This window comes from Coffea eugenioides, chromosome 9 (assembly GCF_003713205.1).
Source record: "Coffea eugenioides isolate CCC68of chromosome 9, Ceug_1.0, whole genome shotgun sequence".
NCBI lineage: Eukaryota > Viridiplantae > Streptophyta > Magnoliopsida > Gentianales > Rubiaceae > Coffea > Coffea eugenioides.
In genome coordinates this window covers 30,518,463-30,647,752 of record NC_040043.1, presented here as the reverse complement: position 1 = coordinate 30,647,752, position 129,290 = coordinate 30,518,463, and the positions used below count along the sequence as shown (strand labels likewise).

At 38.3% G+C, this 129,290-nt stretch overlaps 4 protein-coding genes and 2 long non-coding RNA genes across 6 annotated transcripts; 4 read left to right on the top strand and 2 right to left on the bottom strand.

Annotated features, from left to right (window-relative positions):
- Positions 1-13,293: 13,293 nt before the first annotated feature.
- On the top strand, positions 13,294-15,362 carry LOC113782416 (putative disease resistance protein RGA3). Its single transcript, XM_027328308.1, has 2 exons — positions 13,294-13,585; positions 13,693-15,362. Exons 1-2 carry the CDS (start codon positions 13,294-13,296, stop codon positions 15,360-15,362), a joined length of 1,962 nt encoding a protein of 653 aa, XP_027184109.1.
- An 806-nt stretch (positions 15,363-16,168) lies between these two features.
- LOC113782415 lies at positions 16,169-16,666 on the top strand. Its single transcript, XM_027328307.1, has one exon. It carries the CDS (start codon positions 16,169-16,171, stop codon positions 16,664-16,666), a length of 498 nt encoding a protein of 165 aa, XP_027184108.1.
- A 9,627-nt stretch (positions 16,667-26,293) lies between these two features.
- LOC113783771 lies at positions 26,294-27,581 on the top strand. Its single transcript, XR_003469974.1, has 3 exons — positions 26,294-26,487; positions 26,958-27,113; positions 27,209-27,581. It is a non-coding gene; the product is annotated as an uncharacterized LOC113783771 (long non-coding RNA).
- A 6,015-nt stretch (positions 27,582-33,596) lies between these two features.
- LOC113783825 lies at positions 33,597-34,594 on the top strand. Its single transcript, XR_003469991.1, has 3 exons — positions 33,597-33,864; positions 34,050-34,113; positions 34,223-34,594. It is a non-coding gene; the product is annotated as an uncharacterized LOC113783825 (long non-coding RNA).
- A 6,159-nt stretch (positions 34,595-40,753) lies between these two features.
- LOC113782412 (something about silencing protein 10-like) lies at positions 40,754-68,293 on the bottom strand. The gene is given in 19 exon segments (XM_027328306.1): positions 40,754-41,084; positions 41,173-41,241; positions 41,322-41,385; positions 42,568-42,815; positions 42,817-42,831; positions 43,101-43,113; positions 43,253-43,320; positions 44,087-44,228; positions 44,336-44,475; positions 44,624-44,701; positions 44,816-44,989; positions 46,568-46,747; positions 47,393-47,480; positions 66,405-66,544; positions 66,644-66,790; positions 66,929-67,077; positions 67,749-67,836; positions 67,930-68,021; positions 68,182-68,293. Coding segments are annotated over 19 exon segments (2,139 nt in total). The 3' UTR covers positions 40,754-40,952.
- A 37,640-nt stretch (positions 68,294-105,933) lies between these two features.
- Positions 105,934-106,431, bottom strand: LOC113781959 (mediator of RNA polymerase II transcription subunit 21-like). The gene has a single exon (XM_027327847.1). It carries the CDS (start codon positions 106,429-106,431, stop codon positions 106,009-106,011), a length of 423 nt encoding a protein of 140 aa, XP_027183648.1. The 3' UTR covers positions 105,934-106,008.
- Positions 106,432-129,290: the final 22,859 nt, after the last annotated feature.

Below are 129,290 nucleotides of genomic sequence, written 5' to 3'. Positions count from 1 at the left end.
GAAATTTTTAATAACTAGCTAAGTGTTTACATGCTGGATTTGAGTACCTAACACCCTGTTTAAACCAAAAGAAAATTTGATCTAAAGTATCTTAGTTGCTGGAAAATTCTGGAAGCCGCAAGGTTGAGCTAGATATTTCAGGTTGTCTTTTGAAAATTTTATCGGTTTCTGGAAATTTATTTTATTTTTTTTCCGTGGAATATAATGGGTTAAAGATACATAAGAGTTGTAAGTTTTAAGTTGTGTAAGTTGTTAAACAATGAAACAATTGATTAGTTGGAAGATGGAACTAGAAAAGTTGGTACATACATCCTGGAATTCCTTTTGTGGTAGCCAAAGGGTGAGTTGGATTCTTAGCATGGTTTTTAAATTTTTCCCTGAATATTGATGGATGGAAATGTCTGGAAATTGTTGTCTTGGAGTTCTATAAGAAATGTATGGATGGTTTGAATAAAAACATTTTGGTGTTAAAAGAGAAAAAGGAGTTTTCACAAGTGAAAAATGACATTTCAGATTTTCGGATGTCCCTGACCAGTTTCAGTAAAATGCTTATATCTTGGTGTAGAAAAATCCGTTTAAGGTGCCGTCAGTGGCATTTGAAACTAGAAACATAGGCCTTGGTTCTGTAGAAATTTCGTATTTTTCCTCCATGGGTACTGCTGTCTGTGAATCCTCAAAGTAGACTGTTTGGTATAAATGTCCTGTTTTCTTCGTGAAACTAAATTTTGATTTGGATTGAACTTGTAACCTACTTGTGGTTTAAATTCTTGATTAAATTGTGGTTGGTAGTGATTGATGTTGGGTGCTAAGGGCTAATGATTGACGAAGCCCTTAGCCATTGAAATAATTTTATAAAGTATTATTGGATGATGGAAGTTAATTGCTGGAATGTCTTGGGACTCCACTTTTATTTTATTTGCTTATGTTGGGTTTGCTGAAACCAAGTGCTAATGATTGATGAAGCCTTGGTTGATCATTTTATTTTATTCAGAATTTCAATTGTCTAAAGCTAGGGCTAATGATTGACGAAGCCTTAGTAATTTGCTATGTGATTTTTGCCATATTTTGATCCATATTATGATTTCGAAATGGAATCGGAGCGGGGGGAAATTGTATAGACCTTGCGAACTCGAGTAGCTGCGTTCAAAATTAACCAAAAATATTTTCCAGCTAGTATGATATTATAAAACTCTATATCTAGCGTTTTGCCTAAGACTTTCCAATTCAATAATTTCCTTCAGCTCAAACCAGCCCCGATAGCTTCAGTAAATAAGTTCTATAACTTTTGGAAACTCCAAGTCTTATTTCAATTCTTTTCCTTCCTATAAGCCTTGCACTTGTATAGTTAACTATAGGAAAAGTTTTAAAATACTAGTTTTACTAATCCCAGTGAAAAGCTTGGGAGACTTGCTCGGCAAGAAACCCTATTCTAGGAAAAATAGTTTTTAAGGATAATTTTTGCAAAAGCCGTAACTTTAGGGAAATGTTCAAAGTAACTTTCTAACTATGATTTTGAGAAGTTTGTCGACTTGTTTCTAGTAAGTAATACTAGTTACCCCCTTCTAAGGAAAAATAAGGAACATTTCTACTACTTTTGTCAAGCTTCAATCTAAATAGATTTTTGAAATCTCTTGAGAAAGTAAACTAGTATTATATTAAATAAATTCTTATACGAATAAGTTTAAAAACTGAATAGAAACTTATGGTTTCAAAATTTGGTTTTTAGGATATCGCGAGGACGCGGAATTTGATTCCCAACCTGATATCTGAACTCCACTCTTGGTGAGTGTCCCTGCCTGTTCTTTTTCTACTTGGATTAAGTGCTTTCTTGACTCGATATGTGATAAATTGCAAAATGAGTTTTTGATCCATCGAAGTGAGCAGTGTGTACTTTATCGCACTAGCCGTTCGAGTGGTGACTTGCGTGAATCATTTTTCTCGTGAATCCTTGAATCTAAAAGTAGTTACGTCGTTGGGTGAATCCCTCGGCACTTGAATCGAACTACAAAAACGTCGTTGGGTGAATCCCTCGACAAATTATCTACGAGTATATCTCGAGTATACTGCGTCCTTAGTCGACGTTCGGGCCCGGGACCGGGGTATGAATGGTGACGGGTTAGGATTAAAATGAGTGGATCTACATGGACTATAAGTAGTGAGAGTTGACGGAGGGTCAACTACGATGAATGGCGATCAAGCGAGGAAAATGGCTCCTGAGAGCCCCTGTATCCTACCTTGTGCTGTTACACGCTTTCTTAATTGTTTAACTTGTTTAAGTTATTATTCGCTGTTTGAATTATGTGACTGCATGTTTTGGGGCACCACTGAGCTTTAGCTCACCCCACGTTTATTTGTTTTCCTTACAGGTCTGGAAGTTGAAAGAATTTAAGCTACTTTTATTTCCTATGGTTGTACTTGAATAATTTGAATGTAATTCCCGGTTTGTAATGAATTCTACGTTAAGTACTGTATCTTTTCATTTTGGATTGCCACTTGAAGCTGGAAAAGTGTAATCTCTAATTCTATTACTCAATTTGTATGTTTGTATTAGTATAGTATATCCTTATCTATTGCGAGCGTCGCTGGAAGTATTTAAGAACCGTCGATTGGCTAAGTTATATACTGTTATCTCTGAAGTTAATGTGGTAGTAGAAATCGTTTTGGTTTCGGAAGAATCCCTTTTGTAATAGCTTAGGTTAATCGTCGGAAGGTTTTGGGTTTGAATGCTTGCGTGAGTCCTGGCGAGAGCTGGGCAGACGGCCCGCCAACCCTTTGGTTCGCCTTAGGGGGAAGTGGGGTCGCCACAGGTGGTATCAGAGCACTAGGTTAGAAAAGTTATTTGAGAGATATACTATACGAGTTAGAAACCCCGATCTTTTTAGAAGTAAGAATTGAGACCATTAGATACATCTTAAGTAATACCAATTCGATTAGTTATTTGAGCTCTAACCTCTAAGTTTTAATTCTTTTACAGGTATGGAGAATGGTAATGGACACGCTTATGGTAATGGGGCGTCTAATGGTTATATAGAGCCTCTTAGGTCCATCTCTTATAGGCCACGAGGTGGAGGAGCCCATATACGTTACACCCCAGCTGATAGGCATCCTCGGTGTCAGTGTAGGGCCACTTATGCCTATCCCAATGAGCTAGTACTATCTCTAGATGATGAGCGTCGCCAGCTGAAGGACGCTAACTTCACCATGACCCAGGATGTAGAGGAGCTGAGTATCATGGTGGATACCCAGTTCGACCGCATAGCCGATTTGGAGATTAGGCTAACTGCTGAGCATCATTTGCTGGAGGCTGCTCGTTTGGAGATAGAGCGACAGAAGTCTAGGGCGACTCGACTAGCCGAGAGGATGCGTGATAGGAGTGCAGGCATCAGGGCTGATGCCGCAATGATGATAGATGAGGCCACGAGTATCCTTCAGAGTGTAGAGGAGGAGGATCCAGAGGAGGACCCGGAGGAGGATCCGGAGGAGGACATAGCTCCTGATAGCCCTACTGAGGGTTAGGCTTGGATCGATCCGACCATATTAGATATGTAGGGTTAGAATAGGGGGACATTAGCTAGGTCATCAAGTTTTGTCTAGGTAGATGACTTATTTCTGAGGCACCATATCCCTAATTTTTGTTTAAGGGATTATCTGTATGTATTTTTGCTAGTTATGTGCCTTACTTTTGGGAATGTCCCAACCTATTATTTGTATGACTTTCACTTGGAAATATATGTTAAGTGTTTTACTTACTTTCCTTCATTCCATATCGATTTTACTTACTAAGGAAACATTAATAAGCCTAAATAAATAACACTTCGCCTAAACGTTTGATCCTCCCATAATAGGCATAACTTAGACTATGGATCGCCAAGTGATAGGAAGGGGCCGCGGGAGACCCACTAGACAACACCCGGAAGCGGGTAGAGATAGAGAGCCCGAGGTCAACCCAGACCAAGGGCAAGAGGGAGGGGCCGGAGACGGAATAGCCACCGCTATTAACCGTATCACTGACGTCCTAGAGCGCTTGAATGAACACCAAGCTGCTGGACCAGGGCGCCATCAGGGAGGCCCAGTCGATTCCGATGATCGGGCATTGGAAAGGTTCTTGAAGTTTGGACCCCCCAAATTCTATGGAGGACCCGAGCCGGAAGTGGCCGAAGGCTGGTGGGAGAGGATCACTGAGATCTTCGCCGCCTTAAACTATACGGAGGAGCGAAAGGTGACTTTTGCCACCTTCCAGTTTGAGGGAGCTGCTCGCTCCTGGTGGAACCTAATGAGGGTTCATTGGGAGACTAATCATACACCACGAACTTGGGTGAACTTCACTAGGGAGTTCAATGCCAAATTCCTTCCACCTCTCATTCAAGAGAAGAGAGAGGATGATTTCATTAGATGCAAGCAAGGGGCGATGAGTGTCGCCGAATATGAAATCCAATTCACAAAGCTATCCCGCTTTGCACCTGAGTTGGTAGCCACCGAGCAGAGGCGTGTTCGGAGGTTTGTGCAGGGTTTGAACGTGGAACTACAGGAAAGTTTAGCCGCCGTGAGAATAGATACTTTCACAGATGCTGTCGAAAGAGCTTAGAGAGTTGAAGTAGCTAGAGCTCAAGTGAAATCTTTTCAGGCTAAGAAAAGATTTAACCCCAGCAGTAGTAGAGAGCCGACGTATGGAAATACTCCACCGGCTAAAGTGGGCCGAGGAACAGGCGGAGTGACTAGTCCCGGAGCACCGCGAGGTGCACTAGCAAGGGGAACCGGGGCCAGGAATGCAGGGGGAAGAAACAATGGAAATAGAGGGGGACCGGTTAGAAGAGGACAACCTAGGAATACCTCGCAAGGAGGCCGAGCCATAATTCCCCAAATGACTTGTGTATACTGTAAGAAACCTGGTCATACTATGGATAACTGCTGGAAGAGGCAAGGAAAGTGCTTGAAATGCGGAAGTAGCGAGCACCAGATTTCCGGATGTCCATCAATGCCAGGTGGGACTACCCCAAATGCTAGACCAAACACCTCTGGAGGGAGCCGGCCGACAGTTCCTGCCAGAGTGTATGCTATAGGTGACCAACCTGTACCTAATGCCTCGGAAGTGGTGGAAGGTACACTCCCGATTTTCCACCGACTAGCTAAAGTGTTAATTGACCCTGGTGCAACCCATTCATTCGTTAATCCATCCTTTATGTCTGGAATAGATGTGCAACCTGTTAGATTACCCTTTGATCTTGAAGTTAGAACACCCATGGGTAATAAGAATGTAATCACTAGACTGGCTTATAAGAATTGTGAATTCTGGATTGGAGAGCGTAAAATGCTAGTGGATTTGATCAGTCTGGATATAAAAGGTTATGATGTTATAATAGGAATGGATTTTCTAGGCTATCACCATGCTAAACTTGACTGCCGAGCGAAAGTGGTGGAATTTTGTATACCTGGTGAAGCAACCCTGAAGTTAGATGTCAAAGGTAGGTTAGCATCATCTGCTATGATCTCAGGAATTCGAGCTAGGAAAATGTTGTCAAAAGGAGCGCAAGGTTTCTTAGCTTTCTTGATAAACGCTCCCAGTGACCAAGTGAAACTGGAAGATGTACCAGTGGTACGGGAATTTCCAGATGTTTTTCCCGAAGAGCTAAGGACTCTACCACCGGAAAGAGAAGTGGAATTTAAGATTGACTTGATGCCTGGAACGGCTCCAATTTCTAAGACCCCGTATCGAATGGCTCCTGCCGAGCTAAAAGAATTGAAAATTCAATTACAGGATCTGTTGGAGAAAGGTTTTGTGAAGGAGAGTGACTCACCTTGGGGAGCACCCGTCCTATTCGTGAAGAAAAAAGATGGAAGCTTGAGGTTGTGTATCGATTACCGAGGGTTAAATGAGGCTACAATTAAGAATAAATACCCTCTACCGTTGATTGATAGTTTGTTCGACCAACTGCAAGGGTCAGTGGTCTTCTCTAAGCTGGATTTAAGGCAAGGGTACTATCAGTTGAAGATCAAGAAGGAAGATATACCTAAGACTGCTTTTAGTACAAGATATGGACATTTTGAGTTCGCAGTCATGCCTTTTGGATTAACCAATGCACCAGCTGCTTTCATGAACCTAATGCAGAGAATTTTTAAGAAATATCTGGACCAGTTTGTAGTGGTTTTCATAGATGATATCTTAATTTACTCTAAGACTCGTGAGGAGCATGCTAAGCACCTAGGGGTGGTTTTGCAGATACTAAGAGAACATAAGCTATACGCCAAATTCAGCAAGTGTGAGTTTTGGTTGACTGAGATATCTTTTCTAGGGCACAGAGTTTCTGAAGATGGAATTGCCGTGGATCCGGCAAAAGTTGAGGCCGTTATGAATTGGAAACAACCAGAAACTCCAACTGAAGTTAGAAGTTTCTTGGGCTTAGCAGGTTATTATAGGCGATTTATTCAAGATTTCTCGAAAATTGCAGGACCTATGACTGAGTTAACCAAGAAAGGGGCTAAGTTTGTCTGGACTCCGAAGTGCGAGTCAAGTTTTCAGGAACTAAAGAAGCGGTTAACATCCGCTCCCGTTTTAGTTTTACCTGATGGAGGTGAAGGTTATACTGTATATTCTGATGCTTCCAGAGAAGGTCTGGGATGTGTTTTAATGCAAATGGGTAAGGTAGTTGCTTATGCTTCTAGGAGATTGAAACCCCACGAACAGAACTACCCAACTCATGACCTAGAACTAGCCGCAGTAATTTTCACCTTGAAGAAATGGAGACACTACTTGTACGGCGTGACTTTTGAGGTTTTTACGGATCATAAGAGTCTCAAGTACTTGTTCTCCCAAAAGGAGCTGAATTTGAGACAAAGGCGATGGGTAGAATTTCTGGAAGATTACGACTGCTCGATTAATTACCATCCAGGAAAAGCCAATGTGGTGGCTGACGCTCTAAGTAGGAAGGCCCAAGTAGCAGGGTTAATGGTAAAAGAGTGGGATATGTTAGAAGAAATAAGTGGCTGGAACCCTCGCTTGGAGAAATTGAAGGTTTTATTTGGGAACTTATCATTGAAGTCACCTTTACTAGAGCGTATTAAGGAAGCCCAAAAAACGGACCCTATGATTCGGAAGAATTTGGAGAAAGTGCAAAAAGGGGAAACCCTAGACTTCAAATTAGGGCCTGAGGGGGTATTGAGGTTTCGAGATCGAATTGTGATTCCGGCAAATGAGGAGTTAAGGAAAGAAATTTTAGAAGAATCACATCGATCGAAGTATACTATACACCCAGGGGTGACTAAGATGTATCACGATGTAAAGGGATTATACTGGTGGGAAGGTTTGAAAAAGGACGTGGCAGCATTTGTACAAAGATGCTTGATCTGCCAACAAGTGAAAGCTGAACATCAGAAGCCCTCTGGTTTACTGCAACCGTTAGAAATCCCTGAATGGAAATGGGAACACATAACAATGGATTTTGTAACGGGCTTACCTAAAAGTCAAAAAGGTTTTGATGCAATTTGGGTAATAGTCGATCGACTTACTAAGTCTGCACACTTTTTACCTGTAAGCATGAGTTTTACATTGGAAAAATTGGTCAAGTTGTACACAGAAGAGATCCTAAGGTTATATGGTATTCCAGTGAGTATCGTGTCTGATCGAGACCCAAGATTTGTCTCGCGTTTTTGGCAGAAATTTTAGGATTCCTTGAGGACCAAGTTGAAGTTTAGTACTGCGTATCATCCCCAAACCGACGGGCAATCGGAAAGGACAATTCAAACTTTGGAGGATTTACTGAGGTCATGTATACTGGATTTTGGAGGTAAGTGGAGCCAATATATGACCTTGGTGGAATTCGCATATAATAACAGCTATCAGGCTTCGATTCAGATGGCACCATATGAGGCTTTATATGGAAGAAGGTGCCGATCTCCGATTCACTGGGATGAAGTTGGAGAAAAGAAAGTCGTAGACCCTACAGCTATACCTTGGATCGAGGAAGCACAGGAAAAAGTAAAACTTATTAGAGAAAGGCTTCAAGTTGCCCAGAGTAGATAAAAGAGCTACGCCGACACAAGGAGGAAAGATTTGGAATTCGAAGTAGGAGACAAGGTTTTTCTCAGAATTAAACCCTTGAAGGGCGGAGTAGTGTCCAAGAAAGGTAAGAAGCTGAAGCCAAGATATATCGGACCTTTCGAAATTTTGAAGAGAGTTGGGTTGGTAGCATATCAATTGAAGCTAGCTGCAAGCATGGCTAAGATTCACGATGTATTTCACGTCTCCATGCTTAGGAAATATTACTCCGATCCAAGTCACGTGCTGCCACTGGAAGGAATTGAAATGGATGAGACGTTAACATATGAAGAAGGACCGGTCAGGATTTTGGAAAGAGAAATGAAGGAGTTGAGAAATAAGAAAATTCCGTTGGTGAAGATTTTGTGAAAAAATCATGGACTCGAGGAAGCAACTTGGGAGTTAGAAGAAGAAATGCAGAAAAAGTATCCCGATTTATTTATCCAGAATGTGTGAATTTTGAGGACAAAATTCATTGTAAGGAGGGGAGGATGTGAGAACCTTGAATTTTGCAAGAAATACCAATGCATACTTCAATTTCACTTGTATTTAACATTCGTATTCTTTAAAATCTTTTCTAGTATTACTTTCACTCACTTTTATATACTGGTGCAAATTTCATTCGTAGTTCTTATTCTAATCTACCACATTATTTCATTTGTTTTAAACAAGTAAATAAAAAATAATAATAATAATAATTTTCATGTGCAAAATAATACAACGGTGCTAACTATTAAAGCACTTAGCTTTGCTACACTAAGTTAATAATTCCTGAGTTATATTAAGTTTACTCCTTGAAAATAATTCCTTAAATTTTGTTATATAGCTAACTCTAAATTTCGAATAAGGTTAAGTGTAGCTAGTTATCTCAATATTTTTTTTTATGCAACCGATAAATTCTAGATAAAAACATTACAAGTACTCTAACCATATTTAAGACATAAAATTTCGTTAACCAAAGCCTTGCAAGATTAGTGAATCATTAGGCGTTCAAATCACACTCGGGGACAATTTTTGGAGCTAAGTTAGAACCAAGGACTTAAGTGGATAATAGGAGGAGAAGTGAAAAGACTAAACTACCCTCACAATATCACACAATTACCCCACGGCCACAACCATTCCAGGCAGCCAAACAACTCCTCGGACATCATGATCAGCCACCACCCCATTCGGCCAACCGCAGCTTCACCACCCCTACACTCAATCACTTCCGACACTCAACCATCCTCAAACCGCAGCACCACTTCACAATCCCAGTCCATAACCTCTGCACACTCCCTACCTCAGATAACACTCCACCCTCACATTGTTATCATCGACCGAGAGTGAGGAAGGAAGCTGAGAGTGCGGTTCCATTTCTGGTTCTGTCCGCAAGCATCGAGGAGAGAGGAGAGGCGGAGAAACCGTGAGCAGACTATCCACTGCATTCTCCAAGCTCAGCCAATTGTTTTCCAGCTTCCACCATTACTAGCTGCACCCACTGCAACCCAACCAGAACCAGCTTGCCGTGCGTGAGGAGAAGAGCCGAGAGGGAGGGATAGACCTCAGCATTCAGTCGAGTGAGTGAGCTTCTGTGAGGTAAAATTCTGGATCATTTTAGGACTAATCAGAGGTAGTTTGAGCTATCTTGAAGCATGCATGTACTGTGGAACCATCGGATGATGAATTTAAGATATTAGAAAAATTCCTGTTTCGGTTATATGCCCTGCCGAGTAGCTGAGTTAGGAATGTAGCTCTAATGTGTTTTCTGGAATTGATTTGAGCATGCATTGGTGATTAACTAACTGATCTTGGATGATTATTATGATTAAGACCATGCATGTCAACCTATGTATCCGGAAGATGAAGTTGAAGAATGAATGAGAAATCTGTTTTGATGTAAATGTTTCTGCCGAGGAAATGATTTGGAAAGGTAGCTGTAATTCTGTTTTCATGTGATAACCTGAGCACTCAAGTGTAATTAGCCGAGTGAAACTTAATGATTAAGATGCTTAGGACTCTGCATGTTAATTCTATGAAGTTGATTGATGAATTAAGGAACTTAGGAAATTCTGGTTCGATGGAAACTTTCTGCCGAGACTAATTTGGAAATGATTTGCTTAATTTGCTTAATTTTGACAAGCTGTGATTTTAATCCTAACTATCCCCATTGATAACCTGAGCTTTCGGCTGTGTTACCTAACTCAAGACGAGAGGATTATGGCCTTGCACATAGAGTGATTCGATCAGATGTTGAAATCAGAGGTGTGAGAAAATCTGTTTGAGGAATTGGATTACCGTGAGCTGGAAATTTTGAAGTGCAGCCTAATGTAACTAAATGTGATAATTTGAGTGGATATCTATGTTTATATAGCAAGCAACATGATGTTTGAGACTGGCATAAGGATGATTAACTCGGCTAACCAAGAAAAACAAAACGAAAACAGAAATCTGTCCCATGCATGTATTTCGAAGCTAGCTGGAATCTTTCTTGAAGAATTGGATGACTCTTGTTGTTGTTCGAATTTAATTCTTGAACCAAAAATGTTAGCCAGTTAACAACATGTTAATTAAAGCTTGCATGAGGTCAAGTAGCTCGGCTAACCAAGAAAATAAAATGAAAGCAGAAAAATTGGTTCATGGATGATCATTCGAGACTAGCTGATATAATTTCTGGATTTGTGTTAGATGAGTATAATTGTAGCTTGAACCTGGATTTGATTTGGAAACCTTTACTAGCTAGCTACGTGTTTACATGTCCTAATAGAGTACCAAAATTCTGTTTTAACCAAAGAAAATCCTGTTTTAGAACCATTGTTATTGCTGGAATTTCTTTCTGAATTGCCGTTAACTTGAACCTGGAAATTTTGAAGACTATAACAGTGGTTTAACTTCAACCCCTGAACGGGAATTGTGCATTGTTTAGCTAAGTAATGGCATGAGGAAGTGAGAGTTTAATAGCCTGCTTCACCTGAATAAATAAAGTGAAAACAGAAAATTCCTTCATGCATGATTCACCCGTGGCTTGCTAGACAGATTCTTGAATTTTTTTGGGATGTCTAATCCTGTTGCTCGAATTTGATTATGAACCAGAATCTTCAGCTTGACTTTAGAATTCTTCCTTGGGGTGTTAGAAACCCGAAATGCATGACAAAATGCACACGTAGTCTGTGAAAACTGTTTGGCAATGAGTCATTTGATATCTTGGGTGCTAAGGGCTAATGATTGACGAAGCCCTTAGCCATTGAAATGATTTTTTATAAAGTAGTATTGGATGATGGAAGTTAATTGCTGGAATGTCTTGGGACTCCACTCGTATTTTATTTGCTTATGTTGGGTTAGCTGAAACCAAGTGCTAATGATTGATGAAGCCTTGGTTGACCATTTTATTTTATTCAGAAATGCAATTGTTGAAAGCTAGGGCTAATGATTGACGAAGCCTTAGTAATTTGCTATGTGATTTTTGCCATATTTTGATCCATTTTATGATCTCGAAATGGAATCGGAGCGGGGGGAAATTGTATAGACCTTGCGAACTCGAGTAGCTGCGTTCAAAATTAACCAAAAATATTTTCCAGCTAGTATGATATTATAAAACTCTATATCTAGCGTTTTGCCTAAAACTTTCCAATTCAATAATTTCCTTCGGCTCAAACCAGCCCGATAGCTTCAGTAAATAAGTTCTATAACTTTTGGAAACTCCAAGTCTTATTTCAATTCTTTTCCTTCCTATAAGCCTTGCACTTGTATAGTTAACTATAGGAAAAGTTTTAAAATACTAGTTTTACTAATCCCAGTGAAAAGCTTGGGAGACTTGCTCGGCAAGAAACCCTATTCTAGGAAAAATAGTTTTTAAGGATAATTTCTGCAAAAGCCGTAACTTTAGGGAAATGTTCAAAGTAACTTTCTAACTATGATTTTGAGAAGTTTGTCGACTTGTTTCTAGTAAGTAATACTAGTTACCCTTCTAAGGAAAAATAAGGAACATTTCTACTACTTTTGTCAAGCTTCAATCTAAATAGATTTTTGAAATCTCTTGAGAAAGTAAACTAGTATTATATTAAATAAATTCTTATACGAATAAGTTTAAAAACTGAATAGAAACTTATGGTTTCAAAAATTTGGTTTTTAGGATATCGCGAGGACGCGGAATTTGACTCCCAACCTGATATCTGAACTCCACTCTTGGTGAGTGTTCCTGCCTGTTCTTTTCCTACTTGAATTAAGTGCTTTCTTGACTCGATATGTGATATATTGCAAAATGAGTTTTGATCCATCGAAGTGAGCAGTGTGTACTTTATCGCACTAGCCGTTCGAGTGGTGACTTGCGTGAATCATTTTTCTCGTAAATCCTTGAATCTAAAAGTAGTTACGTCGTTGGGTGAATCCCTCGGCACTTGAATCTAACTACAATAATCCTTGAATCTAAAAGTAGTTACGTCGTTGGGTGAATCCCTCGGCACTTGAATCTAACTACAAAAACGTCGTCGGGTGAATCCCTCGACCAATTATCTACGAGTATACCTCGAGTATACTGCGTCCTTAGTCGACGTTCGGGCCCGGGACAGGGGTATGAATGGTGACGGGTTAGGATTAAAATGAGTGGATCTACATGGATTATAGGTAGTGAAAGTTGACGGAGGGTCAACTACGATAAACGGTGCTCAAGCGAGGAAAATGGCTCCTGAGAGCCCCTGTATCCTACCTTGTGCTGTTACACGCTTTCCTAATTGTTTAACTTGTTTAAGTTATTACTCGCTGTTTGAATTACGTGACTGCATGTTTTGGGGCACCACTGAGCTTTAGCTCACCCCATGTTTATTTGTTTTCCTTACAGGATGTGAAGTTTGAAAGTATTTGAGCAGCTTATATTTCTTATGGTTGTACTTGAACAATTTGATTGTAATTTTCGGTTTGTAACGGATTCTAAGCTAAGCATCGTACTTTTCATTTTGGATTGCCACTTGAAGCTGGAAAAGTGTAATCTCTAATTCTAATACTCAATTTGTATGTTTGTATTGGTATAGTATGTCCCTATCTATTGCAAGCGTCGCTGGAAGTATTTAAGAACCGTCGATTGGCTAAGTTATATGTTGTTATCTCTGAAGTTAATGTGGAGATAGAAATTGATTTGTTTCGGAAGAATCATTATTGTAATAGCTTAGGTTAACCGTCGGAAGGTTTTGGGTTAGAATGCTTGCGTGAGTCCTGGCGAGAGCTGGGCAGACGGCCCGCCAACCCTTTGGTTCGCCTTAGGGGGAAGTGGGGTCGCCACAGTAGGGATGGGCGGGATCAGGAAAACCACCTTGGCTCGAAAAGTTTTTAATAATCCAAAGATCCAAGAACATTTTGAGAAGAGAATGTGGGTATGCGTGTCAGATGATTTCAATGCCAATAGACTTTTTAGGTTGATGCTAGAATCATTGAAGGAACCAATGCCCGACGTTGAGACTAGGGAAGCCAGAGTCAATCGGCTTAAGGAATTATTGGATTGTAAAAAGTATCTTTTGGTTTTGGATGATGTTTGGAATAAGGAGTCCACACTATGGAATGGGTTTCTTGGGTCTTTGAGGGGTACTAGCCAAGCCATGGGAAGCTGGATTCTTGTGACCACTCGTGAGCAACAAGTGGCAACCATCATGAGAATTTCTTTGCCTTCTTGTACCTGGAACAATTATCAGATGATCAATGTTGGCTCATTCTCAAAGAAAATGCATTTGGCACTGGGGAAGTGCCAAATAGGTTACAACATTTAGGAGTCAAGATTGCACAAAGATGCCGCGGCTTACCATTGGCTGCAAGTGTTCTCAGTGGCATGTTGCGCAACAAGGGAACAGCTGAATGGGAAACTTTAGAGAGTAGACTTCAAAGTTTAGGTTGTGGTGAAAATAGTGGCATTGCTGAAATTTTGAAGTTGAGCTTTGATCATCTTCCATATCCATCTCTTAAAAAGTGTTTTGCATATTGTTCAATTTTTCCCAAAGATTTTCAAATGGAAAGGAATCAATTGATCCAACTTTGGGTGGCAGAAGGATTTCTTCATTCGAATCAACGAAACAATATGTGTATGGAGGAAGTTGGTAACATGTATTTTACCATTTTGTTGGATAGTAACTTGTTTCAAGATGCAATGAAGGATGAGTATGGGAATGTTTTGAATTGCAAAATGCATGATCTTGTGCATGATATGGTGCAATCCATTTCCAATTCTAAAACTTTAAGGTTGACAGAGTCCGGAAGTGACGATAAGGAGAAGTTTCCCATTCAATATCTTGCACTAGAGAGAAGTGAAAAAGAAATGCCATTTCCTTCCTCTGAAAGGTTCAAGTGTATTACAACATTATTTTTGTTAGAAGACAAATCACTTAATGATAGAGAGATATCATTTTTTATGTTGCGAGTTTTGAGTTTAAGGTCATCAAGTGTCAAGAAGCTTCCCAAAACACTTGCCAAGTTAACTCATTTGAGATACCTAGATTTGTCAAGAATTTCAATCAAAACAATGCCAGATTCTCTTTGTCAACTTTATAATTTGCAGACATTAAGAGTTGAAGATTGCGAATCATTGATAAAGTTTCCAAACAATTTCAAGAATTTGGTGAATTTGAGACACTTTGAACTGCAAAATTGTACAAACTACAAAGAGTTACCAACTCTTGGACACATGCCCTCTCTTAGATCTCTTCACTTGGTAAGACTTAATGGCATAACAAGCATAGGGCCTTCTTTTTACGGAGAATCAGCCCTGCATAGTGGCACTAGCAATCAAAGTCCCCCAAAATTGTTTCCAGCACTTAAGCATTTCATTCTAAGGGACATGGAAAATTTGATTGAATGGATAGAAGCAATAGTTGATGATAGAACAGTGGTGGTATTTCCTATTCTTGAGATGATAGAGATTGAAGATTGTGAATCATTGACAATGTTTCCAAACAATTTCACGAATTTGGTGAAGTTGAAGCACTTTGAAGTGCAAAATTACGGAAATTGCAAAGAGCTACCAACTCTTGGACACATGCCCTTCCTCTGTTCTCTTCACTTGGAAGGACTTGATGGCATAACAAACATATGGCCTTCTTTTTATGGAGGATCAACCATGCATGGTGGAAGTAGCAGTCAAAGTTCCTTAGAATTGTTTCCAGCACTTAAACATTTCATTCTAAGAAGAATGAAAAATTTGACCAAATGGATGGAAGCAAAAGTTCATGATAGAGAAATGATGGTATTTCCGAGCCTGGAGACGATAGAGATTGAAGACTGCCCCGAACTAGCAACTTTTCCAAGTCTCCAGAAATTGCACATCAGTGAGACTAAGAATGGATCAGCCGTAATGGAATATATTTGCAATTGAGTTAGCACTCTCACCGGTCTTTACATTTCGCATGTGAATGGGCTCACAAAACTACCAAATACTTTATTCCAAAACAATTCAAATCTTACAGATCTCGAGTTAAAACATTATGATGATTTGACTAAATTATTGGATTTTTCGTTTGATGTTTGTCAAATCTTAGAAGGTCCAAATTCCCAAACAATAGTTGAGTTGAGCCAACCACACGCTTGTATTGGCAATAATGCTACTCAACAGTTGGTCAGCCTCGAATCCTTAGAGAAATTAGTCGTTTGGCGTTGCAATTCACTCAAGTCGATTTCAATCCCCAAGGGATACAAATACCTCACTGCCTTACGAGTATTAGACATTTGCATGTGTGATGGGTTGACCCACTTGTCCATCCCCCAGATATCTGAGTCAGAGTGGAATTCCACTTCTTCGCCCACCCTTTCCACTACTTGTCCTCCTCCTCTACCTCTTGAGAGATTTTTTTTTGTCAGCAACGATACATTTATATAACCTACTCTATCCTAATCTAGGGGAAGGGGGAGCCTAAGGACTAGTGGGTATACAGACCCAACTAGACCAAGGGAGTGTTATGGCACAACTCTTAGATTTTTTTCGCTGCTGGTGAGGTTTGAATCCTCACCAACAGCCCAAGAAGGGACTTAAGTCCCTCCCTGATGGCCACTGGGCCAATGCCCAGTGGTTTACCTCTTGAGAGATTGCAAGTATACAGATGTGACAATCTTATCTCCTTTCCGATCAATTTAAACCGAACACCTTCTCTCTCTTTCCTACGTATATCATTTTGTCCTAAATTAATGGACTTGCCCAAGGGGAAGCTTTGTTCTCTTACAAACTTGAGAAGCTTCGGGATTGGACCATTCTCAGAAACCACAGAGTTGCATTCCTTCCTAGACCTCTTTTTTTATGCTCTCCAACCACCCCACTATTACTTCCCCTCCCTTTCAGAATTAAGTTTGTTTGGATGGCCTCATTGGGAATCTCTGCCCGAGCAAATTCAGTATCTCTCTGTCCTAACAGGTCTTGAACTAGTTGGTTTTGGAGTAAAATCATTGCCTGATTGGTTTGGGAAGCTTTCGACACTTGAACAACTTGGGCTCTGGGATTGTAAAAAGTTAGAGAATTTACCCTCTCACCAATCTATGAGAAGCCTCACCAAACTAAGTGAGCTACAGATTGACAACTATCCCCTTCTAAAGGAGAGATGTAAACCAGAGAGCACCAGTAGCAGCACCACCGACCCTAATTCTGAGTGGTCAAAGATTTGCCACATTCCTGAAATTGTAATTGATTAGCAGCAAATCAGAGGCTAATCCCCATTTGAACTTCACAACAATGTCAGTTTCCTCAATTAATGCTGCTAGATAATCCTCTGTGCTACTACATAGTTTTGTCAATTAGTTTTTGCTTCTTCAGTCCATTTATATTTATTTCCCCTTAAAATTTGTTCCAAGTATTGGCAGCAGTAATGTATTGATTATGTTTGACAATCGAATCTTTAATTATGCAACCTAACTTCTGCTAAATAACTATTGCAAATCTATCTTTCCTTGGTCCTCTGAATTTTTATTTTCAGATAACCTCTCTGTTTATGTATTTGTGTGTTTTTTTCACTTTCACGGTACTCATTTGTGATCCACTATCCTTTTTACTTCCTCTAGCATTTGTTTGAACTTCTTTTTTTTTTTTTTTCCGGAAACGATAGAAGATATTTTATAAATCAACAAACTGTACAATATTTGAGCAACGGCTCAAGCAACTTTACAAAGTGTACCGTGACACTTAAGGAGAGCCAAAAATTCTCTCCTCATCCATAAGTATGCTTAGAGCATAATGGCTAATTTAATTACATAAAGACATATTACTAATATTCCTAACTTCAAAAGAGCACATTTGAAACAGATTAGCTAACACATGTATGTCTTCGACCAGTGTAGCAGTATTCGGGTTATCACCTTTCCCAGCTTTTAGCAAGGCAATGAGTTGCTTGTTAGCACTAATGACTTTGATTCTTTGCCAGCTTTGTTGTCTTACTTTCATTAGTGCCAACCTTACTGCTACAGCTTCATCTTGAGTATCCATGTGCGCGCTCCTATCCACTAAAGTCCACTCAGCTCTGATCCTCGCTCCAAACTGCTTAGCAACGATGCCAATTCCCAATTTATGTTCCACTGCTGCTTTCTTGGTAGCAATCTGAAGTTCCATTAGCTCTCCCTCCTCCCTTGCTCTTCCATTTGCTTCATCTGTTTCTGATGTACTTTTCTCATCCTTGCCTTTCCAAGCTTTCTCATATTCCATCCATTATGTACTGGCTTTTTGTACAATTTTCAGACCATCTCTTTCTTTCCCTTCAAATTTCATCTCATTTCTGTCTTTCCATAGCTGCCAAAGTATGTTAGCAGTCAAGGCAATATGCTGTCTTCCTTCAGTCCTACTTGTGGCTTGAACTAATGCTGCCCACCACTTCTTAAAGCATCCTGTTTGGTTCTGGATGCCATCCCACTGGACTGGTGCTAGCTTCCATACCCTCTGAGCCTGCTGGCAATGGAATAGAATGTGTTCCACCGTTTCCATACTATCTCCACACCTTGAACAAATAGGCGATCCTTGTTTTGTCCTCCTGAAAATTGTTTCCTTGGCTGTTAAGGTGTTAGTAATGCACCTCCATATGAATAGCTTGATCTTATGCTTGATGTTCAGTCTCCAGAGAGTTTTCCAGATGTGTGTGTTAGAGTCATCATAACTCGATCTAGCTTCTCCTTTTGCTTCACTGCCCTTACTTCTCTCTTCCTTAAGCAGAACCTGATAACATGATTTAACTGAGTACTCCCCACTCTTGCTATGTATTCAGAAGTGCATGTCCCCTGATCTTGACAGACTGATAGGTATCTTCAAAATGTTCTCAGCATCCTTCCTATTGAACCTCCTGTATATCTCATTCCTATTCCATCTGAAGTTTGAGATCAGTTCTTCCACCTTTTGCCCCTCCCCACTTTCTGGCATCCTTGTAGTAGGCCTTCCATTTAGATTGTTTGGAATCCATTGGTCTTTCCAGATTCTTATACTCTTCCCCGATCCCACTCTTTTCAGAATGCCCCCTTTGACTGCCTCTCTTGCTGATATGATACTTTGCCAGAACCAAGATGCATTCTTAGGGGTCTCACAATTCAGAATGGAATCCTTGGGATAGTACTTAGACTTTAGTATTCTGCTAACCAAAAAGTTTGGGTATCTTATCATTCTCCAAATCTGCTTCCCCAGCATTGCTTTGTTGAAACACAATAAGTTCCTGAATCCCAGACCTCCTTCCAGTTTTGCCTTCATCATTTTGTCCCACGAGCACCAGTGTACTTTGCTCTTCCCTTTTGACTCCCCCACCAATAACTAGCCATCATCCCTGAGATTTCCTTACAAAGTGTAACAGGTAACTTGAAACAGGCTATCGCATAATTTGGCATGGCCATAGCCACAGCTTTTAACATCACCTCCTTCCCTGCTGCACTTAGGAACTTGTTCTTCAAACTATTGAGTCTGGCTTTGATGTTATCTTTTATGTAGGCAAATACTTGTCCTTTTGTCCTTGTGATTACCATTGGAAGGCCCAGATATTTACCTTGATTCACTGTCCTTACTCCTGCTAGTGGCTCGCAAGTTTCCTCCTTGTCCTTTTCCTTTGTATTCTTACTAAAGCAAATAGAGGATTTGTCCAAATTTATCACCTGGCCAGACCCTCTTTCATATTGATCCAGGATATCTTTTAATTTTCTTGTTTCTGCCCCCACAACTTTACAGAAAATCAATGTGTCATCAGTAAAAAATAAATGAGTTATTGCTGGTCCTTGCTTACTGATCCTTAGTCCACTTAGCAATCCCTGTCTAGCTGCATTCCTTAGCAGATTAGAGAGCCCTTCAGAACACAATAAGAACAGGTAAGGTGACAGAGGGTCACCTTGCCTGATGCCTCTAGAAGGGATCATATATTCCTTGGTTTCTCCATTTATATTGAAGGAATAGGAAACAGACCTAATGCACTCCATTATCCAATCTACCCACACCTGATTAAACCCCATTTTTTTCCATCACAGCTTGCAGATAATCCCATTCAACTCTATCATAGGCTTTAGACATGTCCAGCTTGATTGCAATATAGCCATCCTTACCTTGTCTCTTGTTTTTAAGAAAATGAAGGCATTCATGGGAAATGATTATATTATCCAGAATCTGTCTATTTGGAACGAAGGCTGATTGGTTTTTACTAATGCAGTGTTCTAGGACAGGTTTCAATCTATTTGCTAGGATTTTGGAGATAACTTTATAGAGTACATTGCAGAGGCTGATTGGCCTATATTGTTTCAAGTCAGTAGGCAGATCCACCTTAGGAATGAGAGAGATAATGGTATGGTTCAGAGATTTGAGCATATGCCCAGACTGAAAGAAAGCTTTGATTGCTTTCACCACCTCTTCCTTAATGGTAGGCCAGAATTTTTGGAAGAAGAGGGGTGTCATCCCATCAGGCCCTGGTGCCTTATTAGGATTCATGGTGAAGACTGCTACCTTTATCTCATTTTCCTCCGCAGGCCTAGTTAGATTAACATTGATCTGGTCAGTAATTGTTCTTTGGATACCATCCAGAACCTCCTCTAGACCCTCTGTCCTAGTAGACCTAAAGAGTTGTCTATAATATCTAGCTATCTCTTCAGCTATATCCTTGTCATCAGTAGTCCAAGAACCATCCTCTCTCTACAAATTCCCTATCTTATTTCTTTTTCTTCTCCCCTTCGCCGCTGCATGGAAATATTTAGTATTCTTATCTCCTTCTTGTAACCAGTTTATCCTAGCTTCCTGGCTCCAGTATTGTTCCTCCTCTCTGTACGCTCTCACTAACTGGTTCTTCAAATCAACAACTCTTCCCTTCCTTCCTTCAGTATCAGAACCTTTCTCCTCCAACAGCTGTTGTTTCAAAGTCGAGATCCTGTTCTTAAAGTTTTCAACAAAGCCATTCCTCCACTTCAGCAAAGCAACTCTACATCTCTTAATTTTATGTACTACCCTAAACATTCTAGATCCCCTGACATCCTTCTCCAAGCCTTTTTTATCACCTCTCCCACTCCTTCTCTCTGGACCCATCTTTTGTCAAAGAAAAACTTCTTTCTCTTTCTCCTTTCCCCTGGATTTGTGTCCAGTACCAACATGCTATGGTTAGAGGCTAAACTTTCAACATGAGTGCACTTAGGTTGTTCAAAAAGGTTACTCCATCCTCCACTGCTAAGCCCCCTATCCAGCCTTTGTCTTATTTTCCCATCTTGCCACTGATTACACCAGGTCCAGGGGTTACCTTCAAACCCAATATCAATCAGATGATTCTCCTAGATGAACTGCCTAAAGTCCAAGAAGCTCCATTCCTCTCTAATCCTGCCCCCCCCACTTCTCCTCATTAGAATATAGATCATTAAAATCCCCCATAATTAACCAGTTCTCCCCCCCCACAAAGCTTTCCTCCTGCTAATAACATCCCATTGCCCTTTCCTCGTCTGTTTATCACAACTGACATAAATTCCTATCAACTACCACTCCTTTTTCACTTCCTCATCCTCTATCAGCACTTCAATGGTAAAGGCAGAATGTTTAATATCTTTAACCTTTGTTTCCTCATTCCACATCACACTCATCCCTCCAGACTTATTCATAGCCTCTATCACAAAACAATTGTCAAAGTTCAGAATCCTTTTCACCTTCTCCATATACTTAGCCTTGTTCTTAGTTTCACTCAAAAAAATCAAGTTGAGGGAGAGGAGGTTGTTAACCTCCTTCAGGTGGGGAATTGTCAAGGGGCTCCCTGCACCTTGACAATTCCACACCATAGCTCTCATTGGTCCTTTGGGGACCAGTTCGGGCTGATCCCTCCCCCTTCAATCCCTACATAGACTTTCCCTTCCTTCTGGTCTCCTCTATGTCTTTTATCGAAGTGTTCTTGATCCCCAGCCTCTTCCATATCTTCATCTCTCAGTTGGAACTTCCTTTTGATACCATTTATCTCCTTAAGAGGAGTCCTTAACTTTCTTGGACCAGAATGTACTCTCCTGAATCTCTTCCCTTCTTACCTGAGACCTCTTTGGTTTTCTTTACTGATGCTCTCATCAATTTCCATGCACTCTAGCTCCCCTCTACCCCTAAGTCTGCCTTGTACTCCCTCTTCACCTCCTTCGCACCTCTCAATCTCTTATAACATCTCTCTTCCTAGGGCACCTTGGTCCTCCATTTCCTCCTCAGTACCCACATTATCTGTTAATTCAGTATATCTAGCCTCCTCAAATCTTACCTCTTTCATTTCAGTACTAATGTTCCTACCTTCCTGCATCCCTTCCTCCTTCTCTACCTCCTTATCAGCACTCCAATTTGGTATTATCCTACCTATACTCCTCCTTTCAACATCAGTTAATCCACTCTTCTCCACACAAGGTTTCTGTAGCTCTTTCACCATAACATTATCTGACCTATTGACATCCCTAACCTGATGTAAGTCAGCTCCCTTATCCTGTCTCTCTAACTCCTCTATCCTGATCATTTCCCCATTTCTCACCTTCCAGACCTGTTTATGTGGTGTCCAGATCTTTAAGCTCTCCTCTTTTTGAGGAGAGCTTCTACCCCCAAACAACCTCATCCACGGACCATACTGGTTCTGATATTGACCCTTTTTCACCAGCACAGGAGACTTGCAATTCTTTTCACAATGTCCAATGACACCACAGCTATAGCAGAAGTCAGGACACTTCTCATATTTAAAGGACAACCATTTGTTCATTCCATTGATCTGCACCATGGTTCCTCTCAATAATGGTTGCTTTATATCTACCAAAACTAAAAGTTTCATATGTTTCCCTTCTTTACCTCCAGTCTGAGGAATTAACACATCCTTGACCTCATTAAATATGGTTCCCACTTTCTTCCCAACTGCCTTAGAAAGGCAGTGGATGGGGAGATTCCACACTTGCACCCAAACCGGAGCTAAACTAAAAGCATCTTTGTCCTCCTCAATCCCAATCTTCCAATTCCTAAGCACTAATATCTGATTGTCTATAATCCACGGACCCCCCCTCTACAATCCTTTCCTTATCCTTAGAATCTGGAATAGTAAACTGGAAAACATTGGGTCCTAATTCTACCACTTTAAGGCCTTTAGGGTAGCTCCAAGTCACGGTGACAAAATTTTTAACACCTGTAAAATTAACTATTTTCTCCCCTCTTATTTTTCCTATGACACTACCCTGGCATTCTGTGATTTCTTCATCTAGGTCCCCCAGATCTAAGAGAGTGCTTCCCACTTCCTTCTCTAAGAGGGCAAATTTCTGCAGCACCTCAACCAACTCCTCCTCCATTACACCACTAGAGAAAGACAGAAGGTACCTTGACACTTACCACTAGCACCACACTAATCCCCTAGCTCTATGGAAGTAAAGAAACAGGTAGCCAAAACCAGGTGAACACACCGAACTGAAGCTACAAACACAGAAAGGCAAAAACACTAAACAAGAGCAAGGACAGTTATACTACCTGGACGAGACTTCTTTCCTTTTATAAAGTTGATGGAATTTCCGACCAGCTGCATAGGAAATGCACCCACAGAAGTACTTTTGTCTTTTTCCTTTTTGTTTTTTTTTCCCTACCTCTTACCCACCGACCAGCTCCATCTTCATGACTTCCTTAAATGTTGTTTCTTAATGGTGGCTTTATCCGAATGTGTGTTGAAATCTTGGCTTTGAGAATCAGGCTTGCACGCAATATTAGAATCTGGCTTTTAGTTCAGTTCCAAACTTTTGAGCTATGTTCATTGGTTGCTTGAATTTTTTCAAAAGTTTGGAGTTCCCACCAAGGGGAAAGGAGCTCTCTTCCCAAGAGAGAGAAAAAGCCTCTACGCGTGAGAGGGTTTCGCTCAGGCATGTCTTTATTTGTTTGAACTTCATTAATGAGAAAATTTATTGCAATCTAGTCTTAAAACATAATTGTCATATTTGACATGGCTATCTATAAAATTTTTTATGCCATCGAAATTTATGTTATATGATGAAAAAGGTAACTAGCTGCACATTCTTTCCAATGCAAATTTCAAAATTTTGTAGTTTTTAGTAGGTAGCATACACTTTTAAAATTCAGTGCTGTGAATTAGGCTAGTTTTTTCAGCTTATCCATCATTTATTTTTGATCAAATGCATTCATCTTAGTTTCTTTCTACTTTGCTTGAGCACTTAGTACATACGTTATATATTGATCTTTATCTCCATCCGTATTTTTAATTGCATTGTTGATTATTTCAGTTAGTTAGTTAATTTAGTTCCAGACTTGTATTCAATAGTGAAAGTTTTAGACTATCGAAGTTTTGCCTTTTGGTCAAAAAAATTACTAGACTGGGAGAAATAATGGCATTACTCAAAATTAAAAGGCTTTGAGTTTCTCATTCGTTTAAGCATTTTTGTATTGAGCCAAGAATATGTCATATCTAGTTTACAGTTTGAAATTTTGACATGAGCAATGTGTTTGTCAGATTGTAATGACTGACAACAAAAATTGCCAACTAGCACAGTGATAATATTTAAGTTTTAAGAATGTTTTACATAAAAATGACTGCGGAGTAGCTCATTGAGTTATACAATTATAGATACTCGAGTGTGTCTTTCTAGTAAAAGATTTGTAGTTCAATGAGCAAAGTTATAATATTTTCAAGCAGTGATCAGTGATGCAAAATATTCCATTCAATTGAGGAATTCCACATATTAGCTAAAACTAAGAGCCCTTTCCCCAAAATGCTGAATTTTTTTCCCTGTCAAACAATGCACTTCATAAAGTAAGCTTAACTCACCATGTTTACATCGAAATTCTGAAATTAGCATGATTGTGAACATGCATTTGATCCTATGTCACTTTGTTGGAAAAATTTGCAGTAATACGAAGAGATTGTTAGCCTTTCAAGTAATGAACTTAAAAAAGATCAATATTTCAAGTGATTAGCATAACACAGTTTGGCCCTCAATTTGTTCTGAACTTAGCTCAAGGCCATTGCCCAATTAATTGTTGGAACTTTGTTTCTTTTGCTATTTTTGCTATAGAAAAAAAAATTGCTAAAATCTATCTTTCACTAGTTAGGAAAATGGTGGTCACTATGTTGTGTTGTCAGGCAAAGTATTTGATAATCATCTTACATTGTGTGTCTGCTTTTATTTTTAATTATTTTTCAATTTATGATCTTTTCTTTATATGGTAACAGTTATATTAGAACAAAAGTCTTCAACTATCATGGTTTAGTATTATATGGTGAGCAAATAAGTACCTACACATTCTTGAACTTGCAAAAATGGGGGGCTGTTTGCTTGGCAAGGGCTTTCTAGTTTCAAATTAGATCGATCAGGGCACACCCAAAAGGAACTCTTTCTTCTTCTTTAGATGGAAATTATTTAGGTACAATTCAGCATTCCCATAATGATTTTTCTTTTACTATATTCAATTGCTCTGCTGCTGTGATCTAATGGCATCTTTTCTTATGTTCCTGGCAATACCAAGTTTAGTTTTAGAATCTACAATGAACCATTTGTAGAAACACGGGGAATAGTATGGAAGGCTGATGGTGTAATAGATTTTCTCGAGGCTTAGACATGCAGCAGCAAAGATTATTTGGGCTGGCTACAGGGATTCTCTTGCATGAGGCAACACTCCTCTTTCTGATGAACAATTTATGATTCAGGAAAACTTTATCTGACTTCAAAGACAATTAAAAGGAGCAATGATATGAAAGTCTACATAATCACATTCACAAGCATCAGGAATACACCTTTTGAAAATCCTTCTTCAGACCCCTCCCCCTAAGGTACTACTTTCTATATTCCTCTTGGGTAACAGATCCCTCATTTTCTGACATGAATGACACTGTAAATAGCAACTTTTCTAGTTATTAGTACCTTAAATATCAAGAAATATTAGGAAATAGTGTTGCTGTTCAGATGATTGAATAGTCAAGTAGTGCCTTGAAGCAGTTGCTTGATATATCGTCCAAACACAGCTATTTGGTATAACAATATGCAATTTTCTAGGGATCAACCTTGTTGGCAGTACAATTCAAATGGATGGCAACCTCCTAGTAAAAGAGAGTATCCATGTCTTGTTAGGGGAACTTGTTATGAAAATACTTGGCTAGTTATTTTTTCCCTGCAAAAATTCAAATTCCTTTTGTAAACATGCTGAAATTAGAAAAAAAATAAATAAAGAGATAAATAAATAAAAAGAAAATGAACCACCTCAAAGTACTCCAGTTTGCTAACTGCTAATAAAAATCAAATTTGAAAATCAGCTATAAGGATGATATGTAACTTCATTACGTTTAATCACTGCACAAATAACTGGTGAAATAAGTGCATTATCTCCATTAAGTAGCTATGGGGGAAGAAATATCAAGAAAATGCTATTTAATTACCAAGAAACATCATTTTTCCAGATTAGTATTTGTAGTCTCCTCCAATGTCAGTGTTTTCAAGAATTTAGTGAATTCTTACCAAATTAATTTTGCAGTTTTCAAATTTACAATTGTTTAAAAATTTTGGGAAGAATTTGGTACCTGAATGCCACTAGCATCCTCTAATGTTCATATCCTTTTCTCTTTATTCGTGATTCGTTGTGTATGTGGTTGTGGATTTTGATTTTATATTTCAAGAATATAAGGACTCCTCCTATTGAAACAAGTTGTCTTATCATCTTAAAGGGGCTATTTGCAAAAAAAATAGGGGCTATTTGCTTGGTAGTGGCATTCTAACTTCAAATGGATCCATCAGAGCTCTCCCAAAAGGAAGGCTTTTTCTCGTTGTGTACATGGAGAAGGTTTAGTTACAATTCAGAATGACTATAATGCTTTCTCCTTTGCTATATTCAATTGGTGGGCAACTTTTGATCTAGTGACATCTTTCTTATGTTGTAGGCAATGATAAGTCTAGTTTGAAAGTTTACAGTCAACCATTGGTAAAGATTCATGGTACAGTATACATAGAAAAGGGTGGAATAAATATTTTTGAGGCTTAAAGCTCTCCTCCTGCAACAAAGATGATTTTGGCTGGCTTCTGGAATCCTCATACATGAGGTCCACTCCTCGTTGTGATGAAATATTTCTGATTCAGGAATACTTATTCGCCTATGAAGACAATTTAGAGAGCCGACCTTTAAATTGTATTGCCTTGCAGCAGTAAATAGTAACTTTGTTAGTTACTAGTGGCTGAAACATTAAGATAAATCAGTCAAGTATTCCCGTCAAGCAATTCCCTGATTTATCTTCCAAAAGGAGCTACTTGTTGAAACAATGGGCAACTGCTTTTTTGTGGTTCACTTGGTATGCAATAATTAAAGGATGAAGTTGCATATATTCCTTCTTGTTTGTGGTTCTTGAAATTATTTGTTCATCTGTAGTTAGCAAATCAGAATATTTTGAGGTTCTTTTAGTTGTTGAGTTAGTTCTTATGCCTTAGTGGATTATAGGTGTCTGTTTAACAATGTTACTAGTAGATTACATTCTTTTGTGTTAGTTCTCTAATGCAACTCTGCCTTGTCATACAGTTGTTTGGGTGCTCGAGATCAGATGAATTGTCTGAAGACATGCTAGGGAAGTTTTCATGTGTATGAGCAACTATGAACACTAGCTATTCTCTCAATCTGGTGATGGGACAATCCTTTAATTCAGGGTTATTGAATGGTTGATGGCAAAGATGCCAGGTTAATACTATCCCTTTTTTTCATCTTAATGTTGCATAAAATTCTCTAGCCCGTCATGGAGATGTATATCATTTTGAGTCTTTAAGATGAATTAGGTTAATGGACGGTGAGAAGTCAAAATTTTTACATGGAATTTTGATGGATATCATTCAATCAGAAAGTAAATTTCTGAGAGGAAGGCTCACATTATTGGAAGTATACATGATGTGGATGGCAATCTCCTGGTGTAAAAGCGTCTCCACGCCTTGTAAGTGGAACCGATGGATAGGCAAAAATCTTCAAGTACTTAGTTAAGATCGAATAGACAAGTCAAATACCTGTATGGTACTTGTAAACACACTGAATTAGAAATAATTGAACAAACAGATAAATACAACCAAAAGAAGATGAACACCTCAAAGCAGTTTGTTTGCTTACTGTAGATAAACAAGTAAACTTCAAGAACCAGCTACAAGGATGATATGTAACTTCATTAGCACACTCCATGACATAAATAATAGTAGATTGTCCATTATCTTCACTAAGAGTTCCACTGGGAAGAAATATCAAGAAACTGCTTTAAGGCACGACTTAAATATCAAGTAATATAATTTATTGACTTTATTTTTTGAGGTATCTTGCAAATTCAGTGTTTTTTGTTATCTAACTAATTCTTACAAAATGAACTGTGTGGTTTTCGAAATTGAAATTGTTTAGAATTTTGGGAAGGATTTTGGTACCATCAATGCTGCTGCAGTCCTCTATCAGCCTTATCATTTTGCTTTTTATCTGTTTCTTGCTGTTTATGTTTTTGTGGACTTTTGATTTTGCTTCTCAAATCTAGGAGGACTATTTCTATTGAAACGGGTTGTCTTGAACAAAATCTAGACGTTGTTTAGATAGCTTGATCACTTAGATGAAGTTTGAATTTGGCTATATTGAGGGTGCAGAATGACAAAATTTGAGTAAATTGACTGGAATCGGATCCAGTTCCTCTTCCTGGTCCTTTCTATTAAATAAGAATTCCTGTACAATCTATTTTTGGTAAACCCCTATATATACTTGATTGATTGACCTAATATACAGCTATGGTAACTGATTTTCTATTCTAGGTAAGAAATATATACAGATTTTAGCCATAATGTTTGTCATAATCTGCCATAATCTTTCCCATAACCTCTGCCATATAATCTGCCATAATCTTTCCCATAATATCTGCCACAATCTTTCCCATAACCTCAGTAAATTGACTGGAATCGGATCCAGTTCCTCTTCCTGGTCCTTTCTATTAAATAAGAATTCCTGTACAATCTATTTTTGGTAAACCCCTATATATACTTGATTGATTGACCTAATATACAGCTATGGTAACTGATTTTCTATTCTAGGTAAGAAATATATACAGATTTTAGCCATAATGTTTGTCATAATCTGCCATAATCTTTCCCATAACCTCTGCCATATAATCTGCCATAATCTTTCCCATAATAACTGCCACAATCTTTCCCATAACCTCTGCCACAATCTCTGCCATTGATACCATTGATATCCCCCCTCAAATTGATGCTGGCTGATCAACAAGCATCAATTTGTCAACAAGAAAGTGATGACGATTTTTGGAGAGAGCTTTAGTAAACACATCCGCAATCTGGAGATCAGTGGGGATATGCGGAAGAGAGATGACCTGAGCATCATATGATTCACGAATAGAGTGACAATCCACTTCAATGTGTTTGGTACGCTCGTGAAATACTGGATTAGCCGCAATTTGAATTGCACTAGTGTTGTCGGCATGAAGCGGTGTAGACCCTTTTTGAGGAAACCCGAGCTCACCTAACAATCCACGGAGCCAAACAATTTCAGAGCATGCAGAAGACATAGCACGATACTCAGACTCCGTAGAAGACTTAGACACCCTGTCTTGCTTCTTGCTTTTCCAGGAAACGAGAGAAGTACCAAGGAACATGCACCAACCAGTAACTGAACGTCTAGTATCAGAACAACCAGCCCAATCAGCATCACTATATGCAATCAGGCGAATAGGAGAGTTTGCTGGAAAGAAAAGACCACGAGAAGAAGTGCCTTTCAAATAGCGAACAATGCGGCGAACAGCTGCCAAATGAAGGTGCCGAGGTGCTTGCATAAACTGACTAACTTGTTGAACAGCAAAAGAGATATCAGGGCGAGTAATAGTCAGGTAGTTTAGACTACCCACCAGCTGTCGATATAAAGACGGATCAGAGATAAGATCACCTTCATCATGACGATACTTAACATTCACTTCCAAAGGGGTATCAACGGATCGACCATCTTGAAGACCAGCCAAAGCAATTAACTCCCGAATGTATTTGTGCTGGGTTAAGAAAATACCGGTGGAACTAGAATATACCTCAAGACCTAAAAAATACTGTAAAGAACCCAGGTCCTTCATATGGAAACAACGTTGAAGATGGTCTTGAAGTTGAGAAATCAATGCATAATCAGTCCCGGTAATAACAATATCATCAACATATACAAGAAGTATGACAATGCCTTTAGATGTCTTGCAAAGAAACAAAGAGGAATCATACTGGCTTTGGACAAAGGAGAAACCAAGAAGTGTGGAACGAAATTTATCAAACCAAGCACGTGGAGCTTGTTTCAAACCATAGAGTGATCGTTTCAACTTACAAACATCACCTGAAGGTGTGGAGAATAACCCTGGTGGTGGAGTCATATAAATGTCTTCTTTCAGATCTCCATGTAAAAAGGCATTCTTAACGTCCATCTGTCGCAGTGACCATCCCTTAGAAGCAGCAATGGCAAGAACAAGTCGTACCGTAGTCATCTTTGCTACAGGAGCAAATGTCTCCTCATAATTGATTCCATATTCCTGTCGATTACCAAGGGCCACCAATCTCGCTTTATGTCTATCAAGCGTTCCATCGGACCGTAGTTTAATGGAATAGACCCATTTACAGCCAATGGGTTTTACACCAGTAGGACAAGGTACGATGTCCCAAGTATGATTCTCCAAAAGAGCTTGAAGTTCTTCGTCCATAGCTTTTACCCAACATGCATGTTTAGTTGCTTGAGAATAAGAGGAAGGTACTGCAGTGTCAACTAAAGCGGTAGAGAAACCATACCTATCAGGAGGTTTGCTGATACGGGAAGATCGTCGCAGAGTCACAGAATCATCAGAAGTGGTAGGCAGTGGAGCAGGATCGGGAAGGATTTCTACTGATGGAGGTCGTCGACGTTGATAGACAATGCCAGGTCTAAATCGTTGAATTGGTGGAGAGATATCATCAAAGCTAGGAAGAACAACATTGTTGGAAGGAAAAGTGTGCTGCGAAAAATAGTACTCATGCTCAAAGAAAATGACATGTCGAGAGACACGCAAACGATTAGCAACAGCATCATAACATAAGAATCCTTTTTGAGTGGTGCTATATCCCATAAAGGCACACCGAACTGACTGAGCTGCAAGCTTGTGGCGCTCATGAGGTGGTAGGTGAATAAAACAAACACAACCAAATGTGTGTAGCATGTGATAATTAAGATGTACACCAAAAAGACGATAATAAGGAGAATCAAAACCCAATTGTTGAGAAGGCAATCGATTAATCAAATACACAGCAGTTGACAAAGCTTCAACCCAAAATCTAGGGGGTACAGAAGATTGCAAGAGTAATGTTCGAACCATATCCAACAAATGGCGGTTTTTGCGTTCAGCCACCCCATTTTGTTGAGGGGTATAAGGACATGATCTCTGAGATACAATCCCTTTGCGTTGCAAGTAGGCTTGGAAGTCATGTGACACATATTCCCCACCATTATCAGACCGTAAGATCTTAATACAAGTGGAAAACTGTGTCTCAATGTAAGCCACAAAGGTTTGAAAAACAGTAAACACCTCAGCTTTAGTGCGCAGGAAATATATCCATGTGAACCGACTATAGTCATCAATGAATGTCACAAAGTATTTATACTGCGCATGTGAAATGACAGGAGTAATACCCCAAACATCACTATGTATTATCTCAAAGCATGCACTAGCACAACCAACAGAAGTAGGAAAAGGTAACATCTTACTCTTCCCCAATTTACACACAGAACAATCAAGAGATGATGCATGAGCAAAACCTTGATCTTTAGCACCAAGAAAACCATGCTTTATTAAATCAAATAAAATGACATTATTTGGATGACCCAATCGTCTATGCCAAATTTCAGCCTTATTGTCAACAATCATAGAGGCTAAAGATAAAGTTCTAGGAACAGTAAATTGCAATGGAAATAATCTTCCCACTCTAGGCCCCTTCGCGATTACCTTCCCCGACATCTGGTCCTGCACAAGACAACCACCACGAGAGAAATGTACATCACAATGATTCTCCACTAGCTGTCCAACAGAGATTAAATTAGTAGACAACTTAGGAGCAACAAATACATGGCGAAAAGAATGTCCAATATCACCAATAGCTGTAATTGGAAGATTACTACCATTAGCAATCTGAATATTTTGGCAACCAGTATATGGCCGCAAATTTTGTAAAAAATCAGATGAACCAGTCATATGATTGGTCGCTCCTGAGTCGATAAGCCAAGTAGATGAAGCTGGCTTACCTTGACCTTGAAGTCCAAGGGCAGAAAATGCAGTAAGAATCATCTGCTGGACCATTTCTGGGGTCAGAACAGTCTGGCTGGTGGTAGATGTAGGACCAATAACAGGAGCATCTGGAACAGTAGCTTGAAAAGCTTGGGCTCGCCTGTTTTCCGGACGTGTAGGACATTCCTTGAGAATATGTCCACTTTGCTTACAGTAACTGCAGAATTTCTTACCACAATTGCGAGCAATATGGCCAAACTCCTTGCAGCTGTAGCACTGCATTTGTCCCTTTCCTCTATTCCTTCCTTGTGCAGCATAAGCAACATTGACAACCTCTGATGTCCCACCAGCTGCACTTAGAATTGACTGTGTAGCCAATCTTTGTTCTTCCCGTAACAATTCACCAACACACACATCCAAAGAAGGAACTGGATTTCGATTCAGCAATCCACCCCGAGCAGTCTCAAATTCTGGCCTCAGTTTCATCAAAAACTGATCACGCATGCTAACGTGATGAACTTTTTAAAAGCTTGCTAAGGCCTCCTTAGGTATCTCAAAGTAGATGATATCAGAATATTCACCCCACAGATTTAGAAATGCAGAATAATATTGCTCAATAGAGAGATTACCTTGACTGAACTTACTGATATCAAGTTCAAGCTGAAATCGTCTTGCAGTGTTGTGTTGATGATATATGCGTTTCAGAAAATTCCATATCTCCTGTGCAGTATTAAATAAACGTAAGCTGTTCACCATATGAGGTTCAATGGATGCTAAAATCCATGAAATAATTCGTGAATCATTTGATTCCCATTGACTTATTTCTTTCTCAGTTCCAGAAGCAGTAGAAGACCCATCAATGTGACCCCAAAGCTCCTTCCCTTTCAGAAACATTCTGAACTGAAATTCCCATGTTGCATAATTCTTCCCTGTAAGTCTGATACCCAAAGTCTCTGCAGATTGTCTTCCAAAAGAATTCTCAGCAGCCATCTTTAACAAAACTCAAATGCAAATCCGAAATCACAGATTGATAAACTAAGAAATATCAAAACCAGAATGTTGATTAGAAATCAACCCAAAAAGCTATAGAAAAAAAAATACTCAAAATATCTTATAGATTCAAAAGGTAGGCTGTGATACCATGACAAAATTTGAGTAAATTGACTGGAATCGGATCCAGTTCCTCTTCCTGGTCCTTTCTATTAAATAAGAATTCCTGTACAATCTATTTTTGGTAAACCCCTATATATACTTGATTGATTGACCTAATATACAGCTATGGTAACTGATTTTCTATTCTAGGTAAGAAATATATACAGATTTTAGCCATAATGTTTGTCATAATCTGCCATAATCTTTCCCATAACCTCTGCCATATAATCTGCCATAATCTTTCCCATAATATCTGCCACAATCTTTCCCATAACCTCTGCCACAATCTCTGCCATTGATACCATTGATACAGAAGGGTTTCTGGCCTCAATAACCTGATGTTAATCTATTCATGACAAATTTGGCACTACCAAAAACATTAAGATGGTGGGTTCCAAGGAAAAAAAGTCAAGTTTAATAAATTAGAATAATTTAGCTAGCTACTTATCCTGTTATATTCATGTTAGTATTAACTACTCAAGATCTAAATCTACACTTAATTCCTTTAAAAAGTAAGCACTCATTTAGGTTGTTATCTTCTAAGAATTGAATGTTACTAATTTTTCTTGCTTTGTTGGTGCCTGATGGTAGCTACTTTTTTGCTCAAAGGACTGTCTGTGAAAAGCAGAGTCATTGCACATAGTGAGGAATCTCTTCTATATCTGGCCTAGCTCAAGACCTCCTTCACAGTTGCACAAGAAAAAGTAAGAAAACTTCCTTTGTTGGAGGGATTAATCTTATCTCCCCTAAAAGGAAGATTCTTGCACTTTCCAAGCAGGAGGAGCAGCAGAAAGGTAAGCTCAATTCCATATAGAGAACGTTAAAATACAATTCAGCATGAGTGTAATGCTTTCTATATTGGTGTATGCTTACTATGCAACTTCTGTATGATGCCATTTCCTCCCGTGGTTGTAAGCAGTTTTGAGTCTAGTTTGAGAGTTTACTCTCAAATTGGTAAATCGTGGAAGAACATATGAGGCTGACAGCGACGGATCATTCTGGCTTGCTACAGGGATTCTCATGCATGAGGTACACTTCCCTTTGTGATGAAAATTCTCTGATTTAAGAAAATTTATTTGATTTTGGTCAATACTGCTGATTTCTTTGTGGCTTTATGAAATTTTCATAAACAATAGAATTAGTAAGGTCTTCTTAAATTGTCGTTTATTTTAAACTTGTCTGAAATCGTGAATCTTCCACCCATGGTTTACAAGGTAAATAACAGAGCTATGGATAAGCAATACATGGGAAAGCTACTGGTTGGATTTTTAAGTTGCGGTATGTCCTTGCTTCCATAATCATGCATTTACTTCCTAGGTCTATTACTTCCACTTTTCTGGAGTGTATTTACTATTGCACAGTGGAAACTAAATTTGTTTCCATTTAGATGACAACTGCTACGAATGAGGCCTGTCAGCCCTTTTAAAGAAGCATAGCCTGGTTGAATTGAGAAGCTTTCATCTGTTGAAGGGTTCTAAGTTGGCAAATGCAAAAAGCTTGAGTAGTATATCCTCCCACCAATCCATCAGAAGCCTGGATATAGGATGCGTATCTTTTGATTTATAGGAAAGATGCTGTCACTAGGGGAGCTGCTCCAGCACTGAGTGGTGCAAGAGCTTTGAGATTTTCTACTTCGATCATATTCTAATTGGATGCTAAGTTGTAACAATCTACTTAAATTCTAAGAAAACTCTAGTCTACATGTGTGTTAAGGATGTATTCAATTCTGCATATTCTATAATGCCATCTTTAGTTCTGTGTATTCAATCTCATGATGCTATACATTCTTCTGACATTTTGTCGAACAGACCCTTATTGCTATACATGAAAGTGAATTGAGTATCAGAACAGAACACATTGTAAGGTATGTGGTCTTGCACAATGTATCTGAAATTTGAAAATTCTGGTACGGAAAGAATTTGCAAAATTTTGTTATTTTAGAGGAAAGAAATGTACGATTAGAAATGTGAATGCAGGGCATCTACCACCATTGTTTTTGGAGACTAGTACTCTTGATGATCTGTTTACCTGCAAGCTTTTGCGTGTGTTTGTATTAACAGAGGTAAGATATTAAGCCGTTCCCAACTTCAATTAGCAAGCTGATAGGTTTTGTGTACCTTAATCTATCATTTACAACAATCAAAACTTTGCAACTGAAGACACTTTTGAGAATTGAGTGTCTACGAGAGTTGATCAGTTCAGGATTTTGATAAGCCTGAGGCAATTTGATCTGTCTGCATTTGACTCCAATTTTTAAATGTCATCTAAAATCGGGCAACTATCTTGTTCTCAAACATTAAGATTCTTTAATGTTGGTCAAACTGATTCATCAAATTGAAGAACTGGACTATTTAAAGAACCTCTCTAATAGGCTAATTATCTGCAAAATTGAGCATGTCAACAGTAAAGAAGTAGCTTAGGGTGCAGATGTGTTTGGAAAGCCAAATTTGTACAAGATAGAATTTGTGCGGAATTGGGACAGGAATGGTATTAGGAATGACAAATTTGGGTTGGAAGTTTTCCGGCCTTGCGCAAATTTTGAAAAGCTTAATATTTTCTGAGACTGTATGTAAGAATTGATATCATTTAGCTTGATGGGATATGATAGTGGAGATGACTGATTCTCTAGCTCAACAATTTAATGGTGGTCAAATTGCTGCATTGCAGAAAAATGCAAGGAATCCCAACGTTTGGGTATCTGCTGTTTCTTCAGTGTCTTGTACTGGAGGGACTAGAAAGATAACAAGCATTCATTCTACGGCAATGATCAAGAAACTTATTTCCATAGTGTCAATAGTTATATGCATTTTTTGTATGTTTCTCAGTCACATTCTAGTGGCCCCTCTGAAAAATGTGTTGCTCTCTTTCCTTATTGATTTGGAGCAATCGTTCTCCTCCAAATATAAGAATTCAATGCTTAGATAAATTGGAAGTTTTGGAAGTTTAAGGAAATTATCAAGTTGCCAAACCATGGTTAAAATGGACCTCGATATTGAGTTATAAAGCACATAACGAATTGAATTTGTCATGCACTTTTAATACTTCTTTTAAGAGTTATTGGGTAAATTACACATATCTTTCATGTGATTTTACATAATGCCACATGGCCTTCTAACGTTTCAAAATATTTACATAACCTTCCTGTAGTTTCATATAAAAGAAAACTTGACAGAAGATAGCCTCCTTAATGTTATCAATTGAAATATCAATACAGTCTTAAACGAGAACAACGTCTAACTAATAGAAAACTTATAGGGAATACAATAAATATTCATGCAAATCATAGAAGGGTTAAGTGGTTATTATGATTCTATCACATGAATTTTTAGAATGTACTTAGTTCAAATATTATAACTGGTGATACTTTTTTTTTCCATTTTCCACTTTACATAAAATCATAGAGAGATTATATTACTATTTTAAAACCTTAATAGATCATGTGATAATATAAAAATCACACAGGATTATGTGTAATTTACCCAAAATTTATTCGTCCTTTTTGCTCTCAGAATCATTTCACATTTGTGTTGTTTTCTTTATGTTAAACCTGTCTCACAAATTTTTAATTTGGCTGTAAATAATGCATAACATGCATATTGTTATAACTCTTTTGGAGCGTTTACTTGGATAACAATCACTTGAAAGTGAAACCACTGAAGCATTAGAATCAGCGACTAGCATAGCTGTGGCTAATTACTTAGTAAACGGTGTTAAGGATGTGGTATCAAATTATTGGTGCCGGGCTGACAGAGCCCGACATCTGACACAAAAACTTCTTTTTAAAAAATGATCACTCAGCCCGGCAGCTAGTCAAAAGTTTTTTTTAAAAAAAATCGACTGTCAGGGCTGCCGCCCGGCAGATAGAGCCCGGCAGAGCCCGGCAGCACATGCAAATATACGAGGCCAGGCACTGACACTACTGGCTTTGCTTCTCGAGCTATTGAAGTTGGAGAACCACTAACATATGATTATCGGTATGACTTCGTTGGTAATTACATGTTTGATTTTGTCTGTTGAGGAAAATCTTCAAAGGCCGCTGATTTGGCTATTAATAAAATTGGCTGATGCAAAAATTGCTAATGCTGCTCCTAACATAGAGAATTACTTAATTGATATGGAGGGTATGCCTCAATGAGACAGATATTGGATATAGCTGGAATCTGAGTTTTCCGAGTTTTCAGTTTACTAGGAACTTCTCTTTGTTCTTTAACACCGTTTGGGGATGAGTCTTAATGCAGTTTCTTTACCCAATTTGCAGTGAATATCATTTACTTAAAATGTCCTTTCATTTTATTTTACTCAATTTGCAGTGGCTCTCTTCTACAAGTACTAGTTCTCCTTTCATTTTATTTCACACTCTAGTCTAGTGCTCTACACCATCTCAAATAAAGCATCTTCAAGAAAAGGTTTTGCTAGTTGGTGCAAGTGTCAGGCTAATTCCCTGTAGCCATTCTTTGATAGGAATGATTTTATCTTGGAAATCAGCGAACCAGTTATACTCTGCTGCTTAGCATCATTGTAAACTTATGCATATGCTTCTCAGATTCATACAATTCGGGCCAGAGGATAGGTGCCACTGTGGAGCTTCAAATTTCCAAGGCTACCTGGGGACCAAAAAACAGATTAGCAAAGTGGACTTTTGCTGGGGTTCCAAGCGCAACAGAACAGCCACGTCTTGTTTAGCCATCGTAAAGTATGATTAACACCTACCCATTTATCTATAGGGCCATTATTGGTGTATATTGTTGTCATCATTGTTCAGTTAAACCAAGAAAATATAATTCTTTTCCACTAAATCTCAACATTCCACAACCTTATTTATGTTGTGGGATGCGCCATTTTCTTTTGCTTTTTCAACGCAACGCCCCTGGCCTCGTATATTTCCAGGCGCTGCCGGGCTCTGTCAGCCCGGCAGCAAGTCAATTTAAAAAAAAAAAATATTTTTGACTGGCTGCCGGGCTTGACAGTGATTTTTTTTAAAAAAAATTTTGCTTTTAGCAATAATTTAATACTAGATCATTGTCAGAGCCATAAGCATCCTATTTTTCTTTTTTTTTTTGACAATATTTTAAGTAATTAGCCCATAGCTGTGGCCTATAGTTACTCTTTTAAGAAATTACTTTGCATCTGTCGATTGAATTGTATAGACTATGGAAAATTGTTACGGGATTAATGAATAGGAAAGAAATGTTAATTACCTTAGATTTTACAAACCAAATTTTTTTCTCAATATTTTTATTTATTTAATCGATCAAAATATCATTAATGCCTTTTGTTTGGATTGAATATAAAATGTGCCTTTATTAGTTAAGTTTAGTCGCTAAAAGCATAATGTTCCAAACGTGACGTATCAAAATCAGAAATAAATGTTAATTGCCTTAGACTTTACAATCTAAATTTTTTAAAATAACCTTACAAAAATTAAATATGATAGCGTTTGAGATTGGTTACTTCAATGGGAGAATTATTGTTTTGGTCCCTAATATTTGGCCTACATGCGAAATTAGTCTCCAATGTTTTGGCCAAATAAATCTAATCTCCAAAATTTATGATTTTAGGCAGGTATAGGACAGCTAATAGAACAATAACCGATGGTCAACATCAAATTGTCGTTAGTCAACAATTTTGACTTTGCACTTTTGGTCTCCAATGTTTTGATTTTGAATCATTATACTTTATTTAATTTTTAAATAGTGATATCAAGGATTTTAGCATGAATTGAGATGCAAATTAGAATGAAATAGTATTAAATGGGTAATAAGAATTCTAATTAAATTTCTCTTTCTTCTTTTTTATTTTTATTTCATTTATTCTTGCTGATAATACATCATATTTTCTTTTTTTTTGCACAGTTAATCTAAAATTTGATATAATATATGTGTATTAATGTTACTCACTATTAATAATTAATTGATAACAAGTTTTATTATTTTTATTTGTAATGATAATTAAAAAACTTAATTCAATATTCCTTTAAATCAAAAGGAATATATCTTTTTATAAATTAAGTTGATCTTTGTACAGTGGCTAACTACAAGAATTTGAAATCTATGTGCATAAGACATACAACAATTTTTGTAGCAGTAACTAAAATGAACTTAGATTATAAAACTAGAATTCTCTTTTTCTTTCACTACTTAATGTTCTATTTATTATTGGCATATTAACATCCAATTATAACTTATTTAACAAAGATATGCTATTTAGGTTACAATTATGTTGTGCCAATAACAAACTATGCTAATTACTCTCTCCGTCCCATTGTGTTATTTTTTATTTTTTTTCACATAGTTTACAAAAAATTAGTTAACATTCTTCGAAGAATAAATTTAGTCTTCTTTTTTCCTGAATTACCTTTACATCAATATTATATGACTAATTAATTACCATAACAATCAAGACCATTAATATAATAGTATTTGATGAATAGGCTGGGAATGGTATCATTGTCACCTTTTATATGCCAATACATTTAATTAAATTAAGTATTATGCCTAGTACAATTAAATAAAGTGATAGTTTGGGACAGATGAAAAAGAAAAACCAGTCTAACAAATTAGGACTAAAAAAGGAGTATAATCAAAAGTATTAGTTTTACGGGTTAAAAGCAAAAAAAGCCCCCTTGTAATATACCTAATATAAAGAAAAGTCTACCCGTAGTTTCAAAACATACAAAACGATACCTCATGTTTTGAACTAAATTGTAAACTAATAGAATTCGTTAAATTTAACGAAATCCGGTAAACTTAACGAAATCCGATAAGTTTAACGGCCGAACCCGTCATTTTCGTTAAGTTTAACGAATTCTTTTAGTTCACAATTTAGTTCAAAACATAAGGTATCAGTTTATATGTTTTGAAACCATGGAAAACTTTTCTATATATTAAGTATACCACAGGAGACTTTTTTGTTTTTAACCCTAGTTTTAATGATTAAATTTATCATGTCCGCGATAGAACCAAGCTTTCCGCTTCACATTTTAATCAAAGTACTTTGCCTACACAACCGGGGGCCTAATTTTAGTACCAATTTTATCGTACTTAAAGATACCATCAATTTAATGGCTTTCGTTGTTTGGCTGGTCAATGAGTAAAATGTTAATTATTCTGTGCTAGTAGACAAACCACATTGTCTGCACTATATAAGCGTCGAGAGAGGAGACATGAGAAGATGGACAGATATGAGCAGATGGCTTCTGGAGCTACAGTCAAATAAATGACCAAATAGGTGAGAAATGGATTAGAGTTGCCCAAAAAAAAATGCAACTTTTAGCTTCAAAAATATGGAAAATAGGATAGCATTAAATTTACCAAACCATTTCTTTCATCTCTTAAACTCCAAAACAAGATTTCAAAACTCTCTAATCGCTTGCTTCTCATATCCTATTCTTTTTTTGTCATAACTAATTTTTCTTCTCTCCCCTAAACTCCAAAACTGGCTGTGCTTATGCATTGATTCATTTTAACACGTTGCCAGAACTTGGAGTTCAAGGTAAGAAAACCAACAACAAACATGCACTTTTCAAGAATATTGGAGCAGAAACAGTAATGATGAGAAAAGATCTAAAATCCCATCGTGAAAACAAAGGCAGCACCACATTTCCTGCTTTCAACAAGAATATCAATTGAAAAAACAAAAACTCGCACACAAACGCAAACACACAAGTAATCGAAGGGTTCCTTCTCACTTTTTCCGTGTAAGTGTAAATGAATCTGGTAACAGGTCACCAAAAAGGGTATGTTTATTTCTTAAACAGGTAATTACGCATAATGATTGGCAGATGGAGCTGAAAGATACAGTAAGCCACATATCTAAGTGGTATCATCAAATATGATAAAATGAAACTACTACCAGGTTTACTGGAGTGTTGAGCGCCAGGTAAGTAAGAGCTTACATGTATCACTTATTGAACCATGAATGCACGAAGGTAAGATCTAATTGAAAACTCCAAAACTTTTTTGTCACAATCACCAAAATTGTATGTCTACTAAAAAATAGACAGCGGACATGAACTTCCCTCAACCTAAAATTCCCTCTTCAACATGATAATTACTGCAAAAACATATATATAAAACAACTTCATATTTCCAAAAAATACAAATGCAGCATCGCAATGACTAGCTCTTAAACCTAATACTGCGGCTGATTGCAGCATTAATACCCGAGGCTTCCCCACCATAAATAGCAGTTGGCTTCCTGATATCTCGCACTTGTCCCTTTCTACGCACCACTGCTTTTTGGTGCTTCAACTGTGAGAGAGAGAGATACATCAGCTATGTAATTAGGAGTTTAATTTGTTTATTTAAAGAAAAAGATCAGCAGTTCATCGCCAGATACCTTGTACTTCTTTCTTGGATTTTTGGTTAGCGTCTTCCGAGCACAAGTTAACCCTCTGTTCTTCTCCATCTGATAATTGCAAGCACAAATACTTAAACAGTTAAACATGATATAACCCCATAAACACAGGTAAAATGAGAAATTCTGACCTGATAAGAAATTTGGCGCTTCCCATCTACAACAGTTTCTGGCAAAGGTGTGAGCTTTGTGGATCTGAAGAAAGGAACAGAAAGCAAACAATAAGCAACCTAAATGCCTCCTCACACATTGACTGCACAATGAAGAGTAAGCTAATAAAAGGATTCTTCTGCATGGAGACGGATTTGAACATGTATGGCAGAAATATAATAAGACAGAATCTGTTCACTGCTTGAAAACAGCACAACCATGAATTACTGGAAACTTTAAACATCCTACCAATGCAGAAAAAATAACATGCGGGCATTGGTCAAAAGAGATGTACATTGAAGGCGTTCCTTTTCTTTGTTACTTTTCATTCTTTGGTTAAACAATAAATTCACAATCCAGCAGCATTAGTCATTCACACCTACCGAGCTCTCCTTTTTCTTGTCCTAAATCTTGACACTACTGTGATTGAAGTTCCCATAAGTAGAGAAACTAGGAAATCTTTTCTTTTGAAATCCTGTATTAAGGAAGTGTTTTATAAAAATCCTTATCTTGTATATTAATATTTACAGGCTTGGGCAGTTTGTAAAAGAGCTACAACTATAAAAGTGGAAGATTCAAGGAAGACAAAACAAATAGCTGTTGGCGCCAGTCTTCAGAATATTATGGAAGTGTACACTAATTTGGTCAACACAGAGATAAGAAAGATATCTTAGCCACTTGCAGAAGTATGTGATTTCCAGTTGATGAAGTGGCTCAGTCCAATCTAATGTCAAAATTGTGCTAACTGGAACAACTACAAATTTGACAGCAAGGCGGGCTCATCACATCAGGTATCAAAAGAGGCGTTACAGCCTAAAGATTTAAAACAGAGCTCTGGATGATGTACAAGTAAATACTTGAAAGCAGATTACCAAATTCTCCATAATTATATTCACGCATTCCTTATAGATCAAATGACTAGGTCAAGGAGGATGCTCATATAGGTGGAGCCATCCCATCAAAGACGTTTCCCCAAATTTTGCCACTTGAGTTGAGCTTAAATGGTAGTGTTTCTGTTCAAACATAAAGTTCACAAGACTTTTCCCCAAAGTTTGCAAGTTTAGGTTAGCTATTGTTTCTGTTCAATAATAAAGTTTAGATGCCAGATTTTTGAGCCTGTAACTCATCAGGACATAGATATCAAGTTCAGTGTCACAAGAATTATGAACAATTTTAAGATCTCAGCTTTTACTGCGCTTACGAAATGAAATTAAACCAGAAACAAACCTAGTATGCATTTCTGCCTTTGCTGCAAGCTTTGCAGCATGTTTTAGTTCTGCCTGCTTGTAAAATTCCAAATCTAATTCGGTCTCACCATCCAAATCAACTTCTGGAACTCCCTCATTCACAAGAGTTCCAGATTCATCATCCACATCATCAACAGTTCCTATTCCAGTCCCAGCCAAAACTCTAAGTTCATGCTTTTGTCGCCTCTCTCCTATGTCATCTCTTTTTGGTAAATCATCATAAATCATCATCACCAGAAACAACCTGTTAAAGGAAAGACATTACATGAAATATTTAAAAGCCTAATAAACGCAACACAGCTTATTGACAGCTAAAATGGCTAAACAGCAGATCCTACAAAACCAGGAAAGAATAATAATTATAAGTCAATAATATTTGCCTAGACATTCAAAAAGTCCAAATTCTTTAACCAAGAAATAACAAAACACAAAGAACTTTGAGAAACGACAATTCATGTGTAGTCTACCACATGTGAGCTTTATCAAAAAAAAATAAAAATGGTGGGAATAGACTTCAGGGGCCATTCTGACAAACAGATATAGAACCCAAGGAAAAGAACATTGCAAAGCCCTCTATATAGGACTTCGAAGGGGTTAAAAAAATTTTCACATGAGATTTATTTTAGATAGGCAAACTGCATTAAGAACTGCTTAGCAATCATCACCTCATGGAAGATGCATCAAGCACCAAAAAACTTTCAGGTTCCATGTGCCTGATACATCCACCAGAGAACTAAGAGTGGCATAATTAGCATGATATAGCATTGAACACATATAATTGATGCTATTTTCAGATCAGTTATTTCCAATTACACCAAGGCCACCAGTGAACTGAAAAGCTTAGACCCATGTAGTTCAGAAACCTTCATTGTTTCTACGATTAAAACTTGTCTTCCAAGTTGCCTTTGTGCAACACTAACGGTGGCTCCATTTTGAGCTAGGGCTTTACAGTGTAGACGCACTGAACAAACCTGTTTCCTAGCACGTTCCAGATTGCAGCAGGAGACTTTCTGTTGTATGTTATACATATCTCATTTTTTATTGTTTCCCATTTTCTCACCATTTTTTGTTCTCAGGGAGAAAAAAGGAGAAAAGTCTAGCACGCAATGACACAGGTAAGCATAAAATGCTTTCTAGCAGTTGCATCTATGAAGTCTGGTCGAGTCTTATGCATCTCAACTCTCCTAGAAGGCTCAATCCAAAATAAAATCAAGAGACTTGGGAAATAAATCAAATTTGAGAATGATGTATAAGTCAACTAAGCCACACGAATCCCATTTCTCCAACCACAAAAGAATCTCAATGAATCACAGGACAAAATGTCCTGTCAAGTGCTGGACTACTAAATAACTGACATGGAATCCTAGATCTCCAATAACTGATGGTACTGGAAGTATGAAATGCAAATCCCAAAGTCATGCATAACAGAAAAAAGAGTACACTGTGAATGCCATAGTTAGCAAGCAATTTGACCAGGACACCAAATCAATGTCCATTACCTTCAGCTTATTTGCCTGAGAAGCCACAAGCTTGCAGGGTTTAAGTGGATGCAAAAGACTTCCATTCCTGAGATCTGTTCGATGATGGACCTTTTCTAACACAATAGCATCATCATCAAAGTCCTCTAATGTCTCAAGTTGTCTGTTTCAAGTTTGAACATCTTTTGTCAGTATCATCATTTTTCTTTGGCTGCTCCCTATAGAAAAGCAGGTAAGTGAAATTGATGAATTTTTAAGGATGAGTGATACCCATTAACAGGTTGGGGGCACTTTTTATCTCTATCATGCTTGTTTGCTATAGAACTAAAGATGCCTTTCTGCTTCAATTTCTCCTCAAGGGCAGCTCTTACTTTTAACATCTCCATGCTCTGCTTACCAACTTGATCATCCTGTAAATTTCACATCCAAACAGATAATAGAGAAGAAATGGTTATAGCTTCAGAAAAATTATGCCTGCGAGTCATGAAAGCAATAGCAGCAGCACAAACACAACAACTCAAAGCAAATTAGCCTATAACCTCCATGTGTAGGACTAACCTGCTGCCTGGATTTTGATTTCATCACCTTGTACTCCTTGAAAGAATCCTCTTCTACTAAAGGAGCTCCTTCATGAGCCTAAAATAAAATCAATATACTTATGTCTGGTAAGGAACAAATGCTGAATGGACTGAAAAGTATTAAATAAGAGATAATCAAGAGGAAATTGGGGCACTTCAACACATTAGTTACCCCTGGTTTCTCTACTATCTCAACAGAGACCGCAGTGGGCTTGTGAACCTCCGAACAAGATACAAAGTTTGCCGCAGCATTCTCTTGAACCAGCTTCTCCACTCTCAGAGCAGGTTCATTCTTGTCCAGAATATCCTGAAGCTCAGGAGGAAGATTGTCACCAAGTTCCTTCATCTACAATTAGAGAAGCAGGGTTACTACTTTCAGGGATTCCAATACTAATAGCATAGTAATTGTGAAGGTTTAGGAACTGCAGAAATTGCTTAAGTGGTGGAAACAACTATAGAAAACATTACTTTGGGGTATAACTTTAAGAGACTAAAGCTATACCCAGTAAGAAAAACTGAACAAACTCAAGACAACTAAAAGAAGACATCCAAGCAATAGCACCCAGAGGAATCAATAGTCTAAAGTGTAACCTTTTAGCATATAAACTATGATCAACTTGTGCACTGACACCTCTAAGCTCTCCTCTTGATGCACAATAAGATGATATAAAGCTACTTTACTAATGTAAAACAGCGTAATGCTGCCCATGATGTACCACATCAACTAAGATAAATTACAACTAAATGTCATGAGAAATAACCAGAGAAAGATTCCTATGAAGCAACAAACACTTGTATGGATTATCAAGTAGTAACTACTTACCTCTCCCTACCTACGTCAGTCCTAAATCCTCTTTATTTATAACGCACAAAAGATTAAGTCCTCCAATCACAAGTCATAAACATATAGCTTGAAGAATTCCCATGCAAAAAATGATTCCCATGATATTTAGATACATATATATACATACACAAAACTAAAGACATGCAAGTTCAGGTAGAAATAGAATTAAAATCACAATTACAGGTTGTGAGCTATCCCTTTATTAAGCATTACCATACTATACATGCAACTTCTTTTTATTAGGATCCAATTGTCTCACTCACCGATGAGTATACAGTTTCTGGATAAATCAAAGAGTTTTAGACACAGATTAATAACAAATACTGTTTAACATGCGCATGCATCAAATAACAAACTACAATAAGGCACTCATACAATCAAAGAGACAGCAGGGACAGATTCCATTAGCAGCAAGGTCAAAAAAGCTCAATTTCTGCAGGTCACCAGATCACATCTAGATTTTTTTTTTTTTTTGGAAAAGAAACATGGATCCGATTGGGAAAGCCTTTTTTTGCAACTAAACTATGAACAGAAGGCTAATGTAATGGAAACACATTATAAGTAACAACAAATCCAAGAACATAACCAAAAGAAAAAACTGAAACTGAAGATGAATCCTAAATGCTCAGTTGCTGAAGGTATTTGAAAACAGGTTGAACTTCACATATTAGATGTCTAGCTATAAAGGGAAATGAAATGCCAAATGATCAAATGAGCAATCTAATGAGCATATTCAAATAGAACAGAGATTGATTCTAGTATTTTATTCCACCTATTTAACATTTGATGCAGGATAACCACACAAACTATGAACATGAGAAAGTAAACTGTCATTTACACCTACTGAAGATAATCCTACTTCTATTTGGGAAAGAAAATCATTACAAAAAGAAATGCAAAAAACAAAGGCTTGCAGTTATTGCATCAGACTTTATTACTCTTAGGTGAAATATAAATCTTCAAACAATCAAAACATGCATACACCAAACACCACAGTGATCTTAGATACGAAATATTCATGTGATAGGTTAAATTACAGAAATCTTAGATTCACTTAGATACTAATAATGAGGAAACAACCTTGTCCAATAAATTCTTGATCTCCACAAGCCTAGAAATTACAGGATGATCACGAACAGGCTGCCCTTCTGACTTGAGAAGAAGATAGAACGCAATTGCCTGGCAATAGGAGAGTAAAAGTTGCTGCTTGATCTCCATATAATGCATCCCTCCTTTGATTGCATTCTTTACATCTCTGATCTTCACCAAAGCACAAAAGGTTCATCAGTATGTTAATTGCATTCTAACACTGTGCTGATTACTATGTCCTTTAACAAGTGTGGAAACGTATTCACAAGAGACAGGAAAAAATTACTAGAGCATATTACAATCAGAGCAGAAAGAAGCTAGCAAAATTTCATTGTCACGCTTTATTTTATTGAAATTGAACACATCTTTGTCAATGCTTTCTAGTCACACAATTGTCTATCTTGTATTGCATAGACTTGATACAGATTGGCTATGACAGGCAAAGCTACACTAACCACAGATGAGTCAAGCAATCCATTTACACTTTATAATTCCAAATTGGATTGACCGACCAAAAAATTCGAGGTCAAGTACATGTCGAAAATATTTAAGTTCATAAAATTACAAACAAACATGCAACAGAACAAAACCCGGTACTTCCACCTTCCTAGACAACCTCAGATACATTTTATTTGTCACAAAATGGTTCAATCAAATTTTAAAGAGACTTAGTAACTCTAGTCATGATTTGTCTGCATCACACATTATTTAGAACAACGGAGAGGTAGGCAATTTTTTTTCAAGATTTGGTCAATCATGGAGATCTATGTACTGATACACAATACGCTTAAAAGACTGGGCCAAAGGTGAGTATACCTTGCTCAAGAGTGGATTCACCTTGTTTTCAAGCTGCCCAAGAACATCATCAAGTTCTGACAGTAAACCAACTAACTCTGGTGCAGAACTGTGCAAAAACAATTAATTGAGGTGAGAAACGCAAAATCAATTTTTGCAAACCTGAAAACTGCAGCCACACAGCATCAATAAATAAAACCAAGTCTTCCAAAAACAGTTATCGGGGTATAGGTATTTGAAATGCATATCCCACTTTAACCTAATACACGTTCATTATTAGTTTTGGTAAACAACCTCCAGGAAAATATGTTGAGATCTGCCTGGAAATGATGCAGTAAATTCAATAAAAACTTTCATGCACATAGAAAGCTCAAGAAATCATTCAATGAAACATCGTTGCAATGATTTCTAAAAGAAAAAAAAGCTGCTAACAATAATTAACTTTTTATCCAAAATGTTATCCATAAGGCCTCATGAACAAATTTTTGAGAATAAAATTGTAAACTCAAAATGGAACTAACATTTCAATCATTATACTAGGCGACAATCATATTAGTAATGGACTTTGTAACATTACCAGACTCAGAGAACATGAACTGTAGAAAGAGTTGGGATATGACAATTTAATTGTAACTGTATTTCAAGAAACCTTCAGATAAAATGCTTGGAACAGAGAAGTAACTATACATCTAGAGTTGAATTCTATCACCTATCACCCAAAAAAGTAAAAATAAGAAAAAGAAAGAATTGAATTCTATCTATCGGCAAAAAGCAAACAATGGTTAGCTAAAAGCTTATCAGGGCTAAGAGAAGGGAATCAAATGTCCCCTCATACTATAAAATGCTTCACAATCCTGGCCTTGGCAGCAATCACGAACTGTGTTAATGCTTGCGAAATATCCCAATACAGTTATATATTTAGATCAGAATTCTTCCGTGAGAACCCAAAATTTTCTAATTTTCTAGGCTTTATTTTATTTAATTGCATGCCTTTTCTATCTTTTCTTTATTAGGAAAATTTTCTAGATAATTTTTATGAGTAAATATAGTTTAAAATCATTTTTCTAGTATAAGTTAGTTTTTGAGAAATTAGAAGTGTATACGGGATGTGGGATCCGCAAGTGCGGTAGAATTCGGCCAATTAGGTTATGTTTTGTATACTGGGATTAATTTCCTAGGTGTTAAGAGGTAATTAGAGGGTACTTAGATGGATTAGTATTAGAGAGACAAAATGATAGCTATAAACAAAAAAGGTGACAAGTGTCACTTTGTGATTTAATCTTGGACTTTGACCACTATTCATTAACTTTACTAAATATGTAATTGACCCAAAATTCATCCCATTTCTTTCCTTCTTAACCAACTTCCTTAGGGAGCAAAAAAAAGGAAAACCTCCAACTTTCTTCTTCTCAATCTTGCTCAATCTCACAACTTAACTATTACAACTTGAAATTACTCCATAAAAACCCCTAGTTAAGTAGTATTGAGGTAGTTAGTGGAGTTGTTTTGGAAGAAAAAGACCTAAGCTACTACCTTTTGGGAGGCATCAAGGTATGGGGTGTAAAGATTCATTGTTTGTTTCCAATAATGGTGAATTCATGACTTGTGGTGGCTAGTTATGTGATTTGGTGGAAGATTTCATGACTTTTGGTAGAGATTGATGAATTTTTGTTTTTATTCATGATTTTTCTGATTTTATATGATTGGAGTTATTTAGCCATGGATGATGGCTTAGTATGGTCTAAAATGAAGCTTTGGTGTGTTAATTATAGCTATTTGCGGAAAATCTCCGCTTTGTACGGAAAATTTCAGATTTAGGGTTTTGAATTGGGGCTTTTCTAGGGTTATTGTGGAATGCTTGAATTGGCTTTGTTTAAAGGGTATTGCAACCCTAATAAGGTGTATTGAATGACGTAGGCCTTATACTTGTAGTTGTGGTTGTTATGGTTGGAAATGAATGGTGAATTGTAGGTTGAAAATCTGAAATTTTAAGGGGAAATGCTGTCCAAATGTTAGGTTCATATGCTTTCTTGTGTTTGGGTTGCTTAGAGTGTTAATTAATGACGTTGGGGTTGTCTAAACCCTTAGCCCACGTATTTCTTATATTCCTTTTAAGTTCTATCGGCTTTGCATTAGTGAAGTGTGGTTTGGATTTATGACTCGTAATCGAGTCTCATTGTGTTTTATTGAATGTTTTAGGGCGTGCCGGTGACCCAAGGCGGTCGTTGGACAGAAATTTGTGAAACCTTCATTTGCTTGATTGGTGAGTGTACTACTGACTTGAGTATTACTTCATGGCTTCATTATACGTGAAATCTATGATTTGAATGCTTGTGTGTACTGTTGAAATTGGTTGAGTCAAGGGTGTACTTTATCACTCTTACACTCAATGGCTTATGTGACTGTTACTGTATCAACTGAATGTCTTTGAATACTTGAATTGGTGTTGTTTGGACGTGTATCCAACGACTCTTACTGTTTACCCTGAGTTCAACCCATTGGCGGTCGATTGACTCGAGCCAGCAAGGGTATAGTTGAGGAGATTGATAAGCCGTGGGGATTGTTTCTATGGAATCATTGGGTATGAGACTCTTGATTCCGGTATACTCGAGTATGACCATAGTGAACTGATTGGAGTTCGAGCCCGGTAGGGGTATGTGAGGTGGATGAAAATTGGAGAAAGTGGGGTCTACGGTATTGGTTTTTCTTTAAACGTTGACGGAGAGTCAACGGGGTAAGATCAAGTATGGCCAGTGTGGAAAAGGGCTCTTGAGAGCCGTCCGTATCCTTTTATTATTATTAAAATGTGATGTTAGTTCGGCTTACTTGTTGAACTTATTTGGTTTGAGCAACTTTGTGCCTATGTGAACTTTACTGATCTGCATGAGGGTACCTCATTGGGCGAAAGCTCACTACGTTGCCTTTGTTTTCCTTACAGGGATATGAATACCTTTTGGAAACTGTGATTTTGAAGCCGAGTTGAGCTAGTTTAATATTCTTTTGTATAGCTCCTCGATGGCGGAAACCTTAAATGTATTTTGACTCAACATTGCCACTTGGGGTTGTAAATTTGCAACTATATGTGTATAAACTTGCGTGGTAATGTTCATGTGTTTATTTTGGGTTGTAAAGGTTCAACTTTAAGGTTTATATGATTTGTTGATAATTGATTGGGTTTCGGACAGGTTCGGATTTCAAACGGCAAAAGAAAAATTTTTGGCGGAAAAGGTCAGAGGTGAATCCGGCCAGAACTTGGCCGGATTGCCTTGGAAAATTTGGAATCCGAGCAGTTGGCTACTGCCTCCAATCCGGCCAAGAATCTGGCAGGAAATCTGGCCAGATTCCAGCCAGATTGTGACGTGGCCGTCACTGTTCATGTGCGGCTCCAATTTTTTGTTTTCCGTTTCGTGATTTTTGCTTCGTTGGAGTGCACTAATACCTTCCGGAACGTTTTAAACTGTACATAACCGCGCTAGTAGTCCTGGCGAGAGTTAGGCAGACAGTCCGTTAACCCCTTTGGTATGCCTTAGGGGAAGGTGGGGCTGTCACAGGTGGTATCAGAGCCTAGGTTAGAAATGACTTAGACAAGTTTGACTTTTGCTCTTTAGGACCTGTGTGAGGGAAATATTAAGGTACCGCTAAGTGTGATTATGCTTACGTTGTTTAAGTTATGAACCCTTTTGCTATTCTTATACGCCATGGCTGGAGCAAGCGGAGAGGGCAGGGGTGAGCCGCCTCAGAGACGCCCTCGTGTGATCGACTATCAAGAAAGGCCGGGAGGCCTGATCCGGATTTGGTATACCGCTAGTCGGACTCGTCGTTGTAACTGTTGCCAGAACCACTCTTACGTCGATCACGTGGTCGTGGCGGTGTTAGGCGAATGGAGGAGACTTAGGCGTGCCACCGCTAGGGATCACACGGAGATACTTAGGTTGAGGGGCATCACGATGATACAAGCCGACCGGATAGGGGAGCTCCGTGAGGACATAGCTATGGAGCAGGAACGCATTAACGCTCTTAGAGAGCAGTTGTAGGGGATTAACCATCACTTTACCAATGTCGTCCGGGAAGTGAGAGACTGTTCCGGCGGCATTATTAACGAGTGCGAGGCGCTGATCCAAGGTGTGATTGGCGCCAATGCGCAAGCAGAGGCTCCTAGTGATAGAACCTCTGGAGAGGGGAGCACCCTTAGTTCTAGTCACGGGGGAGAGTCTGTGGCCTCCGTAGGGAGTTAGACTAGAACTCTTGTGAACCATTTTGCTTCCATGGGAACTGTAGATCGGGGAAAGAACCCTTAACTAGTCGTTTTTGTACGTGTGGACTAGCGATGTTTATATATCTTTTGATGACACCGTTTTCTCATGGATTTTCTTTGTATTGTACTTGACTGACTGTTAATGTGTGACTTGTTTGACACTGTTGTATTATATGTGTATACGTTTTGGTTGTGCATATCTTTTGGCTCCTTAGTTACGTTTACTGTTATCTTTAATGTTATACTTACGTTTTACCCTAGATCGACTAAACTTCATGAAAGGCACTCGTAGTGGACGTGGTCGTGGTCGCGGAGTTAGGCAACCCACGACTGAATGGGGTAATCGGGGAACCATATCCGAACCAAATCCTGAACCCAAGGTTGATCCCAATGTCCAAATAGCTGCTGCCATGCAGCAAATGACTGACTTGCTAGCCCAAGTGGTGCAACAACAGGGTCAAAACCCTAACCCCAACCCCGGTAACCATGTGGAGAGCGAGGACAGGACCCTCGAGAGATTTTAGAAGTTTGCCCCACCGAAGTTTATTGGGGGACCCGATCCGGATGTAGCCGAGAGATGGCTAGAAAAGATGGTAGACATCTTTGCCGCCTTACACTACACGGAGGAAAGGCAGGTAACGTTTGCTGTCTTCCAACTAGGAGGGGCGGCCCGTTCCTGGTGGAACGTAATACGATAAAAGTGGGATTGAGAGCAAACGCCCAGGACATGGGTGAGTTTCATGAGAGAGTTCAATACCAAATTCTTCCCTCCTTTAGTTCAAGAACGAAAGGAAGACGAATTTATCCGGTTTCGTCAAGGGACCCAGACGGTGGCCGAGACGGTGGCCGAGTACGAGAGCCAATTCATTCGGCTGTCCAAATTTGCGCCCGAACTCACCATGACCGAGCAACGAAGAATAAGGCGCTTTGTCCAGGGTCTGAACGTGGAGATCCAGAAGGATCTAGCGGTAGCCCAGATTAACGCCTTCAGCGATACTGTGGAGAAAACGCAACGAGTAGAGAATGCTAGGCTCCAAGTGAGGAACTTCCAAGTTAAAAAGCGAGAATTTCCTGGTAACAGTTCTGGACAGGAGGATAAGAGTACCCCTTCCAAGTTTGGACGGGGAGCCGGAGGTGGAAGGCAGCCGGGAGTATCGAGAGAGGCTCAGTCCAGAGGTAGCCAAACTGGGCGAGACCAGAGAGGAAATTTCCAGGGGGGCTCAGTTTCAGCATCTCGCGCTCCCTGTCGGCATTGTGGGAAGTCAAACCACACAGAAAATAATTGCTGGAGAAAAAAAGGGAAATGTTTACGCTGCGAGAGTGAAGACCACTAACTTGCCACTTGCCCGGTCCTAAATCAAGATGGAAGAGGGAGCCAACAACCACCGAAAACCAATTCTGGACCAATTAAGGGAGAATGGACTAAACCCAAGGAGCCGGCTCGAGTGTACTCACTAGAGCCACAACAGGTCCCGGATTCTTCCGGAGTCGTAGAAGGTACGATCCCTGTATTCCACCGATTTGCGAAAGTCTTAGTAGATCCTGGTGCTACCCATTCATTTGTTAACCCCAATTTTATGTGCGGAATAGATATAAAACCTACTAGTTTATTCTATACCCTGGAAGTTAGTACTCCTACGAGGAATCATCGATTGAGTACTAGTATGGTTTATAAGGATTGCGAAGTCTGGGTAGGAGAGAGAAAGTTATTAGGGAATTTGATAAGTCTGTCCATTAAGGGGTATGATGTAATCTTGGGCATGGACTGGTTAGTCAGGTATAATGCTCAACTGGATTGTAAGAGAAAGGTAATAGAATTCCGCATTCCTGGGGAGGCAACCTTGAGGTTAGATATAAGGGGTAGGTTGGCCTCATCGGCATTAATCTCGGGCATTCAGGCTAGAAAATTGCTAAGTAGAGGGGCGCAAGGGTTCTTAGCCTTTCTAATCAATTCCCCTACTGATAAACTGAAGGTAGAGGACGTGCACGTGGTGAAGGAATATCCAGACGTATTTCCGGATGTGTTAATAACCCTACCTCCGGAGAAAGAGATAGAATTCACAATCGAGTTGTTACCAGGGACGTCACCTATCTCTAAGACCCCGTATCGGATGGCACCTGCTGAGCTCAAGGAATTGAAATTGCAGTTACAAGACCTTTTGGAGAGGGGGTTCATTCGAGAGAGTGGGTCTCCTTGGGGAGCCCCTGTGTTATTTATGAAGAAAAAGAATAGGAGTTTGCGGATGTGTATTGATTATCGGGGGCTGAATAATGTAACGGTTAAAAATAAGCATCCACTGCCCATATTGATGAGTTGTTTGACTAGTTGCAAGGAGCAGTGGCCTTTTCGAAATTAGATCTTCAACAGGGATATTACCAATTGTTGATTAGAAATGAGGACATCCCAAAAATTGCTTTCAATTCGAGATATGGGCATTATGAGTTCGTCGTCATGCCCTTTAGACTGACCAATGCCCCTGCCGCCTTCATGGATTTAATGCATAGAGTTTTTAAACCTTACTTGGATCGTTTTGTCGTTGTCTTTATTGATGACATTCTGGTCTACTCAAAGACTCGGGAGGAGCATGAGCAGCACTTAAGAATCGTTTTACAAACCCTAAAAGAATATCAATTGTACGCCAAGTTTAGTAAGTGCGAGTTTTGGCGGGAGAAAATTTCTTTCTTAAGGCACGTAATTTCCCAAGAGGGTATCTCGGTTGACCCGGTAAAAGTAGAGGCCGTGACTGATTGGAAGATGCCAGAAAATCCCACGGAGGTTCGTAGTTTTCTAGGGTTGGTTGGGTACTACAGGCGTTTCATTAAAGACTTTTCCAAACTGGCCGGTCCTTTAACCGACCTGACGAAGAAACATGATCGTTTTATATGGGATGCCAAGTGTGAAACGAGTTTTCGGGAGTTAAAGAAAAGATTAACGATGGCACCGATTCTAGTTTTGCCAAATGGAATAGACGATTTTACCGTTTATATCAACGCTTCACGGGAAGGTCTGGAGTGTGTACTAATACAAAATCGGAGTGTGATATCTTTTGCCTCTAGGAAATTGAAACCCCACGAGCAGAACTACCCAACCCATGATCTGGAGTTAGCCGCAGTTGTTTTCGCTCTGAAAAAGTGGAGACACTATCTATACGGGGTAACCTTTGAAGTTTACTCAGACCATAAGAGCCTTAGATACCTCTTCTCGCAAAAGGAGTTGAATATGAGACAACGACGGTGGATAAAGTTCCTGGAGGACTACGACTGATACGAAATATGGGCCGCTTATGGGCCATGTTTTGGGCTGCAAGAGATTGAATCTTTTAGTAATAGTTAGTAGTTTATTTTCTAGATTTCTATTTTATTTGCTAGGAATAAATTCGGTCCAAGACCTCATGTTGAGTTGGATCCGATTTATAGAGTCTATGCTCACTATAATTTAAGTTGGTTAATTAGCTTTTATTGGGTTATGTTGGGCCAGCTTAAAGCTTTCATTGGATCGATTATAAGCTGACCATTAGATAGTGGATTTGAGTAGTGGAATCGGGCCAAAGGCCTAGCCTAGCCGAGTTAGGGTTTTCAAGTCACTTTAGGTTTTCAAGTTGTAAGGCTATATATAGCCTAGGTTTTCATTCATTAAAGGACAATTCAGATTTTATAAAATATTCGTGAGTTTATTCACTCTCTCTTGCCTCAAGAGAATTTCCTTTGAATACTTGAGAATCAATCTCAAGCTGTTCATTGAACTTATCAATCAAGTAGTCTCCTTGATTGTGGCGTTCTTCTATCTTTACTTTTGGTTCACTAAATTTGCTAGTCTTGGGTTAAGGAATCTCCTTAGTTCGTGGCTCGTGATTCTAGAAGGGTCAAAGTTCCGCAAATCATCCCAACTTGGTGTTCGTCTAGATCCGTCGCACATCAGTTGGTATCCAGAGCTAGTCGACGACATCAAGTATATCCCGTTGAGTTTGTTCGTAAGCTTTCTAGTAAATTTTATCTTGCAAAAACTGGTTGAGTCTCTCTTTGTGTCAAGTCCGATTATTTTTACAAAAAAAAAAAATTCTGTCCGCCTTTGTTTGTTCTTGTTGCGTAGCTCTTTGTTTTCTTTTGCTTCGCGTCCACTTCGTGCATTACTTGTTGTGTGATTCTGTCTTGAAGCCTGCCTTCAAGTGTAACCGAGTTGTGTGCCTTGCATATTCTGTTTGGATAAAAAAAAAAAAAATTTGCGACGGCTAGGGTTTTCACTTGCAACTAGGGTTTCCTTGGGCGCGAGTTTCTTGCCAATCTGTCCAAACTTTAGTTTATTCCACCAAGTTGTTTTCATTAGTTTCCTAAACTGATTTTTGTGGTTAAACTTGTTTGGGGTTGGAATCTTGAAGAGGGACTACCATAATCTAGGGTTTCTTGAGTTTCTTGAAACTAATCTTGAAGTCTTGAAACTTTGATACATGTCTTGATCATTATTGGAGGATTGAAGGAGAGCATTGGTTTGACATTAGATTCTAGAATTTTACCCAAGAACAGCCGAGTAATTGTGTGTTCTTAGAGTCGAAAAAAAAAACAGAAAAAGGAAAAGAGAAAAGGCATTCGGGTAGCAAACAACAAAGAAGGAAGCCGCACTTTTATTTGCCAAATTCTGTCTTGTTGCAATTGTTTCAACAAACCAGAAAATTACATCAAGAAAAAGACTACTCAAAAGTTTTGACCAACCTCCTCTTGAAAATCTTGAGCACCTTGATCCTTGATCACTTGTATCACCCGTTGAGATTTTTGAGGATCTTGACCATCTTGATTCTTGAAGATTTGCACCTCTCTTCGTATAAAAAGTTTCTTGTACGTCCTTGCATCCATACGGGGCTTCCTTGGCTTAGGAGTAAACCTCTTGGGAATTTCTTGAGCAAGCTGCTTGGGGAAATCTTGAGTGACGTCACTTGCATTATCTTGTGAAGCCATTGCCTAGGACCAAGAGTCAAATCTGTCCTTGTGTGGAGCAAAGAGGAGGGAGGCCGAATTGTTTGTTGTTGAGGGAGAGTAAAGGACGAAACTTTTGGAGGGTAAGGAACGGCTTCAAGAAGACAAGAAATCTGGAATTTTTTCGTGGAAGCAATTCTGGTTTGATAAGGTAACAAATCTGGAAATTTTCAGCGGTTAGAAAGCTACCAAATTCTGTTTTGCAGCCGACTTTGGAAGGTTTAAAAGGAGCAGAAATCTGGAAATTTTTTAGCTACCAAATTCTGTTTTGCAGCCGACTTTGGGAGGTTTCAAAAGAGAAGGAAATCTGGAATTTTTTGGAAACAATTCTGATTTGTTATAGCCGACTTTAGGAAGGCTTTTGGAGAGGGAATCTGGAAAAATTTTGGTAATAATTCTGTTTGGTTAGCCGACTTTAAGAAAATTTCCAAATAAGTCCAACACCTAACTTGTTTCCAAAAATCAATTGGGCAATTAAGTAAAGCACTTGGGAACTCCATCATCGTACTTGGACTTTCTTTTTTTCTTTGTACATCAATTCTTTCCTCTTCCATTCCTTATTCATTACTTGAGCTTTCCGTTTCTACTCTTGCTTCTTGTTCCTTTGGTACAATTGGATACTATTTGATTAAGGTTCGATTGAACTTCTTTGAGAAAATTTCTGATTTCTTCAAAGGAAACAATCAAGTGGCTTGAGAAGTGAATTGGTGAGATCATTAGAGTGTTTTTAAACACTTGAGCAAAACACGAGAGTGAGCGAAACACGTAAGGGAGCGAGTGAGGACTGTTCTACTAATTTTTGTTGAGTTTTGCAGGTAATAAAAGTATGAGACAAACGAATGCTCAACTGGAGCTTCACCATCTTGTGCCTAAAGAAGTAAATACTGTGGCATTGCGTGAGATAACTGAGCAATTGGAAATCATCAAAGCTCAAAAAAATGATTGGTTTTATACACGTTGCCATATCAAGGATAAAGTTTGCAGCTTAGCCATTGATAAGGGTTGTGAAGTTAATCTCGCAAGTACTGTCTTGGTTGAGAAATTGAATCTTCCAACCATTGATCATCTTCGCCCTTACAAGTTGCAAAGTGATAGTGGTGATATTTGGATTACTAAGCACACACTTGTTCCTTTTCGTATTGGTCAATACGTGGATGAGGTATTGTGTGATGTGGTTCCCATTCAAGTGACGCATGTGCTGTTGGGACAATGGTGGATGTTTAATCGAGAAGTCAAATATGATGGATATACTAATAAGTATTCCTTCACATTTAATGGCCGTCGTACCAGGCTTGTGTCGCTTAACTCTAAGCAACTTTGTATTGATCTAGCATACATGAAGAGTGAGCATGAGCGTTATAGTATGAAGAAAGAGCTGGAGGAGAGAATTGTGACTGAAGAGGTAAAATTCGAGGGAGTTGAAAAGGAGAAAGAGGTTGCGAATAATGAGGGGAAAAAGTCAGCTACTGAGCATGAAAAAGTGATTAAAAATTCTAAGAGTAAGCTGATTGTGAGAAAGGATGTGAGATCATATGTTTTTTCTAAAGATCTTGACTCTACTTTGTTTAGTGTTTCTACTTTTATGCAGGTTAAGCAAGGAAAAATTGAGTTGATCTTGGCATGTTCTATGCCTAAATCCATTGGTGAATATCAAACCTTTCATGGAGTTTGCACCTTAAGTGTTGTCTCTCTTTGTCATCCACTGTTGTTCAACGTCAACCATGAGCCTGATTTGCTTGTTGGGAGGAATAATGAAGTTTCAAAGGGAGTTTCTACACTTGAAACTTGTTATAAATTTCCTTCTTATTTTGTTGGTGACAATCCTTTTCTCATTGGTCCAAATTCTGATTCCTTACAACCTGGTTTTATTCTTCAATTTGAGCATTCAAAAGCTACCTATCTCGATCTTGTTCCATTTGTGCAAGATAGGCCATACCCACAACAACTTGCAATGAATTTTATAACTTTGCACAATCATGTCCGAGACTTTTCTAACCTGATTGAGCATCACTATGAAGATCCTTATCTTGTGAATGTGAATGGTAAGCTGTCAAGTGATTTTATACCTACAAATCCTAATCGTGTGATTTATTGTGTAGGTCCAAATTCGACCATTCATGACACAATGCTGATTAGAGAGCTTTGGAGTGGTTGGAGTAAAGCCTTGAGTTTCCCATGGCGGATTGTGAACATTTTCAAGCTAACCAAGAGACATGTGCAGCGAATTACAATAATCACGACGTATGCAAGTATCATCCATTCTAAGAGAGCCAATATGTGGAGATTTGAAGTTTCATACTGCCAACTCTTGTAGTACCATTCATTTCCAAACACGATTTGAGGACAAATCTTTTTTTAAGAGGAGGGGAATGATACGAAATATAGGCCGCTTATGGGCCATGTTTTGGGCTGCAAGAGATTGAATCTTTTAGTAATAGTTAGTAGTTTATTTTCTAGATTTCTATTTTATTTGCTAGGAATAAATTCGGTCCAAGACCTCATGTTGAGTTGGATCCGATTTATAGAGTCTATGCTCACTATAATTTAAGTTGGTTAATTAGCTTTTATTGGGTTATGTTGGGCCAGCTTAAAGCTTTCATTGGATCGATTATAAGCTGACCATTAGATAGTGGATTTGAGTAGTGGAATCGGGCCAAAGGCCTAGCCTAGCCGAGTTAGGGTTTTCAAGTCACTTTAGGTTTTCAAGTTGTAAGGCTATATATAGCCTAGGTTTTCATTCATTAAAGGACAATTCAGATTTTATAAAATATTCGTGAGTTTATTCACTCTCTCTTGCCTCAAGAGAATTTCCTTTGAATACTTGAGAATCAATCTCAAGCTGTTCATTGAACTTATCAATCAAGTAGTCTCCTTGATTGTGGCGTTCTTCTATCTTTACTTTTGGTTCACTAAATTTGTTAGTCTTGGGTTAAGGAATCTCCTTAGTTCGTGGCTCGTGATTCTAGAAGGGTCAAAGTTCCGCAAATCATCCCAACTTGGTGTTCGTCTAGATCCGTCGCACATCAACGACTGCACTATCAACTATCATCCGGGGAAAGCCAATGTCGTGGCGGATGCCTTAAGCCGAAAGGCTCCGGTAGCGGGATTAATGATTAAGGAGTGAGATCTATTAGAATCGGTTTGTGAGTGGAAACCCTGTCTGGGAAGTGAAAAGGTGATTTTTAGTAATATTAAGGTAATGCCTACTTTATTGGAGCGAATTAAAGAAGCTCAGAAGGAAGATTCTATGATACGGAAGTGGGGAGAGAAAGTGGAAAAAAAGGGAATTGGCCGGCTTCAACTTTAGTCTTGAAGGCGTTTTGAAATACCGAAACTGAGTGGTGGTGCCCAGAGATGAAATATTAAAGAAGGAGATTTTAGAGGAAGCTCATCGGTCCAAGTATACGATCCATCCGGGTAGTAGCAAGATGTACCAGGACCTAAAAGGAGTTCAGTGGTGGGACAACATGAAGAAGGAAATAGCTCAATACGTGCAAAAATGTCTCATTTGCCAACAAGTTAAGGCGGAGCATCAAAAACCATCGGGTTTGTTACAACCTCTTGAAATACCTGAATGGAAGTGGAAAAACATCACAATGGATTTCGTTTCAGATTTGCCGCGAACGCAACGAGAACATGATGCCGTTTGGGTAATCGTCGATCGGTTAACCAAATCGGCTCATTTTTTGCCGGTAAACATGAAGTATTCCATGGACAAACTGACTCATGTGTATATGGACGAGATCGTAAGGCTACATGGAGTTCCTGTGAGTATCGTTTCGGATAGAGATCCCCGCTTTGTGTCTAGGTTTTGGCAGAAATTTCAAGAGACTTTGGGGATTAAACTCAACCTTAGTACCACGTACCACCCTCAGACGGATGGGCAATCTGAGCGAACCATTCAGACTCTCGAGGATATGTTAAGGACCTATATTTTGGATTTTGGGGGTAATTGGGGTCAACACATGACCTTGGTAGAGTTTGCCAACAATAATAGTTACTTCTCGTCGATCCAAATGGTACCTTACGAAGCGCTTTACGGGAGAAAATGCAGGTCACCAGTCTATTGGGAGGAAGTCGGAGAAAGGAAAGTTCTAGATCCAACAACTATTCCATGGATGGAGGAGGCACGCGAAAAAGTCAAATTGATATGACAAAAACTTTAAACAGCTCAAAGTCGACAAAAGAGCTACGCGGACAATCGAAGAAAGGATCTGGAGTTCGAAGTTGGGGACCGTGTTTTCCTTAAGATCATACCGTTACGAAGCGTCACGGCGGGTAGAGGAAAGAAACTTCAACCAAGGTTCGTCGGACCTTTCAAAATTCTCCAGAGAATTGGGAAAGTAGCGTATCGACTTGAACTACCATCAAGTCTGTCCAGGATTCACGATGTCTTCCACGTCTCAATATTTAAGAAGTATTATCCCGACCCGTCTCACATCTTACAACCGGGGAAAATTGAGATAGACGAATCACTCACCTACGAAGAGAAACCTGTGCAATTGCTTGACCGAAAGGTTAAGGAGCTGAGAAACAAACGAATTCCTTTGATGAAGATCTTGTGGAGAAATCATGGGATAGAAGAGGCTACCTGGGAGGTGGAAGAAGAAATACAGAAGAAATACCCTGAACTGTTTGTGAATTTGTGACAGCCCCACCTCCCCCTAAAGCGAATCAAAGGGTTCGGCGGACCGCCTGCCCAACTCTTGCCGGGACTCAGTCACTCACTACAACCCTCAAACAAAATACAATATAAATCTCAAATATTACATCAAATTTCCCAAGAATTACATATCATAAGCGAAGCGGAAACTAATTTTAAGCGTGGAACGTACACATACATCCATTTCAAATCCAAATATTTGTACAAGCCCAACTAGTACATAGAATAAATCCAAATCTAAACTATACAAGATATACACCTTCCAGTCACACAAAGATCCAAATACAAGTTCTTCCTTTGCCTCAATCCCTGTGGGAAGAAGAAAATAATTGGGAGTGAGCTAAAAGCTCAGTGAGTAACCAGTAAAATCAGAAATCAAATAAGCTTCACAATAGTGCATTTAGATGATGACATGAATCAGTAATCAAATGTACATTTAATGCTCATGTGAACCAGTGAAATCATCGTACTTAGAATTCCAATGCTCCAACGGATCCAAAAAAGTCAAACAGTACAAGGGACCCAATTGCTCCAACTAAACAGTAGTGGAGACGTTGGTTCTAATCACAAGATTTCTCAAGAACTCATCGGAGTCAAGTTATGTCATGGCATACACACATACACAAATGATATGCAAATTGAGCGACCAATGCAAGAATTAGTTATGCAATCGGGTAAGCGATGCAAGAAGTAGTTCAAAAGTAACTTTGAAAATAGTTAAGGGGTTACTCACCAACCACGGCTCAGGAACCATCCATCATATATCATTGCCTTGCTCAAGTCCAAGCCCTTCAACTCAAACTCAAAGCAAGCAAATGCTTTCAAAGATCAGACAGCATATCCCCTTAATTTCCTTACTTTTCCATCCTACAAGCAACACTAATTCATCTCAAATCAACCATATACACATAATAGACTATCAAATACACCTTTCGGCACAATAATCACAACTGAAGCTACACTTATCGGATTGAAACGAATCTTATGGCGTTTCGAAGCCAAGACATGTACCTACATTTCTCATGAATACCTCCAAAGCCAAATTATGCATTTTCAGGGTCGAAAATGGAAATTTTTACGAAAATAGAAATCTGGGCGCAAAACAGGGTTCATGGGCAGTCAGGGGTATTTCTGTCATTTCACATGCTACAGTACTCGAATTGAGCTAAAATTTTGTAGGCAGCTAGTTAACACCATTTGCTACAACTTTCATGTTTTAATCAAAGTCTGATTCGGCCTCTAACATGCTCGAATAAATCCGGTCAGAACAGGGCACATTTAAACCCTAAACCTGGAATTTCCGCACAAAACTGAAATTTTTCGCAAATAATCGTAACTAACATATACAAGCTTCAGTTTACACCATTACAAGCCATCATACCATGATTAAACCATGATCATCATATAAAATCAGAAAAATCTCCATTAATTCAGAAATTTAACAAACACTACTTAAACCCATGAAGTCTTCCACAAATTAACATGTTAAACCACTAGAAATCACTAATCTATCTTTATTAAGAACAAAAGGAAAATTTCTTAGCAACTTACCTTTACAACTCAAGAAAGATAGTAGCTTAGGTTTCTTTCTCCCAAAACAACTCCACCAATTACTTCAATACTACTAAGAGAAAGGTTTTTATGGAGCAAATCAAGGTTTAACGGTTGGATTGTGAGATTGAGCAAGATTGGATGAAGAAAGTTGGAGATTTTTTTCTTCTTTTCTCTCCCTAAAAGCTCGGCCAAAAGGGGCTAAGAATGAAGAAATATTTTGGTCAAAATTAGATTTAAGAAGGTAAAAATATCTTGATCAAAAGTCCACCCTCGAATAGAAACGCGACATGTGGCACCTTATATGTTTAACCTTATCCTCTTGTCTCTCCATACTAATTAATCTAGCTAACCTCTAATTTTCTCTTAACACCTTATAAAATAATATCACTTAATACAAAACTCCAACAAGTTGTCAAAAATATAGCGCATTTACCGCACTAGCGGGTCCCACGTCCATAATACACTTCAAACTTAACGTGGACTAACTTGTATCAAGGAAATGATTGGAAACTATATTCCTTTATAAAAATGTATAGGAATTAATATATTGGAGAAAGGCATAAAATTATAGACAAGGAAACAAAATAATGTCTCGAAAATATATAAAAATTTTCGGATTCTCACACTCATTTTTTCGGGGCGTCACAGAATTAAGATGAGAAATTTCGAGGACGAAATTCTTTTAAGGGGGAGAGAGTGTAAGAACCCAAAATTTTCAATTTTCTAAGCTTTATTTTATTTAATTGCACGCCTTTTCTACCTTTTCTTTATTAGAAAAATTTTCTAGATAATTTTTATGAGTAAATATAGTTTTAAAATTATTTTTCTAATATAAGTTAGTTTTTGAGAAATTAGGAGTGTATACCGGATGTGGGACCCGCAAGTGCGGTAGAATTCGGCCAATTAGGTTAGGTTTTGTATACTGGGATTAGTTTCCTAGGTGTTAAGAGGGTTACCTAGATGGATTAGTATTAGAGAGACAAAAGGATAGCTATAAACCAAAAAGGTGACAAGTGTCACTTTGTGATTTAATTTTGGATTTTGACCACTATTCATTAACTTTTCTAAATATGTAATTGACCTAAAATTCATCCCATTTCTTCCTTCTTGGCCGACTTCCTTAGGGAGCAAAAGAAAGGAAAACCTCCAACTTTCTTCTTCTCAATCTTGCTCAATCTCACAACTTAACTGTTACAATTTGAAATTACTCCATAAAAACCTCTAGCTAAGTAGTATTGAGGTAGTTAGTGGAGTTGTTTTGGAAGAAAGAGACATAAGCTACTACCTTTTGGGAGGCATCAAGGTATGGGGTGTAAATATTTATTGTTTGTTTCCAATAATGGTGAATTCATGACTTGTGGTGGCTAGTTATGTGATTTGGTGGAAGATTTCATGACTTTTGGTAGAAATTGATGAATTTTTATTTTTATTCATGATTTTTCTGATTATATATGATTGGAGTTGTTTGGCCATGGCTGATGGCTTAGTATGGTCTAAAATGAAGCTTTAGTGTGTTAATTGTAGCTATTTGCGAAAAATTTCCGCTTTGTACTGAAACTTTCAGATTTAGGGTTTTGAATTGGGGGTTTTCTAGGGTTATTGTGGAATGCTTGAATTGGCTTTGTTTAAAGGGTATTGCAACCCTAATAAGGTGTATTGAATGACGTAGGACTTATACTTGTAGTTGTGGTTGTTATGGTTGGAAATGAATGGTGAATTGTAGGTTGAAAATCTGAAATTTTAAGGGGAAATGCTGTCCAAATGTTAGGTTCATATGCTTTCTTGTGTTTGGGTTGCTTAGAGTGTTAATTAATGACGTTGGGGTTGTCTAAACCCTTAGCCCATGTATTTCTTATATTCCTTTTAAATTCTATTGGCCTTGCATTAGTGAAGTGTGGTTTGGATTTATGACTCGTAATCGAGTCTCATTGTGTTTTATTGAATGTTTTAGGGCATGCCGGTGACCCAAGGCGCTCGTTGGACAGAATTTGTGAAACCTTCCTTTACTTGATTGGTGAGTGTACTACTCACATGAGTGTTACTTCATGGCTTCATTATACGTGAAATCTATGATTTGAATGCTTCTGTGTACTGTTGAAATTGGTTGAGTCAAGGGTATACTTTATCACTCTTACACTCAATGGCTCATGTGACTGTTACTGTATCAACTGAATGTCTTTGAATACTTGAATTGGTGTCGTTTGGAAGTGTATCCAACGACTCTTACTGTTTACCCTGAACTCAACCCCATTGGCAGTCGATTGACTCGAGCCAGCAAGGGCATGGTCGAGGAGATTGATAAGCCGTGGGGACTGTTTCTATGGAATCATTGGGTATGAGACTCTTGATTCCGATATACTCGAGTATGACCACAATGAACTGATTGGAGTTCGGGCCCGGTAGGGATATGTGAGGTGGATGAAAATTGGAGAAAGTGGGGTCTACGGTATTGGTTCTTCTTTAAGCGTTGACGGAGAGTCAACAGGGTAAGATCAAGTATGGCCAGTGTGGAAAAAGGGCTCTTGAGAGCCGTCCGTATCCTTTTATTGTTATTAAAATGTGATGTTAGTTCGGCTTACTTGTTGAACCTATTTGGTTTGAGCAACTTTGTGCCTATGTGAACTTTACTGATCTGCATGAGAGTACCTCATTTGGCCAAAGCTCACTACGTTGCCTTTGTTTTCCTTACAGGGATATGAATACCTTTTGGAAACTGTGATTTTGAAGCCGAGTTGAGCTAGTTTAATATTCTTTTGTATAGCTCCTTGATGACGAAAACCTTAAATGTATTTTGACTCAACATTGCCACTTGGGGTTGTAAATTTGCAACTATATGTGTATAAACGTGCGTAGTAATGTTCATGTGTTTATTTTGGATTGTAAAGGTTCAACTTCAAGGTTTATATGATTTGTTAATAATTGATTGGGTTTCGGACAGGTTCGGATTTCAAACGGCAAAAGAAAATGTTTGGCAAGAAAGGTCAGAGGCGAATCCGGCGGAGAATCCAGCCAGAACTTGGCCGGATTGCCTTGGAAAATTTGGAATCCGGGCAGTTGGCTACTGCCTCCAATCCGGCCAGATTTCGGCCGGATTGTGACGTGGCCGGCATTGTTCACATGCGGCTCCAATTTTCCATTTTTCGTTGCGTGATTTTTGCTTCGTTGGAGCGCGCTAATACCTTCCGGAACGTTTTAGACTGTACATAACCGCGCTTGTAGTCCTAGCGAGAGTTGGGCAGACAGTCCGCTAACCCCTTTGGTACGCCTTAGAGGAAGGTGGGGCTGTCACATCTTCACATTCCCAGACTAGAAAGCAATCGAGAATACATTAATACTGTTCAGTAATCCTTGTCAAATTAGCAATTGAAGCTTCTTCTATTGTTCAATCTCAGCACTGTTCAATATAGAGGACAATTAAACTGAGTTTTCACATCTTCACATTCCCAGACTAGAAAGCAATCAAGAATACATTAATACTGTTCAGTAATCCTTGTCAAATTAGCAATTGAAGCTTCTTCTATCATTCAATCTCAGCACTGTTCAATATAGCGGACAATTAAACTGAGTCTTAACTATAACAGAGAGCCGCTCACCTATTTAGCACATCCATTTGCTCTTCCCTGGTCAATGCATTTATGTCTTTCTTCACTTCCTCATAAACAGTTGCATTATCTTCTTTACCTTCTTTGCTTGCATAAGGTTTACATCCAGGTTTTCCATGGACCAAAATTTCCTGAAATAGCCAACTAAAGATGAATTGATCTGCAAAATTCTCCTGCAATAATCAGAATACAAAGCATAAATTCCTCAAATTTAAAAGAGGGAAACCCACCTCGAATGTGCGTTCCTTGTCACCCTCATTGTCAGTGACATCCTCAAGACCAAAATCTTCTTCCGTCAAAGATTTTGCCTTTTCCTTCTGTAATCTCAAAACCTCTTCCTCTTCTTCAACAGGTAGCTCCTCATCACTTGATTGTATCTGAAATTTTAGTGTCCCTTCAATGCTCAACATGGCAAGCATGTAACAAACAGATATTCATATGCTTGCACAATATCATATTTAATCTATTAGCTATCATTTACAAGGACATTCCCCTTTTGGCCCTACGAACTTCACCTCATAGTCAGTGTTGTCAGCATCGTAAAAAGTACTCTTTGCTCTGCCCCAAACAGCCCTTTCTTTTTCTTCTTCCTTTTCAGCATCATCATCCATTTCCTCCTCAACCCCACCAGTCTTAGCTCGTAAATATTTCTGTTGCCTCAGAACTACAATCATTAATTGAACATTTCAAGTGAGATGAAATGACATCTTTTGGCAGGAGTAACACTTCACTAATGAAAAAGGAAACAAGATTTGAACTTGAAAGAAATGCTAGAAGCAAAAAAAAAAAGGAAAAAAGCGCTTCAAGTCCAATCATCATGTCCTGCACCATATAAAGTAGTGTATATAATATTGTGCACCCAATCGTGCAAATCTAAAAGGTAGTAGGTTCAGAATGAAAGTGTAGGCTCTTGAGTAACAATGCTTGATAGATGTCGTAGTCATAAAGCTCTAAACTATCAATGTCTTCTGCCATGCTTTTCAAATGTTCTCAAGTAACCAATAGCATGTAGTACTTCTATACTATTGAAAGTTTGGACTAAAAAGGAAGATGCTTTGTTCATCCTTAGATATATTTCTAAAATATCATAACATACTTGTTTAGAACTATCAAGATTTAAGATTTTGAAGTTAGAAAGGCGTGAAAAAAAAACACCTCGAATGACACAATCCCTTCATCACCCCAAAATATAAGTAACAAGTACAATTCGAAAGCAGTTTCATCAAGTGCAAGTCAATAAACCATGTCCAAGCAATCAGCACATAATTTGTCAAAGCATCACAGCACTATCCAATATGTTAACCAACCAAAAGAGAAAATAAGATAACTCGTTACGTTTTGCAGCAAAGCCCGTAAGTTGAGAGTCGTCTTCAATGTCATCGTCGTCGTCCTCCTCATTATCATCCATGTCATATTTTTCATCCTACAAACAACAATAAAAAGAAATAAGCCTATGAAAACTTATCCAGCTACAATACTACTACACTTCCAAAGGAAATAAAAAAACAGGATGTACCTCAAAGTCAAGAACTGGATGCTCAAAATCAGCATCAGACTCCCCTGCATCTTCATCTAAATCTAATGGAACTATATCTCTCTGTTTGTGAACTTCAATCAACCAAAAAAAATAGAACCTTATTCAATCAGCAAATTCGAAAAATAAATAACATTGCAACATTCATTTTCTTTTCTCAGTGAACAATTTGAGAAGCAAATACAACCAAAAATGATAAATTGAAACAGAAATTGAAAGGCAAAGAAAGCTTACAAGCGTCAATTTGATCATTCATCATATCATCATTGTCCTCATCGTGATACATTGTCTTTTTCTTCGAGTCATTGTTCTCTTTCTTCTTGTACTTGCCTGCTTTTCTTCCCATATTGCTTCTAGCTAACCTCTTAAGCTATCGGTAACTATCAAGTTCAACATCAAGCAACAAGACTGCTCATTCACCATGTTTGTGAGCAAAAAAAAAAAAAAGGCGTAAACAATCATAAAAACTCAATTAAAAAAATGCAGGATTCCCTTTGCACTATACAGGCTAAGTATTCCATTTCTTTCAATACCTCCTATTGATTTCAACTTTATGAACCTTGAAATTACTCCTCTAAGATTGATATATATACTTAACTTTTACATTTAATTTCTCAAACCATCACAACATCTAATTCAATAACCAACAATCTGACCAGGACATATTAAAGGCTGTGCACCAGCAATACGGCTGTTGCAGAGTCTTTTCCCCATGCTTTCTTATTTTCTTTTTCAGCCACAAAGACAAGATTTAGGGAAAAGTGGGGATAAGGGGAGAAACGTACCATCAATTTCCGTGTGCCTTTTGCAGAGAGGGAATATCTTCAGGTTTGCAGCGAGGGAATGAGAAAACAGAGAGAAAGGAAAAGGGAAAAGAAAGAACGAGGGTGACAGCAGTATCTGGAGTGATTATTTGGAGAAGCAAGCCAAAGGGTTCTTCAATTTCTTCATCGTCCGGCTGTGAAGGAAGGAGGGAAGAAAAACAGAGGTGACGGCACAGAGGGAAGAAGACAACAGAGGGAAAGGGAAAGGAAAAGAAAGAATGAAGTTGACGGCTGGCTGATTCCGGAGCTGAAGGGCTTCAATTTCTTTGTCATCTAGCCGCGAAGGAGGTGAAAAAAGTGCGAAAGGGAAATTGGAAAAAAAAAATGGAGGACTGAGAGGAACAACACTAGACGGCTAAACCTAAGAGGAACAACACTAAATGGTGGAGAATGTGGGCTTTTGTACCGGAGCCAGAGATAGGGAAAAATGATAGGAAAAATTAGAAGCACTTAAAGTCCAAGTTTGGCCCAAGTAATTAAGAGATTAGACAACAAAGAACCTGAGCTCTAGTTTTAAATATTTAGATGGTTGGTTTTCTTTTTGATTTAGCCATTTCAACCTTAAACTGTCAATTTGAAACAAGAGATCCTCAATTACAGAACCTAGGATACCAAAGAATGTATATATAGAGCAAGTCAATTTTCCTAACACTGAGAGGCACACAAAAGAACAAGGACAAGGGCTTCTGATTTCAATAAACCAGAATAGACCAGTCATAATAACAAAGAATCCGTGTCAACAAACAGTTGAATCAGCCACTTAACTTAATTAAGGATAAATAAGCAAAAAAATGAACCGCAGATAATCAACACAAGTGACTTCAATCATAGAGCATATGAACATTAATAATCTACCTAACACAATTAAAAAAAAAATAGATTTCACACTCAGCAAAATAATGAGCTGGAGACCAGAAGAAGCAAAGCGAAAAGGAAAAGCAAGAACAGAAGGGGATAGGAATATATCAGAACACAAACAGTGGCTCGAAAATTGATAGGATAAATTCAACATAATAAAGAAAAAGAAAGAGCAGGGAAAATTGGTACAGCAAAGTTTACATAATTGGATACCCTCCAAATTAATACAGCAAAGTTTACATAATTAAGCGCTTCAGGCAAAGTAACCCTGATCAAGAGGCCACATTGAAACCAAGCTAGTAAGCTAGAGGAAAGGAGGGAAGACATGGAAGAATACGAGCACAATCTAATGCACAAGTAAAGTTACAGCACATAAAGGGAAAAGATAAAGGAAAGAAATCTAAGGATACAACATTGAAAGATAAAAAGAAGAGAAAACACACAAGCCAGTATCAAAAATGAAGGCTGGGGCAAAGGGACAATGCCTTAATGAAGTAGAAGAGCAAATTTGAGAACAAAATAGCAAGCATTCAGTTTTGTTGAAAACAGGGAGAGCTGGTAATTAAGCTGCCAAAGAAACCAGGCATTAAACAAAGATCTAGAGAAATAGAGCAAAGCAAAAGTTTGACTACTAGACTGACACAAAATCAAACCAGGAAAAAGAGAACGTCTTAGAAGGAAAAACAAAATGTTACTTGTATATACATTTAACCATTGGATGATATACATTTAACCATTGGATGACCAACAAATTCAATGAGAAAAAAGCAGAACAATCAAAACATGTACATATTTCAATTCACAACATATAAACTCTAGAAACATCTCTGAAGCAAGTAAACCATCTGCAATCTAGATTATCAAAATGTTACCTTCTGGACTGAATAACCCAGTTCGAGAAAATTAGGCTGGGTTAAGGAGAGAGCACTCGAAGCGGTCTTACGATTGGCGAGGTTGGGTGGATGCGTGGCAGGAGTGGCAAAGAGTAGCGGGATGGCTGGAGAAGCAAAGAGCGATGGGGGAGACGGCGGAAGCACTTGCGGCTGAGGAAAAATGGTTAATTGCATGGGGAGAGAATGATGCTTATATAGTTGACCCGATTTTAATTTTTTGCCCGCCAGATCCGTGTGTGAACCCGTTTCTCAGGGTTTACTTGTAAAATTGGACCCATAGAATTCAGATTCAATTCTAATTCTTTAAGGTGATGTTTGGTAAGAGGGTTTCGGAATGGAGAATTGGAATAAATCACATAATTATTATTTGGATTACTGCTATCAGAATTAAGGCTGTGCATCGAAATCAAAAGCGGTAATTTGGAAGTTTGAAATCGGAAATTTTTTAAATTTTGACTTGAATTTTTTCGATCAAATTCAATTTCGAAATGGATAATTCCGATTTCGAATTCGATATCGAATTGAATTCAGAATTCGGTGAATTCCAAATATACTGAATTCTTTTCAAAGGATTCCACAGACGAGACGTTCCATTCATCAAAAGCTTTAAGCAGAAATCAGAAACACCTTCCAGCATACTTTTAACCTACTAAGCCATTCAAGAGATTTAACTACACAGTCACAACTGAAAAGCTGAAAACCAGGCCTTTCAACAAGTTTTAACACTAATTCTCCACAAATCATCAAAACACCGTATTCATTTAGTACCACAAGAAAGAAAATTAGCCATCAATATCTGGTTGGAAAAACTTCCATTTTCAAGACCTTAGGCAAACGTTTTGGCAGCATCTCTGGGTGTCAATGAAACAATAGCAGACATGTTTATGGCTTCACAGAGGGAATCCGTAGTCTTGGATTGTAATTTGTGTGGAGAGGAAGAATTAAGGATGATGGAGGAGGAAACAGAAAAGGCAAAACAGACGGAACCTGCAACCCCAGAAGCAGAAATAGAAGCTGGAGAAGAAACTGAAAAACCAGAAGAAGAATCAGGGGAAGGGAAAGATCGATTGGAGAAACTAGAAGCTAGAGCCAGGGAATATAAAAATGAAGACACAATAAAAGAAAAGAGATGAGCATAGGCTTGAAAGGGAACAACAAACATAATAGCCACCGCCTAATTCATCCAGAACCTAATTCAGAAATGCTTGGAAGCTGTTTGATGAAATGCCTAAGAAAAATAAACTAGAAACATAGATGAAAGCCAAGTACAACCACCGGCGTACCTCAATTTGTCCTTGAAGATAAAGGCTGATGATGGCGTGAAGATGTCTGTCAGGCTTGAAGTTGAAGATGAAGGCTGATGATGTCTGTCTCTGTCGGCCCTAGAGTGAAACCGAGAGTGAGAAAGAGAAAGCTGAGTCGGAGGCGGAGGAAGGAAGATTGCTTCCGACAGTGAGTCAGGCGGTGGAGGCGGAGGAAGGAAGGTGAGACTGTGAGGAGTGAGGAAGACAATGACGAAGAGGCGATGAGGAAGAGGCGGCGGAACTGCGGAAGAGTAAGGTGAATTAACAGATTTGGTTTTTGCAATATCATGTATCACTGTATCAGTATTAACTTATTATTTCAATTTCAATTTCAATTTCAATTATTAACTTATTATGTTATAATTATATAATATATATTATATATGTATTATTAAAAACTATTATATTATATATAAATATTATTATTCGAATTCGATATCCCATTTTTCGATTTCGAATTGGGGATTCGAAATCGGTAATTTCGATTTCAAAAAATATATTTTTGAATTCGACCCGAGGAATTACTGAATTCAACTCCGAATTACAGAAATTTCGAATTCGAAATCGATCGGTAAATCGGAATTTTTCGAATTTGCACACTCCTAATCAAAATCGGGATTTTGGAATCATACTTAAAAATTTAGAATTCCTCAATTTCCTAGTAACTTGGAGGGTTTTGGACAAAATTCAAGTCTGATTCCCATTTAGAAATGGAACCCGTCCCGTCGTCCATTAAAAAAATTTATATATAATTATGTATATAATATATGTTATAATTATAATATTTAATTATAATTATATATTTTGTTATAATATGAGCATAATTATATAATATATTTATAATTATTAAATAGACATATATAATATATTATACAAATATATATATTATAATTACTTAATTAAATGTAATTATATTTATATAATATATAAATAAATTCATTAATATTATATACTAATATATTTATATTATTTATATATGAGGGAAAAACATTAATGTTAACATCATATGATCCACAATTGATAGATGATGTAATAAGCCAATGGAAATCAAAAGTAATAAGGAAATACATACATATAGGATTTGAACATAGTCCAGCAGAAATGTATACATACTAGGAATAATAGTTTGTATTCCTACTTCTATGTTTTTAATGTCTCTTAATGTTATCATAAAATCTGGACTACAATAAAAAATACCTCCGTTTTGATTCATATCTACTTCTATGCTTGCTATTAATGCTTCCTTTATATCTTTATGTCTTTTGTCTAATAATGTTAATAATATCTTTTTTCCTAGTCCTTTTCTAGTTAACCCTTTTTATTCCTATAACAATTAATCCTAAATGCATGTAAGTATAATTTCTATTTATTTTATTAATGCTTTCTTGTGATATAATTCTCAGATTTACCGGTTCTATTAAAGCACTTATTGGTTCTTCTCTGCTATGTCTATATAGTCCTGTGTTGCTCGTAAAAATTCCTGCTGAATATAATGTTCTAGGATTTAATAAATTTATTTCGTTATTTCTATATATTTCTAAGTCTCTTTCTTTTAATATGGAGATGACTGGAGAAAGGCCTCCATACATGTCCAAAAGAATTCAGGAGCATGATTGCTCAGAGGTCCACGTACCTGAAGAATTCATAGATATAGAAGAAATTTTAGAATCTTATGATGAAATAGAAATTAACTTAGAATTATTAGAAAATGAAAAAATTTATAATTTGTTAGAAACAGGTCATGAAGAAATAGATAGTTTAATTAGCAAATTAGAAAAATTAGAAATCTTTGAAGAAAACCCACAACAACATTGGCAAAAACATAAAACTTTATGCAAAATAGAAATCTTAAATCCAGGATTAAAAATTAGCACAGCAAAAATAGAAGCTAGCAATGAGGATATCAAGGAATTTGAAATGCATATAGGAGACTTAAATAAATTAAAAATAATTAGAAGAAGTGAAAGTCTACATAGGAGTGCAGCATTCATAGTTAGAAAACATAGTAAAATAGTTAGAGGTAAAAGTAGAATGGTAATAAATTATAAAAGGTTAAATGATAACACTAAAGAAGATAGTTATGACATACTATATAAAAATAAATTAATTAATAGGATACAATTTAGATATATATTTAGTAAATTCGACTGTAAATTAGGATTTTGGCAAGTTAGAATGCATCAAGACAGTATAGAATGGACAACTTTTACATGCCCATTAGGACATTTTGAATAGTTAGTAATGCCCTTTGGATTAAAAAATGCACTAGCCATGTTCCAAAGAAAAATGGATAACATTTTTAGCAAATATAAAGATTTTGTGATAATATACATAGATGATATACTAGTATTTTCAAGAACAAAGGAAGAACATGTAGGACATTTAAAATAATTATATGATGTTATACTAATTTTTTCTATTTCTTCATCTATTAGTCGTGATTCTTCTATTTTTACTCTAATATTTCCTATGTCATCATAATATTAAATTTCATCTACACCTATGGTTCCTTTTAATTCTAATTGCATTGCAAACTCATCTAATTCTTTTTCTGTTAATTTCATTTCTAATTCTGCTGGATATATTATTCTATCAATTCCTATTAATTCTTCGTCTATTAAATTAATTTCTATTAAATATGTCTCTATTTCAGATTCTACTTCTCCATTATTTATTCCTAAAGATGTTGATTCATAATTATGAAATCTAATGCTAACTCTACCTTGGCTGTTATTATACATAATATTATTCCTAGGTACGATCGGGTTTTTATCTTCTACAAATTTACTAATATCCCATTCAAATTGATTTCCATTCCTTCTCTATAAGGGCTGCTAGTTAAAAGAATTTCTTCTATTCTATTAACAAAATTTAATGGTGTGACGGCCCCGCCTCCCCCTAAGGCGAACCAAAGGGTTCGGCGGACCGCCTGCCCAACTCTCGCCGGGACTCAGTCGTTCACTTCAATCCTCAAATAAATTACAATATAAGTCTCATATATACATCAAATTCTCCAATAATTACATGTCATAAGCGAAGCGGAAACAATTCCCAACTATACATAAAATGATTCCAAATCCAAACGGTACAAGATATATGCCATCCAGCTACACAAATAACGTAATACAAGCTCTTCCTTCACCACGAGCCCTGTGGAGGGGAATAAAATATTTTTGGGGTGAGTTAGAAGCTCAGTGAGTAACCAATAAAAGCAGGCATTAAATATATTTCACAATAATGCATTTCGAAAATGTCATGAGTCAAAGATCAAATGTACGTTTATTGCCCTCGTGAGCCAGTGAAATCATTGCACTTAAACACCCAACGCTCAAATAGATCACTTAACGTGAAAAATTAAGGGGGAGCAACGTTGGTACTCCAAATCATGTCATGAACAATAAACAGGAGTGGAGACGTTGGTGCTCAGCACAAAACTCTCCAAGAACTCATTTAAGCCAAATCATGTCATGAACTCGCATGCAAACACTCATGATATGAAATTGAGTAAATAATGCAAGAAAACGTTCAAAAGTAACTTTGGAAACAGTTTAGGGTCACTCACCTCCACGGCTCAGAAACCATCCATCATATATCATTACCTTGCCTGAATCCAAGCCCTAAATCACAAACTCAAAGCAATCATACATTCTCAAAGTTCGGACAGCATTTTCCGATAAATACTTCATTTCCAACCTACAATATATTACCAATCACACAGACGGTTAATAAGCAATAAAATATATCCAATTATGCCACAATATCCCTCAATAAAAGCTCATTAGAAGCTTAAGAGCCACCATTAGAAAAACCCCCAATTAAACCCTAGAAACCGGAATTTATTCCCTCAAGCGTAACTTTTCCACAACGATCGTAGTTAACGTATAAAAGTTCCATTTAACACATTTTGGCACAATATCTATAAGTAAAGCTACCCTTATCGGATTGGAATGCAATTTAAACCATTTCGAAGCTAAAACAAGGACCTACAACTTTCATGAAGACCACTCAGTCCAGTTCTCACCCTAACTAGGTCAAATTTACCAAAACAACTCCAGATTTTCCAGTTCGAAACTCACTGTGAAATTCAACTAGCAGTCCTGATTCATTCACTCATATCTCAGCACACACAACTCCAATTCAGGTAATTCCAAAGCCATTTAAAATCTAAGATACAAGGCTATAATTATTAAGAAAACATCAACAACCAAATCAGTAGTATTACTGGTCAAAACAACCAATTACAGAAGCTGATTTTCATTTTCGGACAGAAACAGGGCAGCAGGGTATTTCGGTATTTTCACAGGCTACGTTACTCCGATTGAGCTGAAATTTTGCAGGCAACTATAAAACATCATTCTCTACAACTTTCATGTTTTGTACTAAGGCTAGTTCGGCCTCTAACAAGGTGAAATAGAACAGGGCAGAAGCAGGGCAGGTTATCAACCAAGCTGGAATTCACGTATTCAAATGCTAATCCTCCACAAAACAACATCTAAAACAACTAAAAACCACTAATAAGCAATGAATTGAAGTAAAGAGGATGTTCTTGGCAAAATACCTTAAAACCACAAGAAAGGTAGGAGCTTAATCTTTCCTCCTCCAAAACAACTCCACAAATACCTTTAACCTTCCCTAATGATCACTTGTATGGTGTAGTTTGTGATTTGGTTGGTTGAAACTCAAGATTTGGACAAGAATTGAAGTAACAAGATGAAGGTTTTTTCTCTCTTTTCTCTCTACATGTCTCAGCCAAGAGGGGTAAAGAAATAAGAAAATGTTGGTCAAAATTGGAGTTTAGGAAAGTTAAATAAAAGTTAGGCAAGTCAACTTCCAATCGGATCGCGACACTTGGCCCTTCTTAAGTTTATTCTTATACCTTTGTCTCTCCAAGATTAACCATCTAAGTAACTTCTAATTATCTCTTAGCACCTTGTAAAATAATATCACTTAATACGAAACTCCAACAAGTTGTCAAAAATATATCGCATTTACCGCACTAGCGGGTCCCACATCCATAATACACTTCAAACTTAACGTGGACTAACTTGTATCAAGAAAATGATTTGAAAACTATATTCCCTTATAAAAATGTATAGGAAATTAATATATTGAAGAAAGGTATAAAATTATAGACAAGGAAACAAAATAATGTCTAGAAAATATATAAAATTTTCGGGTTCTCAAACTCATTCTTTCGGGGCGTCACAAACTCCCATCCTTAAAAGAATGTCGTCCTCGACATTCCATCTTGTACTAATCAAGTAATATCTTGCACTTACCACTTCATAATTCACAACTTGCGCTCCCGAAGAGCACTTAGTCCTTTACACATTTCACAATAGAACCATTACACCGCTTGGCTCAAGTTTACACCGTACAGAGACCACACGTCGCAGCTATAGGTTTTATCCCTTAATCGCTTAACTTTCAAATCAAAACGAATCCCACGGTCCGGCATCCTAAACTTCAAGCCTAGGATACACTACAGAGATCTGAAACATAAACTCTGATACCAACTGTGATGGCCCCGCCTCCCCCTAAGGCGAACCAAAGGGTTCGGCGGACCGCCTGCCCAACTCTCGCCGGGACTCAGTCGTTCACTTCAGGTCTCAAATAAATTACAATATAAGTCTCATATATACATCTAATTCTCCAATAATTACATGTCATAAGCGAAGCGGAAACAATTCCAAACTATACATAAAATGATTCAAAATCCAAACGGTACAAGATATATGCCATCCAACTACACAAATAACGTAATACAGGCTCTTCCTTCACCACGAGCCCTGTGGAGGGGAATAAAATATTTTTGGGGTGAGCTAGAAGCTCAGTGAGTAACCAATAAAAGCAGGCATTAAATATATTTCACAATAATGCATTTCGATGATGTCATGAGTCAAAGATCAAATGTACATTTATTGCTCTCGTGAGTCAGTGAAATCATTGCACTTAAACGCCCAACGCTCAAATAGATCACTTAACGTGAAAAATTAAAGGGGAGCAACGTTGGTGCTCCAAATCATGTCATGAACAATAAACAGGAGTGAAGACGTTGGTGCTCAGCACAAGACTCCCCAAGAACTCATTTAACCCAAATCATGTCATGAACTCGCATGCAAACACTCATGATACGAAATCGAGTAAATAATGCAAGAAAACGTTCAAAAGTAACTTTGGAAACAGTTTAGGGTAACTCACCTCCACGGCTCAGAAACCATCCATCATATATCATTACCTTGCCTGAGTCCAAGCCCTAAATCACAAACTCAAAGCAATCATACATTCTCAAAGTTCGGACAGCACTTCCTCATAAATACTTCATTTCCAACCTACAATATATTACCAATCACACAGACGGTTAATAAGCAATAAAATATATCCAATTATGCCACAATATCCCTCAATAAAAGCTAATTAGAAGCTTAAGAGCCACCATTAGAAAAATCCCCAATTATACCCTAGAAACCGGAATTTATTCTCTCAAGCGTAACTTTTCCGCAACGATCGCAGTTAACGTATAAATGTTTCGTTTAACACCTTTTGGCACAATATCCATAAGTGAAGCTACCCTTATCGGATTGGAATGTAATTTATACCATTTCGAAGCTAAGACAAGGACCTACAACTTTCATGAAGACCACTCAGTCCAGTTCTCACCCTAACTAGGTCAAATTTACCAAAACAACTCCAGATTTTCCAGTTCGAAACTCACTGTGAAATTCAACTAGCAGTCCTGATTCATTCACTCATATCTCAGCACACACAACTCCAATTCAGGTAATTCCAAAGCCATTTGAAAGCTAAGATACAAGGCTATAATTATTAAGAAAACATCAACAACCAAATCAGTAGTATTCCTGGTCAAAACAACCAATTACAGAAGCTGATTTTCATTTTCGGACAGAAACAGGGCAGCAGGGTATTTCGGTATTTTCACAGGCTACGTTGCTCCGATTGAGCTGAAATTTTGCAGGCAACTATAAAACATCATTCTCTACAACTTTCATGTTTTGTACTAAGGCTAGTTCGGCCTCTAACAAGGTGAAATAGAACAGGGCAGAAGCAGGGCAGGTTATCAACCAAGCTGGAATTCATGTATTCAAATGCTAATCCTCCACAAAACAACATCTAAAACAACTAAAAACCACTAATAAGCAATGAATTGAAGTAAAGAGGATGTTCTTGGCAAAATACCTTAAAACCACAAGAAAGGTAGGAGCTTAATCTTTCCTCCTCCAAAACAACTCCACCAACACCTTTAACCTTCCCTAATGATCACTTGTATGGTGTAGTTTGTGATTTGGTTGGTTGAAACTCAAGATTTGGACAAGAATTGAAGTAACAAGATGAAGGTTTTTCCTCTCTTTTCTCTCTACATGTCTCAGCCAAGAGGGGTAAAGAAATAAGAAAATGTTGGTCAAAATTGGAGTTTAGGAAAGTTAAATAAAAGTTATGCAAGTCAACTTCCAATCGGATCGCGACACTTGGCCCTTCTTAAGTTTATTCTTATACCTTTGTCTCTCCAAGATTAACCATCTAAGTAACTTCTAATTATCTCTTAGCACCTTGTAAAATAATATCACTTAATACGAAACTCCAACAAGTTGTCAAAAATATATCGCATTTACCGCACTAGCGGGTCCCATATCCATAATACACTTCAAACTTAACGTGGACTAACTTGTATCAAGAAAATGATTTGAAAACTATATTCCCTTATAAAAATGTATAGGAAATTAATATATTGAAGAAAGGCATAAAATTATAGACAAGGAAACAAAATAATGTCTAGAAAATGTATAAAATTTTCGGGTTCTCAAACTCATTCTTTCGGGGCGTCACAAATGGATTATTGCTACCTTGTATTTTGTTTTACTACAAAATGCACAATTTTTTAGAAATATATAGAATTTTTAGGAACAAAAATAGGACAAGGTAGGATGAAATTACAACCACATATATGTAAAAAGGTTTTAGAATTTCCAGATAAAATAGAAGAAACTAAAAAATTGCAACAGTTTTTAGGACTATTAAATTATGCAATACCTTTTGTACCAAATCTAAATAAATTAGTAGCACCACTCTACAGCAAAACATCTTTAAAAGGACCGAAGTTTTTTAATAAAGAAGATATAAAATTAGTACAAGAAATTAAGCAAGTAATTAGTAAGTTAACAGACTTAAGACTACCCCTGGATACAGATTATTTAATAATAGAATGTGACGGAAGTAATTTAGGATTGGGAGCAATTTTATTAGCAAAACCAAATAAATATAGCAAGAAAATAGAAGAACAAATTTGTAGGTATAGCAGTGGAAAATATAAAGAAAAAGGAAATATTAGCAGCATAGATGCTGAACTCTTAGCAGTTAGATATGGATTAGACAGTTTTAGGTTATTTATTCTTAACAAACTAGAAATAACTCTTAGAACAGATTGTGAAGCAATAGTCAGGTTTTATAACACCCATAGAGAAAAAAGAAGTTGTACCAGAAGATGGTTAAATTTCAAAGTATAATTGGTAGCGGTTACAAGGTAATTTTCGAACATAAAAAAGGTAGTGATAATCAAATAGCAGATTATTTATCTAGAACTGCTAACACAATTTTTGATACAGATGGCACAACAGTTACCCAAAGCTCAGATTGGCCAATGGGAATTAACAAATATCCCAGGGGAACCAATTTACATTTTAACAGCTGTGAGGAAGGTAATTTAGAAAAAATCGAGCCGGATATCTTAAATAACCTCTGGAATAGTAGAAATAATTCTGATAAAATTAGAAATTTAAATATTTTAGCATTTTACTTTAGCAATCTTCCAAAACAAAGTTTTTCTTACTATGTAATAGTTAGGGGAAAAACACCTGGAATTTATTCCAAGTGGATTTCTATAATAGAACAAATAAAACATTTTCGTAATCCTCTTTGGAAAGCTTTTCATAGCATACATGAAGCATTAGATTTTGCCAGAAGAAATATTGGCATCAGTTTTCAAGTTGATAGCAAAGCTAGTATGGATAGCATGAGGGTGCCAGTACAACCCAGTACAGAAACCCCTAGTAGCAGCAGTAGAACTTATAATAGAAGTTATTCTGATTCAGTAGCATATGATAATACACATAGCATCCAATTTTGTAGACACTGTAAAACCATGGAAGAATCATTTAGAAGCCTTAATTTTAAAAATAGAAATCTTGAAGAAGAAAACAAAAATTTCCAAGAAAAAAAATTCAATCTTTGACAGGGCAACTCAAAGAAATGTGTAAAATATCAGGGTCACAAAGTGACACTATATTAACACAAATTTCTGACATAGAGGAGCTTCAAGGACGACTGTCACATACAGTATCTCAATTGGCCAATTCTTCATCCGGCCCAGCAAAAGAAATATTTATAAAAGAAAAGCCCAGCACAGACAGGCCTTATGAATACCTCAGGCCTAGACTCTTCTTCAAAACCCACCAAATGTTGGACTTTCTTACCAGACCAATTTTAGAAATCATCAGCCAAAAAGTCCAAGATCAATATTTTGCAAAAATTTTAGCGGTTCAAAATTATTTAAAAAGTCTAGCATTAAACCCAACAGAAGCAAGCAATAGAAATATAAAAATTTCTTGCAATTATTTTTTCAACCCTCGTAAAACATGTCCAGACAACCAGAACCATCCCTGTGAGCATGTTAAGCTCAATAACCATTGTGTATATACTCTTGATTATTTTTTCTTAAAAGCTAACATCATAGCACACACATACAGAAGACCACAAAGGCTCAATGTCAATGGGGAAAGAGTTGTACTAACCCCTCAGGCGCTCATGGATTATGGATTTCTTGAAAACATCTATTTCATAAGACCAGAAGACACTTTCAAGATGGGGACACATTTAGGATATTTTGCCCTTAGAATATTAGACTATGGTGACTGGGTAAAAGTACAAATCAGATCAGCACCATCAGAATTGGTAGGATTATTTGATCTTTGAACCCACAATACACAGGATAAAAATAACTGTTAGCAATATTAGACCAGTTTTTGAAATTATACCAGAAGCCCAAATTATAGAATGTCCTCTTGACATAGAAGAATAGCTCAGGGAAGCAGAGGCGGTCCAATTGGCATATAGACATTTTAAAGAAGAATGGACTGATTTAAGATTGCTTTCTGAAAACAAGATCCAGAAAATATATGCTCCATATAGATTCAACTTGGAGAAGGATTTTGTTATTCATACAACATATCTGGAATTATTCCAACAACATCTCAAAGATTACATGATACAAGATGGAAGAAATCTGGACATTGAGCCAATAGTCTTAGCACCTAGCCAAGAAGAACAAGAATATGATACGTGCATATTATTTTGGAAGCATGACAGAAGAAGAAGCAGCAAACATAGAAAATAAGTGGGACACAAACACTAAGCCTTGTCAGCCATTCCCAATAGCAAACAACCAGCTGGAAGACACTTTTCGGAATCCAAAAATTTGAAGTCCGGAAAAGAAAGTTGCATATAAAACAGTTGACTAAAAAGTAGATACTATTATTCTTTGGCCATTTGTCGGCCACATTCTTTTGTGAAAGTCCGGATTCCAAAATATTTAAAATCCGAACAGTTTTGACAGCATCTTAAGTCCGGGTTTCAAATCCAAAACCCTGAGTCTATATAAGCATCAGTCAAGTTAATGAGCACTAGCACCTTGCCACCAAATTATGACAGATATCTAGATTATATAAAAATTATAATATTTTTGATAGAATAGAAAACTAGAAACATTTTTTATTATTATAAATATAATAATATATAATAAAAATTATATTTAACATATAATATACTTTATAATATATAATATTAGTATAATTAATATTTATATATATTATATATTTATATTTGCATTATAATAGATACATATATAATATATATTATAATTATAATATTTTATTATAATATTAGTATATTATATAAATATATATTATAATTATTTAGTTAAAAGTAAATTATGTTTATATAATAACTATTATAAATTTATTAATATTATATAATAATATATTCATAATATATATATATGTTTATAAATGTATATTATATGTGCATATAATTATAATATATACATGCATATAATATTAATAAATTATATAATTATTTTAATATATAAATTATATAATTCTATTAATATATAAATTATATAATTCTATTAATATATAAATTATATAAATTACTATTAATAATATATAATTATTATTATATTTAATATATAATATACATTATATTTAATATTTAATATTTATATAAATTATATATTTATATATTTATATTTATATTTATATTATAATATTTGTATAATTATATATAATATTTAATTTAATTAGTCACAAATTTATAATAATAATATTATTAGTTATATGTATTATATAATATATATTAGTCTATGCAATATAATTGATATTATCAATTATACTAATAATTATACATGTTTACTAATGAAAATTATTAATTAGTTATACTATATTTACCAATACATTTATACTAATATATTTAATTAGCGAAAATTTGTTATATCCCATTTACAAAGAGCCAACGAGCTAAACATCAACTATAATAATGATATATGAGGAGGGAATTTTCGGGAGATCAGCTAATAATACCTCAGCTACGAAGGGAACTCCTACGGTGGGCACTTCTCCACGATTATCACCTGCTCAGAGTGTCAGAAGTGGGGTAAGGTACCCCGGTGTGCCTCCGACGGTCTAGTTAGAGTATATCGGGTCAGAGTTTTATTTTTAAAGGATTTGTTCACAATGTACCTTTTCAAGCTTTCCAAGGTCAAAAAGTCCAGCCCCAATCCTGAGTGGCCTCCGGGTATTTATAGGGGACCAAAGGAAGGGAATGACGGTTGGGATCAACTTCCCAGATCCTGGCAGACTGAACATGTCAATCTGTCCCATCAGACCTGTCACACAGGTCCCGTCAACCGCCTTGCCTCTTGCTGGGCGACAGCCCCTGACATGGCCTCAGGCATCCCATCAAGCATCCTGGGACTTACGTACTAAACGCCCTGAGCGTTGCGGCGTCCGGGCAGAATGTTGGAGCCGTGCTGACGTTGACCTCGGCACGGTGATCTGGGATACAGGCAAAGCCCAAGGCAAGATTAGGAGAGGCCGAGATCATGAGAGGCCGGGCTAAAACTATCACCCTCAATAAGCCCCCCAAGCTTGGACGTAGTGTCGATTCTAGAGGGAAGACCCGGTTACGGCCCCCTCTGGGGCCTGGATCTGCTTACCCCGATCAAGAGGAGGCGGAGCGACGACGGTCACCCCGCGGGTCGCCATCCCCTCCGGAATGGCCGAGGTCCTGGAGGTGTCCTCTGGGATGACAGTCACCGGAGTGGCTGCCGAAGCGTCAGGAACGCTTTTCTTCTTTTGGATCCCCGAGACCTGACCAGGTGCCTTGCGTTTTTGTGGTCGCTTAACCACCGAATCTGCTCCAGAAGTGATCAGATCCGAGACTTTTGTCACTGCACAAGGGAGAAGGATTAATAAGAATCAAAGGAAATGAAACAGTACAAAGTAAAGAATGAAAGAATACAGTGCTTTTGGAGCCGAATAGAGAAAAAAGGGGGACGGCTCGAGCCGATCAGTGCTCGGCTGATTCCCCCATTGACAAGTACTGCCTCGGGATAGTCCCAACAATTGATCCTGAGGCCCGACCCAAGGAGTTTACGGAAGCCCTCCTCGTCATGTTTGCCTGGGGTAGGGTCTTTTGCCGAGACGGGGGGCCTCCACCAAATCCCTTGCGGAAGTCTTCGGCTGAAACGAAAAAAAAGTTGTGCTTCCATTCCTTAATGGACATAGGGGCGTCAACCTCCAGGTTCGGCACGTTTTTACCTCGGTTACCGAAGTAAAACCACCCTTTTTCGCTTCCGCTGTTATGGATAGCATAACAGCGATGGAACAAGTTGGTAGTGGGAGTTAGTCCCTACTCTCGGCACAACATCTCAAACCCGACAAGAATTCGGATGGAGTTTGGGACTAATTGTGTTATCCTAACACCCCAGAATCTGAGGCAGTCTCAAAAGAACCTGGAAGTGGGCATCCTTAGCCCAGCTTCCAGTTGGTCCGTGTAGACAGCAACCCTTCCTTTAGGTGGCCGTTCGGCGGTTTGACTTGGCCGAGGAGTGTAAATGCTGTAGTTTCGGTGAAAGGGATACCGGCGGATCACCTCGTCAGCCACAGCTTGATCGATGACGCTTTGGAACAAGGGAAGTTGGCCGAAATCTATACCCGAGAGATCAAGGGGAGTCGCTGGTTCTTGTACCCCCTCATCTCGGGGTATCTCGGATCCGAGTTCATCGTTATACAACACCTCAGATTCTCTCTCATTCTGTCCCGCTTCGCCCCCTCCGGCTGCCTCGAAGTCTTCCCCCGGGATCGGTCAGCGTTCTCCCTCGGATGGATCGGGCCTCTCTACCGCCTCAAAGTTCGGTCTAATTGTCTCTTTGTGTGTGCGAGCTGTTCTAGCCATAAGGGAATGAGTGAGACTTACTTTTGGTTGGAGTTGGGATTTCGGGGATGGCCGAGGTGAAGGAATGACGAAGGTTTGCTCTGAAGTGGTTGGAAACTTTTACGGTAGAAACTGAAGGCTGGAAAGGGCCCCTCTTATTTATAGGCAAGTGGTAAGATGCTGAAAGGACGGCCCTCTTGGTATTCTCAAAGGTGCACACTCTCTCTTCATTAATGAAGGAGCTGTTCATCTGACCGGCTATTTCGCGTCCGTTCATAGACTTGCCATTAAAGCTGCCAGCCATCATGTCATCCTCCTTCCAATCCCATTCACACGAGAATGACATGTCGTCTCCCGTTGGTAAGCTTCGGGAAGCAGCGAGCAAATTCCCTCCTCCCGAAGCTTAGGGGGCTTATTGAGGGTGATAGTTTTAGCCCGGCCTCCTATGATCTCGGCCTCTCATGATCTCGGCCTCTCCTAATCTTGGTCTGGGTTTCGCCTGTTTCCCAGATCACCGCAGCGCTCAGGGCGTTTAGTACGTAAGTCCTGGGATGCTTGATGGGACGCCTGAGGCCATGTCAGGGGCTGTCGCCCAGCAAGAGGCAAGGCGGTTGACGGGACCCGTGTGACAGGCCTGATGGGACAGATTGACATGTTCAGTCTGCCAGGATCTGGGAAGTTGATCCCAACCGCCATTCCCCTCCTTTGGTCCCTTATAAATACCCAAAGGCCACTCAGGACTGGGGCTGGACTTTTTGACCTTGGAAAGCTTGAAAAGGTACATTATGAACAAATCCTTTAAAAATAAAACTCTGACCCGATATACTCTAACTAGACCGTCGGAGGCACACCGGGGGACCTTACCCCACCTCTGACACTCTGAGCAGATGATAATCGTGGAGAAGTTCCCACCGTAGGAGTTCCCTTCGTAGCTAAGGTATTATTAGCTGATCTCCCGAAAATTCCCTCCTCCATATACATTCCTGGCATTGAACCAAACAAATGTATTGGAATGATTGATTCCATTTCAAATCCAGGATGAATGATTCCGAATCCGAATCCGATTTCAACATGCAAACCAAACGCCACTTGAGTGGAGCAGAATCCAAACAACAGAATTGGAATTGGAACCCCAATTCCAATTTTGAACCCCAATTCCATGGAGAACCAAACATACCCTAAGGGTTAATCACAAAAGTTCCCCTTGAGGTTTGGCTAGAGTTGCAGTTTACCTCCTCACATTTTTCTTCTGACATTATTCCCAATTTCAGTCCAACTCATCAAGTTTTCCATTAAACAATTGAATTGACGAAAATATCTCTCTACATGGTTTATAAAGATCTTTTGTATGTTCAAATTACAAGATATGATTTTTACAATAGAATAATTGTTTTATTTTTGAACTTTTATATAAAATAAATTGGAATTATTAATATTTTTTTACCCAAAATTGTAATGCATGTAATTACTTTAAATCAAAAGATTCTGCACTTTGCAAAATAAAAAAGAAAGAAAGAGAAATATGTGCTCCATGGCAATCAAGGAACAAAAATATGTGGTCTGCTATAAAGTTTAACTTTCTTACACAACTGTTGACTGCAATACAACACACACTTTCCTCCCTTTTTTCCTCAAAGTTCAATGTCTACCCCCTAATATTATTGACATGCATGATGATTCTGAATAGAAAAAAAAATATTGGTATTCCAATTTATTTTATAAAAAAAAATAATTAGTCCATGATGAAAATCAAGCCTTGTAATCCGAACGTCGGAAGGAATCTTACTGTGGTCTACCCTTATAAACCATATAGAAGGGCATATTTATCAAATCAAATGTTTTAATGGTCAACTAAATGAGTTGGACGGAAATAAAAGGTAAAGTGAGAAGAAATAAACGTTAAGGGGTAAGCTGCAATTTTGACCAAACCTTAAAGGAAGTTTTTGAGATTAACCTAATAAATAATGGGTAAACTACAGTAAGATCCCCTTTTGCAAAAGTCAGGTATCTATCCTGTTGATTTTGTAATAACAACTAACTACTCTCTTGTTTGTTAATTGATGGAGAAAGCTCGTTTGTCATGGATTCACTCAATTTTTCCAAATTACAAGACCAATAATATGAGTAATTATTTTCAAAAAATTAGAAAAGGGTGAAACTGTATCCAAAAAACTTAATTGGTTTAAATATCAATGACCAATAATCTGACCAGAACACAGCGGGGTTCAAGCTTAATTGGAAATACCCAGAAACTTCTAATTAAGCTATATCCAGAAACACTTCTAATTCAATGACCAATAAGCTGACTAGGACATACAACCCCAAGGAAATATCCAGAAACTTGATTGGAATTTATGTAACATGCTCTTAGTCTACATCTTTATAAACTTAATAGCCACCATGTCACGCAAATAATAATTTTACCATAAAAGAATGAAAAGCGTTGTCACTAAATGGTCCTAATTCACTTAATGTCTATGTCCACTTCATAAAAGTGACAACAACCGGATCATTCAAATGTCATTGTTTAAATAAGCATTTGGAGATTGAAAACTAACATTAGCTCTCAAGTTATTGAACTACCAATCCCACAACCGAACTAGTGTCTCCACAATTAATAGCTTTAACAAACACAAATAATTTCAAACAATTATAAACTTATACAACTTCAACCAACACAGTAAATTTTAAAGATCAAGCATTCAAATAGAATCACTGAAAATGCCCCTCATGGGCAGCTCGGTTGGTCACAGCATGCCTCTTTAGGAGCTGTTGTCCAGTCCCGCCAGGGTTCGAGTCCCATGGTTATCGTGTTCGGGGGGATGGGACCTCTCTTCTCGGGCCGGTGGGGGATTAATCAGGTATAATTTACCCGATGGCCCGGATACCCCCTCCATCAGGAAAAAAAAAAATAGAATCACTGAAAATGTTAAGATGGTCTCATATTTGATGGACAAACTGGGCATTGTATAAATAGTGATTCTATCTCATAAAACATCGTTCTTTCATCAAATGGGCAAGCTAAAATTTGCAGCTTTTATATTAGATACCCAAGCATCGAAACTTGCAAAAAAGTGTTGCAGTTAATCTACCAGATAAAAGAGTTGCATCAAAACAATCACAGCTACACTTATACGAGGTAGGCATAAAGAGCGGCTCAACACCCACAAATATCTAGCCTCTTTTTAAGGAAAAGAAAAAAGAAAGCACAAGCAACATATGATTAAGTGCAAGATGTCACTAAAAGAAGCAACCCATAGAAATTTAATTGGGCAAAAAAAACAGTTTTCCAAATTTTGACTGGTCTATGTGAATTGTCACGTGATAAGACCCCATAGAGTTGACCTTTTGAACCCGCTTCAAACCATGACAAATAAATAACCAATCTTAGATCCAACACAAAAACCCACTACAAACTCATTAGCAATCCACAAATCCTTCAAGAACACAAGAAAAACGCCATTCCATCTTTCAAAATCACCCAAAAAAACATGCATTCACCCGTGCACCCAACCCCAGAAAAAAGTACCACTACAGCAAGCACAAAACCCTACTCCAAAATCGTCCACAACAACCAAATCCCTTCATAACACCATTCATCTCTTTCAATAATCGTCAAGAAAAGTGCGTGCACCCATACATGGAAAAAAGTACTATAAAAACCATAAAAAAACTCTACTCCGGGATCATCCATAATGTTCAAAAATCCCTTCACACACCACCATTTAATCTCCTTCCTGATTCACCCAAAAATGCCTGTGCACACTTATGGAGAAAAAAGAACTCTTACGGCTAACACAAAACTATTCTTCAGAATCAATCACAATATCCAAAATTGCTTCAAACAACGAGGGGATAAATAACAACTCACCGACTCCAGAATTGTCCCCAAAAAAAAAACCCCCCAAAACAAAATAACGCTTAAGGAAAAAATACCAAAAAATCCACAATTATCCAGCTAGGAAAGAGAGACAATTGAACATCAATTCCAATTTCATTCGTTACCAGAATGGCTCGTCAAATGAGAACTTAAAACATTACAGAAAGGAAAGGCATGCATACCCAAAATGCAGATAAACCAACTAGTTTTTTTTTTTTTGGAGCAAATTGACCAATTTATGCAGAATTCTAGCCTTTATAAACAACATCGCAACTCTGATTTAAAAAAAAAAAAATTTGAACACATCTCAATAATAATCACATCAATGAATCAAAGGAAAAAAAGAAAAAAAAAACCATGAACCACATAGCATCAAAAAAGAATAAAAAAATCAAGCCAAAACACATCCATACACATGTTCAGGTGGTGGACTTTAGCCTGTACATGGATTAAAACAATAAATCAAAAGCAAGAATCAAAAGCCAAAAAAAAAAGAGCAAAAGTGAAGAACCTTACGGTGAAGAGGACAAGAGAAATCCGCGCAGAGGATGAAAATAATCAGCAGCACACACAAAGTAAGTAAATTTTTTTTTATTCAAGGTGAGATTTTTTAACAAACTGGTACAACATATAGTTCTTGAGAGAAAATGTTTTTGCAGGGGCTTTTGGCAGCTGCCTCGGGGCGTCCATGCAAGAAGGATAGGAGAGGAGAGGAGAAAAGAAGAATTTTTTTTTTGGGATGGAGTAAGACAAGCAGTTGCGCTGGATTGTGGACTCTTCGGTGGGTTAATTGCATTTCGCCCTCCCCAACTATGTCTAGACTGAAGTTTGTACCTAAGCCTGTCAACGGGCCGGAATTCATTATTCCGGATCCGGACCCGACGCATCATACCCGATCCGGATCCGATCCATTTATCTGATAGGTCTTCTACTCTATGTTACGGATGCGGATCCGGATCCGAAAAATTTATCAAAACTTACAATTTCTAATAAAAATGAGAAAAAAATATATTTGTAAACTAATTTCTAACTAATACAAAAAAATCAAATAAGACAAGAAATCAAATTGACTTTACTCAAATACATCACCTTAATCAAATTATATTGATAAATATATATTTTTTAAATTATTAATCAATTTATATCCGGATTCAGGTCTAATACGGGTCGGAATACTATATTTCGTATCCGATCCTTTTTTTGTTTGACAAAACGGATTCGGATCTGGATCCGGGTTCGGGTTCGGATAACGGAATTAAATCCCTACCCGTACCCGCAATAATTTCACAGATCTGGTCCGGATCCGGGTCGTCGACAGGCCTATTTGTACCCCAAACTTTTAATTTTCGCAATTTCCTACCTCCGACTCTTAATTTTTCACATGATTTAAAATAAAGCTAAATCCAATGGGATAAAAGAGTGACACAACTGATTTGCCCGATTTGCCCTTAAAATCTTACTAAAATTCCAAAGTATCCTAGAAAAATGCAATTTTCTAGAAAACCTTTTCACTTTCCCCTTTCCATTGATTTCGTCTGCCACAGTAGCGCAAATAAGAAAAAAGGCAAATGGCTAATTTCATTCTTGAACTTTGTTACCGATTTAGTTCCTAACTTTTATTTCTGATCAATTTGATACTTGAACTTATTTTGCAGTTTCAATTAAGGACCTCCACAATGACAGCATTACCTAAAATCCATCTAGCTCCTCGTTGACTAACTAAATATGGGTATTATAGAAATGTCACTCACGACATTGCAACAAAACTAGTAAATCATCTAAAAAATATCAGATAAAATTTTCAAATCATATAAAAAATTTATCAGATAAAACTTTTTTAAAGTTTAATCTTGTAATTTTTAACACAATTTACTTAATTTATTACTGTGCCATGAGCGTCATTTCCAAAATATTTCTATTTAGTTGATCAATTATGAATCAGCTTTATTTTATGTGATGGTGTCACCACAGAGATCCTTAATTGGAACAGCAAAATAAGTTCACGTATCAAAATTATTTAGGAATAAAGTTTAGAACTAAATTGACACTATTGAATTAGTTATCCAAACACACCCATTGTTTATGTGTTGCTGTAGTTGAAGAAGCAGAGAGGGAGGGGATGGGAAAAGTGTTAATGTTTTCTAAATTGTATGGATCTAGATAACTGTTCGCTAACGGTGTCGTTTTAAGCTCATTTGACTATAAAATTTCTAAATTTTTGGTCCAAAAGTTGGAAAAACAAAAAAAGTGGTGGAAAAATTAGGAGAGGATGAAGGCTTTTCCTGTTGGTTGAATCATGATGTGGGGAAAGCAATTCTAAACAATAAAATAAATAGAAAAAGATGCTTAAAATTGTAGCACGTTTTGAACTTTGGAGGCCCGTTGCATGACCCGTGTCACATAGAGCTTGGCATTTTGTAATGAATAGGCTGATTACCACAAAAAGTTTGTGACGAAGAAAACAACTTTTTGTAGTGCTAGCTTTTTTCAACTTTATAATTGCAAAAATTGGTTTTATCATACAAATAAATACGTGCACATATCTTTGTATTTTGATAGGTTAGTATGAAAATCTGGAATGAAATGACAAATATGAGAGGTCTTCAATTTCCATGATAAAACTCTCCTCATTGTTCTTATTCTTCTTTTGGAAGAGAATTAAAACTGTTTGTGTTGAAAATTTTCTTTTATTACATGTAAAGGACATTAATAACAAAAGTAAGGGATAAAGATTTAAAATCAAAACTATAATAAACGTTGGATTGATGGAAAGCATTGACAGGGGAGATACATGTTATTTTGAAAACAAGACGGAGGTTCCTAACTTTTACATAATCTAGAGGAGAAGTTAGTGTAACTACCCATAAATAATTGAAAATGAGAAGAAGAAAATAAAATAGAAGTAAGATGGACTGGGAGGAGGGATGGATCAGGTGATTCGAAAGAAGAAGTGCAAGTGAAAGGTCCCGGGTTTAAGCTTCTCACTTACACCAAAAAAACATATTATTTACTTGAGGAGAAATTGGACTACAACATTAGAGAAATTATTCAATAAATGGGAAATTATACATTAATGATTGTATACGAACATATGACTTTGGTAGATATGGCACAAATAGGGGTGCAAACGAGCCGAATTGAGTCGAGTCTCAACTTAATTTTACGAATCTCGAACTTGTACTGGAGTTTAAAAATTAAAAAAATTATTTTATTTTTAAAAAATGAATAAAATAATATTTTTTCTTAACAAATAATAAAATATTAGAGATATATATGTAGTTTAACTATTAAAATAAATAAATAAATATATATATATAATCGAATTTGTGAGCCGCTTGCAAGCTAACAAGTTTAGTATTTTTGAACTCGAGTTCGACTTGATCAACTAGACCTCGACTCGAGCTCGTACTCGAGTCGCTCATGATTGACTCGCAAGCAGCTTGATTCGTTTACGGCCCTAGGCACAAAAATAAGGGAAAATAACTTGAATAAATATTTTATAATTCTTAGAGCATACTTAAAAAGTGGGGATAATTTTAAAAATTCCCTTGAGATTTCTCATAGTTTTACTTAGCTCCCTCAAGTTTTAAAAACCTCATTTAACTCCCTTATTTGGAACTTTTGTGTAACATATAAGCCCAAATCAAAAAAGTTGAATAGAAAAATAATTGTTGGAGAGAAAATATAATTTGGTGCCAAAAATGCCCTTACTAATTGTTGCAACTTTTTTTTGAGAAACTATTAAATAAATTAAAACTTGGCAAACAAATGCAAAAGCCTGGAGCTAAATTTCAAAAATATGTAATAGATGCATTAGCAATGTTTAGTTGATTAGACTAATCAACACCTAAATTTGCAAAGTAACTCAACTATATATAAAGGACTAAATCAAAATGCTTAAAAAATTGAAATGATATAGGACACTTATTTTTTAATATTAATAACTACTATTAGAAAAATGCACCAATTAGATTTGGGGAAGAGATTTACGCCAATTTGCTGAAGACAATTGACCAATGTTTTTGCTTTTGTTCTTCAAATATGTTCCAACAATGGATTTTTAGGAATTGTTTAGTTAATATGTATCAACAAACACTGAAATCATAATAATCTTTTCGCCACATATTATATTAGCACTAAGTTGGTCCTATAGATAAAAGATGTCTCTTAGAGTTCTCCCTACTATTAGGTTCAAGGTAAAATTGTGCCTGACTGTTGGGGATGGAAAAGGCCTAGGAGAGGTAGGAGGGTAAAAATATATATATATATATATATATCAGCAACAACTCCGAATTCTCTACTAGGTATGTGTAGGGATGGCAACGAGGCGGGGGAGGCCTCGCTTCCCCCACGGGGTTAATAAAAATTTGTTATATAATTTCATTATAGTTAAATTTTAACAAATCATCAAGTATTAAAATATCAAAATATCACCAAATTATTATTTATTGTAATTTCACAATTGAAACTCATAAAAATAATCAAACAAAAGTTATTTGAATACAATCCAACATGATGAAACAAATACAACTAAAGTAGTCAAATTTTTACTTTTGATACAAATACAATCACTAAGTTATTATTGAATTTTTTTGAGAAAAAAGTGTTATTGGGTTAAGTATAATTAGGAATTTAGTATAAATGTATTAGTAAATTTAGTATTAGTAAATTTAGTTTAACTAATTAATAATTTCTATTAGTAGACATGTATTATTAATACAATATCAATTATATTACATATATTAATATATATTATATAACTAACAATATCATTATTATAAGCTTATAATTAATTAAATTAAGCATTATATATAATTATATACATATATATATTAATGTTTTTAAACGGGTGATGGGGCCGGGGGTGGGTTCCCCGCCCCTCGCCCCATTTCTAAACAAGGGGAAAAAATTCTCTCCCTCTCCCCCACCATTAGCCCCCCAGCGGGTACTCGCCCTAATTGCCATCCCTAGATATGTGAGATTTTCAAAAGTTGAAGGGAATCAAGTGAAATTACTAAAAACCTCAAGGGAGGTTTCTGAAATTGTCCCTTGTTGTAAAGTTCCTTAGTTTAGCTTGACACTTATAAAGAAACCGTGAAATGATTGCCCGATTGGTACGTTCTCAATGTTCGACTCTTGCTTTCAGATTCCTTTTACAAATTTTGATGTACAGCCTTGTTAGACCCAGACCAAACTGACCCGCCTGACCGGTCCGACCATGAATAGACCTCCTTTTCTAACTAGTTAGCAGCACAAAAGTGCTTTGACAAAAAAATTAGCCAAAACTATCAAAATCGGCCAAACTAGTGACCCGGTTCAACAATTTGACCCGATTCTTAAATTTTTCTTTCTTGTTTTTCTAAAACATAAGTTGAGTTACCTAAATTGTAAAATTTTCATTTATTAATATGAATAGAAAATTGCCACCCACTTAGTGTAAACATCAAAGTCACTCGCTTATCTAAATGATCTCTAAATTAAAAAATTTTAATCCCTATCATCTTATCAAATCATCTTCAGCGATTCCAACTTGCATTATAAATCCATATTCCCAACAAAAGATCTCGAAATAGGTATGATTTGTTTTATTTTAGTTTTTCAAGTAATTTTGGAGAATGGGGCATATTTTATACATGCATTCACATTTTAATATATAATTTTTAGGTGTATGTTTTATTACAAGCCTAAAATTTTTGTAACATTTTGTATGGTTGGCCGAATATCACCAAAAACTTAATTTCAATATTTCTGCAACTTATAAAAGTACAAAATAATTATAATATCATGCTGACTTCAGCAGGTTTTTAAGAACGGTCTGACTGATTTGACCAGTTGACCCTTGATCCAAAAGTTTAGTTGAGTCACTATTCGGTCTAAGTTTAACAACATTGATAATAGGATCCCAATATCCAGAATATATCAAAAAACATCATCTTCTTTAGATTTTGATTCTTTCTAGGATTTATTTTGTGTTGCAGAAAAAATTAGGTATTGACAATTTATATATTAAACTTCTATTTATGAGGATTTCTACCTAAACCTCTATAGGCTATTAATTTTGTGCTATTAGCAGTTAAGTAGAAGTTTAGGTAAAAAAGTGTCATAGAAAAAAAATTTTAAGTGGCAAAATTCTTAATTTGAGGTGCAATATCATGTTGACTCCTCATATTTAAGAAATATTTCCTAAGTCAATTGAGCAATATTTTCCCTCATGTAATCCTATATATATCTAAATAGTTCATTTCACATAAATCATTGACTTGGATCTTTCTGGAAGAGATTCTTTTTTTTAAACCGTCCATTTCCCATTCCTTTTCTTAGTCTGATAGTACGAAGAACTCTAAAAATTTTTCCTTGATCACTGGATCAAACCTAGTGATTAAAAGAGATATTGATTGAGATAATGGATTAGATACGGACTAATTATGATCTAGAAAAGTAAACAAAGCAAAATGCTAGCAGCATACAACCACAAATTCAAGTGATTTGCGAACGTATCCCCATAAACCCGGAGCAAAGTAATGAAAACGGGTGAATAAAGAAAAAACTTAAAATTGTTTATCCAAATTATACCCACCCACTACCATATTTCCCCTTTTCCAAGTACCATGTATTTCTTATTATTTTAATTTTGAACTTATCTAGCAAATCCTAATTTATATTGACAACTACTATTATGGTTATGAATTATTATCAGATAAATATCTATATATTCACTTTGTTTTGGTGAATTTTTTATTATTTATATCTATACAATAAATAAATGGGGAGGGAGCTTTAGGTGTAAACAAATTCATGTCACTTTATGTTTTTTTCTAAACTGCCATTAGTAACCTCCTAGTACCATATTTCCTCTTTCCAATCCAAGAACCACGTATTTCTTATTATTTTAATTTTAAACTTATTTAATAAATTCTAATTTATATTAACAACTACTAATTATGTATTTATGTTTATAATTTCCTATCAGATAACTATCTATTTATTCGATTTATTTTGGTGATTTTTTTTTACTATTTATATCTATACTATATATAAAGGGGAGGGGGTTTTTTGTATAAACAAATTTATATCACTTTATGTTTTTCTTAAATTGTCCTTAATTGGCAACTATCCACTACCATTTTTCCTCTTTCCAAGTGCCATGTATTTCTTATTACTTTAATTTTGAACTTATTTAGCAAATCCTAGTTTATATTGACAACTACTAATTATGGTTGTGTATTACTATCAGATAACTATCTATTTAGTCACTTTATTTTGGTGAATTTTTACTATTTATATCTCTATCTATACTATATATAAAGGGGAAAGGGATTTTTGATGTAACAAATTTATGTCACTTTGTGTTTTTCCTGAACTGACCTTTGTAACCACTTGCTACCATATTTCCTCTTTCCAAGTCCCATGTATTTCTTATTATTTTAATTTTGAACTTATTTAGCAAATCCTAATTTATATTGATAACTACTAATTATAGTTATGAATTACGATTAGATAGCTATCTATTTATTCACTTTAATTTGATGAATTTTTTTCAACATATATCGTCAAATATATAAAACCAATTCTCCCGAAAATGATTCATCAAATATAATAATAACATTTTAATAACATTTTTTTATCATTTGCAGACACATTAGTAAGTGTCATAAACGCTAGTGATGATAGTTGTTTTCCAACCAGCTGGGGTTGGGCCAAGTGGTAAGCAGCTTGGTTCCGCTTAAGCAGGTCTCGGGTTCGAAACCTGGCGTATGCAGCTACCCTTGTTGGGAGACTCACCCACCACAGCCAGGTGTGCGACCCGGGTCGACCAACGGATTAGTCAGGGCAAAGCCCTGGATACCGTAGCAGGCAACCAAAAAAAAAAAGATAGTTGTTTTCCAAACTCCAATACTAGATGTCATTATCAGCGACACCTATTCCCTTTCCTGAATCCCCTAAACCAGACACCTCCTTAAACTTGTTTATCCAAATTATTTTTGTTTTTTAATAAACTGTCAAGACTTTAAATGGCAGTTTCAATCTCACTTTCTTCTACATCATACATGATCAAGAGGCTCTTCCAATTTGCTTCATCGAACAAATGGAGGAGATCGAAGTCAGACATTTCAGCATTAAGGAATGTGAACTCAAGCTAATTGAATATCTATTGCAGCGGGTGGTGGAAGTGCATCACCAAACTCGAAAAGCTGCTTTCATTCTTGCTGAATAACTGAACATCAATCTTTCCAGGGTTAGAAACTCAATTTCCTCACGTTTGCTGCTGCTGGAATTTTAATTTTCTTTGCATCTGTTGCTGCTGAAAATAGGGCTTCGCCAAACTTTAGTCGTTGGTGTTTGAATTCATTAGTGTAGCCTTGCACCTCAATTGTTTGTCAATTTGCTTCAACGAAGTTTATGCCAAAATAGACATCAGCTCTACGTCCCTATTTGCTGGAGATGGCGGCCTGTGGACCGTCTGACAAGCTTCCAGACAGTGGTACTTCAGTTTTGAGGTCCTTTGCATCAGTACTGGCAGATGGTACGAAACAAATTGATGCCTTAGCTTGGGAGAGGTCTCAACCTTTAGAGGAGAGCCAGCCTTGCGCATCTCTCGCAGGGAAATAGAGCAGCTTTCTGTTCCGTTTCAGAACTCTTTGGTGGAGCGCTTCTCGTTCAGCAGACCACCCATGGAAGTTATTAGGAAATTCTTTATTTCGCTGGGTTTACGAGGTGACTGTACGGTTGGGCTCCTTGACCAAAAACATGTTCTGATCCGTCCGGTGTTGGAGGAAGACTACACCCGTCTTTTTGCACGTAGAATCTGGTATGTTAGCAGCTCGTCAATGTCAATTTCCAAGTGGTCGCTAGAGTTCAAGGCAGACCAAGAATTATCGATAGCTCCAATTTGGGTTGTTTCCCAGAGTTGCCAATTCCATTTTTTCAGCAGACCCAATTTTCAAGCTTGCATCTACTTTGGGAAGGCCTCTTAAGATTGATGCATCAACGAGTGACATGCGGCGTCCTTCCGTAGCCAGAGTTTTGGTGGAGCTTAACGTTGCATCTAATCCTGTGCGGTGTATTTGGATAGGTGATGAGCACTTCGGGTTCTGGCAGCCTGTTGAGATAGAAATGTGGCCATCTTACTGTGGGTTTTGCAGTAGGTTTGGCCATGCAGAGGAGCAGTGTTTTCATAAAAATCCTTTCTTGCGATCTGATCGGCTAATTCATGAAGTCCCTTCTAAAACACAGAAACATCGCCAAATTTATGTTCCAAAAGTAGTGAATGAGAAGGAGAAGGAGTTGGAGGTGACGACAGTCCGGAGCAAACCGGCCGCAGATGTCAACAAGGAACAAGGAATGTCTGTTGCTCATGCTCAGACAATTCCGGAGGCTGCCACTTTAGGGAATAATTAGCAATTTATTTTGGATAGTATTAATCCTGATGATTTTCAATCGAATATTGGGCAAAATCATAAGGGTAAGGAAAAGATGTCTGATGTTCAATCTTTGGTTTTACCAAACCTGCAAATGAATAAGCCGTTGGTTATACGGGAGCCTCAAGGGTCTGCTGTGGATCAAAATTTGAGTGGGGTTGTATCTCGGATAGGACAAGCTGCAAAGTCTGTTATTGTCACAGATCGGGTGGTGGTGCCGGAGCATGGAACAGATGTTGGGCTGCAGACTTCGATTGCGAATCCACTTGAGGATGGGGAATTCACTGATCCGGAGTCTGAGAATGACCATTCCATTCAACTAGCTAATGTCGCATTCACAGAGGCTGCATCGGAAGAGAAGGCGATGGAGACTGGCGACTCCTCACAGCAAGGTAATGGAATTACGTCTGATGTGGCAAACGGTGCGCTCGCGAAGGTAGACCAAGTTCATGACACGTGATATGGTGTCAGTTGGAGACACACCCCTTGTGGGTAAAAGTACAAGTACAAGAACAAACATGAAATCCTCTATGCCTCAAAATCCACGGTTTAAAAATGTGCCACAATTTAAAGATGTGTTCAAAGAGTTTAAATGGGAGAAATTACATGGTAGGATCCCCCTCGTATATCAAAAGCCTTTTCTTCATTCAAATACAACATGCAATGGTGACAAAAATGAAGAAGAAGAAGATGATTCACAACGCGATAAAGACAAAGACCAAGACCAGAAACTAGTTCACGAGCAATTTATCCAAGTGATTTCAAAGAAAGCGAGGAAGCAGCTTTCAAAAAAAGGTAAAACAATGCAAACACATCAAGATGTTAAATCAAATTCCCATGCTCACTCACAATCCCACAAATGTGGGGCACCATCATGTGGATGATTTCGTTTGATTCATCTATTATGTGTTTAGATTCGCAGATTTTTCCATATATACGTATTATTATTGATCCTTAGCTGTCCCTTTTACTTTAACAGAGGTCAGGTTTGGCCCCTCTCTAATTCACTGTACTCTTTTCGGATATAAACAAATTAAGGGATGGATCCCTATTTAAAAAAAAAATCTCACTTTATTCTCACTCTTTGCACATTAATCTCACGTTAAATATTGCTAATGCCTCCTTGATAATTTTTTATGGTTTAACAAATGATGAAAAGCACAAGAAGAATAACCTTGCACAAAATGGGATATGCCCTAATGAATGTCTTTACCAGAAAATCGACATTCAAATTGAGATTTACATATTACATATATCATTTAAGATATCCTTTTCAAAAAAAAAAAAAAGGCTTAATCCCATCTTCTTGAAAGTGCTATAAATTCCAAACCATACCCTCCCAATTCAGGCCATAAATAACCAGAGGTCCAAAACCTCCTCGTGCCCACATTTTCAGTTACAAGAAAAATTAACTTAAACCCTCCAAAAATGGCAAAAGAATTCCGCACTCTCCTCACCATCTTCTTCTCTTTCTTGATTTCCTCTACACTTTTCGACATCTCGGTGACCACGGCTGCCGATGACGCCAACGAGGCCCTGGACCCTGAGGACCCTTTGGTTGTCACGATAGGAAAATTTGCTGTACGTGGACGAAAACAACAAGCAAAAGAAATAAAATATCCAGTTTGAAAATGTTTTAAAGGCTGCAAGCCAACAAATTGGTGCAAAAACTGAGTATGGCCTCCTTATTAAGGCAGCTGAAAATGGTACTTCAAACACCTATGCTGCCGTTGTCTTGGACAGCAAAGATTCTGCGAAGGAGCTCGTTGGCTTTAGAAAGCAAAACTTGGTAGTTTAGAAGATATGATAATTTAGCAACTACGTGTCACATTTAAATTGTATCGTCGAGGGTGACATGATGATATAAAGGTGTGATTATTTGTTTTTTCTTTTTTTTTTTCAAGTCTTCTAACAAGACTGCAGGTGGAATGGAAATGGAATTCCAAGATGCATACACAATTTCTCTACCAGTATTGTCTATGAGAAACCAAAATTTTTTTTTTTTGCTATTAGAGCTATTTCCAACAAATTTCTGAATAAAACTTGCCTAATTTGACTTTATTTTGGGCTAAGTGGAACACTTTACAAAGGTGGTTATTTAGAGATATGCTTTTCGCTTGCATGTGGAAATAATTTTAACTTACCTAAAAATAGATGATGAGACATATTTGGAATGAGATGCAACATTAACTCTCCTGAAAATTTGGAGTACTCTATCTGGAAAAGAGTAACACAAACGAACTGAATACCAAAACATTAAAACTTGGTTTGAGTTCGTAATAAACTTGAAATTAGTGCTTCTCGGAATCAAACTTGAACAAAGTTTTTAATGAAAGTAAATTTTCGAGTGGAAGTTAAATAAATATGTAAATCTCATCTTTTTATGTGTATGAAAATGAGATCGAACACAATTTTTTTAAAAAAATTTCTAGCAGGGGAATGATAACTCGATCATTATGCTCGTTGATGCTTTGTTTTCTAGTTTATTAATCGATTTTAACTAATTTTACTTCAGAAGACTCAGGCATAAATCGTTTTACATCCATAATCAAAACCACAGAAAACCATCTTAGAATAGTAAACTTGAATGCCAGTAAGTAGTGTTATTTAAACGCCTCACCTTGACTCACCATTTGTACTAGGTCACATGCTTTATAAATTGACTTCAATATTATCTATTTTAGGGTAAAATAAATCACTGGCCACTAAATCCACTTGTTGTGTTACCACTGCACCTAAACAGCACACTGCATCCACCAAAGCATATTCATCATTTTACATCCAAAACAGAGGATAGCAGGCGGAACGAAACTTAGTAAATGTTTAGTGATAGGTGCCACACCCCGTTGGAAACTTTTGGAAATTAATCATTAAGAAAGAAATGCAATTTCGATCCCCATTGTCTGGCTGTTGTGCTTATATATTTCCTTACGTTTTGGCCAAAATAAAGGTCTATGACTAATGACGGAGCCAAGATTTTTTTCCTTGGGGTGGGGGGAAGTTTTCCTAACAATATTATCTTAATATGCTATGTTCAAAATAATTTCCATCTATTTAAATATATGACATCTAAAAACATCAAATATCAACTTTAATTATAAAGGTATGTCTATATCGTAAATATGCAGCATAGTTATAACACAAATTAAGACAAAAAATAACCTTTAATTAAATATCTTATAATATAAAAAAACCACCTAAGTTGCGCATTATAAGAAGATGCTCCGATATGTCGCCTATGCAAATATATATATATATGCAATATAAATATAACTATTTTAATTAAAAAAAGATAAAAGTTATGATAACACACACTAAAATTTCAATCTCTTTTCTTAAAAGTAAATTGAGCTTTACATTCCTTGCAGAAGTGAATTTATCTATCATTGAACCAGTGCTAAACTTTTCAACAACTTTCTTTTCTATGTACACAATTTGGCAATCATTCAAGAAATTATCTTCCATCTTGTTTCAAACTGTCTTGAGTATTTTCATAATTGAAAATACCTGTACTCTAGTTGCAGTTGATATAGAAAAAGTAAGAATGAGTCTAATCAATTAAGCTAAATTGTATATTTGTATATGAGCCAATAAAGTAATTGCTTTTGTTTTAGCCCATTAATGATTATGAATTGGGTCTTTTATTATAATGTATCAAATTGGGTCAATTTGCTATGGATTATCCACCAATTGGCTGACGTGGATTTTTGTGGGTCCCCCTTAGATTGCTTTCGGGCCGATTTTTTGTTAACTCATGTGTTTGTTTCTAGTTGTGTGTCTGTGTGTGTTCTTTCGTTTCCGTAAAAAACAAAAAAAAAAAACTGTGGATTATCCATCATATGTTTACTTTTTTGAAAGTTAAATAACTAGCACAATAAAAGATAAATAATTTTTTGAAGAAAAAATTAATTCAAAGGTGGACAATTCATATATATATATATATATATATATATATAAACTCTCATAATATAACTAAAATTAAGAAAAATTAGGGGGGACAACTTTGTTTTACACGCATTTTTATACAATATGAATTAAAATTTTCAAAACTTAGTTGGGGGGTCCTCAATCCCCCTTAGCTCCGGCATTGGGTTCATTAGTCATCACGTGTGCTCTATTTTCTCTTTTCACCATATTTTTGGTTAATCAATCAACAACATTCAATTTTATTTTATTTTATTTTTATCAACTCAATTTCCCTTGTGCGTGTTTTTTTTAAAAAATTTTGTCCAAGTCAATATCGTTAATCATCCGTTTTAATCCTTTTTATTCTCCTTAAACTTGGTTTGTCATTCTGTTTTCATCTTTTTTAATCATCAATAACATCTACTTGTTTGTCGTTCTAGTTATATTGCTGAAGTCAATGCTTGACTGCTTTCCAACTTGACAATGTCCTATGATTTTGCGTATTGCATGTTTTACTCGCCCAAAGGAAATTAAACAGCACAATGCTCCTATGGCTATTCATTTTCTTTATTTCAGCTTTTAGTTTTAATTTTACTTCTCTTTTCTTTTTCTTCTTCCCTTTTCTTAGACGTAAATCATTCAAAATTATTGGCTTTAATCCTTCATTTGCATGTTTCTCCCTCTCTTTGGCTCCATTTGGATTGTGATTTGAGAAGTCTCGATTTACCCCTGAGTTTTAATTTTATTTTTCTGGTTGAAAATCTGTTTCTTTCCAATTTTGATTTTTTAAAAATCTCAAAATCAAAGTCTCATCTTTTTTTCATTTCAGTCATGTGGAATTTGCGGAAACGGAAAACCTAAAGCCCATTTGAGTTGCCAGTGTTTTGAGAAAAAGTTTTTTGAAGCGCTTTCGACATATTTTCTCAATTATCTTGTCACTTTACACATATCATATTGCTATAGATTTTTTTTAAAACTAAAAAAGAACTTTTCAATACTCCCATCCAAATGGACTTTATGCAGTTGAGCACGAGTAGGCATCTATAACTTGCCAAATAATGCCTTTATGAGGTAAAAGTTTGTGCGTGTCAAAATGTTGGCATTATAAATTCACGTTTAACCAGCTAAATATGAAAGCAAATGCATCATAATGAATGATTCGAAATTGGGGCTTTGGAGGGGTGGGCAATGAGGTCACACACTCTGGTTCATGCTAACTAAAGTTAGCTATTAGAGTTCTCCTTACTGTCAGATTTAAAATTCGAATTCTGAATATGACAGTTGAAAGTGAAAAGATTGTGGAAAGGATGTGAGATTAAAAAAAAAACAATTATATATAACTGTTTATCTCAGTCCGTGACTTTTGATGATTACAAAACAATGGATGTTACTAATATTCTCTGATTAGACCTTTTCAAAATTGAAGCAAAACAGGTTCAAAGGCTAACATGTGCTGAAATAGCTGTCGGACGCACAAAAAGACTGCATCGGCTGTCCGACAACCATTGAGTAACTTCGGACGCATGAAGAACCCACCCTCAGACGTCCGAAGATGATAAGCCAAGTCCTCTAAGCTCACTGATCTCGATCGGACGCACAACACCTGTGTACCAGACATCCGACAAACGTTGCGACACTTCAAACGTAAAACATTGGAGGCACCGGACTTCCGAAAGAATTGAAGAAGAATTCACCAGTTTTACATCATACCTTCGGACGCACATTCTAGAGGTACCGGACGTCCTAAATATTTCAAGAAAACTTCTTGAACTCACTGCCTGCGTTCGGACGCAGAAAACTAGCCTACCGGACGTCCGACACCACCAACGGCTAACTGACTCTTCAACTGCCTTCTATCCGTTGGTAGCATTAATTGAGGAATTTTTTGGTCTCTTATAAATAGAACAAAGTCAACCACTTCAAAAAAACTTTTGCACATTGAGACTACATCAGATCTTGAGTGATTCAAGTGTTAGAATACTCTTTAAAGAAAATTTGTACTCTTAGTTGTGTAATTTTCGATAAGTTTTTCAAGTGTGTTTCAATTTCTTCAATAGTGTAGCCTTGTGAGAGTTATCCGAGTGATAGTAAAACTTCTTTGCTTGATCAAGTGCGGCTTGGGTGAAGAGGAAGTGATCCTTCCTTTGTACACAAGAGATTGATTATAAGTTGATCAACTTGAAGAAACTTGCTATATAAAGTGGTTTTCAAACTCAAGTGGAGTTTGAAACTTGGTTTGCTATTCTATCCTTTTACTTACTGTCTCGCAATATAAATTGTCTATCTCTTCTACTACCAAGCACTTGTGCTTTCTCATCAAATTGCTCCACTGTGTGGTCCTTTAGAAAAAGAGGGCAAGTTCTTAAAAAGTGACTCATATCTTGGCCAGTTTTTTTAAACCACCTAATTCACCCCCCTCTTAGGTTGTTTTCGATCCTTACAATAACGAAGGTGGAGATAAAGGCTATCGTTGCTTGAAAATGTGCATGATACAGGATGAATCACACACTTGTTTGCAAGGAACACATTTTAGCCGTCTTTTCTTCTCATTTTTCCACAAGTTCAAAGTTCACACCTTTGAAATTTAGGAAGGAAGACGCACCTTCCAACAAAGCCTTCATGGTACTTTGAAGGTTCGGCTTTTTCGCAATAAGGCAATTTGAAGGCAGCAATGAGCAAACAACAAAGTTCGGCAATCTGTTTTAACTACTCCCTCCGTCTCACTTTGATAGTCCTGATTTTCTTTTTGTTTATTCCAAATTATAGTCCGCTTTCCAATTAAAAAATGTAGTTATTTTTTAATTTCTCTAAAATACCCTTATTTAATGTAGATTATTATTAGTATAAACTACTTTATTTAATATAGATTGTTATTGAATATAACCTATTCCATTTAATCTATTTAGATTTTCCAAAACATATTGATATATGAATGAGAATTGATTTTTCTTGACCATCAATTCAAGTTCCCATAAACCGTCAATTCAAGTATTTATAAATAATTATTATAAAGTTGTACTCTATTTAATGTATTGGTGTTTTAGAAAATTAGTAACTTATATTTATTTTTCCAACAAAGTTAACTACTTTTTCTTAAACTGTGTAAAAAAAATTAGAACTATCAAAATGATACGAAAAGAGTAATATAATCTGTTTTTTTCCTTTTTTTAAAAAACATTTTTGCCGAGTACAAAGCACTTTTGCCTTGCGAGCTGGCAACCGTGCTACTAGTCGCTCATATTTACATGGACCATTGGTAATTCAATTGTGAACGTCCATCCTTAGGAATTTCATTTTGTTTTCTCCTCGAACTTCAAGACATGCTAAGCCCAATTCAGATAGATATGACGAATGGATTTTCTAATGGGATTTCACAGTGGAAAAAAAAATTTACTTGGAGCAGAGTGCAATGCTACCAAACAGATTAGTACTACAAAATGCTTATCACAATTATGCTGAAAATTTGCCTAGCCTTCAATCTGGTTTCTTTAAGTTCAAGCAGTTTTCTATTGCTTGCCTGAGCAACTCCTGCACCTGCTTTAATTCCTTATCCGCAGCTTCCAGTTGTTTTCGTAGTTCTTGGCCTACAACATCATTTTCAGCCTGAAGTTCTGCAATTCTTTTCAGCTGAGCTTCTTCACCTCCCTCAGCTAATGGAAGGGAAACTACCAACAGATCAAACTGCTTGGCAACATTGACAAGTGCAGCACTTATGAGCTTTGGTTGTTCAGCAAGACTAGCTGCATCCTCTGCAGCACTAGATGGATTAGCAGGAGGTTCCGGATAATTAGGAGACAACCTAACTGGAGGAGCATCCCTTTGAAGCGTCCCAAAGGTGTTGAAGGCAAGACCTGCAATTGTATTCACCTGTTCTTGCAATTGAGTTATTATATCCATCTTGAATTTTGATACCTGCCATTAATGGGCAACTTTGAATTCAAGTAGCATTTCTCAATTTCTGTACATCTTCGTTTTGAATTCGAGCGACTAGGTATTTCCTTGTTCATCACATTAACAACTCAGAGTAACAGACAAAGAGAGAGGTCACACAGTACTCATGATCGACAGCTGAAAGAAAGAATCATAGGCATTCTCATCACTAATAACCTTGCATAAAATGGGATATGCCCTAATGAATGACTTAACCAGAAAATCGGCATTCAAATTGAGATTTACATATTACAGATATCATTTAAGATATCCGTGTTTGGACAGGAGATTATTTGCTCAAATATATTTGCTTACATCGTCATTACAATTTTCAATATACCTTTTTATCTCACATACATCACATCACAAAAAGTGCTACAGTAAAAATATTTCAAATAATTTACAATCCAAACACAACAATTTTTTTTAAAAAAATGCTTAATCCCGTCTTCTTGAAAGTGCTATAAATTCCAAACCATACCCTCCCAATTCAGGCCATAAATAACCAAAGGTCCAAAACCTCCTCGTGCCCATATTTTCACTCACAAGAAAAATTAACTTAAACCCTCCAAAAATGCAAAAGAATTCCGCCCTCTTCTCACCATCTTCTTCTCTTTCTTGATTTCCTCTACACATTTCGACATCTCGGTGACCACGGTTGCCGATGACGCCAACGAGGCCCTGGACCCTGAGGACCCTTTGGTTGTCACGATAGGAAAATTTGCTGTACGTGGACGAAAAGAACAAGCAAAAGAAAGAAAATATCCAGTTTGAAAATGTTTTAAAGGCTGCAAGCCAAAAAATTGAAGCAAAAACTGAGTATGGCCTCCTTATTAAGGCAGCTGAAAATGGTACTTCAAACACCTATGCTGCCGTTGTCTTGGACAGCAAAGATTCTGCGAAGGAGCTCGTTGGCTTTAGAAAGCAAAACTTGGTAGTAGGGGTGGCAATTCGGGTCCAAATCAGGTTGGCGGGTCGGGTTCGGGTCAACCCGTCAGAAAAATCTGTTGACCGAACCGACCCGCCAACCCATGACGGGTCAGGTATGCTGACCCGAACACGAAAATTTCAGGTTGACGGGTTGGCGGGTCGACCGAAATGACCCGAAAACTTAATTTTAATTTATTAATTTATCACTGTAATTTCTAATAAAATCAATTTCTCACAAAACTAATTACATAATCAAGTAATAAAAATTTAAATAAATAATTCCAAACCAAATCTAAAATAAATTAAACACCATAAAAGTGTTTTATCCCAAACAAAATATAAAATAAATTAAAAAAGTATAAAAGTAAAAAATAATATAATATATTATTTGTCCAAATATAATAATTTCAACTTCACACAAATTAAATAAATTCATTTAGGATTAAGTAATTAATGCCTTTGAAAAAAAGATGAATAACTTAGTTTAGTTAGATAGAATTATTTTTATGTTTATTAAATTATTTTTAATTCGTAAACGGGTCATATCGGGTTATATCAGGTCACCACGGGTTAACCCGAAATCGACCTGTTTTCTTTTCGGGTTCATCGGGTCCAACCCGATTCTGACCCAAATTCCCGAAACCTCAACCCAAACCCATTAATTTCGTGTTAGGTTCGTGTCGTGTTTTCAGGTCGTGTCAAAAATTGCCACCCCTACTTGGTAGTTTAGAAGATATGATAATTTAGCAACTACGTGTCACATTTAAATTGTATCGTCGAGGGTGACATGATGATATAAAGTTGTGATTATTTGTTTTTTTTTTTTTTCAAGTCTTCTAACAGGACTGCAGGTGGAATGGAAATGGAGTTCCAGGATGCATACACAATTTCTCTACCAGTATTGTCTATGAGAAACCTAATTTTTATTTTTTGCTATTAGAGCTATTTCCAACAAATTTCTGAATAAAAGTTGCCTAATTTGACTTTATTTTCTGCTAAGTGGAACACTGTACAAAGATGGTTATTTAGAGATATGCTTTTCGCTTGCACGTGGCAATAATTTTGACTTACCTAAAAATAGATGATGGGATGTATTTGGAATGACATGCAACATTAACTCTGCTGAAAATTTGGAGTACTCTATCTAGAAAAGAGTAATGCAAACGAACTGAATACCGAAACATTAAAACTTGGATGGAGTTCGTAATAAACTTGAAATTAGTGCTTATGGGACTTGAACTTGAACAAAGTTTTCAATGAAAGTAAATTTTTGAGTAGAAGTTGAATAAGTACGTAAATCTCATCTTTTTATGTGTATGAAAATGAGATCGAACACTATTTTTTTTTTCAAATTTCTAGCGGGGAAATGATAACTCGATCAATATGCTCGTTGATGCTTTGTTTTCTAGTTTATTAATCGATTTTGAACTAATTTTACTTCATAAAACTCAGGCATAATTCGTTTTACATCCATAATCAAACCACAAAAAACCATCTTAAAATAGTAAACTTGAATGCCAGTAAGTAGTGTTATTTAAACGCCTCACCTTGACTCACCATTTGTACTAGGTCACATGCTTTATAAATTGACTTCAATATTATCTATTTTAGGGTAAAATAAATCACTGGCCACTAAATCCACTTGCTGCGTTACCACTGCACCTGAGCAGCACACTGCATCCACCAAAGCATATTCATCATTTTACATCCAAAACAGAGGATAGCAAGTGGAATGAAACTTAGTAAATGTTTAGTGATAGGTGCCACATGAGGAGGTGATTTTTGGTGGGTAGTTGAACCGACCGGAATCAGCCTCTTCTAAGGTGAAGTGAGGTGTATCGGTGTGTCCGAAGTGAATGGCGGGACTTCTCCCTTGGGATCACTCCGACGATCAAGTTAGTATGAGAACGAGAGAAAAGCAGTAGTATTGTCAAATGAACAGTATGCTTACTTGTTAGGAGTACATGAGGGGTATTTATAGAGCGAGAGTGGAGGGCAGGACAGAGGTCTTATGCCGGTGGGACCCATGTCCTGCCATTACGGCTCTGCTCTCTGTCAGGCGGTCTGACTCTGACGCTGTAGCCGCCTGGGCAGGGTGACGAGGAGTCTTATGCAGTAGTCATTAGGTGCGACAGTGCTTTTCAGATAAAGCACTGGTCCCGGGTGATATCAGGTGGCTTGACATCATCAGCGTGCAGCTGAGGTGGAGGTGCCGAGGTCACCTACACGGTAGACTAGGGATCCGGCCGAGCTTATGGGATATGCCCAAGACACGGATGAGCTCCGATGAGGGACGAGATGGGTTCACCTCGGACATGCGGGGTGGCCGAGGTGAGCATCCTCAATAAGCCCCCCAAGCCTCGGGAGCTCCGGGCTAGGGAGGTACCGAGGCTTCCTTGTGCTGAAGTCGTGAAGAGTCGGGGTTCCGAAACTGCTCCGGAAGATGCGGGGACGAGACACGTGGGGGAGTCAGTTGACAGGACATGGTCACTGGTAACCGTCGCGTCGTGAAGTAGTGGGACGTTTCGTGCAGAGGGTATCAGTCGAAAGGACGGGGCATTAATGAAGAGAGAGAGAGGCACGGCGTTTTGAATTCGAACGTGGCCGTCTTTTCGCATTCTTGCCGGCTCTTCGGATTCCCCCCAAACCCTTATAAATAGGGGGTCCTTTTCACCATATGGCCCATCACTTTCTTTCTTAGCCTCAGATTTGTAAAATTCTTGAGCGTTGCCGAGATCAGTCCTGCCAGCCGAGATATCAACCGAAGTCATCCACCTCGTCAGATTCCGTAGTCAACAGTAAGTATCTTTCTTTTCATCTCATCATTCACTCATGGCCAAAACGGCTAAAACCCACAAGGAAACTGTGAAACCGAGCTACCAGGCCGAGGAGGTGCCGGACACTTCGGAAAAGGCGACTTCATCCAGCTCCACGGGGTCGGCACCTACCGATGTGGGGGAATCGGCCGAGGAAGAAGTGGCTGGGACAGCACCGGGGTCAGAGTCATCAGAGATGAGCGATGGAGGTTCCGATGTCGAATACGACACCGACCTCGGAACTGCAATACCCCACGACGAGGGGGTACTGGAGCCCGTAGCTCCAAGAGATACTGCCAACCTGGACTTCGGCAAGATGCCGCAGTTTAGGAGCCGCATGGGAAGAGACAGGGCCTGTAAGGTGATAAGGAAGTATCCCTTCAGGCCGGGGTATCTCATCACCTCGCCCCCGCCGAACGATTTGGCCGAGAAGCCCCCCATGGGCACTGTGGCCATCTACCTTTAGCAGTTGGAGGCCGGGCTGAGGATGCCGACGTCAAGGTTCTTCCGGGACGTGCTCCGTCACTTCGGCGTGAGAATCACCCAACTCGTCCCAAACGCGGTCCGCATTCTCGTAGGTTTCGAGATGCTGTGCCGACATCAAGAAGTGACACCGACCGTGGACCTCTTCCGCCGATGTTACACCTTCAAGGCACATGGGACAGATAAGGGATGGTTCTATGTCTGCAACCGGAACAAAACCATCCCGAAGCTAGTCATCGGCGCCCCCTCTTCAATAAAGAACTGGAAGCGTGACTTCATATTCGTCTCGGCCGTGGACTTCCCACGGGGTTTTTGGTGGAGGCCCATCAAATCGAAGGCCGACCCTTCCGCGGGGGATCATGAGGAGGAGTCCTTCCAGAAATTGATGGGGTCCGGACTTCGGATCTTCAGCTGGGACCACCCCGAGGCCGTGCTGGTCAATGGGGGAATCAGCCGAGCTTTGATCCCTCCTGACAGGACTCCCTTCACTTCCACTAAACTTAAGATACCTTGTAATTTTCTTTCATAGCTTTGCTTTCATTTCGGCTAAGGCATATGATAATATTTGTTTCTTGTGCAGTGACTAAACTGTCCGACATTATTACATCGAGCTCGGCCGAGGTGGCCAAGAGGTCGAAGAGAAAGAACTCGGGGGAGACTTTGGCGCCTCCGCCCAAAAGGAAGTCTCAAGGGCAGTCTTCCAAGACCTCGGTAGAGAAGACCACCCCCACCACGGCAGCCCAGAGCAGCTCGGCTGCTGTGGCCACAGGGTCCACCTCTTCGGTGCCAGAAGGGGTGCCATTAGGGGTGACCACGGCACGTCACCTCCACATGGCCGAGGCAAGCAGTTGAAGTCTCCGGTCAATGCGGTGACGGCGTCCTCACTATGGAACCGTTACCAAAGCCCCCCGGTGTTTTCGGGGAAAGATAAATCTCACCCCGGCGAGCATTGGTGTCCGGACTTGTCGCTCAAGGTCAACGACCGATGCAGCAGCCTCGGGTTGCACAATACCTGGTGATGTGTCCACCTTGCCGAGAGACTTGGATTTCACAAGGAAGCTGACTCCGGCGAGATGCTCCAAAGCGTCATGGTGACCACGGCCTCCAACACAGCCTTTGTGGCCGAGATGGCACACGGTACTGTGAGTTGCTTGAGGAGCAAGACACCGGCAAACTGCAAGATCAGATTGCCAAGCTGAAGAAAAAGCATGTAGTGTCTGAGTCCGAGAAGTCAGAGCTTCAGAGACGGCTTCAAGAGGCCGAGACTAAGGAGGAGGAGGCCGAGGCCACTATCAATAGTCTGAGGTCGGCTCTGGAGGAAGAGCAGAAGAGGTCAGAGGAGGCGAAGAAAACACATGAGCAGGCCCTCGAGAGTGCAAGGACCTCGGGCTGTGAGGATTTCCGGAGGTCCGAGACCTTCCTTGGGGATCTCGGCCAACTGACGAGGCGAGCTTCATGCTTGGCTTCACATCGGCTATTGATGAGGCCGCGGCTCACCTCTCCTCCGAAGCCTTGGAGTCTTTGAAGAATAGTGCCAATTATAACGAAGACTCCAAGGAACTGTGCGATCGGATGGCCGATGGCATTCAGGCTGGAAGAAACTTGGCCGAGGTCCAGGACGAGTTCAACAAGTGGCTGTCCGAGCTCGACGAAGTGTTCGAGGAGGAAGGAGGAGAGGACACTGGGGGTGACGTCGGCGAGGAGGCTGCCGGAGAGCAAGGAGGAGATGGAGAAGATACTCATCCCGGCGGGGGAGAAGCCGCGGAGGCAACTGGCCAAGGGGGAGCCGAAGTGGAAGCCTAGATCATAGGGATCTAAATGTAAAACCGAGGTGGGAGATTCTTAGCAGTACTCCTGACCTCGGTCCTTTTCTTCTTTTTGTAATGCCTCTTCTTTGTTAAATGAAATATTTTCTTCTCAGTTCGGCTCTTTTAATTTCATGCTTGCTTCGTCCCCTGTTTGTCCCCCTTATTTTTTAATAACAGATGTGTGGCACAATCATATTGAAAAATAACAAAGCAGCTGAAGTGATAACTTAGTAAAATTTTCAAGCATAATACAGCCTGAGGTTCTCGGCGTGCCAAGTCCTCGGCACTAGAGAGCCATCTCGGTAACTCAGTTTACAATATCCCTTAAGGTCAGACTCCACAACTCGGTAAGGGCCTTCTCATTTCGGGCATAATTTCCCTTGTGGTTCAGCTCGGCTGACTGAGTTTTTTCTAAGAACCAAGTCTCCAGGCTGGAATCTACGGTGTCTGACGCGGGCATTGTAATAGTGTGCCAGTTTGTTCTTGTAGGAAGCTATCCGGGCTGAGGTGAGGTCCCTTCGTTCATCGACGAGGTCGAGATCCAGCTGTCTCTCTTCGTTGTTCACCTCGGCGGCATAGGCTGCCAGCCGAGGGCTGGGGGTAAGGATCTCGGCAGGGATGATAGCCTCGGCTCCGTAGGTCAAAGAGAAGGGGGTCTCTTGCGTGGCTGACCTCGGCGTGGTCCGATAAGACCACAGGACACTGGGGAGTTCTCGACCCAATATGTTCCAGCTCGGTGTAGTCGGGTCTTGAGGCCATGCAAGAGAGTTCGGTTGAAGTTTTCTGCTTGACCGTTGGCCTGGGGGTGGCCTACCGAAGTGAAATGTTGTTTGATGCCAAGGTTTGTGCACCAAGTTTTAAAGGGGTTCTCGGCAAATTGCCTTCCATTATCCGAGATGATGACCTGAGGTATGCCGAAGCGGCAGACGATTCATTTCCAAAAGAATTTTTGAATTGCCAGCCCGGTGATGGTCCTCAGAGGCTCGGCCTCAACCCACTTGGTGAAGTAATCCACAGCGGTTACCAGGAAGGTATAACCCCCGACGGCTCTGGGGAAAGGACCTATGATGTCTGTCCCCCATTGCTCAAACGGCCAAGGTGAAGTGATGGGAACCATGAAGTTTGCGGGCTGGTGATTCTCGGGTGCGTGGACTTGGCAGGAAGGGCAGCCGAGAACGAGGTCCTGGGCGTCTTGCCGAACTGAGGGCCAGAAATATCCAAGAAGCAAAGCCTTCTTGGCTAGCATTCTGTGGCCGACATGAGCTCCACACAAGCCTTCGTGGATCTCGTGGAGGACGTGGCGTCCTGTCTCGGGAGTGACACACCTCAGCCATGGGCCGAGGTAGGAGCGTTTGTACAGCTCTCCATCGCGGAGAGCGTACCGAGCCGCCTTGCGTTGTATTTTTCTCGCCTCGGCTCGGTCTTCGGGGAGGGCTCCTTGACCCAAGAAAAGGATGAACGGGGTCATCCAGGTTTCTTCAGAGTGCACGGGGCAGGCCACCTCTTCCACGTATCCTGGTTCACTTAGGACTTCCACTAAGACTGTTTTGTTGAGGTCAGAGAATGATGTGGAAGCCAGCCGGGATAAAGCGTCGGCTCGCTTATTCTGGGACCGGGGTATTCTTTGGATTTCGAAAGACTCGAAGTACGCGGTGAGTTGGTGAACTTTGGAGAGGTACCGTTGCATGGTCTCATCCTTGGCCTCGTATTCACCAAGAACTTGGCGTACAACGAGTTGGGAGTCACTGCGGACGTGAATTTGCTGGGCGCCGAGCCTGCGGGCCAGCTGGAGTCCAGCAATTAAGGCCTCGTACTCGGCTTCATTATTGGTGGCTGGGAAGCCAAAGCGGAGGGCGTAAGAGCACACTTCTCCCTGAGGTCTTTCCAGGAGCAGTCCAGCTCCGCTGCCATCCCCATTAGAGGACCCGTCTACGTACAGCGTCCACGGGGAAGGGGTGGACACCTCGACACTGGCGGAGGTGGACTCTGGACCTTCCGTGAAGGTCAACTCGGCCAGGAAATCAGCTAGGGCTTGAGCTTTTATGGCGGTGCGGAGCTCATATGACAGGTCATATTCTCCCAACTCGACAGCCCACTTGGTAAGGCGACCGGAAGCCTCGGGTCGCACCAATATTTGCCGAATGGGCTGGTCGGTCCTGACGGAGATGGGATGAGCAAGGAAGTAGGGCTTCAATCGCCGAGCTACGTGGACTAGCCCCAGCACCAGTTTTTCCACTTGAGTGTATCGAGTCTCCGGCCCGCGGAGAGCTCGGCTGACGTAGTAGACTGGCACTTGGGTGCCCTCATCCCGGATAAGAACAGCGCTGACAGCCTCGTCGGCTGCGGAGAGGTAGAGGTAGAGCTTCTCCTCGGGCCGAGATGAAGCGAGAGTGGGTAGGTGATGGAGGTATTGCTTCAGCTTGTCGAAAGCAGCCTGGCACTCTTCCGTCCAGGCAAACTGATCAGCCTTCTTGAGCACCTTAAAGAAGGGCAGAGCTTTCTCAGCTGATTGGGACAGGAAGCGATTCAGCGCGGCCAGGCGTCCATTCAGCCGTTGGACTTCTCGGATGTTCCGAGGTGGGGACATGTCCTGAATGGCCTTGACCTTGTCGGGGTTGGCCTCGATTCCCCGGTGGGAAACCAGATACCCCAAGAATTTTCCCGAGGTGACGCCGAAGACGCACTTCTTGGGATTCAGCTTCATCCTCGAGTCTCGCAGGACACCAAAGACTTCCCTCATGTCCCATTGCCGAGTCGACGAGAGCGTCAATCCTCGGCAGGTGGTAGCAATCTTTGGGACAGGCCTTGTTAAGGTCGGTGAAGTCGACGCACATCCTCCATCCACCGGTATCCTTTTTAACCATAACAGGGTTGGACAGCCAGGTGGGGTACTGGACCTCATGGATCATCTTGGCGGGCAAGAGCTTGTCCACCTCGTCAGATATGGCCTTGCTGCGTTCGGGGCCGAAGTGCCTACGCTTTTGTTTCACAGGACGGGCCTGCGGGTTGACGTTGAGCTGGTGAACCATGAGCTCAGGTGGTACTCCAACCACCTCATCAGCGGACCACGCGAAAACGTCTCGGTGGTCCTTTATAAGGCAAATCACTTCTTCCTTTAGAGGCGAGGGGAGTCCGGCCCCTACCTGGACCACTTGGTCCGGTCTTGCCTCATCCAAGACCACCTGCTTCACCCCATCCCCGGGTTCCAGCCTGCCCGGCTTTCCTGCCTTCTGAGGGTCGATGCAGTCTATGGAGAGGACCGCTGGCCTCTTTTTTTCGGCCTTTGATGCAGTCCGGGGAGTGACTGCGGCCTGGATGGTGGCGAGGTAGTATTCGCGAGCAGTGCTCACGTCGCTACTCACCTCGGTCACCCCCGCTGGTGTCGGGAATTTGAAATTCAGGTGAAAGGTAAAGTACACGGTCCTCAAGGCATTGAGCGTGGGTCGACCTATCAACATATTGTAGGGAGAATCTGCCTTGACCACCGCGAAGTTGACGGGTATAGTCCGGCAGCGGGGATGACGCCCGATGGTCACCATCAGGGACACCATACCCTCGGGGTGGACCACGTGTCCCCCGAATCCCACGAGGGGAGTTCTGACAGGAGTGAGCTGTTCCCGAGTCAGTTTCAAACTTTCGAAAGTTCGGTAGTACAAACGTCTACCGAGCTTCCGGGGTCAACATAGACCTTTTTGACTATGTAGTTGTTGGTGAGGACCTTGATCACGAGAGCTTCGTGGTTGCTGGAGGCGGCGGGGACAAGGTCAGTGGGACCATAGGTGATGACCTCGGACAACCGAGAGCTCGGCTCGGCCACCTCCATCCCGGCCTGGCGGTAGGTCCGCTTCCGGGAGTTCTGGCTGTCTCCTCCCGTTGGTACTCCCGCGATCGTGTTTATCACCCCGGCGATGTTGGGCTGTAGCCGGTGATCCGTCGCGTGGAGGCAGATTGTCCTCCTTCGATCTCGGGACCCGGCAATGCATGTTTCGTATCCCGCCTGTCATCTCGGCGGGGGCCCCGGTTCTCCGGTGGGAGACGATTCGGTTGAAGCCTCCATCCTTGCGGACGAATTGCTTCAGGTATTCTTGCCGGATCAAATTCTCGATCTCTCGCTTCAGATCATTGCAGTCTTCAGTCTCGTGCCCAACATCCGGTGGTAGGCACAATAGAGGTTCGAGTTCCTCTTATCTCTCCTCCCTGAAATTTCAGGGGGATTTCGGTCGAGGTGATTCTGCCTCATCACAGCCAGGACATGGGTCCGGCTGGAATTAAGAGGTGTCAGCTCGGCGTCCGAGGTGGACGATCTGCCTTTCACAATCCGGTCGAAGACACTTCGGCGGTCTCGGAACTGAGTCGACGAGCCACTGGGGCCTTGTTCGACTCTGCCGGCGTCTTTTTTCCTCCGGGAATCTTGCCCGGTACGAGCGGCTTGAGCCTCTCGCTTCATACGGTTTAGATCTTCATTTCGGATTCCCTGATCTACTCGATCCCAGAGTTCCCGAAGTGTGCGGGGGTAATCCCGGTTTATCTCAGTATTGAAGATTCCCGCGATCAGCCCATTGGTAAAGGCAGCTATGGTTACCTGCTCATGTTGATCAGGTATCTGCACGTTTTCCTCATTGAACCTCAGCACGTAGGAGCGCAGTGACTCGCCGGGGGCTTGCTGCAGGTTCAAGAGGTAGGCTGAAGTCTTCGTAATCGGACGAGATGATACAAAGCGGTGAATGAACCGATCTATCAACTCATCCAGTGAGGAAATGCTCCTCGATTCTAAACCCCAGAACCACTTTCGGGCCGTGCCCTGTAGGAAGATGGGGAAAACTCGGTAAATTACCGCGTCGGGGACGCAATAGAGCCGAAAAGCGGAGAGGAAGGCGCGGAGGTGATCCTCGGGGTCACCTCGGCCATCGTAGGAACGCAGGGCGGGAAGTTTAAAGTTTGGGGGGACCATCTCCCCATTGATGTCATCCGTGAAGGGCGGTGCCCTCAAATATTCTGCTGCTAAGCCTCCGGGACGCCGAGGTGGGTCCTCAACTCGTTTTCCCAGAAGGCCCCGGGAAAAAGCCCGGGAAATGGAAGCGATTTTAGATGTCGCCTTGGCAGAGGCGCGTCTGGAAGTGCTCCGAGAGAGGTGCCCCTCATCGGAGTCTTCGCCGGAAGGCACTTCAGGGGACTTCGTCGGTCTCCTCTTGGAGGATTCAGCTTTTTCCTTCCCCTGCCTCTTGAAGTACCTCCCCAGTTCTTCGAAGATGTTCGGATTATCAGCCACGAACTCGGCCATCTTGGCGATGGCGTCTTCGTTATTGGGTTGGGTCCTTGGGGACCCTTGTTCTTCGGAAATACGATCTTGCTGGGCTCCCGATGTTTGCCCAGCCCCAGTCGAGGGGACTCTTCCACTTCTGGAGCGCGTGGATCTCATTTTAGCAGTAATCTCGTTCCCACATACGGCGCCAATTGAGGAGGTGATTTTTGGTTGGTAGTTGAACCGACCGGAATCAGCCTCTTCTAAGGTGAAGTGAGGTGTATCGGTGTGTCCGAAGTGAATGGCGGGACTTCTCCCCTGGGATCACTCCGACGATCAAGTTAGTATGAGAACGAGAGAAAAGCAGTAGTATTGTCAAATGAACAGTATGCTTACTTGTTAGGAGTACATGAGGGGTATTTATAGAGCGAGAGTGGAGGGCAGGACGGAGGTCTTATGCCGGTGGGACCCATGTCCTGCCATTACGGCTCTGCTCTCTGTCAGGCGGTCTGACTCTGACGCTGTAGTCGCCTGGGCAGGGTGACGAGAAGTCTTATGCAGTAGTCATTAGGTGCGACAGTGCTTTTCAGATAAAGCACTGATCCCGGGTGATGTCAGGTGGCTTGACATCATCAGCGTGCAGCTGAGGTGGAGGTGCCGAGGTCACCTACACGGTAGACTAGGGATCCGGCCGAGCTTATGGGATATGCCCAAGACACGGATGAGCTTCGATGAGGGACGAGATGGGTTCACCTCGGACATGCGGGGTGGCCGAGGTGAGCATCCTCACCACACCCCGTTGGAAACTTTTGAAAATTAATCATTAAGAAAGAAATGCAATTTCTGATATGAAATATGGGCAACTTATGGGCCATGTTTCGGGCTGCAAGAGAATGAATCTTTTAGTAATAGTTTAGTAGTTTATTTTTCAGATTTCTATTTTATTTGGTAGGAATAAGTTCGGTCCAAGACCTCATGTTGAGTTGGATCCGATTTATAGAGTCTAGACTCACTATTACTTAAGTTGGTGAATTAGCTTTTATTGGGTTATGTTGGGCCAGCTTTATAAGCTGACCATTAGTTAGCCTTAATTGTGATTGTGATTGGAGAGTCATTAGTTAGTTCCTTTTCCTTACTAGATTAGGGTTTCACTTGTAGCCTATATAAGGCACCACATTACGTCATTCAAAGGAGACACTTTTATGATAAAAATATTGAGAGAGTTTTCTCCATAGCTTTCGAGCAAACCTTGAACAACTTAGAGTTATACTCTAGTGTTCTTGTTCGGCTTATCAATTCAAGAATCGCACTTGAATTGTGGCGCCTTCTACACTTGCCTGAGGTTCGCTAATTCGTTTGATTACGGGTTGAGATAATATCAACAAGTTCGTAGTCACGGGGATTAGAGGGGTCGTAGGGTTTCCGCTGCCACCGTCTCTTGCATCTGACGTCAAATCTAACAAGCGATCTTGGGTCGCGAATCTCCTCACCAACGAGATTCGTATCAGCTGGCATCAGAGCTAGCTTGTTGGTAACATCGTTATCCCTCTTTTCGTGCCTTAATTCGTATCTGTCTCGGTAGCTCAAAAAAAAAATAAAAATTTGTGCACGTTGCATTCTGGCCGCGAGTTCCTGGCCGCGAGTTTCCTTTGTTTTCGAGTCTGGTCATCATTGTTTGTTTCTGTCTTATTGTCGTCTTCAATTTCTGGGAGTTAATTGTGTCGTGTTTGATTTAGTTTGTGTGAGTATCTCATCGTTTGTTACACAAAGGAAAAAAAAAAAAGGGCTTCCTGGTCGGTGACTTCTTCCAAGTCGCAAAGCTGCGACCTTGGAATTGTGCAATCTGTCCGTGTCCGGTTAGTTCCAATTTCTATTGAGCCTTGTGCGAAATCTGCTCGTGTCTTGCTGTCTTTGTTCCCACCGTTTGTGTCCAGCAAATAAAAGAATCAACCAGTGTTGATAGTCGTGTCCCAAGTGCACATAAAATATTGAGTCATTAGGAATTTCTGTCTTGCCGCACTTACATTGATAAATCTGTTCGAATTGTCTCCTCATTGTTTGTGCGTGATAATTGTTCAGCAGCTTGCTATCTTATTTGAGTCCAATCTGAGTCAAAATATATATATATACATACATTACAGCCGCCACTAGGGTCTTCCTTTGTGACGTTGTGTCATGTGCAAACCTGTCCAGCAATTTCGGTCACTAGTTGGCTCTAGTTTCTGTCCAGCTTCTGGTTTAATGCGTGTGGGGTCTTGTGTTGTTTGAGTCGTGTGCAAACAACCCAGCAAAAGGGTCAAAAAAAAAAAAGAGTGTCGCATACCGTTGTCCTTGAGTCGCGTTTGCTGGAATTTTCGTTCTTGCATTACCAAACCTGTGTTGCTTATGAGCCTTGAACCCTTGTGTCGATTCTTGCAAATCCTGGAAACCAACACCGAACTTGAGTAGATTTTGAGTGTCCTGATCAGAAGTCTTGAAGCTCTTGGATCAACCGCAACTGTTTTGGAAAGCCCTTATTCGCCCAATCACAGGTTTCTTGAAAATTGGGAGGAGCACTTCTATTTTCTTGGCAACCTTGTGCTTTGATCCGAAGGATCAACTGTTGGGACAGGAACCTGAGTTTGTGAAAACACTCAGAGAGCCACAGAAAAAAAAAAGAAAAGAAAAAAAAGAAAAAGAAAACAAGAGAAAGAAACAAAAATCTATAGAACCAGCCGCTAGGTTTCTTTTGCTCCTCATCGTACTCTTTGTGTCTTGGTATTGCATGCAATCTGTTTTGCTGTCTCTTGCTATTGTTTGCCCAGATCCTAGTCCTTTCGTTGTGTTGCAGAGTCATTTTGGGTGTGCAAAACAGCCACCAAAAGAGAAAAAAAAAAATTACAGCCGCAACTAGGGCCTTCTTCCCTTCTTGCCGCAACTAGGATTTTCCTTTTAGCGTTGTGTTGTGCACCAATCTGTCCAGAAATTTCGGTCACTAGATGGTTCTAGTTTTTGTCCAGTTTGTAGTTTAATTCGTGTGGGGTCTTGTGTGTTTGGACTGTGTGCCAAAAAAAAAACAGAACCGAATTTGAAGTTCTTGCACAAAGAAAGTTGGATCTCTTGAACCTTGGGCCAATTGGATTTTGATCTTAAAAGGATCTTGGATTCTTACTCCACAAATCTCGAATTTTTGAATTCTTGAAGGATTGAATGTATTACCAGCTTGCTTCAAAACAGTTTAAACAAAAAAAAAAAATAAAGAGGAGGAAGAAAGGCAAGAAATCTGGAATACATAGCAGTCCAAGGCATACTTTTTCCCAAGTGAGATTCGGATCTCCACTAACTCCCAAATCTGAGTACCTTCCAATTCCTTGTTGGACACTAAATTGGGAACTTCGTGATTCCTAAAATCTAACAACCAGATCCACCGCCCCTACCACAAACACAACTCAAATAGGCTTCCTCAACCGACCAAGTCAGCTCTAGGAAACTCCCCAAACACACAAACCAAGGCTGCCAATTCCAAAATCGATACCATACCATTCCTTGTGCTGACCAGAAACCGACACTAGCACTCAATTTTTCCCAGTCAGCTTTATTGTGTTTTCAAGTGTCCAAGTAGGTTCTAGTTTCAGCTTTGAGTCGGTTAGGACAGGGGTAAACATCCCAAGAAAATCAAGCAAAGCAAAAGGACCATCCTCCTCGTCGGCTAGAGCTTTTGAGTGCCCTTCTTAATTTTTTGTAGCTTTTGTGCCCATTCTTTTTCCAGTTTTTATTCTTGAATATATTCTACCACTCCATTCTTAGTGTCTTAATTTTGTTTTCCAAGCAAATCTCTACTCTTACGAACCTCAAATTCTAGCGTGAACTTGTTTTTGAGCTACACTTGAGCACTTGGAGAATTCTACTTTCTTCAAGGTTTGCAAGGGGCTGTGAGAAAATCTTTGGTGAGGACTACTTGAGGGACAAATTAGAGTGAAAACACGAGTGACGAGTGCATACACGTGAGCTTGTGTGTTGTGAGAAATTTCTCTTCTCTGCTAACCAATTTTGCAGGTCACTTAACCATGCCTCGTGGAGTTGCATCTCATTCATATCATCAAGAATTCTTAGAGAACGAGCCTCTTAAGAGGAGGGGTTCCAAGCGAACTACTTCCAAGTACTCTAGTTCCACGCATTCAATCTCCGAGCATTCACAACATGATTTTCATTCACTTCGGGAGGAAATGGATCATTTTCGCGCTTTGTGTGTATATGAAAGACATAAGCATACTTGTAATGAGTATGAGGAGGAGCAAAGGAGTTTGCGTCGAGCATCTAAGCCAAGGTCTTCATCAAGCAAACGAGCATCATCTAAGGAGTGTTGTGACAATCGAGTCATGAATTCTCGAATTGAATCAAAGCCTCGTGAATCAAAGGCTGATTTCCGAAGCCGGAATAAAGAATTATTTGACTCTATGATAGGAGAAATTCGCCAAGTGCTGAATTCATATTTTGAGCAACTTACTCATGTGTCAACCAATGGTGGTAAAGATGTTCCTTCTAGTCCGCCATTGATTGAAGAAATATCTACGAATGCTGGCAATGAACTTGAGATTGAAAACCTTGAAGTCCCATCTACACAAGTTAGTTGTCTTGAGCTAGTTGAGAAGGAAGACAAGGGAAAAAGTGCGCTGACTTTGGGAAACAATGTGAGGGCTTATTTTTCTAACGAACTTACCTTTGTTATGTTTAGCTTTTCTTCTTTTATATAGGTTAAGCAAGGAGAGATTGAGTTGATCATGGCATGTTCTATCCCTATATCCATTGGCGAATATCAGAATTTTCATGGAGTTTGCATCTTAAGTGTTGTATCCCTTTACTATCCATTGATATACAACTTCACCCATGAGCTTGCTTTGCTTGTTGGGAGGAGTAATGAAGTTTCAAAGGGAGTCCTTGCACTTGAATTTTGTCCTTTGCCTCCTTACCATTTTGCAACAAGTGTCCCAAGTGATGATCAATCTAATGAAGTCGATCATGTTCAAAGTGTTGTTCAGTTTCTCAGTTGCATTATGGAGGATCCAAGAAGATGTGAGCTTGCTGCCAATGTACCATACATTTTACCTTGCATCATGGAACCGAAGCTATATGCGTTATCTTCGAGGAGTCGTTGGAGTAAAGCCTTGAGTTTTTCATGGCTGATTGTGAGCATTTTCAAGCTAACCAAGAGACATGTGCACCAAATTATAATAATCATGACGTATGCAAGTATCATTCATTCTAAGAGAGCCAATATGTGGAGATTTGAGGTTTCATCCTGCCAACTCTTGTTAGTACCATTCATTTCCAACCACGATTTGAGGACAAATCTTTTTCAAGAGGAGGGGAATGATATGAAATATGGGCCGCTTATGGGCCATGTTTCGGGCTGCAAGAGAATGAATCTTTTAGTAATAGTTTAGTAGTTTATTTTTCAGATTTCTATTTTATTTGGTAGGAATAAGTTCGGTCCAAGACCTCATGTTGAGTTGGATCCGATTTATAGAGTCTAGACTCACTATTACTTAAGTTGGTGAATTAGCTTTTATTGGGTTATGTTGGGCCAGCTTTATAAGCTGACCATTAGTTAGCCTTAATTGTGATTGTGATTGGAGAGTCATTAGTTAGTTCCTTTTCCTTACTAGATTAGGGTTTCACTTGTAGCCTATATAAGGCACCACATTACGTCATTCAAAGGAGACACTTTTATGATAAAAATATTGAGAGAGTTTTCTCCATAGCTTTCGAGCAAACCTTGAACAACTTAGAGTTATACTCTAGTGTTCTTGTTCGGCTTATCAATTCAAGAATCGCACTTGAATTGTGGCGCCTTCTACACTTGCCTGAGGTTCGCTAATTCGTTTGATTACGGGTTGAGATAATATCAACAAGTTCGTAGTCACGGGGATTAGAGGGGTCGTAGGGTTTCCGCTGCCACCGTCTCTTGCATCTGACGTCAAATCCAACAAGCGATCTTGGGTCGCGAATCTCCTCACCAACGAGATTCGTATCAATTTCGATCCCCATTGTCTGGCTGTTGTGCTCGTATATTTCCTTATGTTTTGGCCAAAATAAAGGTTTATCCAATAACGGAAACAAGATATTTTTCCTAGGGGGCCAAAATTTTTCCTAACAATATTATCTTAATGTGCTATGTTCAAAATAATTTCCATCTATTTAAATACATGACATCGAAAAACATCAAATATTAACTTTAATTATAAAGGTTTTTCTATATCGTAAATATGCAGCATAGTTATAACAAAAATTAGGACAAAAAATAACATTTAATTAAATATCCTGTAATATTACAAACCACCCAAATTGCACATTATGAGAAGATGCTCCAATATGTAGCCGATGCAAATATATATATATATATATATAACTATGCAATATAAATATAACTATTTTTAATTGAAAAAGGATAAAAGTTATGTTAACACACACTGATATTTCAATCTCTTTTCTTAAAAGTAAATTGAGTTTTACGTTCCTTGTAGAAGTAAATTTATCTGTGATTGAACCAGTGCTAAACATTTCAATAACTTTCTTTTCCATGTACACAATTAGGCAATCATTCAAGAAATTATCTTCCATCTTGTTTCAGAACTGTCTTGAATATTTTCATAATTGAAAATACCTGTTCTGTAGTTGCAGCTAATATAGAAAAAGTAAGAATGAGTCTAATCAATTGGGCTAAATTGTATATTTGTACATGAGCCAATAAAGTAATTACTTTTGTTTTAGTCCATTAATGATTATGAATTGGGTCTTTTATTATAATGTGTCAAATTGGGTCAATTTACTATGGATTATCCATCATATGTTTACTTTTTTGAAAGTTAAATATTTAGCACAATAAAAGATAAATAATTTTTTGAAGAAAAAATTAATTCAAAGGTGGCCAGTTCATATATATATATATATGTGTGTGTGTGTATATATGAACTTTGATATTATAAACTAAAATTTCAGAAAAATTGGGGGGAGGGGGCAACTTTGTTTTACATGCATTTTTATACACTATGAATTAAAATTTTCAAAACTTAGGAAGGGATGGTCCTCAGTCCCCCTTAGCTCCGTCATTGGGTTTATCAGTCATCATGTGTGCTCTATTTTCTCTTTTCACAATTTTTTTGGTTAATCAATCAACAACATTCAATTTTTTTTTATTTTTATCAACTCAATTTCCCTTTTGCGTTTTTTTTTTGAATTTTGTCCAAGTCAATATTGTTAATCATCTATTTTAATCCTTTTTATTCTCCTTAAACTTGGTTTGTCATTCTATTTTCATCTTTTTTTATCATCAATAACATCTACTTGTTTCTCGTTCTAGTCATATTGCTGAAGTCAATGCTTGACTGCTTTCCAACTTGACAATGTCATATGATATTGTGTATTGCATGTTTTACTCGCCCAAAGGAACTTAAATGGCACAATTTGCTCCTATGGCTATTCATTTTCTTTATTTCAGCTTTTAGTTTTAATTTTACTTCTCTTTTCTTTTTCTTCTTCCCTTTTCTTAGACTTAAATCATTCGAAATTGTTGGCTTTAATCCTTCATTTGCATTTTTCTCCCTTTCATTGGCTCCATTTGGATTGTGATTTGAGAAGTCTCGATTTACCCTCGAGTTTTAATTTTATTTTTCTTGTTGAAAAGCTATTTCTTTCCAATTTTAATTTTTTAAAAATCTCAAAATCAAAGTCTCATCTTTTTTAATTTCAGTCATGTGGAATTTGCGGAAACGGAAAACTTGAAGCCCATTCGAGTTGCCAGTTTTTTCAGAAAAAGTTTTTGAAGTGCTTTTGACACATTTTCTCATTTATCTTGTCACTTTACATACATCATATTGCTATAGATTTTTTTTAAACGAAAAAAAACTTCTAAATACTTCCATCCAAACAGACTTTAGGCAGTTGAGCACGAGTAGGCATCTATAACTTGCCAAATAACACCTTTATGAGGTAAAAGTTTGTGCGTGCCAAAATGTTGGAATTATAAATTCACGTTTAACGAGCTGAATATGAAAGCAAATGCATCATAATGAATGATTCGAAATTGGGGCTTTGGAGGGGTAGGCAATGAGGTCACACACTCTGGTTCATGCTAACAAAAGTTAACAAGTACGAATTATTGAGATTATTTTAGTGGTCAGGGAAGAGCTGTTAGAGTTTTCTTTACTGTCAGATCTAGAATTCGAATCCTGAATATGACAGTTGAAAGTGGAAAGATTGTGGGAAGGATGGGAGATTAAAAAAAAACAATTATATATAACAAAGGTGCAGATAAAGGCTATCGTTACTTGAGAAGGTGCATAATACAGGATCAATCACACACTTGTCTACAAGGAACATATTTTAGCCATCTTTTCTACTCATTTTTCCACAAGTTCAAAGTTCATGCCTTTGAAATGTAGGAAGGAAGGCACACCTTCCAACAAAGCCTTGATGGTACTTTGAAGGTTCGGCTTTTTGGCAATAAGGCAATTTGAAGGCAGCAAACAACAAAGTTCGGCAATTTGTAATTATCTTTTAATTTTTCTAAAATACCCTTATTCAATATAGGTTGTTATTAGTATAAACTACTTTATTTAATATAGATTGTTATTGAATATAGCCTACCCCATTTAATACATTTAGATTTTCAAAAACATATTGATATATGAATGGGAATTGATTCTTTCTCGACCATCAATTCAAGTTTTTATAAATAATTAATATAAAGTTATATTCTATTTAATGTAAGGGTATTTTAGAAAAATAGTAACTTATATTTATTTTTTCAACAAAGTTAATTATTTTTTTCTTAAACTGTGTGAAAAAAAAATTAGGACCATCAAAATGGAACGGAGGGGGTAATATAATCTGTTTTTTTCTTTTTCTTTTTTTAAATTTTTGGTGGGTACAAAGTACTTTTGCCTTGCGAGCTGGCAACCGTGCTGCTAGTCGCTCATGTTTACATGGACCATTGGTAATTCACTTGTGAACGTCCTTCCTCAGGAACTTCACCTTGTTTTCTCCTCGTACTTGAAAACATACTAAACCCAATTCAGATAGATATGAGGAATGGATTTTCTAATGGGATTTCACAGTGCAAAAAAATAAAAAATAAAAAAAATTACTTGGAGCAGAGTGCAATGCTACCAAACAGATCAGTACTACAAAATGCTTATCACAATTATGCTGAATTCACATTTTTATATATAATTTTTATGTGCATATTTTATTACAAGCCTAACATTTTTGTAACATTTTGTATGATTGACCAAATATAACCAAAAACTTAATTTCAATATTTGTGCAGCTTATAAAAGCACAAAATAATTATAATATCATGTTGACTTCAGCGGGTTTTTAAGAACAGTCCGACCAATTCGACTAGTTGACCCTTGACCTAAAAGTTTAGTTGAGTCATTATCTGGTCTAAGTTTAACAACATTGATAATAGGATCCCAATAGCCAGAATATATCAAAAACTGTCATCTTCTTTGGATTTTGATTCTTTCTAGGATTTATTTTGTGCTGCAGAAAAAATTAGGTACTGACAATTTATATATTAAACTTCTATTTATGAGGATTTATACCTAAACCTCTATAGTCTATTAATTTTGTGCTATTAGTAGTTAAGTAGAAGTTTAGGCAAAAAAGTGTCATAGAAAAAAAATTTTAAGTGGCAAAAAGTCAAAAGTTCTTAATTTGAGGTGCAATATCATGTTGGCTCCTCTTATTTAAGAATTATTTGCTAAGTCAATTGAGCAATATTTTCCCTTATGTAATTCTATATATATCTAAATCGTTCATTTCGCATAAATCATTGACCTAGATCTTTCTGGAAAAGATTCTTTTTTCTGAAACCCACCATTCCCCATTCCTTTTCTTAGTCTGATAGTATGAAGAATTCTAAGAAATTTTTTTTTTTTCACTGGGTTAACCCTAATGATTAAAAGAGATATTGGCTGAGATAATGGATTAGATACGGACTAATTATGAACCAGAAAAGTAAACAAAGCAAAATACTAGCAGCATACAACCACAAATTCAAGTGATTTGCGAACATATCCCCATAAACCCGGAGCAAAGTAAAGAAAAAGGGTGAATAAAGAAAAAACTTAAAATTGTTTATCCAAATTATTCCCACCCACTACCATGTTTCCCCTTTTCCAAGTACCATGTATTTCTTATTATTTTAATTTTGAACTTAATTAGCAAATCCTACTTTATATTGACAACTACTATTATGGTTATGAATTATTATCAGATAACTATCCATTTATTCACTTTGTTTTGATGAATTTTGTATTATTTATATCTATACAATATATAAATGGGGATGGAGTTTTTGGTGTAAACAAATTCATGTCACTTTATTTTTTTTTCTAAACTGCCATTAGTAACCTCCTAGTACCATATTTCCTCTTTCCAATCCAAGGACCACGTATTTCTTATTATTTTAATTTTGAACTTATTTAGTAAATTCTAATTTAGATTAACAACTACTAATTATGTTTATAAATTACTATCAGATAGCTATCTATTTATTTACTTTATTTTGGGGAATTTTTTTTACTATTTATATCTATACTATATATAAAGGGGAGGGGGTTTTTTTGTATAAACAAATTTATATCACTTTATGTTTTTCTTAAATTGTCCTTAATTGGTAACTATCCACTACCATTTTTCCTCTTTCCAAGTGCCATGTATTTCTTATTACTTTAATTTTGAACTTATTTAGCAAATCCTAGTTTATATTGACAACTACTAATTATGGTTGTGTATTACTATCAGATAACTATCTATTTAGTCACTTTATTTTGGTGAATTTTTACTATTTATATCTCTATCTATACTATATATAAAGGGGAAAGGGATTTTTGATGTAACAAATTTATGTCACTTTGTGTTTTTCCTGAACTGACCTTTGTAACCACTTGCTACCATATTTCCTCTTTCCAAGTACCATGTATTTCTTATTATTTTAATTTTGAACTTATTTAGCAAATGCTAATTTATATTGACAACTACTAATTATAGTTATGAATTAGTATCAGATAGCTATCTATTTATTCACGTTATTTTGATGAATTTTTTTCTACGTATATTGTCAAATATATAAAACCTATTCTCCTGAAAATGATTCAATAAATATAATAAAAAAATTTTATAACATTTTTTTAATCATTTGTAGACACATTAGTGCGTGTCATAAATGCTAGTGATTATCAGCGCTGAATCCCCTAAACCGGACACCTCCTTAAACTTGTTTATCCAAATTATTTTTGTTTTTTTAATGAACTGTCAAGACTTTAAATGGCAGTTTCAATCTCATTTTCTTCTCAATCTTTGCACATGAATCTCACGTTAAATATTGCTAATGCCTCCTTGATAATTTTTGACGGTTTAACAAATGATGAAAAGCATAAGAAGAATAACCTTGCATAAAATGGGATATGATCTAATGAATGACTAAATCAGGAAATCGACATTCAATTTGAGATTTACATATTACATATATCATTTAAGATACCTTCCAAAACAAACAAA

Bases quoted from the DNA above. Each gene is read 5' to 3' on its own strand.
- LOC113782415 (XM_027328307.1), top strand. From the start codon at position 16,169: ATGGACTTGCCCAAGGGGAAGCTTTGTTCTCTTACAAACTTGAGAAGC.
- LOC113781959 (XM_027327847.1), bottom strand. From the start codon at position 106,431: ATGGATATAATAACTCAATTGCAAGAACAGGTGAATACAATTGCAGGT.
- LOC113782416 (XM_027328308.1), top strand. From the start codon at position 13,294: ATGGGCGGGATCAGGAAAACCACCTTGGCTCGAAAAGTTTTTAATAAT. The intron at 13,586-13,692 runs GTACTAGCCAAG...AACAATTATCAG, and splicing joins GTTTCTTGGGTCTTTGAGGG to ATGATCAATGTTGGCTCATT.